General features: G+C 38.7%; 1 protein-coding gene across 1 annotated transcript; it reads right to left on the reverse strand.

Annotated features, from left to right (window-relative positions):
- Positions 1-14,813: 14,813 nt before the first annotated feature.
- LOC114662071 (CD9 antigen-like) lies at positions 14,814-69,692 on the reverse strand. The gene is made up of 8 exons (XM_028815389.2): positions 69,458-69,692; positions 56,517-56,619; positions 44,854-44,951; positions 42,982-43,056; positions 27,107-27,208; positions 24,977-25,060; positions 22,175-22,258; positions 14,814-15,729 (listed from the first exon to the last, which is right to left on the reverse strand). Exons 1-8 carry the CDS (start codon positions 69,662-69,664, stop codon positions 15,583-15,585), a joined length of 900 nt encoding a protein of 299 aa, XP_028671222.1. The 5' UTR covers positions 69,665-69,692; the 3' UTR covers positions 14,814-15,582.
- Between the last annotated feature and the right edge of the window lie 69,031 nt (positions 69,693-138,723).

Consider the following 138,723-nt stretch of genomic DNA (forward strand, 5'->3'; position numbering starts at 1 on the left):
AAAGTACTCACAGCGCATCACTTTTTCCACATTTTGTTATGTTACAGCCTTATTCCAAAATGGATTAATTTTTTTCCTCAGAATTCTACACACAACACCCCATAATGACAACGTGAAAAAAGTTTACTTGAGATTTTTGCAAATTTATTAAAAATAAAACAATCGAGAAAGCACATGTACATAAGTATTCACAGCCTTTGCCATGAAGCTCAAAATTGAGCTCAGGTGCATCCTGTTTCCCCTGATCATCCTTGAGATGTTTCTGCAGCTTCATTGGAGTCCACCTGTGGTAAATTCAGTTGATTGGACATGATTTGGAAAGGCACACACCTGTCTATATAAGGTCCCACAGTTGACAGTTCATGTCAGAGCACAAACCAAGCATGACGTCAAAGGAATTGTCTCAAGGCACAAACTTGGGGAAGGTTACAGAAAAATTTCTGCTGCTTTGAAGGTCCCAATGAGCACAGTGGCCTCCATCATCCATAAGTGGAAGAAGTTCAAAACCACCAGGACTCTTCCTAGAGCTGTCCAGCCATCTAAACTGAGCAATCGGAGGAGAAGGGCCTTAGTCTGGGAGGTGACCAAGAACCCGATGGTCACTCTGTCAGAGCTCCTCTGTGGAGAGAGGAGAACCTTCCAGAAGGACAACCATCTCTGCAGCAATCCACCAATCAGGCCTGTATGGTAGAGTGGCCAGACGGAAGCCACTCCTTAGTAAAAGGCACATGGCAGCCCGCCTGGAGTTTGCCAAAAGGCACCTGAAGGACTCTCAGACCATGAGAAAGAAAATTCTCTGGTCTGATGAGACAAAGATTGAACTCTTTGGTGTGAATACCAGGTGTCACGTTTGGAGGAAACCAGGCACCGCTCATCACCAGGCCAATATCATCCCTACAGTGAAGCATGGTGGTGGCAGCATCATGCTGTGGGGATGTTTTTCAGCGGCAGGGACTGGGAGACTAGTCAGGATAAAGGGAAAGATGACTGCAGCAATGTACAGAGACATCCTGGATGAAAACCTGCTCCAAAGTGCTCTTGACCTCAAACTGGGGCAACGGTTCATCTTTCTGCAGGACAACGACCCTAAGAACACAGCCAAGATATCAAAGGAGTGGCTTCAGGACAACTCTGTGAATGTCCTTGAGTGGCCCAGCCAGAGCCCAGACTTGAATCCGATTGAACATCTCTGGAGAGATCTTAAAATGGCTGTGCACCGACACTTCCCATCCAACCTGATGGAGCTTGAGAGGTGTGCAAAGAGGAATGGGCTAAACTGGCCAAGGATAGGTGTGCCAAGCTTGTGGCATCATATTCAACAAGACTTGAGGCTGTAATTGCTGCCAAAGGCGCATCGACAAAGTATTGAGCAAAGGCTGTGAATACTTATGGACAAGGGATTTCTCAGTTTTTTTATTTTTAATAAATTTTCAAAAACCTCAAGTAAACTTTTTTCATGTTGTCATTATGGGGTGTTGTGTGTAGAATTCTGAGGAAATAAAGGAATTTAATCCATTTTGGAATAAGGCTGTAACATAACAAAATGTGGAAAAAGTGATGCACTGTGAATACTTTCCGGATGCACTGTAGATGTAGCCTTTAAAAATCGATAAAACTTGTTTTTCCCATATTAAGTTTTAAATTACAATGTGTTGTGACAGACAATGCCTGTGGCCTATCACACAGCATGTAGGCTTGGCAAAATGGCAGCATAACAGTCAATCACGATGCACTTTGCAAATTTGTCCAACCCCCACGAGAAAGCTACGCTGTAAACATTAGCAATGTGGTTGGGAGTTTGGGAAAGCTGTCGCGCATCATGGTGAGGCAAGGCACCAGTAAGTGAGGCTGCGGAATAAAATCCGTTAATTGTTCAGGAAGACATAACACCAAAGAAAAGGCACACGTCGTCAAAAGTTTGGAATTGGTTTTGTTACGTAAAATCAGACAAGTTACAAATCATGCCAGTATGCAAGATATGCCACCAACAGGTGCCAACAAAGCGTAATACAACACACATATTCCACCACCGTAAAAATAACATTCTGTCAAATATGCCGAATGTCAAAAAGAACCCACGAGTGATGTGGCTATTATGTCTTCGAGCTGCAGTGCTGTTCCTAAACGGCAGTCGATTATGTCGTCATTTGCTGATGCGATACCTTTGAGTAGAAAATTAAAAAGTTATGAGGACATCAAAGACACAGACAATTACTCCTTGGCCGAAGAACATGGTGCCAGTGAGTGCTGTCAAAGAAAGAAGGCTTCAGGTTTAAACTCCCTGGCCGAAAATATTTTTCTCAGAAGGCGCTTCCACAGCTTTATGATAAACGTTAGATGAAGTCAGAGGCTGCGTTAAAAGATGTGAGATACTTTGCCACTACGACAGACTTAATGGTCGACTCAGGCATCGGAGCCATACACTAAGTCTTACTATTAAATAAATTGACACGGAGTGAAATTTGGAGAGCAAATGTGTCCAAACTGCATATTTTATCACGGATTACACGGCAGAAGCTATCACAATGCCACTCGTGGATGCCCAGTCATTCTGGGGGCTTAGAGAGGACCACCAGGTGTGTAGTACTATGGATAACAGAGCAAACATTGTTAGGGCTAAGTGGCTGAAAAACTGGACTAATGTTCACTTAACTAATAAGATTGTACATAGCAATCCTTTTAGTTAATTAATTTAACGTTGTGAATATGCGTTGTATTGCTGTGATGACATTTTCAGTACTAACATTACAATATACTACAATAGTTGCTTCGACTATTATGCTATTTTATTAATAACTAGACAAAGAGCCCGTTTCGACAACGCAAGATGAAACAGGCACGAGTTTGTGTCAGCAGTGTATGAAGAACAAATGATAAGTAACGAAGAAGTTGTTTTGTAATGATTGTAGTCCGCTTTACTCATTACTGTACAGGCTTGTACTGTTAGTTGATGAATTTTCCAGGCCTATAGTATAATATTGAATGATGAATGTGCCAGTACAATATGGAATAGTAATAAGTATAAGCACCACAAACCTGATATAAGTGTATTGAATGAATGCGTAATTGAATCAGAATACGTAATTAGGCCTCAAGCTGTAGTCGAAATCGCCTTTCAGGCCTCTAGAGCTTTAATCGAAGTCGCCTTTCTCTTTGAATTTTTGCGGCCGTAAATCCGCCGCTTGCCGCGATGTTGGGGTTGGATGTCGGTCGCGCAAGGTTTTTCGGGCAGCTGCGCAGAAGGCAACTGTGCATTCGGCTTCGGACGTGCGCAGAAGGCGACTGCGCATTCGGCTTCGGACGGACGTCAGTGAGTGAGTGAGGAGGCAGGCAAATTACGTATTAAGATACATGAAGACTGAGACAGTAAATAGGCTAGTCTTTTTAGCAAAAAAAAGTGTGCTAGAAAGAAAACAAAACATCCCAAATTATTTTAGATTCTGTCCTACCTGATATTTTTAAGAGATAAGAGAACAGAGGTAGATTTTTTGCAACTAGTAATGCAGATTTATTTGCTTTGTGTTATGCTTGCAATTTAACATATTTCCACTGTTTTGCAGTTTTTCTACACTTTTATTGCCATGTTAATTTGAGCTACTGTAAGTGCAATCATTCTGAAATCTTTAAAATCAATAACATTCCAGAATTTTTAAAGGAAATGTTAAATGTATATAGTTTATGTGCCATTTCTCAAAAATAAATAATATCTTCTTCTTAATATTTTCTTATTTTAACTTGTTTATTCAGAATATATTAGTATAGATACTCTTTAAAAATAGAAACAGGAATTTGAAACTACGTATATCATGATCATTATTGAAGTCAATGGAATACAGCAAACTGAACACGAGGTATGCGTTTATAAGTTTTAACACTATTGCAATTGCATTAATTTCCACTGAAACCTTGTGAGAAAAGAAAATATACAGTAGTACATCAGAACAATCTAGATGAGAACAGGCCATTTAGCCCAACAAAGCTCCAAAGTCCTATCCACTTAATTCTCCCAAAATAACATCAAATAAAGTTTTGAGAGTCCTTAGTGAAACAGAAGATGTATTTTCGTAAAAGTAAAAATGCTGCAGACAGACAGCCTACAGCATAAGTGCACAAAAACAGTCATTTTCTAACCTGCTTAGTCCTGAACAGGGTTGTGAGGGGTCTGCTGGAGCCTATTCCAGCTAGCAAAGGGCACAGGACAGGAACAAACCCTGGGAAGGACACCAGTCCATCACAGTGCAAACACACACACACACACACACTACAGTCAGTACCTGGAGGAAACCCACTCACACATGGGGAGAACACGGGATGCAAACCCTGGTCTTCTTGCTGCGAGGCAGCAGTACTACAAGGGGTGTTCAATAATTTATGTCTCAGAGTATGAAAGAAAATAGAAAGCATGTTGAAACAAGTCAGGGTATACTGTGACACATCTCAAGGTTACTCCTGCACAGTTGTGGCTCAGTGCAAGGCAACCATTCTAAAATACAGGATGTCAAGGGAGTCCTTGTGCAAATCAAGTAAGAAAATGCTAGATTTGGAGTAACATTCAATGATAACATTTCTTACAAAAGAAGGGAAAAAGCCAAAGGAGTTCCATGAACGCATGACTGCAGTTTATGGTGAGTCTTCCCCATCATCCTGCAAAGTACAATTTTGGAGCAAGCAAAGATGAACTTGGCCCTCACACGGGACGGCCTGTGGCAGCAACTTCCACAGAAATGTGCTAGAAAATAGAATATTTGATTTTGTCAGACAAATTAAGGTTTCCAGATTTGCTGAAGAAATGGGCATCTCGGCAGGTACAGTTTGGAAAATAATTCATGAAAGTTGGACATGTCAAAGGTCAGTGCAAGATGGGTTCCAAGAATGCTGATGCCATGTCAGAAGGCCACGAGGCTCCTGTGCTGTCAGGAGAACTTGGAGATGCCCCATGACGGCCATGTGAATTATTTTCATTGTTTAGTGACTGGAGATGGACTTGGGTCTATCACAGAGATCCTGAGTTGAAAATGGAGTCAATGCAGTGGAAGCATAAGTCACTCCCCACCCCAAAAAAGTTGAAGACAGAAAAATCTGCAAGCAAAGTCATGGCAATTGTCTTCCGGGATATTGAAGGACTTTTGCTTCTGGAGTTCATGCCACACAAGATAACCATAACCAGGGAGAGGTACGCCATCACAATGATAGCTTTGCAGGAGTCAATCAAGGAGAAAAGAAAACTCACAGCAAGACATGCTTCTTCTTCACGACAATATGCCAATTCACATGTCACATCAATCACAGGCTGCCGTCCGAGAATGTGGGTTCCAGCAGCTGAACCATCCACCCTACAGTCCTGATCTGGCTCCCACAGATTATTTCATGTTCCGAGTTTTGAAGAAATCTCCCCGTGGACAGCGGTTTTCAAGTGACGAAGACGTCATGGTTTGAAGGTCAAACAGAAGATTTTTTTTCAAAGGGGTTAAAGTCATTTCAGGAAAGTGGATGAAGTGTATGAAGTTATCAAGAGACTATATTGAAAAATTAAACAAAAACATTTTGAAAACTCTTTTCTTTCCTACTGAGGTAGATAAACCATTGAACACCCCTGCGCCACCATCGCACCTCCAGTACACAGACAGAGATAGCTTAATAATAACACATCTCTATATTATAATAAAAAAAAAATCTTGGGAGGGAGACGAGACATGATCTTCTCGGAAGACAATTTGATGGCAAAAGGACAGCTGCTGTACAGGCTTTTAAATGATCGATGCAAAGCACAACAAGCAGAACACGCAGCTTGCCAGCAGCAGCAAGACAGCAGATGTTCTGACCTCATCCCCCCACTCAAGTAATAGTGAAAATAATGCATATGTAACAATTCCCATCTTTAAATTGTATATCCGGTAAACCAAACCTAGGGGTGGGCGAGCAAAGCGAGCAGGGTGCGGAGCCCCCTAGTACATTTTAATTTAAATCTTCAAGGCATGTCCAAGGTGCAGTTTAACTGTATATACTGCAACATTGGTGCTTCCCCTAGCCCAGTGATGGCGAATGTTTTAGAGACAGAGTGTCCAAACTGCAAACCAATCCCACTTATTTATTGCAAAGTGCCAACACTGCAATTTAACCTGAATACTGAGGTTTTTGTTTAGAAAAAAACAACTCATACATTAACATCTTTTTTCTTAAAAGAAAAACACAATAACAGAGCTTTCAATGATACAAACAACTTTTTATTGAAAGGTAAAAGTTTGCATTTGGCATGCTTTTAAACAATTAATGTGATTTTTGCTGCTGTATGCATGCTGATAATTTGTCTAACCTTGGCTCATACTTTGTAAGTTTGAGAGCAACACATGCAGCACTCAGGTCATCTGTTAGTCTTTTTCTGGTGTCAGATTTGATACAATTCAAAGCTGAAAACAGCTACTCACAATTGGTGGTGGATTTTAGCAGGCCCAGGCCCCTCATGGACCCCGTGATCATCAGAGGTGACTGTGTGCTGAGGGTGCAGACCTATACATACCTGGGAGTGCAGCTGGATGATAAATTTGACTGGACTGCCAATACTGATTCTCTGTGCAAGAGAGGACAGAGCCAACTATACTTCCTTAGAAGGCTGGCATCCTTCAACATCTGCAATAAGATGCTGCAGATGTTCCATCAGACAGTTGTGGCGAGCGCCCTCTTATACGCGGTGGTGTGCTGGGGAAGCTGCATAAAGAAGGAGGACGCCTCACGCCTGGACAAACTGGTGAGGAAGGCAGGCTCTATTGTAGGCACGGAGCTGGACAGTTTGACATCCGTGGCAGGCTTCTGTCCATCATGGAGAATCCACTGAATAGTATCATCTCCAGACAGAGGAACAGCTTCAGTGACAGACTGCTGTCAATGTCCTGCTCCACTGACAGACTTAGGAGATTGTTCCTCCTTCCACACTATGTGCCTCTTCAATTCCACTCGGCCATTGGGGTTTGGGGTGGTTAAACGTTAACATTATACAAAGTTACTGTCCATTATACCTGCATCTTTAATTTAATATTGTTTTTTGTATCAGTATGCTGCAGCTGGAGTATGTGAATTTCCCCTTGGGATTAATAAAGTATCTCTCTCTCTATCTATCTATGGCCAGAATAATCAATCCATCTATTTTCTGAACCCACTTAAAAGATTTTTCATAGATTTACATGTATCTATGCCTTAATCAAATCCTAAGGTCAAGACAGTAACAGCTACGTATACTTTTGTTAAACTGGTTGTTTGCTGCCCATTGGGGGCCAATGCCGTATGTTTATATTGAAACTTTATTCATATGTGCTTCATCAAATTAAAATCCCTGCAACTGACATTATGATGGCAATATTTGCCTTTATATTCGCTATTCAAGGAGTGGATGTAGAGGTGGTCCAGTCGTACAAGTACTTCACATTACTGACAGGTTGGACTGGTCTCGGAACATGGAGGAACTACTACCTTTTGAAATATTCCCATTTTTTTTGCTTTACAGCCTGAAATGAAAACACACAAACCAATATTTTTTCCGGCTTTACTTACTCAATACAATTTATAACATCCAAGTGAAAGATAGTACAGCTACAGTTCAGAAGAATTTTAAAAAATAAAAAACAATACTGAGATTAATAAAGGATCACCCCCTCCTAAACAATTTTTGTAAACTCAATCAGGTGTAAGTGCCCCCCATTTCCATTGCAGACTATGGTTACTGGCTTCCACCTGTGATCAATTGTAATCAGTGCGATTAGTGAAGCTGTTCCTGGAGCATTCATTCCCTTCCTTGGTAGTGCAATACAAACAGCTGTTCCTGGAGCATTCCCTTGCTTGGTAGTGTAACTGACAGCAAACAACCAACTATGGGTGGCAAGCCACTTTCAAAAGATCTCAGGGATAGAGTTGTGAACAGACATAAGGCAGGAGATGGATACAAAAAAAAATCTCAAAAGGCTTTATCAATCTCAAGGAGCACAGTAAAGTCCATAATGAAGTAGTGGCAAGTGTTTGGTACTTCTAGGACTCTCCCCGGATCCAGCCGTCCCTCCATACTGGATGGAAGAGTAAGGAAGAAACTGGTAAGAGAGGCTACCAAGAGGCCAATGGCCACTTTGAAGAAGTTACAGGATTTTATAGCAAAGAGTGGTCATTGTGTGCGTGTGACAACAATTTCAGAAGTGCTCCACAATTGTGAAAAAAGCCACTTCTTAAGAAAGGACAAATTAAGGCTCATTTGAGCTTTGCCAGAATGCACCTTGAAGATTCTGATGCCAAGTGGAAAAAGGTCTTATGGTCAGATGAGACCAAAATCAAACTATTTGGCCTCAATACCAAACGGTACACCTGGCGAAAATCCAATGCAGCTCACCATCCACAACACACCATACCTACAATAAAGCATGGAGGTGGCAGCATCCTGGTGTGAGGGCATTTCTCTGGCGCAAGGACTGGGGCTCTCGTTAGAAGGAAAAATGGATGGGGCAAAATACCGTCAAATTCTTGAGGAAAACTTGCTACCCTTTGCCAGAAAGTTGAAGATGGGCAGAACGTTCACCTTTCAACACAACGACCTGAAGCACACAGCAAAATTGACCACACTGTGGCAGAAGGAGAAAAAAGTGAATGTCCTCATATGGCCCAGTCACAGCCCAGACCCAAATCCCATTGAAAATCTGTGGAAAGATTTGAAGATAGCAGTCCACCAATGCTAACCATCCAATTTGATCGAACTTGAACAGTTCTGTAAAGAAGAGTAGGCAAATATTACTCAATCTAGATGGCAAATATTACTCAATCTAGATGGGCAAAGCTGATAGAGAAGTATCCCAACAGACTCAAGGCCGTCATTAAGCAAAAGGTAGTTCAACAAAATGACATTTACATTTTGTGGGGGGGTTGTGGGGAGGAATCCTTTCAGGGTGGATGTCGACTTTTGTTGAGAGCAGTAAGCAACTGCAAGCGGTGACAACACCTGCCATTACATTTTAGTTCGATTCTCTTTGCTAGAAGGAAAGTTAGCTTCGTTGGTTTGATCAAGATTCCCATGCGCTTGCGGGCGTAGCGAAGAGCAAATAACGTCAAAAATGGCATCGACATCTGGCGAGAGATCAAAGCGAATGCACAAAGTACTCGGTGGAAGACGACGTTTTGTATATTATCGCTGAATTGGACTCTGACCTGTCAGACTCCAATTCTGATGCAAGTGATCTGGAGTTCGAAAACGAAAGTGAGGTACCGGCGTCAGGTGATCGATCTCCACTAACTGTGGTGCTGAACACGTTTGTGTAGATGAAGACCACCACTCGTGATGACACGAGTTACATGCGAAGACAGCCAGCCTGCAACGCATTCCTGCCAGCTGTATGGCACGTCAAGCAGCCACAGCACCCAGAAACTGGTATTTTGGGTTGATGTATGGGCAGGACCCTTGCTTTGGGTGATTTTCAGAAAACTGTGTGTTTTGGGAAAAAATATTCAGCCCTCAAAGAGTTAATCTCACTACATCTTGTTTTTGATTTTTTTATAATTGTTTCTGAACTGTAGCCGAGATCTTTCACTTGGATGTTAGAGGTTGCATTGAGTAGTGCATAGTGTAGAGTAAGGGAAGAAATATTTGTGTTTTCATTTAAGGCTGAACAGCAAAAAAAAAAAGGGAATATTTCAAAGGGGGCGATTCTTTTCTTTACCTACTGTATATAAGAAAGGGCAGAGCAGGCTCTTTTTCCTTAGGAGACTGCATTCCTTTAATGTGGAAAGTGACAATTCAACTTTGTGATGGCCAGTGGAATTTTCTACACTATGGTATGCAGAGTTGGTAACATCACTTCAAGAGAGGCCCACCAAATCAGCAAGTTAATTAAAAGAGAAATCTCAGTTATGAGAACCCCTGGAGGTAGTAGTGAAGTAGAGAATTAAAACAAAACAGTGCCATTATGAACAAGGCTGCAATTCTTCTCTCTGATACACCAACACTGAGGACTTTCAGCCAACATATTATTCAGTGTGTCAAGAAACGCTACACCAACAGCAGTACGCCTGCGTAATACCTCACACTGTGACTGCCATGTCAAAAGTTTTCGTTCTTTTGAATTTTCAAGCACCATGAAGTTCTGGGCATGGAGAAGCACTACTGCAATATTTCAACAGATTTTAAAATGTGATGCTCTGTCCATCATAAAATGTTTTAAAAATGTATCAAAAATAACTTTCAAAGGCTTTTTGTTTTTACTAATCATAAAAGTCTTCTCTATAATAAAACCCTAAAAGACATCTTGCATAAACACAATCCAGACAGTTTTTGATAGTTGCTTGTTTCATTGTTATACAATCTGCAGCCTTCAACAATGCAACATAGTTTTTTTTTTTATTTTACCAAACACACACTTAAAAATAAAGGTACAGGTTCCAGACTCCACACAGTAAAAACAAAAAATTATGAACAGATGGGAACAGATTTGTGAAATACCAATGGGATCATGATTTTAAAAGGACTTTTGCTGCATACGTATGTAACACAGGCTTTCTCAATCTGTTACTGTCCTGCTAGGTAGTTTACCATACATTGAAGATTTCAGTGTTTTCTAAATATTATAAACTTTATCAAAGCACAAAGATTCAAAAGTCATAAATGTGGTAAAAGTTTTTTTTTTTCCCCCCTGAAACAAAGTGCATATTTTGAATAAAGAATACAGACGGGTCTGACAAAAATGGGCCATCCAATCCCAATATAGCTCATCAGTTCTTATTCACAATTAGATTAAAAACAATTTACAAAAAATGTTATGATTAACTTAAAACTTGAAGATCCACAAAGCACTAGTATCTACTACACAGGCACTTCTCATTCAAGGTTTTGTACTGTTTCATAAAAGATTCACTCATGGTGTGCACTTGTATTTTGTAAGAAGTAAATGATAAGAAAAAAACGTCTTGAAAGTTGTGCAACGATAAGCAGCATTACACATTTCAAAAATCAGTTTTGTGCACTTAAGTTTACGTAGTGCAAAGCCTCAGAAATAACAATCCACCATATAAAACTATTTAAAATGATACATTTGCATATTTTTTAAAAGAAACTTATATTTAACTATTGAAAATTCCACAGATAATTAGGCCAAGGCTAAGTTTTACCTTGAAAAGTGCTTTAATCCTTTCTTTGTGTGCCGAGTCCGCCACAGACTTTGACCTCCGCACTGCTGGTTATTTGTCTTTCTTCCTTTTTAGTGAAGGCGGAGACAGGACTACAGCAGCGTGTTCTGTGCTATTAATGTTGTTGCTGCTCCCTGATTTCTTTGACTAAGAAAAGCAATTTATTAACCCAAAAACACAATATTTTATGCAGCATAATCATATCGCACATTGGTGTCTTTTTATCCCCATAAAAATGCTAATTGGTAGAGAAAGTGCAGCTAGGTAAAATTAGTCAAAATCCCAATGGTTAATATTTACCACTTTAAAAGATTACTGAGTGTTTCTCCTCAGTGCTTGGGCACCTGTCAGATTCCAGATGTGTTCATGGAGATGTCTGCATTTCTTCAAACTGTTTTCAGGTTTAATCAATTGATAACATTGTTAATTGAAGATATACAGATAACACTAAACCAACTTAAAACTCCAGTAAAAGCAGATGACATTCAAATAAGAGAATTTGCATTTTCAATAAACGTAAGTATTTCATAACCTTAAATATAATTAATACATTACATAAAAGTCACAATACAATGTTATTCCACTGAAATTTACATTAGAGTAGGATTAATAAAAAAGTTAGTTGCTACCTTGTACATTGAGCTTCCTAATTTAAGAGTGTAAAAGGGAAGATAAGTCTGTAGTTTGGGCATCTGCTCAGAACACAAAGTGATCCGGGTGCCAGCACAGAGTGCAGAGGTAATATCCCCCCAACTACTGTAGGTCAGATGTGTCCAATAAGAAGCTTGATTCTTTTTCAACATAAAAGTTTGAGTCACAATAGCCTGGCTTTTATAAAAATAATGAGTGGATGTTAAAACTACTGGTCACAAAATAAGATTTTTTTGTAATCCACTGAAATAACAATGTACGTTATAAGGTTAGATATGAAGGAATATATACATTATACATTCTAAATGCAATCTGAGGAGTTTCAGAAAGAAGTCTAAATAATCGGACTCTACATACTAACATCACTGATGTTTTGCTCAGTGGTTTCATTATCATAATACATGCTGATAAAATGGGCACTAATAATGTTTGCCTCCCTCCCACCAACCCTACTCATTTTTTTTTTTTTTATTAATTTACACTTGAGGAACTGCTGGAGAAATAATAAACAATTACTATCATTAAAAAACATCATAAACATGTTAAAAATGCATAATCCTCCTTTCTTTAATCTTTAGCATAGAAACTGGTAGAAAAGTATGTTACTCAGACATTACACAGACCAATCATAAATAACTAAAACCAGAAATGAACATCTTTAATCTGATATTAAGGACAGATAATGGATGTTCCATCTTTCCATAAATGCTACAGAATTAAATGAGAGGGAGTTACCCACTTGAAATTATAAATATGGCAGTTAGGACATAATTTATTTCAAAATACAGAAGACACATTTTTTGAGGTAAACTTTTATCCTAGAAAAGGCCACCAGAAATTATTTTCACATGTTTATTTAATCTGAATAAAATGCCACTCATATGACAAGTTACTAAAATCCAAATTTTGTCTCTTCAAATAATTAAAGTGTTGCATCATTTACCACTCACTTAACTCCAACAACTTGATCATTTGCAAATTGAGTAAATAAAAGTAATACTAAACAATATAAAAATAATGCAAACTGCAGCTGAAGATTAACATGTCATCAGCTTGACAACTGCATAAACAAATTTCAGACTAATTTGATTGTGCTCCACATGTAGAGATATGAGAACAACGGTGCTATCTTGGAATGCTTGACTGTGGCATTTACTCTGGAGAGATGCTTGAACAAAAAAGAAACTTGAAAGAAACTGTGAAAGATGAGGTTGTAATTTACTACTGGAACTGGAAGCTAACTGAAAACAAGACCAATGGAAACATAAAAACTAGTGGTGTTACCCAGCTTTGCCTGGGAAATTTATCTCAAATGTTGTATGTTACCTTGGAAAAGGCATCGCTCAGATAATATTATTAGATCACTGGAGCTGCTTACTATTGAACATGTTATAATCAGCCCTTGCTAGTGTTGGTGTGAAAGAGATTACAGCAGAAAAGTGATTTAATATTTATTCACTCAAAGCTAAAAACTGCTAAAAATCTCGAATCACCATTTACATCAAAGCCTAAAATTAGTACTGCCTCAGTATCTAGTTGGTTAGAATAAAAGTCTGCCAAAAAAAAAAAGTTAATTATTTTTATGCACTCAAAACCATGTTCTCTTTTTATCATGTCCAAAAACAGCATCTCCATCAGCTTTGGGAAAATTCATACTTCATTCTGTTCAATCGTGGTTTGGCTCCATTGGTTAATTTGAATTTTTCCCCCCTTTTTTCTTTTAAACTTCAAAAAGCACTTAATGCTGATCATTGATTGGTGTTGTCTATTGCCAAGATGCAGGTGGACAGCAGTGTTGGCTTGTTGCAAAATGCAGGGCTATGCACTGATAAAAAAGAATGCAGTGTAACCAGTTTCTCTCAATTTAATTTTCACATATGGTGTACCCGATCAAAGTGCACACTTGGCCAAATGAAAACACAAAATGCAGCAGTTGCTACCTTTGATGATGTGCCACTTTTGTTGATGCTCTTATTTAAACTTTGTGAGCGCTGGTAAAATCTTCTTAAGGAATTGATAGGAATTTTAATCCCCATGTCAGCATTTGCCACAAGGTTGCAGATAAGGGGTAGGGGGGAAGCTAATGTATATCAAATACCATTAGGAAGAAAAAAAATGGAAAACAAAGGAAAACAAAAAAGTGCTGTTTGCTGTTTATGGTATTGTGCTCTTGGGGAAATTAAAGAAAAGCATTTCCCCTTGAAAATAAAACATGTGTTGCAGACTTGTGCCTACAGTCAGTCTGTGTCGGGGTTGGGTGTCTGGAGCATGCCTTGGTGGCCACATTGGATAAATAAAATGAAAAAACGTTCTGATATAATAATCAATTTTTGTGATTAATTATTGTGAGCAATTAATAATTGCTTTTCATCCTGTATTATTTTTTTTGTGCACTAATTAAATAATGATTTTAACTCTTGTCTTCTTTATCATTGGAAGCCTAATTCTGTTTCAGTGCAAGGCAAAACCAAAAAATGACAAAGTTGACTCTAATCTAACCTAAAAATGTTAAATAAGCCTGTTGTGTGATAATACAAGAATGTATTACAGTACTTTATGTCTTGCTAAAGATCTACATGGTCTAGCAGTGACGAAAGAGGATATAGAAATGTAATGTTTTAGCAAAACTGAACATCACGGTCACTTTTTATCCCAAGTCTAAATATTTCAGCAATTTGGAAATTTACTGTAGGTAAACGAGGTAATTCTCACTTTTGCGATAACAAAAATTAAGTATGGAATCCTCTGTTACATAATGCAGTTTTAATAATGATCAAGAAATGAATACAGTGTTTATGGAAACCAAGACTAGATGAGATGTCTCTCCTTGGTCACAATTCCATGCATGTCATATCCAGGCTACATGTCAAAGCAGTAACAGATAATTTTAATTTTGCAATGGTCCAGAATTAAGTACTTCTACCCAATGACAGATGCAGCTCTTCCAAAGGCAGCTACAGTGCTCATTACAGTATGTTTGAAGACTTTATATATAAAAGTTCAAAAATTCAGAATAAAGTAAACTTGCATTTATTTATTGACTAATTTAAGCTGTATGTGCAACCTTCACCACTTTCTGAAACTACTTCAAAAACTTTTCTTGTTAATAATATTTACAATTATGAGTTTATAAATTTGTCCATTCCAATATCCCCTCTGTCATCCTGCACCCCGCAACAAAAAAAAATACACAAGTCGTGGTGTATATAATGATCCAATTCTCACAGAAAACACCAATAAACATGCATATTATATGGTGAAATTCAGAAAAGGAAATTAAAATACACTCTGCACAATGTAAATAGAATTAAACAGACAATAAAAAGAGCAAAATCAAAATCCTGAACAGATTTCCTCCCTAGGCAAAGTAACATCACTTGTTAAAGAATAAAAGGATAAGAGAAAACAAAAAAATAAGAAATTAAATAAAAACAGTCCCAACCAATTCCACCTAATTAATGCAGTATTTTTTCTAAAATCTAAATTATTAGGTAGGTATATTTGATATTTTTGCACAATTGTACATTTTTGATAATTTTATTACAGATCAAGAAGTAGATATAACTTTTGCTTAATTAAAGCAAAGACAAAGCCTAAACAATTCTGTTGATCCTAATCAAATGGGAAAGAAAAAAAAAAATCACAAAAAGATGGGGGGAAAAAAACATTTTCCAAAACTCTTAACAGAATTTCAAGTTGTATTGCTGCTGCTAAACGTTAACATTATACAAGTTACAGTTTTCAAGATATTACAGCAGACCTCTGTTTGATGTTACAGTTTGCTTAGTAGACAACAGGAGGATAAAGCTGAGATCCAATCACTCCAGCTTCCTGCGGGCTGATGCTGTTTTGCAGAATGACGTAGACTGAGGTTTGCTCACCCAAGCCAATCTTCTTGGACAAGACTGCACTACAGATCAAGCCTAAAAGCTGAAGCCAAAAAAGGTTACTTTGAAAACACTTGTTTGTGAAATTACAAGAATGCCAAAACTGAGATCACAGAAGATGAAGACATATATAGCCTTTACTAATTAAAATGTAGGTACTTTAGGCTAGTTAGTACAATAACTGAGAAAATATAGCCAAGGCCCTGGTCTAATAATAAAGAGTCCACTCTAGAACAAAGACATGTCCTTTATGAAAGTTAGTTAGTTTCCTTAGTAAAAAATATTAGTTAATATTTGTACAGATATGGTAAGCGCTAGCCAGGACCACAACTGGGTGACAGTGTACCTTGACTATCGTGACAATGGATTTTTACATTTCAACTTACGTAATATCACTTTCTAGTTTTTAAAGCTATTTAATTTCACTGACATTTGTACAGAGTGTATATGTGGCTTATAACCATTTGTGGCTTATAACCATTTGCAAACTGAAAGCACAACAAAAGCTGATCATTAACAATTCTGTAGTAATTGTTATTTAATGAAACAAAACTGTCAAATATTTCATGTATTAGCCTCATTAGCAGGAGAATGTTCTTGTCAATAGGTATCTATTTTCAGTTTCTCCTTTTTCTTTTTAAATGCACATAGCATGTAAACAAAGGCCAGCATCTAAAATAATTTTGGTCTCGCCCATTTCAGGAGATGGACATCTGAGACGGAACTCCATTAGTAGCTGTGTTATTTTACCTTTTTTTTTTTAATTATTAAATATCATTCCGGGGTATCCTGTATTTATTGAACCCGAGGAACTTTATTAAGTAAATGCAAGTATATACAAGCATTAGTAGCAGAAAAATGCCTCAGAAAAAAACTGAAAATTCTAAACAGACCTCAAGTTCAAGGTACGGCATGCAGATACTGACCTGGAACAGGTAAGTGAAAAAATAGATCTCCAGGAACTTGATGCTGCAGTATTGGCTCCAACTGAGAGCGACAGTGGGAGTACAACTGCAAGTGAACCAGGCCAGGAGAACTTGTCGATTCTAGGTGGTTCATTGGAACTGAGCATGGCCTTACTGTACCCATTGTCAACTACCCTCCGTAAGTCAGCAGCACTGACTCCAATCGGGCTTGTTATGCCCACAGAGTACAGAGGAGACCAAAACGAATAGTCCAAGCTAAAGGTAACAATTACGGCAATAACTACTGCCCCCTTTTGGGGGAGCTGACAAAGTATATGAGAAAAGATATAAAGGACATAAACAAGACAAACAAGCTGCTGCTACAGGATATTAAAGATAAGGAGAAATGGTTAAGTAATTGTTTTGAGGCAACGTTTAAATGCATGCTAGAAATTATTTAAAAAAAAAAATACAGGAAAACACGAGCGAGTATGAGAATAAATTTAGAGCACTTGGTGCTCAGCTTGTAGATGTTAAGCAAACCCTCACGACTCATATTAAAATAGTTTAACTGGCATCTACTACTGACGAAAAAGCAATGCTGCAAATTCTGAATGCAAAGTGCTTGGATTCAGACTAGCTGCATTGGAAGATGGATACAGAAGGAATAATATTAAAATCGAAGGGCTCCCTGAAAACCGTGAAAATCCAAACCCAGTGAAACACATACTGTAGCTGAACTATCCTCCAAAATAACTGGAGAGAACTTTAAATCAGACACTGAGATATCAGCAGCTTACCGCATATGGGGATTGAATTCTTCAAAACCTAGAAGCCTTATTGCATGTTTTGACAAATTACAATCTAAATTAAATTTGATGTCACTTCTCAGACTGAAACAAGAAATTTGAAAATAACCACATTCTTATTTTTCCTGATTTCTAACCTTTCACAGTTGCTAAATGTGCTGCATTTTACAGCATTAAACAGTGCTTAGGCAAAGCTGAAATCAGATACAGCCTCTTGTATCCTGCTAAACTGAGAGTGGATATTCAAGGCAAAGTTATACACTTTTAGTTCTCTGGATGAAGCAGAAAAAGAACTAAGAAAATTGATCCCGACACTGTTTGAAATATGATCATGAGTTGCATCGTGTCCTGGCAAGGCAAATAAGATTATACCTTCAGTTTGGTCCATTGATAATGAGACTTTTGCTGTAATTATACATTATTATATTATATTAATGTATATTATATTAATTATATTTTCTTCTCGGTTATTTTTAATAATTCTTTAATTCTTTGCATTTATATAGCGTTTTTCTCACTACTCAAAGCGCTCAGCAATTGCAGGTTAAGGGCCTTGCTCAAAGGCCCAACAGAGCAGAGTCCCTATTGGCATTTATGGGATTCGAACCGGCAACCTTCCGATTGCCAGTGCAGATCCCTAGCCTCAGAACCACCACTTTTTTTTCCCCCAAAAGCGGACTGTTTAACATCATACCCTTGGCTTATTGTATTAGGATCATACATTATCTGCTTCTCCATGGGTACTGTTTAACATCATTCCCTGGGTTTATTCTTTCGGACTGTTTAACATTATATTCTAGGTTTATAGTATTTGGACTGCATTGCCAATATACATCTTTATCTTAATCCTTCTACACTGCTGCTGGGGGGCTTGTTGTGTTTTGAAAGTGCTCTGTCTCTAGGTATGTCAGAGGCCTGGAACTTCGTGAAGTGTTATGTAGCCTCACATGGGGAAGCAAATTTGGGGGGGTGGGGGGTGTATGTGTGGGTTGGATTGGTGCTGAGGTGGGAGAGAAAGAGAGCAACTTATCTCTAATCTATCCTCTTTACACCCACAACTGTAAATGCCAACACAACAATAGGCATCATAGCAGTAAGTCCTGCTAAAACTGGAAATTAAGGTGAAAGCTATCTTATGTAATAATGTACTACCTTAATTTAAGAGTACTTAAAGTACTTATAAATTACTTAGATACTTCATTAATCCCAAGGTGAAATTACTTCTATCTATCTATCTACAAAATGTCAACAAAAGTTCAGAAGTAATGTGTCTCTATGACCAAACAGTGAACTTTGTGAGCTGGAATGTCAAAGGTCTCAATCATAAATTAAAATGAAAAAATATTCTCTCACCTAACAGGTCTAAATGCCAAGATAGTGTTTTTACAGAAGACTCACTTATTAAGGAATGATCAGTTTCGGCTGAAAAGAGATTGAACTGGTCAAATATTCCACTCCAGCTATACAAAGAAAACTAGGATTGGGAATCTTAATACATGGAACAATTTCACTGGTGGTATCAGATGTAATATCTGATTCTGAAAGGCAATTAGTGATCATTATGGGTAATGTACTTAACTGTAAAGTGACTTTGGTATCTACGCCCCCAATGTAGATGATAGAGACTTCATCCAAAGCGTACTTGCATCCATTCCTAATGTGAACACTCATAAAATTATAATAGCCAGACTTTAACTGTGCTTTAAATCCAAACCTGGATAGGTCTTCAGCCACAAGGGCGATAAAATATAAACTGCAAAAACAATTACACAGTTTGTAATTGATCATAACTTATAGAAGACCCTTGGAGATTTCTAAATCTTCTTACCAGTACATCATTGTTACTCAAGAATTGATTGTTATCTATAAAGAAATCATTTTTTGACCATGATCAAATATTGCAAGTAAGACACTATTGTTATCTCTAACCATGCCCCTCTGATCATGTAGCTCAAATCATTTTGCCCCACATACTTATCTCGTAGTGATGAGAATTTTTATCCAAGCAAATTTGATTTTTTTTTTTTTTTTTTTTGAGACAAATACATCCTCAGGTTTCTGCAAGAATACTCTGGGAAACTCTGAAGGTATTTTAAAAAGGCCAGAGTATTTCATATTTGTCCAACAAAAATAAATCGTAAACCAAGAAGACATCAGAGTTAATCAGTAAAATTACCAGAATAGATTAAGAACATGCCAGGTTTCCAAATTAGGCACTTTATAGGAAAAAGACAGGCTTTGCAATCAGAACTCAACCTCTTGACAACAAAAGAAACTGAACAATTCATTTTTAAATCACGACATCATTACTATGAACACGGACAGAAGGCTAATAAGATCTTAGCTCAACAAATCCATAAGCTGGAAATTTGCAATGCAATATCAGTAATTACCAACACACACAGAGACAAAATCGGTGACCATAAAAATATAATGCACACATTTAGAGACTACTATAAATCCGTATATTCTACTCAGTTGAAAGACAACATACAATCGAATATGTTTTTCAATGCATCACAGATACCACAACTAGATACTCTCAGTGCAGAGGAATTGAATAAACCTCTGACACTCTCAGAATTACTGGACGCTATAAACTTACTTCAGAGTGGGAAAGCAGCAGATCCTGATGCCTACCGTGCCTAAATTTTCTAAATAATTTTCAATTAAGTTAGCTCCCCTTTTATTAGCAACATTTATAGAAGCCAGAGACAAAATTCTACCTCAAACTTTTCGCCAAGCATTAATTACCTAAGAAAAATAAGGACTTATTACAATGTGCATCATACAAAGCAATCTCACTTCTGAATAATGATGTTAAGATACTCTCCAAAGTTCAAGCTAGAAGGACTGAGAAAGTGCTTCCTTTGATATCACAAGACCAAACCAGATTCATTAAAGGCAGACACTTAGCTTCCAATCTTCGACGCCTGTTTAATGTAATGTATTCACCCACAAAGTCTAACACTCTGGAGATATGTCTGGATGCAGAAAAAAAACATTGAATATGTCTGAATGGGACTACTTATTCACTACATTTCACAAATATGGATTTGGCCTGAACACAGAGCATACAATTATTCAACTTAAAATCTGTTATCAAGCACATCTATCTCATTTAAAATTGTCCAAAATGTTCTCATTGCAAGATCCAACCTGTGAATGTTGCAATCAAGCTTCAGCCTCATTGGGGCATACTTTTTAGACGTGCACCAAATTAACATCATTCTGGAGCAACATTTTTAAATGCCTTTCAGACAGTCTTGGTGTCACAATCACTCCTAATCCATTAACAATTGTGTTTGGTGTACTGCCAGATGGGTTTAAAGTAGATAAGAACAAATAAAAATAAGAACAAATAAAATATAATTGCCTTTACTTCAATACTAGCATGTAGACTTATCTTGCTCAAATGAAAGAATCCTAGCCCATCTGTTTTAATTTAGTGGGTAACTGACATATACTATTTGAAACTGGAGAAAATCAAATTCTCACTTAGTGGATCTGTTCAAAACATTTTTAATACTAGAATTACCAGAGCCTACGAGAAAACTCGTAAGTCTGGCCCACCTTAAATCCGTTCGCACCTCTCCGTCAGTGTCTTTTGTCCTGTAAATATGCCGATTAAGACAAGCAGCCGGCTATTCCATCCCTCCACTGTCGCAGAAAGTTCACAAAATTCTCCCAGCTCATGCCTTGTTTGATTATCTGGGTGTGAGTGAACTGCTGGAGTTTTAGAGTGGAAATAATAGATCGTTATTTGGAACACATGCATTTCATGTGTGTTCCGTTTCTACAGTAATCTGTGTAAACACATTGTTAAAACAGAAACCTTTTACATTTTAGTAATAAATGTTACAAAATGTAGGCATGAACTATAGAATGTGTGAAGCCTGTAGTCCAAAGATCAAATAAACACTTTCATAAAAGGTTCAAGGATGATACAACAGCTTCCGTGGCGTAGCGGAAAGATTTGCCGACTTATAATCAAGAGTTCCCTCTATTCGATCCTGACTGTCTTCTGTATTTGCTGTTTACAGTAGTGAGCTGCTCTTATTGTTAATATTATACTGTACACACATACATTTGGTTTGCGTCTGTAACAGACCATGTACATTTATAGTACTGTACTTGTAAAAGTTATTTTTTTCACTTTTATTCTCTCAGTCACGATCACCATACATACACAGCCCTTGGGATCTGATGCTGTTAGTTTTTATTTGAAACTGGGAATAACTGTGGATGTGAGTAGTGTTTTGAGGCAATGGAACTGGACATTCTCTGATCTGGAGAGTTAAAAGCTGACACACAAACGCTGCTGAATCTGCCTTCTTCGTATCTGTGCATGTGTTCCAAATAACGATCTATTATTTCCACTCTAAAACCAGCAGGGCTTTGTAGAATATGTGTGCTATTGTGTAATATAAACCTCTCCATGCAAATCATCAAGTGGCTTATCAATTCACCAACCAAAAAATATCATGCTGAAGAATTTTTCATTTCTCCTTACAAGAGTTTGGTCTGACTATCAACCAAACAACTTAAAAAGGTCCTAAGTGAAGAAGCCCCAACTGCTGTGGTATTAGACCATTAACAGTTCTTCTTGGAGCATGCTTTACATGTTACAGTCAAATGGGCTGCATATCTGTTATTTAATTAAAAAACTGATACACAACAATATTAAAGCAGCATTAATTAGCAGAGTGATTTAGTAAACAAAAACGTTGTTTGCAGTCAAGTTGTAGAGGAGAATTTTTGCCATTTTTCTTACCATTAAGGCTGCAATTCCTACAAATACAGCCAGGACAAGTGTGCCTTTAGACTGAAAGAAATCAGCGATTGCAATGGGACAGGGCTGAAAGACAAAGAATACAGCACTTAACTTCCATATAAAGACATCCATAAGCTCTAAATTCTCTTGTTCCTAAAGAAAATAGTACATTTTCTAATAGTTTATGATAGTATCATACAGTTCACTGGTAATCTAACATTTTGCTGCTGATGTATTATTTGGGTTTGTTACCCTTATGCCATTCATTGATGAATTTCTTCAAAATGTTATATGTATGGGCGGCATGGTGGTGCTGCTGCCTCACAGTAAGGAGACCAGGGTTCGCATCCCAGGTCCTCCCGGTGTGGATTTTACATATTCTCCCCGTGCCTGAATGGGTTTCCTCTGAGTGCTCCTGTATCCTCCCACTGTCCAAAGACTTGCAGATTAGGTGAATTGGCAATGATTAATTGGCCCTAATATATGTGTGTGTGTGTGTGTGTGTGTGTGTTCACCCTGTAATGGGCTGGCTCTTTGTCTGAGGTTTGTTCCTGCCTTGTGCTCTGTGCTAGTTGGAATTGACTCCAGCATTCCCCGTGACCCTGGTCTGGATTAATCAGGTTAGAAAATTACATGTTATATTTATTCTATGCACTGAAAAGTGTTAAGAATGAATTGTTCCATTAGCTTAACTCATGTTTTGACCGCTTTTAAAATATTGTAATAGGATCATCAAGAGTGGAGCAGAAGGCTAGCTAACCAAGTATACATTTATAACTTGAGATTTAGACACATACTGTATGTTTATTTATATAAGCATAACATGAAGTACCTATGCAGTAAGCTCAAAGATCCATATTTCATAAGGGACCTTAGTACATTAATTTTTATAAAAATATTTTTCAGAGATGTATAAAAAGCATTCTCAGATCTTGTGCTGAGGCAGAATCAGAATCAGGTTTATTGGCCAAGTATGCATGCATACAAGGAGTTTGACACCGGTTTTAATGACTTTCCAATTCTATGTCACATAATTGACATATACACAACATTTAATCACACACCTCAGATTTAAAAAAAAAAAAAAAAAAAAGAAACACAAGACAGAGAATATATATATATAACAATATGTGAACAGTATTGCAAGACCCTGAGGGAACTGGAGGGATGAATAAAACCATTTGTGAGCCTGATGGCCTATGGGCCAAAAAAAAAAAAATATTCTTATGTTTTGGCATATATTAATCCATAATGCCTGGCTGACGGAAAAAGTTCAGAAAGGTCGTGGCCTGTAATGATTTTTCTTAGCCCGATTTATGACTGGAATAATACAGGTCCTGTAAGGTGGGCAGACTGGCAAAAATTGCATTTTCAGCAGACTTGACTATTCGATGTAGCCTGTGTTTGTCATGTTTTGTCACTAATCCAAACAACACTGTTATGGATGAGCTGAGAACAGACGCAATGACTGCTGTGTAAAACTGAATCAGCAACTCCTGTGGAAGGTTGAACTTCCTGAGCCGTTGCAGGAAGTACATTCGCTGTTGATCCTACATTGGTCTCCCATTTCAAGTCCCAGGAGATTATAGATCGCAGAAATGTGTACGTTTTCAGAACTTTGACAGCAGTATTAAGTATGGAGAGGAGGGATAATATTGTAGGACCTCTCCTAAAATCCACTGTCAACTCCACAGTTTTGAGTATTTAGCTCCAGATTGTTCTGACTACACCAAAGGGCCAGCTGCTTAACCTCCCATCTGTATGCAGACTCATCAACATTCCTGATGAGCTCAATGATAGGTGACAGAGGGGTCCTTAGAGGTGCAGTCATTAGTGTCGAGAGAGAGACTAAGAGAGGAGAGCACACATCCCTGTGGTGTGCCCATGACTAGATGCGAATTTCCCCAGTTTCACCCAGTGTTTCTTACTGGCATGGAAATTGGTGATCCATTGACAGGTGGAGGCAAGGATGGAAAGCTGGGTGAGTTTTGAGTGGCGGAGTTCTGGGATTATTGTGTTGAATGCAGAGCTGAAGTCCACAAACAGAAGCTTTGTATATGTCCCTGGGTCGTCAAGATGTTGCAGGATGTAGTTCAGACCCATGTTAACTTCATCATCCACTGACCGGTTCTCTCAGTAAGCAAACTGAAGGGGGTCCAAAAAGGGAACTATGATGTCCTTCATGTAAGCCAACACCAGTCTCTCAAAGGTCTTGACCACAGATGATGTCAGAGCAACAGGCTTGGAGTCAATACGAGTAAAGACAGAGGCCAGTTGATCAGCACAGATTTTTAAGCAGGAGGGTGAGACCCCATCCAGACCTGTTCCTTTCTTGGTGTGTTGTCCTTTGAAGAGCCAACACACATCCTCTTCAGAGATATTTGATGCAGGTTGAATGTGTGGAGAGGGGGAGTTGTATAAATCTAAGAGGGCTGGAGATAATGTCCATTGTATTCTGGGGCTTATCAAACCTGCAGTAAAAAGCGTTCATCAGCCAGCGATTTGTGATTTACTGCAATATGGGGGTGGGTTCCTGTAATTTGTAATATTTTGTAGCCCTTTCCACACTGATACAGGGTCATTGGCTAAAAAACTGTTTTTTTAGTGTGACTCTTTTTGGCCAATTTGATTTCTTCTGAAAGTGTGTTCCTCATCAACTGCTTTGTTATAACAAATAAAATGCAAGTATCCTACTATAAGGTCACGAATATGTCAAACATGACACTATATAATTGCAGCTGTTTTCTACATATACTTAAGCATCATGACTCTTCATAGCAAATGTTTTGAAGGCATACTTACAGTGTACAATTGAAAAGCACCTATTGGTGGGCAAGTCTCTTTCACAAGTACATCCAAAGATCCAAGTAAACCACAACAATTAAGCTAAAAGAAAAAAAAAAGAACAAATATGATTATATCCATTAACCCTTCTTTAAAAATGCTGATACACGAGAACATGGCTTTTTTTGTATTCCGGTAGAGAAAAGCCAAGCAAAATGACACCTTTTATTGGCTAACTAGAAAGATTACAATATGCAAGCTTTCGAGGCAACTCAGGCCCCTTCTTCAGGCAAGATGTATTCCGGACAACTTATCAATAACCACCAAAATTAGTAAAATATATTAAATATTAGGTTGAAAAAGTTTCTTGATTACAAAAAAAAAAAATTCTTAAAGAGCATATCTGAAAACTATTTGCTTATTAAAGATGCAAGAATGCTTAGTGAAGGTACAGTGATTGCAATGCTGAAGTTGACATAATTGTGTCTGAAAATTGGCAGATAAAATGATGACGGTGAAGAGGATGAATGAGCAAGCTGTAGTTAAGATGACTAACAAAAATAACATCAGCCTATGCTTTAATGGACAGAAGCAGCAACAAAGAGAAAGGTGAGTTTTGGGACAACTGGTGGAAATTACATCTTGGGTGTCCCTGCAGAAGATGACTATAATGGGTGGCAACTTAAATAGGCAAGCTGGAGCCAGTGCTGATGGCCATGATTAAGTCAATGGGAGCTTTAGCTTTGGTATCAGGAATGTTGATGGTGAGAGGATTCAGGTGGTGGGTAACGTAATGGAAATGGTTATGTTTTAGAAAGAGGAAAATAAATTGGTAAATTATTAATTTAGTGGTGTTAGGGAGTATAACAGATTTATTCTTAAGAAAGGGTCATCCTTTTACTCAGAGACAAGAAGAAAAATAAGAAAAAGCAAGAATCGCCCTACTTCAAAAAGCCAAATAGCCTAATACACCTTTAAATGAATGTAAAGTACATTGTTTCTTGACACAGTATGTATTGTTTACATATATTTTCACCTTAAATGTTACCATACATTTTTAGTCAACAAAAAACTTACAAGTCTGCTGCCATGAGCCAACTGTTTCAATATTTATTTAGTGAACAACACATTTCAAACAGCTAGTCACATAAAATACATGAAGCAGAAATTACTTTTTATAGTGACACTTTACTCAGATTTTCTTTTTGTGTACATTCTCCAGTTTCACACAAGTCCCCGGTATTAGCAATTGCACCACCTGTTTTCTCTACTAATTCATTGCTACTAATGATTCTGCAGCTCATTTACTTGTATTTTCTCATTATCACTTACTCCCTTTGGTGTATGTTTTATGTTTATACCTGATGACTGTATTTTAATCAAATTGCTGCATATTATATTTACTGCTTTCATTAGTGCTGTTGCTGGTTACCATCTCTGGTGGAAGTCAAACGCACCCTTCTGCTAGAAGGGCAGCACATATCCATGGTTGCTGTAGATGGCTCCAGTCCATCAGTTCAATCTGCCCAACATGATGGGCTCAGGGAAACGTATGAGTACTTGGAACAATTTTTACTTGAACCAGCCAAAAAAACTCCATTAATACTATGGAACTCTTTAGTACTCTCAGAAATCAAAAGAAAACAGTGTTCTTCAAAGATTCAGATTTTGGTTTGTATTCTTCTTGTGGTCTGTACTTGACAAACTATTCACGTGATGAAGTTGTGGACCAAGTTTGGTGAGGAACCAGGTCTATAGAAAGAGTATCCCTGTTTTATCTAAGCACACTTTCTCCTCAGTCATGATAACAGCCATTAAACCATTGCTGCACAGTACATATTGTTCATATTAGAAACTAGATAATACTTAAAGAAACAAGTAAATAATGAAGTTATAAGATGCAAGATAGTGTAACCTTACACCAATGCCATTATTGATATGTTGCATCAATTACTGGTTCAAATTATTCTTTTCTTTGCAGTGTATCATTCTCTGTTCTTGATGTGGACTCGTTTCCATACTGTCTTTCGGTTGTTTCTATTTTTACCGCATTCACAAATTTCAATTTAATTAATATATTATCTTGTTTTCTTTGCTTAATGCCTTGATATGCTACATTTCCTTTATGGCATTAAATTATCAACTCACCCCATTTTGCAAAATCCTTAAAGTCACCACTAGGCTGGGATCTTTTTCATGCACATATTTCAAATAGACAGTTTCATAAAACTTGCTTAGCTGTTCTGCTACCTGAAATGCAAAAATTAGACAAAAGAACTGTTATTTTACTGGGAATGACATCTATGAGCAGTACATGAAATATAACCACAGTCTACATCAGGAAACTTTCAGTCAAGACAGATACTGCACTGTATGACAAAGTATCTATAAAGGCATTTCCCTTCACCGCTATAACATATGGATTAACAAGTAATGGAAATAAAATAAACTAATTTTCAAATATTTTAAATTCTCCAATTATGCTTAAAATTAATTTTTATGATATCAACTTTGTCATTTTGTGAAATAATTATAGAAATGATACTGACAGTTCTGCAAGTGTTAAGAATATATAACATTTAAAGAACTGATCTTATCACCTTTATTTTATAAATACATGCAAACACAACAAACTACAAATATGCACTATATGCACAAAAGTATTGGAACACAACTCTATTGAAATCAGGTGTTTCAATCAGACTCATTGCCAAAGGTGTATAAGACCACGTAAAGTCACAGAGTGAGGTAAATGACTGCTAAGGTGCATGGTATATAAAAGTCACCAACGATTCCAAAGCTAAAAAGAGTTCTAAACATCCACTGGCATTAATGTAAGCACAAAAAATATGCGGTGGGACCTTCATGGAATGGGTTACAATGGTAGAGCACCTGCATGCAAGCTTCACATCACCAAGTTCAATGGCAAGCGTTGGATGGAGTGGTATAAAGCACACCGCCACTGGACTGTGCAGCAGTTGAACATGTTCTAGGGCAGGGGTGGGCAAACTACGGCCCACGGGCCACATCCCGGCCCGTTGGTCTTTTTAATCCGGCCCGCCGAAGTTTGGTACAAAATTGCCCAAATCAAATCATATCATAATTATGACTGCATTCATTTGACCTTGTCCTGTAATGCCTGGCGTTCCACCAGGTGGCGCATTAGGCGCAGTGATACATTGACTTGATTTTGCGGAGCCCTGGTTACTCTGTTATTACTCTGCTACTGCTCTGAACCCATCTGCAACAATGAGTGGGCCAAAGAAAAGAAAAGTCGACAGTGACTGCCGAGTGTTTAATAAGGAATGGTCTTCTGCCCTCACCACGCGTTTGCGTACGTAGTTATGCAGCAAGCTAAACACTCCTTCACCAAACACCCAAGGCACTGATGATATTCAGGCATTTAATGAAAGTGGTGTGAAACTATAAAGTAAAAAAGCAACACCTATCAGAATTTGTTAAGTTAATATACATTTTTCTTTAAAAATGCCTTCAAATTTAATACAGACTACTTGTTATTATTTCCTTATGAAATTACATAAATATTACAAAACAGATTCTTTAGCGCAAAGACATCCTGCCGCTTCATATTCAAATGCATAATAATAGGCCTGAACAATCATATACATACAGTGGTGTGAAAAACTATTTGCCCCCTTCCTGATTTTCTTATTCTTTTGCATGTTTTGTCACACAAAATGTTTTCTGATCATCAAACACATTTAACCATTAGTCAAATATAACACAAGGTAAACACAAAATGCAGTTTGTAAATGGTGGTTTTTATTATTTAGGGAGAAAAAAAAATCCAAACCTACACGGCCCTGTGTGAAAAAGTAATTGCCCCCTGAACCTAATAACTGGTTGGGCCACCCTTAGCAGCAATAACTGCAATCAAGCGTTTGCGATAACTTGCAATGAGTCTTTTACAGCGCTCTGGAGGAATTTTGGCCCACTCATCTTTGCAAAATTGTTGTAACTCAGCTTTATTTGAGGGTTTTCTAGCATGAACCGCCTTTTTAAGGTCATGCCATAGCATCTCAATTGGATTCAGGTCAGGACTTTGACTAGGCCACTCCAAAGTCTTCATTTTGTTTTTCTTCAGCCATTCAGAGGTGGATTTGCTGGTGTGTTTTGGGTCATTGTCCTGTTGCAGCACCCAAGATCGCTTCAGCTTGAGTTGACGAACAGATGGCCGGACATTCTCCTTCAGGATTTTTTGGTAGACAGTAGAATTCATGGTTCCATCTATCACAGCAAGCCTTCCAGGTCCTGAAGCAGCAAAACAACCCCAGACCATCACACTACCACCACCATATTTTACTGTTGGTATGATGTTCTTTTTCTGAAATGCTGTGTTCCTTTTACGCCAGATGTAACGGGACATTTGCCTTCCAAAAAGTTCAACTTTTGACTCATCAGTCCACAAGGTATTTTCCCAAAAGTCTTGGCAATCATTGAGATGTTTCTTAGCAAAATTGAGACGAGCCCTAATGTTCTTTTTGCTTAAGAGTGGTTTGCGTCTTGGAAATCTGCCATGCAGGCCGTTTTTGCCCAGTCTCTTTCTTATGGTGGAGTCGTGAACACTGACCTTAATTGAGGCAAGTGAGGCCTGCAGTTCTTTAGACGTTGTCCTGGGGTCTTTTGTGACCTCTCGGATGAGTCGTCTCTGCGCTCTTGGGGTAATTTTGGTTGGCCGGCCACTCCTGGGAAGGTTCACCACTGTTCCATGTTTTTGCCATTTGTGGATAATGGCTCTCACTGTGGTTCGCTGGAGTCCCAAAGCTTTAGAAATGGCTTTATAACCTTTACCAGACTGATAGATCTCAATTACTTCTGTTCTCATTTGTTCCTGAATTTCTTTGGATCTTGGCATGATGTCTAGCTTTTGAGGTGCTTTTGGTCTACTTCTCTGTGTCAGGCAGCTCCTATTTAAGTGATTTCTTGATTGAAACAGGTGTGGCAGTAATCAGGCCTGGGGGTGGCTACGGAAATTGAACTCAGGTGTGATACACCACAGTTAGGTTATTTTTTAACAAGGGGGCATTACTTTTTCACACAGGGCCATGTAGGTTTGGATTTTTTTTCTCCCTAAATAATAAACACCATCATTTAAAAACTGCATTTTGTGTTTAATTGTGTTATATTTGACTAATGGTTAAATGTGTTTGATGATCAGAAACATTTTGTGTGACAAACATGCAAAAGAATAAGAAATCAGGAAGGGGGCAAATAGTTTTTCACACCACTGTACGTATATATTTATGTATACACTAAACATTTGCAAAATAGTAAAAGGAACAACTAGAACTCAAAACAATGAATATACTAATAAAGAAACAAAATACCTACAGATTATGCCTTTACAAGGACAAATAAACAGCGGATGGAAACGGATGTGTGCCACCTGCTTCTCCATGTGCTTCCTGCTTCAAGATGTAGTCTTAATAGCAGTATAAAACAATACCTAATCTTGCCACTAGATTAGGTATCGTGTTCGTGTCCCCCACGAACACATTTTAACAGAGGACAGAACAAATGGACAACTAAATACTTTTTCACTGAAATCCGGCTAAAGGCTGTATGACTTATTTTCCAAGAAACCGTTGCGGTTTTAAAGGAATACAACATCAGCTGTGACTTTTCCACCAAGCATGCTAATTACGCGAACAACCAGTCAACTCAAGAACGGACGGCTACTGTTCAGAGGTTGGCAGCTAGTTTGCAGGCTCAACAAAACACCTTTATCCGACAAACTGCCATCCAAGAATCAAGCATGAAAGCAAGTTATGTGCTGGCATTCAAATTAGCAAAGACCAGCAAGCCTTTCTCCGAAGGGGAGTTTCTCAAAGAGTGCATGGTAGAGACAGCAGGTATCTTGTGTCCTGAGAGTAAGAACAAATTTGAAAAAATTAGCTTATCACGCAGGACAGTGACTCACCGTGTTGAGCTAAATGACGAAGACTTAGCTAGCAAGTTAAACAAAAAAGCGGAGTCATTTACATTATATTCCTTGGCACTGGACGAAAGTAATGACATAAAGGACACCGCTTTGCTTTTAATTTTTATCAGAGGGATTAATGACAATTTTGAGATAACGGAGGAGTTTTTGTCCATGGAATCCCTAAAGGGGAAAACGCGGGGAGAGGACTTGTATGACAGCGTGTCGGGGGTCATAAATAGGAACAAGCTACCTTGGGATACGCTCGCCAATGTTACCACAGATGGATCACCAAATCTGACTGGAAAAAACGTTAGGTTGCTCAAAAGAATCCAGGAGAGGGTGAAGGTAGACAACCCTGAGCAGGAGGTAATTTTCTTACACTGCCTAATCCACCAGGAAGAACTGTGTAAATCCGTATTGCAGCTTGACTACGTAGTGAAGCCAGTTGTAAAACTCGTTAACTTTATTCGAGCGAGGGGACTTCAGCATCGTCAGTTTATTAAGTTTCTTGAAGAAATTGACGCTGATCGCCTGGGGCCTCATGTATAACGCCGTGCGTAGAACTCACACTATAACATGGCGTAAGCACAAAAGCGGGAATGTGCGTACGCACAGAAAAATCCAAATACAGGAATCTGTGCGCACGTAAACTTTCACGTTCTTCCAGTACATAAATCCCGATCAGCGTGAAAAGTAACGTATGTGCACGCGCCTTCTGTCCCGCCCCAACTCCTCCCCAAATTATGCCTCTTTGAATATGCAAATCGACATAAATAGCCTTCTGTGAAAAGACAATGGGAAAAGCACGGGGGAAAATATAAGAATTTCAGCGATACCAAGTGGAGGCAAAGGAAAAACGTACTATTTGTTGGTTTAAACAGTGATATAATCAACAAAAGGAAGTTGATCGAGTGACATAGCGTGTCGGAAAAGCTCAATTTCACAAAGTCGCACAGTGCTCAAAATAAAAGAAGACGACGTCACATATCAAAGTCGGCGTGAAAAAGCGACTCGTAGCGGACCGCCTGAGTGTCATATGAAAGCTTATTAGGGTACAGAGAAAAAAAATAGGCACACAGTGGGGAAAAAAGCACGAAATGTCAACTTTAATCTCGAAATTTCCACTTTAATCATAGTTTATTTTGTCATTAAAGTAGAACATCATAAACTTCATCTTAAAATTGTTTATTTTACTAGTTTCTCAAGTAGCACGTTAAATGCTTTCTTCTGTATTTGATCTTCTATGTGCTCTGTGTGTGTGAATCACTACGTGCTTCCATTCTTTCTCTTTCTCCGACAGGACACAGAATCTATTGCATTCATGATATTACAGCTCTCTGAATAATTAAAATACTGAGATGTATACGTGATATCTTTTTCATGATGATAGGAATGAAAGCATGTTATTAAACATGGGAACACGGTGGCGCAGTGATTGTTCATATCTCACGCAAGAGGCTTGCTGCGCCATGTGTGACCTTCAATGAAATAATTTATTACAGAAGTACTGTATCTTTCAAACTTACTAACCTCCAATTCCTGTCCTTACTTTTCTTTCTCCAAATACCCAATCGCCACACAATCAGCTCTGTAATAAACGTTAAGCCATCTGTAAGCTTAGAACGCCGATTCTTCTAAACTTTTAAGGAACATTGAAATATCTTCGCAGTATGTGTTTAATTATTCTATCCATCTATCCTTCCAGTGTCGCATCAGCACCAGCAATAATACAGCGCAAGGCAGGAGCTATCCGTGAACTAGCTAGCGCTGCGGCACCGTATCCTCACATGTTTAATTATTAACAATACACATTATTTAAATTAAGTTAAAGTTTTATCTGTATACTATAAGCAACATATTTTGCTGCATTTCATCTTAAAAATGATATCGTCATCATACGCGCTTTATAAAGTGGAGCAGGTTGTGCAATATTATAACTGTAGTGCAAGTTTACAGTGGGGTAATTGTACTTATAAGTGCAAACAGTTCTACAAGGAGCACTTGATGGACTGATTGAGTGCGTTTATAGTTCTTGGGATGAAACTGTTTCTGAAACGCAAGGTCCGTACAGGAAAGACTTTGACGTGTTTTGCCGTGGCTGAGGTAGTGTGTGCTTGAAACTGTATACCGATAATTCTCTTTCCGATCAGTTGCTGCTGTGATTCCCCACTCAGATACAGGAATATAATAAATACTCCGAGTGGTGCAGTGAGAGTAATATGGAAAAAGATGATCTGCTGTGGCAACCCTTAACGGGAGCAGCTGAAAGAGGAAGAAGATGCAGTGAGCTTAACAATGCTAAAGCAGTTATGGTATTTGAATACTATGGCTATTTCCTGGACCATTATATTGCTACAGGTTAATTACAATCAGATGCATTACACTAATAAACAATATGCAGTTAATTTCAGAGTATTTATAAAGCCGTGTCAGGAATGTGGGTCTAAGAAAGAAAGGGTGACCACACAGGAACAGTAGCACTGCTTTGATGCTGGGTGCCACCAGTCTGCAAAACCGAGCGGAGAAATTGCGTACGCCAGGGTATGAGGTACCGTTGAAATGTGCGTGGCTTTACGCCAAGTTCAGGTTTTATACATCGTGATTTGAGCGTGGAAACGTTCATACGCAACATTTCTGTGCGTACACACCGTTTATACATGAGGCCCCAGGACTTGCTTTACCACTCCAATGTCCGCTGGTTAAGTTTGGGGAAAGTATGTTGATGTGGGAGCTCAAACAGGAGATTATCTCATTTTTGGAGTTACTTGAGAAAGCGGACGATTTTCACGAGCTGAGTCAGAGCCTTCAAAACCACGCTAGCTTTATTCTCAAAGCAAATGTCAAACAACTCATTCGCTCATTTCCCCACACTGGCTACGCTGAAAGAGGCCCCTCAACTTGTGAAAAAAATACAGGAAATCACTGGACGACCTGCATGGAGAATTCTGCCATCGGTTCTCTGAGATTGGAAAAATTTACAAGTCACTTCAGCTGGTGTCGTGTCCCTTCACACAGGACCATGAAATGGCGCCACAGGAGTTGCAGTTGGAACTGATTGATCTCCAATGTGACACCGTCTTAAAGGAGAAGTTCAACTCTCTTAAACTGGATGAGTTTTATGCTTCATTAAGCGCAGCCAAATTTCCAAACATCCAGAAGATGGCACAGAGGATGCTGGTGTTGTTTGGCTCGATGTATGTGTGTGAACAGACTTTTAGTGTGATGAACACCAACAAAGCACCCCACAGATCCCAGTTGAGCAATGAACACCTCAGATCTGTTCTGAGAACTGCCACAACAAAACTAACACCACACTTCGATGCACTGGCAAAAAAGGGTGATCAACAACACTGTTCCCACTAAAAGTGAATGTAAATATTAATACTGTAATGCCTTTATGTTTATGTTTGATATGTATGCATCTAGTGCTGGCCCGGCCCGTCTGTCAAATTTTAATAGTCAATGTGGCCCTGATCCAAAAGGTTTGCCCACCCCTGTTCTAGGGAGTGATGAATCTCACTTCTCTTTGGCCATCAGATGGGCGAGTCTGGGTTTGTTGGATGCCAGGAGAACATTACCTGCCTGACTGCATTGTGCTAACTGTCAAGTTTGGTATAGGAGGGATAATGGTATGGGGATGTTTTTCAGGGTTTGGGCTAGGCCTCTTACTTCCAGTGAAGGGGCAATCTTAATGCTTCAGCATACCAAGACATTATGGACAATGGTATGCTTCTAACTTTGTGGGAACAGTTTTTCAAAGGCCCTTTTCTATTCCAGCATGATTGTGCTCCAGTGCACAAAGCAAGGTCCATAAAGACATGGTTGGATTAGTTTGGTGTGGAAGAACTTCACTGGCCCCCACAGAGCCCTGACCTCAACCCCATTAAACACTTTTGAGATGAACTAGAATGGAGATTGTGAGCCAGGTCTTCTCATCCAACATCAGTGCCAGACCTCATAAATGCTGTACAGAATGAATTGCTACAAATTCCCACAGAAACATTCCAAAATCTTGTGGAAAGCCTTCCAAAAAGAGTGGAAGCTGTTATAGCTGCAAAAAGGGGGACCAACTCCATGTTAAACCCTATGTATCGGAATGCAATGTCATTAAAGTCCCTGTTGGTGTAATGGTCAGGCATCCCAATACTTTTGTGCATATAGTGTATATTGAACAACATTGAAAGGATTTAATCAATAAAATGAATGTATTGTGGATGTCCTCATTCATCAGCACATTTCTCAGCTGGGTCATCTTTCATTTTTGCAAACATACTTCAATAGGGAAGACTGGCATGTGGCCATATATAATGACCCAAAGGCAATTATTTGGACTGATATCTTGATGATTCATACAAATTGAGTTGTTTGTATGCTGATTTACCCTGACTTATGAACAGTTATTATACATCCACAGTTGAGTTAGTTGAATTAAAGATGGCATATGCTATTGGGAATACATTTACTTCATGCTCAGGGACACATGTTAGTAATAGACGGCACAGCACAATCTTTAGCCAGGATAAACATTTGAAAGGTTTTTTTTTATAATTTTAATCTAGTATTAAACATGAAACACCCTTATTTTTAATACTAAATCTAATAAAGGCTCAAACTCTAACTAAGTAATAATGCAGATAAAGTATTTTGTATACAGAGAAGCTAATGCATTACTTCTGACAGCTGCTAGAAGCAGTAACTCATCAGTGGAGAACTACGTGTGGGTTTTCTAGGTTTACTTACCAGTTAGTCCATTATAACATGCAGTATAACACAAAATAAAAAAGAAGAATGCTTTAGAAACTTAACAGTTAGGATTCTTTTGTCAGGCAAGATGAAATCTTCATTGTATTTTTTTTTCTTACTATATTCTTTGGTGTTTTGTTATTTGTGTGTGTGTGTGTGTGTGTGTGTGTGTGTGTGTGTGTGTGCGCGCGTGTGTGTACCTGTTGTACAGTGTTTGTATACAGGTATCAAACGTATAATTCTCAATTTCATATTTCTTTCAAGGAGGTACTAACGTTCTGATGAAGAGGCTCAACTTCCTCAAAACACATTTGTAGATTGTGTATACTACGTTTAAAGGCTGAAATCCCCCTCATTGTGATTCTCACTTGAACATTTACTCCAGAATTTGATTCAATTCAAGATTTCACTTTGCCGTTTTTAAGTTATTTTCACACATTTCATCTAGAGCAGTGTTTTTCATCCAAAAGTGGGCACAAATTGCTGTTGTTGAATGCATTAGTATAGCCGTGGCCAAATGTTTTGAGAGTGACACAAATATTAATTTTCACAAAAGTTTGCTGTTTCAGTGTTGTTAGATCTTTTCTGACAAACTCCAAGCATCAACTATGCAAGAATGGGCTGCTATCAGTCAGGATTTTGCCCAGACGCTGATTGATAGCTTGCCAGGGTGAACTGCAGAGGTCTTGAAAAAGAAGGGCCAACACTGCAAATATTGACTCTGCATAAACTTAATGTAACTGTCAATAAAAGTCTTTGAAACTTATGAAATGCTTGTAATTATACTTCAGTATACCATAGAAACAGATAAATCACAAAAAAATATATGTTTCATAAAATTCAGTGGTACTTTAGTATTTCATGCTGAGGACTAATTTGCTAAAGTCTAAGATACAGCCATCCTGTTAGCTGTTACCTGTTAGCATAATCTACCTTAAAGTATGGAAGATAAAAAATTTATATATTAGCATAAATAGCATATTAGCATAAATAGCCATAAAAGTAATTAACAGCTTCTGAAGCATTAGATTTTGCAAAAATTAGAATGTCAAGCAAATAGTTAAATAAAAAACATTAGCCATATTGCATTATTTTTAAGCTTGAAGCAGAATTACCAATTTGGGAAAGGAAGGACAGAATAGAAAGAGAATGACGCACAGAAACTATCGAGGACAGAAGAAGGGGAAAACATGGACACCTGTGTTCAAGGTAAGGAAGCTGAGGAACGATACCAATGACATAATATAGAAAAATGGTCGTGGTAGGCATGTGAGAAGCCAGCTGGAATAGTGAATCAGCAAAGGCACTGTTACAACGAGGTCAAGATGATGTAATGTATGGAAAGTAAAATTAGTGTATTCATGTATTAGCATAAATAAATATACAGAAATATATAAGCATAAACCTTAGTGTAGATATTACTGCAAGTCACGCCAGCTACGTAAAGAATTAAATAAAGGTACATGCTATATTTTTTTTTAATTAAAGCTCACCTTCAGCCGCTAAATAAAAAATAGCTTGAAGGCCAAGGGAAAGGAAATGATAAGAGTGCCCAAGAATGGAAGAAGAGAACTTCTGCCCAGCCAAGGCCAATAGAAATGAGCAAAACAGAAAGTAAAATTAACAATAGACAGTAGAAATACTGGGGGGCCAGCTGCAGGGGGAAGTCAGGAGATAATAATGGCTCCCATGAGAACTCGAGGTATCGGCTGGGCAGGTGCAGAAGGGAGTCAGAGAAAACAGCAAATGAGCTAGTTTGAGCGAGGTCGGAGTGATAAGAAATGACTGTATAAGTTTTGAGTTCTGAACTGTTCAGGGCTCAGCTCAATTTGGCCGTACAGTGGAACCTCGGTACACGAAAAACTCGGTTTACGACCAAATCGTTCGCCAAACTTTTGCCTCAGTTCACGACCACACACTGGGTATACGAACAAGCCAGTTTCCCTTTCGGTTTGTGCGCGGCAATGATTTCCGCACCTGTTGCATTGTTCTCAGTCAGACGTGCGTGCTTGCACGTGCGTGCGTGCTTTCGCTGTGAACTCTTTGTGCTCTATTTCATTTCCCTTCCGGTTTGTACGCGCCGATTACTGTATTTAAGCACGTGTTCAGCCTCTCCCTGTTCATTGTTCTCAGTCAGACGTGCGTGCTTTACCTGTGAACTCTTTGTGCTCGACGGTATTTCGTGTGCTTTTGCAGTTAACCATGGCTTCTAAGCAAGTGAAGAGTGGTGAGAAGAAAGTGTTGCAATGTTACTTTTCTCTTTTTTTCAAATGTTTATTTTTTTCCATGTACTTAAAACTCATTAAAAAAGAGTGTTTACAGCAATCGATTGGGTTGTAATGCTATCAGCGTGAACGCCAGCAATGTTACTGTCTTGGTTGGCTTTTAAATAAAGTTCGGATTTGTTCAAATGTTCCTTTTTTCCCCCCTGTGCTTAAAACTCATTTAAAAAGAGTGTTTACAGCGATTGGGCTCTAATGTTACTTTCTTGGTTGGCTTTTAAATAAAGTTCGGATTTGTTCAAATGTTCCTTTTTTTCCCCCCTGTGCTTAAAACTCATTAAAAAAAGAGTGTTTACAGCGATCGATCGGGTTGTAATGCGTGAATTCCTGCCGTCCTGCCGAGAGAGAGAGAGAGAGAGAGAGAGCCTGCACGTGCAGCTGAGAGAGAGGCAGGCAGGCAGGCAGACAGGCGGGGGGATTGGGGGGCATGGGGGGAGGCGGGGGGGCGGGAGTGCTCGCATGCAGCTGAGAGAAAGAGAGAGAGCCTGTGTGTGCAGCTGAGAGAGGCAGGCAGGCAGGGGCGGGAGTGCTCGCATGCAGCTGAGAGAAAGAGAGAGAGCCTGCGTGTTTGGGTCACTGTTATTAAATTTTTTTACATTAGTTTTACTATTACACTGTGCATTCTATGGTGTAATTAACTATAATTTGTGCTTAGACATCTTTAAAAAAAAAAAATATATATATATATATATATATATATATACATATACACATACATACAGTTTGTACGGTCTGGAATGGATTAATTGTATTTACATACAATCCTATGGGGGAAATTGCTTCGGTTCACGACCAAATTGGTTTACGACCAGAGGTTTGGAACGAATTATGGTCGTGAACCGAGGTTCCACTGTATTGGGTTGAGTCCGTGTAATTATTATTGTTATTTTATTGCAATAAAACTGTAGACTCTGTTTGCCTATCCTGAGTCTCCTAATAGCCTTCATTTCAGGTAAAAAGCCTTGTGGTGACAATTTTTCGCCACAACAAAAGTTACTGCATTTATTTTACTAAAGACATATATGTAAAACATACAGAAATCCTAATACATTGTTGCTGGATTTGCATTTTAAATCCCAGGTTTTTAGCCAGTAATCTAAAAGCAGGCAGCCGAACAGCAGTGATGCACTGGGGCAACACACATCACCTGCCACATGAAATAAAAGGACTGCAGTGGCAAAAAGTGGCTTTTCCAGGCTGACATCAAAGTGAATTTAAAAGAGGTAGACCTACGTAGTAACCAATAATGGTTGGACTGGAAAGGGACTGAGTGTGAAGAAGTACTGAGCTAAAGAAAGAAAAAAGCAACCAAAAGAAATGTACAGGAGAGCGCAAGTAAACGTTGTTACTGTAGTACAGGTGTCCTCAAGTTTGGTTCTGGAAGGAAGCAGTGGCTGCAAGGTTTTTGTTCTCAACAAATTGCTTAATTAGAAGCCAATCCTTTCTGATAACTTTATTTAGTATTATAGCTTGTTAGTACTTTCGTTTTACCAAACCAAATCATTCTGTTATTTTATATTTCCCTCTTATAAGAATAGCCTCCAAATGATTGTAAACTGAAGCAGATCTGTAATTGTCAGTAGTCAACTGTTTTTAAATTTCATGCCAAATATTCTAAGTCAAATATTTCATGATGAGTCCTCAGAGTTGTAAAAAGAGTTAAGTCCAATTAAGTTTCTTTCTTTCAGTCCTGGAGGATCAATGCCATCTATCCCACTCAACTTCAAAATTTACCTTTTATTTTTCCTTCTCTTATTCTGCATTCAGAAGAATGCAGTAGTGACAGATTTACATTGATATGAAATATAGAAATATTTGTGTTATTGCCATAGTTTTAAATGTTTGACATATTTAACTCATTTTCCTATTAATGCATAATCTTTTCTGTGGAGTTTAATCAACATTGACAATTAATGACCAGTACAGGAGACATTATAGAAACAAAGTCTATAGATTAATTATAGTCAGTATACTCATTAGTAAATAGTGGCCTAAATATCCAGAACACCAGGAAGAGTGGAATAGAAATTGTGGTAAAGATGATGAAATCTGAAATCACAAAACCAAGAAACTAGGAAACAACACCATGGTCACTTAAGAACTTAAGTCCAAATAAAAGTAGAAGTGGGTTAGGACAAAAACCTGCACATACAGAGGGCACTCGTGGAGACAACCACCGAGTTGATGATAAATTGCTGTCTATTTTATTATTTATTATTTATTATTGTAATTTGGCAGAAGATGAACAAATCAAGAAGCAATTAAAAACAGTGAATATATGTTTAAAACTATAAGAAGTAAACACGAAAATAGAACCTTAACATATGGGTTAACTGAAATGAAGTGCAAAAATGTTGTTTAAGCAATAATTGGCTTTAAGTTAGGAAGCTGGTTTAGATCAAAAACGCGTAACCACAGCAGCCCAACAGGACTGAAGTTCTAAATCCCTGCTGTGGTATATGTGTATGCCATGCACAGATACTACTGCAAACATGGAATAGAGCTGGCAGATTGAACAGCACTACTTAAATATAACTTCAATTTATTTAAAAAAAGGTCTTATTCAAAGGAAAAAGATGACATTCATCTGTACAAGAATGGTTGTTTATTTAACCCGCACTAATTTTGTATATTGTATTTTGCAGGTCTGTTTTTGCCTAAAATTAGAGTTAATTGGAAACATTCAGGCCACCTTTATTAAAACATAGCTACATTTGTAAAGGAGAAAATAAAGTAGATGGACTGTGCAAACCTTGACATGATACTGTGATGATTGTGCACTTCTGGGCATTTTCCTGCATGCTGTGATATTAACTTTGCCCTGCCTCTGTCTACCTCCACAATAATTAAACAAGTCCGCCTTTGACCTGCCTGCCTACCTAACCAATCACTGTATTACTGGGTTGCCCGTATTCATCCTGATCTTTGTCAAGACAGTGAGCCATAAAAACAGCTAAGAAAAGGAGCATAAATCCTTACGCAACACATACACACAATTAATATTTTTTAGTTTTTGTAGTCGCTGGTAAGACTGCAAAGATAAGATGCAAGATACTTTTATTGTCACTGTACAATACAATGAAATATCATTTGGAGCAAGCCTATAGTCGGCTTAGATAAAGATATATAGGAGGAGACATTAAACTACAAGAAGCAGTTACTATTAACAGTTCCAAATATGCACAGAGTAAAAGTAAAGGTAAATATGTAACAATAAATAAATAAAAATTAAATGAAGTCCCAGTGAGAATTAGTCAATGTAATGGTGATGAGATCTACATGGGTCACGTGTAAGTGTGTGACTATGTGTGGTTGATGCAGAGGTTCAATCAGTGGTGGTCTTGTTATAGGAAGGGGCAGTAATCGCTGTGCATTTAATATGCTGACTGCTTTGGGGTAAAAGCTGTTCTTCAGCCTGGTAGTGCAGGCATGAAGGGCTCTGAAGCACCTGCAGAGGAGTGAAAATGTTATGGCCATGGTGGGTTGGATCTCTACCTGCTGCAGCAGAAAAACAAAGAACATTTGAAGTGAAGATATCTTCCAGTGATGGTAGCAGACAACCAGTTCTCCAAGCCGTTTGCCCTGTAACTGAACTAGCATTGGTCCAGGGAGGAGGGGATGCTGCTCCTAATGTGTCTGAGGACAAGTCACTTGAAGCACATCATAACAATAGGGATCAGGGCCACCAGGCAATAATTGCTCATGGACCTCACCATTTTCTGTTCTGGAATAGGGACAATTGTAGCGGACTTGAGGCAGTGGCCTGTTCTAGTGAAGTGTTGAACAGGCTGGTGAGCACTGTTGTCATCTGTTTCAGACAATACTTCTGGACCCATCCAGTAACCCCACCAGGGCCAGCTGCTTTATAGAATTAATGTGGCTTTGAGCCCATCTCACTTTATGTGCATTCAGTGCCAGAGTTCATAATAAGGCCTCTTGCTGGATTAGTTTGGTGATAGGTTGGTTGCTGTCCTTGTCAAACTGTGCAAAGAAGTGATTGAAGCATGAAACACTTGTGTCTCGTTTCTAGCACTCAACTGGTGTCCTGCAGTACAAATGTGTCATTATCCCTTGCTGCCACATTGAAAGCTGTGAGAAATGGGAAGCACGACTATGGTGGGATCTTTTGTGACGGTACAGGATGTGACTGAAGGAAGAATTGAAAAATAGTGGTGAAGGATCAGATTGTGCTTTTGTGCCAAAATGAGTAAGCGGTTTAAACTTGTGCATATAGTCATTAGTAGTGGATTGAAAACAAGAGGGCAGTACTAATATCTTCTCCATACGATCAGATGTGGCAAAGTAAATAAAACACAACAGTTGCCATCAGCAGGAAAATTTGATAGTATACTCCAGGATGGTAGTTTCAGACCAGCTCCTCATGTCCTGTAGATGTCAGGCTTTAGCCTGGCTGCAATAAATACCTATATACCAAAATAATTTATCAGAGCAATTCAAAGGCTCTCACACTTGTGGATCACAGGTGATCAGCAGATCACAGTTTGTGAACACGGATACACAGAGTTTTCAACTGGTTTGTTAATATAGTGCTGTATGACTGATAGAGATGGTCTTTAAACTACCTAAACTAATCCATTACAAAACCAACATCAGGGAGATTAACAATCACTTACTATATGCAGACATGCGATGCTTTGTTGATTGGCTACCAGATGGCAACATAATTTTATATTTTCAGAGCCCTTTTACTGGTACTACTGTACCTTATGTTAATTGTTATTGTTATGCCTTATAATACATTCATATATTTTATTCAACATGCCATTCTATTTTGAGTCAAAGCAACTTCCATGTTTTAATAGAGTAGGTATAAGAGAGGGATATGCAGTAAAAGAAAAAAGACTGTAACAGAGTATCAATGTAGAATTTTAGGGCAACAGTAATACAAGCAAATTATCATGTAATTTTGGGGGGTTATTTTTGCCCCATCCTTGTGTTTAAAGGAGCTAAAGGAATATTTCTTTACTCAGATTTAAAAAAAAAAAAAAAAAAAACAATTTATTCATGACAATGTTACATTGGCTTGTACATACCACATCCTTCTTATTGAAAGCAAAAAATCCAGCGGCAAGCATGAATCCACAAAGGACAGCCAAAAATGCGGAGAACTAGGTTAAAAAAAATACTCCATTATAGTACATGTCAGAAGTTTAAAAAAAAAAAAAAAAAACACACACAGAGGTGAAAAGGAGGAAGAGATTGGCAAATGAAATCAAACAAAAGGAAACAGCATATAATACAGTAATGACAAGAAAGCAAAAAAATTAACTTACAAATGAATAATGTTGTCCCAAGCAAATTTTAACAAATGAGCAGTTTAAAAGATGCATAACAGAAAACCATCACTTTGTCCATTAATAATTTGTCTTGAATCAGATGCCCAATAACTGCATCACAAAATGTGTGTCTTGGCAGGGTGCAGTATTTCCAGTATTTTTCAGCTTTCGCCTAAAGACAGACCAACTGCTATGGAACTATAACAACACAACACTGAAAATCATTTTAATTACAAAATCTATTTATATAATATTTTTGTGATTTCATATTTGTGTGGGGTTTGGAAGGAAGGTGCTACGGGGGTGGGGGGGGGATTGGACAATGTTGCTGTGGTTGTCTCTCTGCACTTGGGAACGTTTCAGATACATGATTAAGTCAAATGTAAACATGAGCAAACACCACTTTTGACTTCAAGTTTTCTTGAAACTCCACAAAATCAAAATGTGTCATCGCATTATTAAGTCCACAGAACACCTTAAATCAAAAAGTTCGCTATTAAAATCAGAAATAAATTGTGTAAAATGTACACAATTTCCAATTACTTCTTAGAGCTGTTCAACGATTCAATACTAGAAACCATGTAGCAAAAACTTCCTGCATGAGTTAGATTTGCAGTTAGTATAGTCTCTCTATAGCTAGTATAATGTAACGTTACCACGTTTCTGTCAGTCAACTGAAAGCAACTTTTTTTTGCATCCAAACTTTTCTGTGGCTGTTTAATATTATTAAGCCACTCTTGACCTCAAAAATTACTGTATCTGATGTGTTTTATGCTGCAATAAAGGCTTTTTTTTTCTTTTTTATTATTAAAGGATATTTTCATCACACAGATAACATAGTTAACATACACACACTTACCATTTATGTCCAAAAAGAAATAATCAGGTCAATTTCTTTATAAAACATAATAAATTCAGCATTCGCCTTTTGTTGTTAGCTGGCAATATCCATTTTGATAATGTGATAAACTGGTTATTGATTAGAAATGTAACTAAAACAAGTCATGTAGTAAGTATATTGAGTGACAAATCAGAATAAAATAGTTTTACCAGTGAGACTTAAGGGTACTTCAATTTTTAATGTTTTTTACAAGTAAATCAAGTCTAAGTGTCGCTCCACAAGTCTAATTCTGAGGGGTATCTACTGTATATGGATGGGTGTGCTGCTCAGAAAGTTCATAGGTTGTTGCAATCATAAGCTTCTAATCACAAAGTAAAATGTTCAATAAATGCATTTATTTAAATGTCTTCTAACATGTACTTTTCTGTTCAAAAAGCAAAACCAAAATTATGCTGTAGCACATAATAAATGTATGATTTGTCCTGAGCTGCATATTAGGAGCTTTGATGTTTTGTTTTTTTTTTGTTTTTAAACATGACCAATGAGCCAAAACTTCCACAAACTACAGAATGATGACAACAAAATGTAACAAAAAAAGGATACTGAAAAATAGTACAATGAAATGTAAGGAAACTAATATAAAATACTGTTACTCTATGACAGAAAGGATATTTATAAAGGGGATGAAATTAAATAAAAGAAAAAATGCAGTAAAAGGGGACTTATGTCATAACAGAAAGGAATACATGCCTAAAGAAAGAGTAAGGGACAGGAGAGTGAATACTTACTATTGCCAATAACACTCTTGATTCATTGGTTACTCCACAACTTCCCAGGATAGCTACAGCTAGGATCACAGCTCCAGTTGCAATCAGCACTAACACACCTGTAAACAAGAGACAGGCAAGAAAATTATTGACTGATGTATAGCATAACTTGTTAAAAACGTACACACTGCCAATAAGCAGAATAACTCAATTACATAATAGTTGATTTTCGATTTTTTTTTTTTTAATACAAGATTGACTCATGCAAATTTGTTTGCTGATGTCAGAACAGACCCCATCTGCAGTATCTACAAGTCTCAGTCTAAATCTGCTATTAGACTTTAGACTCTTTTTGGTCCAGTAAAATTTTGTGATTTAAGGGGTGACACAGGATTGTACATTTCAAGTTACCCAGCATCCAAGAAATACCTGTTTGGCACAACATGTAGCTCTTCTATGTTTTAACAAAACATGTTAGACTTGTATAGCTCCTTTTGTGACTCAATAGTTTACAATCTATCAGGTGGTCCATTTCCTGTATTTATGAACTGTATTGTTCATTTTCTTGTTTTGAATTTGCCACAGTACTGTAAACTTGTTGACCCAGAAAAAGTTGCCTGCAATCCTTTATGCTGTAAAATGGTGCTAAGAGATATGTAACTTGTTGTACTAAACATTTTCAGCTGCAGCTAATCTGTTGATAAAAGGGTTGGCTGATATTCAAAGGGACAAAGAAAGGGGAAAGAAGGCCACAACATGCACACAATATAGCTTTACTAGTCAGCCTGACAGATTCAGTGCATCAAGTAAAATTCATACCTACAGTACATGTAATAGACATTACTGAGTTTCACTACTGTATCAAAATAAAACAAAGGAAACCTTCTCTGTCCTTCGGAGGATTACTAAAAATTGCTTGACCCCTAAGTATCAGCACTTTAAGCATCATAACACTCTTTCCTACTCACCTCCTAACTCTCTCTGTCTCTTTCCCCAGTGCTCTCATCACACTATCTCCATAGTAGTCAAGCATCTGACCAAATTCAGGCCCCAAGTCTAAGCTCAAGGGGCCAACAGTACAAGGTGGATTTAAACACCACTCTAGCATTACGTCCACGCTCAAAAGTACATTCTGAAAGTTACGTCCACGCTCAAAAGTACATTCTGAAAGTCCTATGATGCTGTCCTCAGAGTTCCCTGTGACAGAGTAATGTAATCCAACATTGCTCATTCACCCCAAAAACAAAAAAGAAGCTAACATTATCTAAACATGTACTTATTATCCATATGACCAGGCACCGAGCAATGGTGACACTAAATACACTGTTAGGGCTGTCAAAAAAATAAGATTTTAATTTCAAAATTAAAAATCAGTAAATATTCAAATATATTCAAACTTAGACCAACTCTTCTGGTCATTAGATGTATGTTTGTACATGCTTTAATGCTATATTATAAGGGTGTCAAAAGTACTGAAATATTGACAAGTACCTCGATACTCATTTTTAATGATATCAATTCTAAGCCCACATTATGAGTGTACTTCGGGTGCACTCTGGCTTCTGACAATTAAGCCTCTTAGGCTATAAATCAGCAAGGCTAGAGTTTTGGGCCCATTTCCACCCACTTGCTGGTATTACCCTAAGTTCTTGTCTATAAGCCGCGGCTTATCTAAGGAAAAAAGTTGTGAAAATGAAAAAATAGAATATCGGCTTATACATAAGTCCGGCTTATACAGTAATCCCTCCTCCATCGCGGGGGTTGCGTTCCAGAGCCACCCGCGAAATAAGAAAATCCGCGAAGTAGAAACCATATGTTTATATGGTTATTTTTATATTGTCATGCTTGGGTAACAGATTTGCGCAGAAACACAGGAGGTTGTAGAAAGACAGGAACATTATTCAAACACTGCAAACAAACATTTGTCTCATTTTCAAAAGTTTAAACTGTGCTCCATGACAAGACAGAGATGACAGTTCTGTCTCACAATTAAAAGAATGCAAACATATCTTCCTCTTCAAAGGTGTGTGTGTCAGGAGCACAGAATGTCACATAGATAGAGAAAACAATCCCTAGCAAACAAATCAATGGTGCTGTTTGGCTTTTAGGTATGCGAAGCACCGCGGCACAAAGCCGTTGAAGGCGGCAGCTCACACCCCCTCCGTCAGGAGCACGGAGAGAGAGAGAGTTTGTTTTTCAGTCAAAAATCAATACGTGCCCTTCAAGCTTTTAAGTATGCGAAGCACTGTGCAGCATGTCTTTTCAGGAATCAGCTTTACAAAAGATAGCAACGTGAAGATAATCTTTCAGCATTTTTAGACGAGCGTCCGTATCGTCTAGGTGTGCGAACAGCCCCCCTGCTCAATCCCCATACGTCAGGATCACAGATAGTCAGCGCAAGAGAGAGAGAAAAGTAAGCAATCTAGCTTCTCAGCCATCTGCCAATAGCGTCCCTTGTATGAAATCAACTGGGCAAACCAACTGAGGAAGCATGTACCAGAAATTAAAAGACCTATTGTCCGCAGAAATCCGCGAACCAGCAAAAAATCCGCGATATATATTTAAATATGTTTACATATAAAATCACAATTTAAATGGCCGCTACGCGCGACGCCAATATCTCACACTCTCTCCCCCATTAAAGAAATTAAATGGGTGCGAGTGAGACCACTGACCTCCCTCTCTTCTATTAGTTATAGGTTATAGTACGTTCGGCTTATCCATGAGTCCGGCTTATCTATGATAAGATTTTATTTTAAAAATTCGTATGATTTTTGGTCTCCGGCTTATACACGAGTCCGGCTTATAGACAAGAACCTAGGGTAATAAGATGGCTGCTTCAGCAGCATTGGAGCCTTCATCAACACACTTAATTGACAAAGAGGGCAGATAGAGTAGCATCTGGAAATGGGACCCGAACACCACAAGATACATCCAAGCCTGTATACAAGATCTGTAACTGCACGGTATCAACTAAACAGGCTAACACAACCAATTTAGCCAAACACTTGAAGGACTGGCACATCACTCAATACAAAGAATTTTGAGAGGTACCGTAGATACTCGCATATAAGTCGAAAAATTTATGCCTTAAAATTCATTCAAAAACACAGAGTCGACTTATCCACGGGGAAACACTAATTTCATTAAATAATTCTTTAAACTGTGAAATACCGTACTTGAATTTGAGCATTAGCTTTTGCAGGTTTTGGATAACAAACATACCATTAGCTGCCAGTAGATGGCGGTAACTGGAAACATACACTCAACATTCATTTGGCACAACGTTTTGCAGCTCTTTATTAAATTTGCATTGAATTGTTTCTGGAAGACGCTTGAAGACCCCACATGCTCTGCATTATTATCCTACGTATATTTAATTGCAGTTTATTAGTAAAATAGATCAATATATTAAGTTAAACTTCTTACCGGTACGATCATGGAGTTCTGAAAAGAAGACAAGAGCATCGTATCCTGCATCGTTCAACTGAAAGTTATTCAGCGTGCTGAGGAAACCAATAATTGTGTGGCTGGCAGAGAGTTTTGCGTTAGCAAAAAACTTGTAAGAGATTGGATAAAAAATAAGTCTTCTCTACAAGCAATGCCAAAGTCTAAGAAAGCATTGCGTTTTGGACTTTCGCCTTTCAGTGGACTGGAAAAGGACTTGAATGACTGGATTGTGGAATGCAGGCAAAATGGATCCATTGTGACTCGTTCGAGCATTCGGTTACGGGCACTTCAATTGGCAAAAGAAGGAAAGTATTTAACGATCGATGGAAGCCTTTGTTGAAATTTCAAGCATCGGCTGGCTGGTGTACGCGTTTATGAACAGATATGGGCTGTGCCTTAGTCAGCGAACAAAAATCGCGCAGAAGCTGCCGAAAGATCTAGAAGAAAAGGTCAGTTCCTTTCATAAATTTATTATCAAGCAAAGACAAAGGCATGACTTTGATCTCAGTAACTTTGGTAACATGGATGAAACGCCAATGACATTTGATATGCCGGGGAATCGAACTGTAGCAGGTATTGGTGAGAAGACCGTACTTATTAAGTCAACGGGCCAAGAAAAAACCCATTTCACCGTTGTCCTCTCTTGCTTGGCAGATGGTACAAAGCTACACCCAATGATAATATTCAAGAGGAAGTCATTCCCAAAGAACATAAAATTTCCTGAAGGCATTACTGTTCGTGTACACCCCAAAGGCTGGATGGATGAGGCTGGAACGAAATTGTGGCTTCAAGATGTGTGGGCTAGGCGATCAGGAGCAGGGCAAAGTAAACGCCCGTCACTTTTGGTGTGGGACATGTTCCACGCTCATACATCAGAGGATATGAAGGATGAAGCCAGGAAAATAGCTACTACGTTAGCTGTTATTCCCGGCGGATTGACATCGATGCTCCAGCCATTAGATGTTTGTTTGAACAAGCCATTCAAGAACAGAGTACGCAGCATGTGGCAGCAGTGGATGTGTTCTGGAGAAGTAAAATTAACAAAAGGAGGGAATTTGAAGAAACCAGACATTGATTTAGTAGCTAAATGGGTAAAGGAAGCTTGGGACTCAATTCCACCAGAAATGATCAGAAAGTCGTTCTTGAAATGCGGCATCAGTAATGCTATGGATGGATCAGAAGATGATGCCATCTATGAAGACAAAGAATCAGCACCAGACGATTCAAAAGATGGCGACAGCGAAGAGGACGATGTTTATGCTGACGACGTCACGGAAGAAGACTTTTTCACGTTTTATTCGGACATTCTGATGACGAAGAATCGGACTTTGAAGGATTTGAAGAAGACACTTAGGGCCACTTTATTATATGCAAGGGACTTGAATATGAATTTATTTGAAATATTCTAACTGTAAGTAAATAAATAAAAATGTTTTTGGAGTTTTAATTTTGGCTTTCTAAAATTCTTCAAAGATTAAAATGTTGAAAGTCGGGGCACAGGTACATTGGGTATAATTATGAAATTCAAAGAATTTGATAGGCTGTCAAGTTTTACCCTCGACTTATACGCGGGTCATAACAAATTTCATAATTTTCGGCTTAAACAATACACTCGACTTATCTGTGAGGTCGACTAATACGGTATCTTATTTTTAAATTACAGAAGCATTAATAAGTATATGCTTGTAAACATTGGCATTTGAAGTACGTAAAGGACATTTTTTTTTTCTACAGATTAAAACTTGTTTTGTAGTCAGTTAAAATGTTTAATGTTATCAAGACAGGCGTCTGCAATTATCTTTCTCTGTGGGCCAGTTTTATTCTGTGTTTTTCATCCAGGGGCAACACTCTTTAGCATTAGGGTTTCCTCGCTCCCTCAATTCTTAAACCCACACCGCAAAGTGTGCTGCCACGGCACATTGCTTTGTTTAATTATGTACGATTTTACAATTATATTTCATTGCATTTGCCATATAATGTAAGGCACTATAACTTTTCAGTGCTTAATTGCATGAACAGTGGCATTACTCTTTCACGTAGTCAAATACTTCCAGCTGTATTTCAGAGCGTGTATTTGGTACGGCAGGACTAATTTGCAACTCAACAAAAGCATGCATCGGCCTCACGGAAGAGCACGCTGACATATTAGGCTTTCTTGCAAAACAATTTGAAGTTACAGACACTGTAGTTTATTTACACAAAAATACAATGTGCACTGTTTGCTTTTATGCAATCCCTTTAAGTGTGCAAGTCTTGTGAGTCTATTACTTTTCTGAACAATTGTTTACAAAAGACCACATTAACGTTCTTTTCACTTGAATGTCTATTTAAATGTTTGTTTTAGTATGTTTATGTATACAGTTTACAAAAGATTGCAATACTTGTTACAAATGTCATTAAAAGTTAATTTAATATTTCACTGTACTACCTCAGTAACCATTTTTTTTCCCCATCAATGTAAAAAACTGTTGACCAGATTTAAACATCTTTACTTTTTAATCGTTTACAGATCCTTACCTCTTTCTTACCTTTTACAAAAGATTGCAGTACTTCAAGTATTTGCATTTAGTGACTAAAATTTCTGTTATTTGGTTTCATCAATGTAAAGATTTTAATGCACAGAGATTTGCCTTTCATTTAAATAAACTGAGTTACATATATATTGTATTGGATATTGAAAATGTTATTGAATTTCAATAATTAGTACTGTACCAAAGTTTGAAATTTTAATACTATGATAACCCTACTTTATTGTTATGGTTACAGCTGCAATATCTAGCGGTACTTGGGCAACTTCTATACAAATAAAAGAACAATCAAAATCCCAAGCAGGTGCATGCTATAAAAGGAAAGCATCAGCATCACCCTCTTGTCTTTAGTCTAGTACTAACAACTGGGTGGACAAATTGTCGTCAGGACATCAAGCCACAAAAGCACTTGTGCAAAGGAGATTAAATCCTGATAAGCCAAGCACGCAGCAATCATGATTAATTATTAATACTTTTACTTGTGGTACATTTGCAAAGCACGAAGCGCTAATGCCAGTGTTGCTTGGGTCCCGTTTGTAGCACTCAGCTAGTATCCTGGGCTACAAATGTATTGGCAGAAGTCTTGCTGCTGCATAGACAGCTGTGGGTTATGGAAAGCAGGGATGACATGCAGCCCAATGGAAAGCACTTTTTGTGAGGGTACAGGGCACCATCCCTAGGGAGAAGTGAGTGACAGGAGGTAAGGGATAAGTAGCAGTGCTTTCACATCAAATAGGCAGAGCAATTCCAGATCAGGAAGAACAGGGGTTAGTTAGTAAGACAGCAACAGGGTGAGAATAGAAAGTTAAGTAAAAGAGCAGGCAAGAGGAAGGTACGTTGAAGGCAGACTTGTTTTATTAATTTGGAGGTGTCCCAAGAGGAACAGTAGGGTACCATTTATATCAGGCATTCCACATAAAAAGCCACTTGGCACCTGGGGACTCACCTAGAAAAGCAGCTGCTGAATGGCTTACGGGATAACAACAGTATCAAGTCAAGGTCTGTACAATCTCCTTTAAATATGCAGTTCAATTTTAATAAAGCTAAACTGAAACTTTCTAATTATACCTTATTAGTTTAGGCATTATGCATCAAACTAGCAGCCACGTATGATGATGACTAATTGTGGGACACAGTGTGTTGTCTAACGCTGATGAGCCTCTTTAAAGTTGTGTATTTTAAACGGCTGTGATAAAAGGAAAATAAGAAGACATTAATAAAAAGGTCTTAAAATTAAACAATAGTTAGGGATCTCAAGTTTATAAGTAAATCAGATCAGAATCAGAGGCAAAAATATACTTTTAGGGCACAGGAGAAACATTTTGAAAAGCTATTTTAGAGTACACTTTTAGATTAAAGTGCGGAGCAATGGAACAGGGCTACCAGTCCCAAACTACATTATTAAAGTGTCTGGCTAAAGTTTTACCAATGAAGATAACAAGCTAACTAGTAAACATTAAAAAAGGCTGATCACAGAAAAAAAGAAGTGCAAAAACAGATTAGAAAAATACTCCAGCTTTGCATAGCCCATTTGGGTAACTTGCCAAAAATCATCATGGGTAAGACAAACAACTGTTCTTATGGATGGATGGATAGAAAGGCAGACAGACAGTGAGAACTTGATTTGTCATCAGGGTTTTAAAATCAAATTTCAGCTTTTCCTTTTAATTAAGATGTGTTCAAATAAATTGGAATTACATTCAAATGGAGATTTTCAATATGACAGCCCTACCTTTCATATATATATATATATATATATATATATATATATATATATATATATATACACATATATACTAATAAAAGGCAAAGTCCTCACTCACTGACTGACTCACTCATCACTAATTGTCCAACTTCCCGCGTAGGTGGAAGGCTGAAATTTGGCAGGCTCATTCCTTACAGCTTACTTACAAAAGTTAGGCAGGTTTCATTTCGAAATTCTATGCGTAACGGTCATAACTGGAATCTACTTTCATATACTGTATACGGCCAAAGCGGGCAGCTCGGTCACCGTGTGAGGCGGTTGCGTCTTGCGTCTTGCATCATCACACCTCCCACGTGATTGAGTGCCTGCCCATATAAGGTAAATATTTGCGGGTGAAGGACTGTGCTTAGCATATTCATACGTGCGGCTGCTGCGTAAATCAGCACGCCTCCCACGTAATTGACTGCCTGCATGTGAGTTGATGGCTGCCGCTGAATTGTTTGGTTGTCACTTTCAAGTGTACCAAAATGGCAAAATATTTTAAACCTTTGGAGAACCGTCAATGCCTCTTAAACATCTTACATTCACAGGTAACGATTTGAGTAGTGGAAACTTTGATGTTTATGAATATTTCAACTCTCAAAAGATGGATGCGAAGTTATTGATGAAGCCAGTTGTATGCTTATATTGATTGACACATACCGAATGTCAGTTCAACACAAATCCAGCTCGAGCCGATTATGACAGCAGCAATCCAAGCTGTGAGAACACAGTAAAAAGGAGGCGCATCAGACGTTGTGGTAGATTTTCTGATGCAGCTAGACGGAAGCAACTTCGTGCAGCTGCCGCCAAATACTCGCAGAAAAATCCACAAGTTAATAAACACGCTGTGGCTAAATACTCAGAAGCAAATCCACAAGTTCATAGGGACGCTGTTGCTAAATACTCGCAAGCACATCCACAAGTTAATAGGGACGCTGTCGCTAAATACTCGCAAGCACATCCACAAGTTAATAGGGACGCTGTCGCTAAATACTCGCAAGCACATCCACAAGTTAATAGGGACGCTGTCGCTAAATACTCGCAAGCGAATCCACAAGTTCATAGAGACGCTGTCGCTAAATACACGGAGGCAAATCCACAAGTTAACAGAGCTTCTGTTTCTAGATACGATCCCAATAATGAAAAGCGGCTCATACGAAAACAACAGGTTTGGCTCAAAAAAGCCAATTGTGGATTTGCGTACGACCCAAACATACATTATGAGTCTGACAAAACAGTACACATTGGATCCATGGATGTTCACTGTGACTATTATCAAGCTCAGAAGTGGAAATGCGAGTCTCCTGGTTTGTGCTGTAACGGTGGTAAAGTCTCTCTCACTCTTTATGTAAGCTTCCTGACCTCCTTGAGGGCCTATTAAATGGCGAACATCCTCAAAGTGAGCATTGCTTGAACAATATTCGAAAGTACAACAGCGCATTTCAAATGATGTCATTTGGGGCTAAACAAATCGTTGAGGGAAATTTTATGCCTTCATTTAAAGTTCAGGGACAAGTGTATCACTTGATTGGCAGTCTTTTTACCTATGCCGAGTGAGGAACACAAATTTTTGCAAATTTATTTCGTCGGGGACGATGAAAAGGAAGCACAAATCCGCTGTGCTAATTTTTCTGGACTTAACATACCCCTGGTCAAGCAATTACAAAAAATGCTCCATGACTGTAACACTTACATCCAGGACTTCCACTCCACAATGGACAGTATTTCAGATGATAACAAAGACTTCAAAGTTGTCATTCGCGCAGACAAAAAAACATTACATGCACACAAAGGCAGATTTAATAAACCCACAGTTCATCAAGTTGGTGTTGTCATCGTTGGGCAAACGTTCAACAATAGAGATATTGTCTTGAAAACCAGAGACAATAAACTACAACACATTAAGGAAACCCGCAGATCCTATGATGCACTTCAATATCCTCTCATGTTCTGCTATGGTGAAGACGGCTATTCTGTGTCTATACCTCAAGTTCATGCTACCAGTAAGTTACCTATGAACAAAACCGTCTCTGCAGCAAACTTCTATTCATACCGGCTTATGATCAAACAACATCATGATAATACTATCCTTTTCTTCCGAACTTTATTAAATCAGTTTTTAGTTGATATGTACGCAAAAATTGAATCTGAAAGACTAAATTATATCAGACTAAATCAGAAAAATCTACGAGCTGAAAATTACTTTCACTTAAAAGATGCTATTGACAAAAATGACACTGATTTAATAGAACTTGGTCAAGCTGTGATATTACCATCTTCCTTCACTGGAGGACCTCGCTATATGCACGAGCGTACACAAGACGCAATGACATACGTACGTCATTATGGCCGCCCTGACTTATTCATCACATTTACTTGCAATCCTAAATGGCCTGACATCACTGAAATTCTCCTTCCACGTCAAAAACCTCACGATCGCCACGACCTTATCAGTCGTGTATTTCATCTCAAGATTCGCAAAATGATAGACTTGCTCACATGCCTCACCCATCAAAGCACCTTTACATTTGTATGCATCCAATTGTTGGAATTTTCAGAGCAGCCTGCGATACAAAAGTAAGCATGTACTCAAAGCAGCCGAATTGAAGTAGCTCTATAATAGCACCGTTATCAGTTACAATGGATGGTTCTTTTTCTTTAATTTTCCATTCATTTAATGTCACTGTCAACTAGCATCAGCTCCAGATCCTGCTTCCTTTTTATCCAAGTACTGTCAGGACACATTTTCGAGACTGATTAATGTGATTGCCACAGGCGAGCAAGTGAAGATATGTGCAACTTGTAGAATTATAGAAATACAAGTCTTCCCGCTGTATCTTTAATTTTCACTAATTCAAGATTATTTTAAATGTCCACTAGGGGAATAAATTTGACTAACAGTTTATTTGAAGACGTCTACACAGAGATTCATAGCACACAAACAGGTTACTGAATAAAATGTATTATTCAAGAAGCAAATATTTGATAGCTTTATAATATTATTCACAAGATGATACAGATGTTTTATGATATTTTGTTCCAAATCTTCAAAATAATGATGTTAACTGCTCATTACTAATAAAGTATTTCTTCTTACTGTATATGTTATGATGTCAATATGTAGACACATATTCAAATAAACTGTTGCTCTATGCATGGCTAAGTAATATCTAAAAAAGCCACCACTTCATATATATCGGCGCACACTAATTCAGTCAAGATAAAATTGAAATTGAATCGAATCTATGCATTGTGAATCAGAATCGAATCGGGACATCAGTGCTGATACCCAGCCTAACAATGATGCAACATTAAGACAAAATCAGTAATATAATCAACAGTTTCAGACCTCAATGTCATTGTGTTTTGAAGGAGTCAAGATGGCAGAAGACTACAAACACACTTAAATATTTTCATACAGTCTGAAAAATCTGTCTAATTACAAGCACAGTATTTACTAATTCCCTTACTTGTTTCTTAAAATAAAATAAATAATGCAGATATGTATACATCAGCAGTGAACTTGTTGATAGTGAAGAATCTCTGTTGACAGATAAAGCTTAAAGCATGAAAAATTCCCGAGCCTGAAACTTTAAACTATAATAACCAAAACAACATGAAAATGAATTTGTGAAAAACCTGTCTCATAAATAACACAAGTGCTGAACACATTTCAATGAACATGGCCAACAATTTCAAATAAATTATTTTTCTATGATGAATAAGTGTTTAACAAGAGCAATAACCAAAATGAAAACAAACATCTTCATTTTAAATAAGTAAACAATGAACAGCTTTTAAGTTATTTAAAGTTATGAAAATAAACCAATGAAAGGGAAACAATATAAACAAAGGAAAGTAAATTCACCATATTGCTGACAAAACTAATTAAAATAGCTGCAATCAAGCTTGATTATTGGTGAACGGTAATTATACAGAGGAAAATAAACAACACTTACCAATCTTGAACTGTGACGTTTCAATATCAATATTAAAGATGTCATGAGTACTGGGTCCAAACCTTAACCATAGGCCCAGACTCATAACAGCCAAGCCGGCAAACTGTAATGATAAAGAAGGTAAAAATGTTCTTAATTTTTCTGGTATGAAAAATGTACTATTACTACTACAGAAAAAAATCTTTATTTAAAATACTTTCTTGAACTAATATAAATCTCTAAGTATAATAGTTAGAAGTCTTGACTTTCAACTGTTAATATTCCTTGGTTAAGTTAAAGTTTGTGGAGAGCCTGCCTTGCTTCTGGAACAGACTTTGACTTTAAACACATATTTTGGTAGATAAAGCTTGAATTTTAACTGAATTTCTAGATACACTAATACCCACATGAAACCACTCCATGATAGTGGTTTAGAAAAAAAATGCAACCATTTCATTGTCAATTCTGTAAGAAATGTGTTATCCTAGTACGTGTCAGAACATATTTTTCCATGTATTCTTATTCACAGTCAAGTAATCCTAGCCCTGCCAAGAAAATAAATTTTTTCTTGAGATACAGGGAACAGGGCACTCAAACAATTTTAAACATACCAAAATTAGCAATTTACATAATCAGTGAAAATTCTTATTTCCCCCTCTCAAAAGAATTAGGAATTTTAAACAGTTAACGATTAAGGGTGGCACAATGGTACAGCCTTTTAGAACATTTGGGTACAAAGTACAGTGAAATTCTTGCGTGTGTGCGTGCGGATCAGAATCACCCTTGGTTGCTTTCTGGCTGGGTGCTTTATTTCTCAAAATAACTGGTCACTCTATACTAACTCAATGTGTAAGCGTGTCTTCTACAAAGTACTGAGACCCTTTCCATTCAAGGATGATCTCCATCTTAAACCAGTGTGTGCAGAATATTATCTAACTCTATTGAAATGTTGAAGGAAGAGATCAAGTTCAGAACATGAATGAATGGATTGAATGTATTCCTTCACACACAAGAGTTTTACAGGGTCATTAAGTATGCCTGTGTGGTACATCCATTTCAATCAAATTCCATACATTCTTCACGCTAGCTTACTGCGTCCGGTCTTGAAATTTATTTTTGAAGGGGACTCCCCCCTTAAATTTAGCACAAAGTAAGATTTCAGACTCTTTGTGGGGGCAGTGAAAGTGTGTGTGAGTATGGGGGATCAAAAACTCAGTTTAAAAAGTATACAGTAATCCCTCGCTATATCGCGCTTCGCCTTTCGCGGCTTCACTCCATCGCGGATTTTATATGTAAGCATATTTAAATATATATCGCGGATTTTTCGCTGCTTCGCGGGTTTCTGCAGACAATGGGTCTTTTAATTTCTGGTACATGCTTCCTCAGTTGGTTTGCCCAGTTGATTTCATACAAGGGACGCTATTGGCAGATGGCTGAGAAGCTACCCAGCTTACTTTTCTCTGTCTCTTGCGCTGACTTCCTCTGATCCTGACGTAGGGGGATTGAGCAGGGGGGCTGTTCACACACCTAGACGATACGGACGCTCGTCTAAAAATGCTGAAAGATTATCTTCACGTTGCTATCTTTTGTGCAGCTGCTGCCTGAAACGACATGCTGCACAGTGCTTCGCATACTAAAAAGCACGAAGGGCACGTATTGATTTTTTTTATCCGTCTCTCTCTCTCTCTCTCTGCTCCTGACGGAGGGGGTGTGAGCTGCCGCCTTCAACAGCTTTGTGCCGTGGTGCTTCGCATACTTAAAAGCCAAACAGCCCTATTGATTTGTTTGCTCCTTTGAAGAGGAAGATATGTTTGCATTCTTTTAATTGTGAGACTGAACTGTCATCTCTGTCTTGTCATGGAGCACAGTTTAAACTTTTGAAAAAGAGACAAATGTTTGTTTGCAGTGTTTGAATAACGTTCCTGTCTCTCTACAACCTCCTGTGTTTCTGCGCAAATCTGTGACCCAAGCATGACAATATAAAAAATAACCATATAAACATATGGTTTCTACTTCGCGGATTTTCTTATTTCGCGGGTGGCTCTGGAACGCAACCCCCGTGATGGAGGAGGGATTACTGTATATTAATATTTCTGACATATTAAAATTCAATATTTTAGAATTTCTATAAAACACATTGTTCTGTTCTTTTCAAGGTGTCTCACGGAAGTGATCAGACATTGTTACTGCTTAAAAATGTTTACTAATCTAGAATTAGCCACTAAACTAGTCTGATCTTGACAGCATTAATTGTTCCTAACTGTAAACTGCATTCCATTTACTTCCATACACTTTTAAAATGATTCATTGTTTCACATTTCTATCATTTTCAGCAATTAAGTATTCTGTTTTATGAGTATTGCTAAAGGCGCATCTGTGCATTTCTGTTCATGTACTATACATTGTATCACAAAAAAAGAAAATCTGCTTTACGCTTCAAAGCATTACAAAATGGGCCACATGAAAATCTAGCCAAATTGAAAAATGAAGAGTGGTTGAAAAATTATTTTGAGTGAATGTATGGGGAGCAGTTAATTTCATCATAATTGCAGAATTGCCACAGAGGTATCCAAAACAGTTTTAACTTTTCTGTTTTTAATTGCTACAGCTATAGATGGTCTTGCCCATGGAGGTTCCCTAGATAGTCCAGTTTTCTCCAACATCCAAAAGACATGCAGGTTAGATTGTCTGAGAACTCAAAATAAGCCACATATGACAAAGCGTGGATGTGTACGAGCGTGGATCCCTTGGATTAGTCAGTTGAAAATGTACGGATGGCTGGACAGACCACTGAAGTCATGCACATTCTATTCTGTTCTATTTCTTAACTAATTCATAGAGGGACAAAAGTAGCCTTGAGACAGAACCAGGATTTTCTTGCTTTATCAAGTTAAGAAATGCACAATATTTAAATAGGTGTGATTTTTATGTATTGCAGAGATCTGGCTTAAACCCGACACTGTACATGACACAAATGTTGGATCGGTACTAAATTTTCGACTTTGGTATTGATACCAGCTTTTGGACCTCAGTACTTTTTTATTACCAGTAATACTTCCTGGCACCGTTTTAATGTTAATGGATTTGTTCTTATTTAAGCAGATAGAGAACCACCCACTGCAAGGTGTAAAAAGACAGGAGGGACTCTAGTCATCTGTGTTATTGAGAAACGGAGTAAAAGGGAACATATTACAGTTAAAACAAAAATTTGTAATTCAGAATTCAGAATTTAACCCTGTTATTTGCCCACAGAAATGTGTTACATCATCCCTATTAATGTCTATATTCATCCCTCTGCAAATAGCGTCTCAATAACAGAAATGATTTAACTCCGTTACCAACACTCAAATAACAAAACCATTCTGACTCATTTATAATTTGTAGTGACTTCAACCATATGACTTTGGAAAGAACGGTGACTAACTTCCATTTTTTCATATGTTAAAGATGCCTTTAAGTGTAAGCATGTATATTATCTTTGTGAAGATCTAACCACGATCTTATTTGTATTAGTCCCACCTACTACGCTGTTCTTAGATGGCAACCTGTTACCACTAAGATAGTGAATAATTGGAGCATGGAAGTCAAAATGGCTTTGAATGACTGCTTCCAAAGGACTGACTTGGAAATGATATGCGAGTCATATTGTAATGATACTGAGGGATTCGGCCACTGCAACACAGACTATATTAACTTCTGTGTCAACACTACTGAACCCTAAAAATTGCTGCTTTCCAAACAACAAGCTCTGAATTACTAAAGACATTGGAAAAAAAAAAAAAAAACAAACTGAAACAAGAAGAAAAGAGCACTCTGATCTGGTGACAAAGAAGCTCTTAATGGGTGCAGTGAGTGTTGAAGAAAAAAATGACTGAAGGAGTAGCTAAAATAGAAAAACTCACTCAGAACAAACAACATGAAAGAACAGACATAATTACTAGACTCAAGAACTAGAAGGGAACCGGTTTAATAGATCTTTCATCACATTCTTCCAAGGACTAATCCTCTAACACCATCAGTACTACATTAAAATGATTACCACAAGTCTGCCTCTGATCGCCAGTATGGGCTGTCCATAACTGATAACCAAGTGAGGAGACTATGGAGGAGGCTAAACACAGGAAAACCTGCAGGATCAGATAGAGTCAGTTCTTCAGTTCTTAAGGCCTGTGCTGACCAACACTGTGGTATCCTTTGTCAACTGTTCAGTTTGTCACTAAAGCTGATGTCGCTTTATGTGACTTCTAAGCATTGGGTATATCAGAATTCACAGTACTGCTGTTGCTGGTATCATGGCCGAACCGTGTCAGTTTACATGACTGAAAATCATTACACATGTCAAATTTTGCGACTGAATGATGACTTTCCAGCACAGTCGTATTTGGCCTATACCATCGCTTCAAAAGAGGCCCACTGAATCAACAATTAAAAAAAAAAAAGGAATGTTTGGTTATGGGACACATTCTTGACCCACTGGAGGTAGCAATGAAGGAAAAAATGAAAGCAAAACTGAATGACATTATGAACGGTGCTGCACATCCTTTCTCCACCATATACCAGCATTAAGTACTATTCAGCAGGTGGGTGTAAATAAATGCTACTGGGGCTCCTTTATACCAATGGCAATACGCTTCACAGTGAATGCAACAGCTGTTTTTATCTCTGGCCAAGAAAGAAGGTTGTGTGGAGGTTTTTTTTAGTAATTCTTGTGTGCATTTGAGAAGGGGATGTTGTTTGTCATAATAAAATAGGTTTTTTGTTTTGTTTTTTTTTTTTAATTGAGCTGCTGTAAAAAGCCACATTTCAACCTGGGAACAAATAAAGTGCTATCTTGCTGTATTCTCTTACCCCAACAGTTCCAGTCTGAAATGCATGCCAAGTTACTAATGGGGGATGAGGATGTGAAAAAAATCTTAAAACATACCACATTACAAAATTTGTGGTAAATTTTTAATATATCATTTTTGTGACCATTTGGATACACACAGCTCTATACCCAATTATGGCAGGTTAATTTAGAGAGTCACCAACTAAAAACATCAAACAGATTTGCTGTTGTAGGTTTTAACTAAGTTTATCAGGAAGAGAATTCATCAAGTGGTTTAAATCCACTAATGGATCATCTGTTCATCTAACCAGTCTCAAACCCATTAAGATATACCCAATTAAAGAAAGAAAGAAAACAACACATCAACCTGCACACACTTTTTTTGTGTTATTTTGTCACAAGTATAAGATATGTGCTTTGGCTACAAATCTACCAACATGAGAATGGTGAACAAAGAACAGTTTTGAAATACCACAAGCCCAAATAAGTATGCAGCATTATTATGAAAAATGCTATACTGACTGGATTAAATTGGCTTAATAATGGATGTGTGGATAATATCTTTAAATAAAAGAACATGGCATCCTTCAACATCTGCAATAAGATGCTGCAGATGTTCCACCAGACGGTTGTGGCGAGCGCCCTCTTCTACGCGGTGGTGTGCTGGGGAGGCAGCATAAAGAAGACAGACACCTCATGCCTGGACAAACTGGTGAGGAAGGCAGGCTCTATTGTAGGTATGGAGCTGGAAAGTTTGACATCTGTGGCAGAGCGACGGGCGCTGAGCAGACTCCTATCAATTATGAAGAATCCACTGCATCCACTAAACAGTATCATTTCCAGACAGAGGAGCAGCTTCAGCGACAGACTGCTGTCACTATCCTGCTCCACTGACAGACTGAGGAGATCGTTCCTCCCCCACACTATGCGACTCTTCAATTCCACCTGGGGGGGGTAAACGTTAACATTATACAAAGATATTGTCTGTCTGTATACCTTCATTGTTATCACTCTTTAACTTAATATTATCTTTATCAGTATGCTGCTGCTGGAATATGTGAATTTCCCCTTGGGATTATCTATCTGAAATACATTTTTGACAGTAGGTATTCTGCAAGTCCAACATGCAGGGACACCATTCTTCTTAAAGTCTTTGATGCGAAAACTGGGACATGATCATCTGTTGCTCAAAAGAACATATTGTATATTCATTCATGACAACTCTCTACCCCCACACCGAATAATTTTAAAAATCATCAACTGGCTACAGTTTTAAAGCACCTTTAAATTAATGTACGGGAAATGGGAAGTAGTGATAGTGGCAGTTCCCAATTATTAGGGGAGCTGAAACTCTGCTATGGACAAAGAGTCTTGCCTTCCTAACATACAGGGTGAGCTGCCTGGATGGGGAAATAGGTTCCTGACCAGAGTGGAGGTGTATCCAGTTATCACTGTCCATATTACAATGAATGAGATATTTTAAGTTCAGATTTCCAGTTCTGTTATTAAAATTAGGGTTTTAGGTGTTATGCTGAGGAGCAGAAAAAGGCAATTGTTTCTGAAATGCTGCTTGTGTTGTGTGCCAGTCTATTTAATATTGGAGAGATAAAAGTTCTAAAATATTGGTCAAATATAGGTTTTCTCCTGGAAAAGATGTGACATGCACCACACCAAGAGTAGTTACTAGTTTACTGACAAGTCTAGATAACAGGTGAGATTTTTATTTTGTACCAATTTTTTTTATTGTACAGAGTGTTTTTATATATATATATATATATATATATATATAAAGTAGAAATTTTAATAAATAGGGTTTTGATGTTTCATTAAGTAAGTCTTTTATAAAGTATGCCTACAGGGTGAAGGGGAATGTGAATTACTGTGCCACAGTTGACATAATATATAATGTTTTGATTTTATGAAGCAGCTTTTGTGTGCATGAGTTGTTAGGGATGTCCAATATTTGTGAATTTCACTTTTAAGGGGTGTTCTTGGAACCTAACCATTCAAAAAGCAAGCAATTACCTACTGTGTGGAAAAGAATAGTTTATATTATTTTTGCAGATTTCTTCTTTAATGTTGAAAGTAACTAACAAAGTCATAAACTGTATCGATGTCAATTAATTTCCAGGAATGGTGCCTTGCCATGTACCTCCGCTTTGGAGGCTGCTTCCTGCCCAGTGGTAAGTAGGAAAAAATTACACACGTTAGTGTGGGCCAAGCCACAAATAGCCAATCTGCTCACCAACTGCCTTGTAGATTTTGGGTTTGCTTAGTTCTCTCCCCCCCCCCCCCCCCCCCCCAATAATAAGATACCAGTGAAGCCAATAATCTGCTGTCATCCGGCCAAAACAACAGCATAATTTCATGCTACAATTTTTTCAAAGCTCCTACACAAAAGAGAACTTTTCACTGTTAAAGGATTGATCAATCATGACGTTTCCCATTAAGGAGTATTAATATGTGTTTTAATGATTGTTTTATGGAGATGTACTTCTTTGATGTTTCCAAAATTCTGAAGCTACTGGAAAGGTTCAAACATTAGATATGAGAAATATACAACAACATTCACAATTCAAGCATCTTTGTGTTTAAAGTTTTAGTGGAATTCAAAGGAAAAAAACAAATTTATACCAATTTTTTTTTAAATTGACAACACACACAAAGCATAACTTATCTATGAAGCTTCATATACAGTATTAGTTATGTTTCTTTGTGGTTGTATTCATTACTATTTACATGAATATGTACACTGGTATGTACAGTCAGAAAAAAGGATGATAAGCCACATGTTGGCAAGGATATTTTGATTTGACTGAAAAGTACTGTAAACAGAGGCCAGACATTGGGAGTGTGTTATAGACACTCTCCCAATGCAGACAGTACAGTCAATATACATCTTTTAAAAAGAAAGTTAAGATAAGGCTATTATATAAAGTGGGAATCTTAGTTACCCAAAAATACTTGGGATAACCTTGCAAAAGGCGAAGCTCAATAAAGGGATAACATAAATGTAACCAGTAACTGTTTTGTTTTTTTAAAAAAATATGTGAAAGTGCCAACAAGAGAAGGTTATCTATATGTATTATTTTGTAAAAAAAATAATAATAAAAAACCCCACTAAATTCAAGGGGTAGACATCTTCTAACCAATTAAGATCTAGTGACCATAACATATTTAACAATGTATTGACAAAGCACTTATTTTAAAACTAAAACTAATAAATTTAATTTTGGCAAGGAAAACTTTGTCCAGAGATGAGAAATTTTAAAAACATAAATTAATCTGGGACAAAGTTGTAAATGTGGTGCATGTTATATGCAAGAAATGACAAGTGCATTCTGAAATTCAGACGCAGTTAAGAAATCAAACAGAATTTTGCAATCAATAACTAAGGACCTAAAAAAAAAAAAAAAATGATTCCTACAAGACAGCTAACTAGCACTTATATCAGGACTGATAGTTTAAAAGACTAAAAGACATTTGGAGAAAAACATTGCAAAATTATTGAAAGATGACCCAAAGAAACTTGTCTTCGGATTCAGTTGTGGCTTTGGGTCTGCCACACCTATTCCTATCAGAGTTTCCTCCAGTTTCCAAGTTCCTTTTAATGGTGTAAGGGCACTGTACTCATTGACACCTTGGCCTTCTATACAATTGCTCTAAAGGAAAGATGTACACCCTGAAGGGTTACAATGGTATGCCTGTCTTCCTTTATTAATTGCCTTTTTCTCATAATTATGATAGCTTTAAAGGGTGTAGCAACACGGTTTATTCCTGCACAGATTTTACACGGACAAAGGATTTATAAGTAATCAAAAAAAAGTCTAAACACCTGTAGAAACTATTTGCATGAACTTTCAAGGCTTCATTAAATTTGCTGCAGAAAGGCTCTAAATTGCTAAACCATTACTTGTTCCCTGAAAATGGGCTTTTTGTACAACTCTGAAAATGACACTGTTGTTTAATTTTCGGTAACATAACTTTTTTTTAAACCTCTGGCAGTGTATTGCTTACCTTTGTACCGATTCAGGGTATTCACTGGACTTGTACGGCCTAAATTACAATAAAAACTGGAAAACATGTTGAGTGTTCTAAAACTTTTGACCTGTAGTATATGTTTATATTCTTATCTTCTCTACAAATATATTCCTATAATTAAAATAAAGTAATTTGCCAGTCAGATCCAGTTTTGATTATTTTCAGTGTGGAAAGCATGCTAGTCATTTCAAAGTTGCCTTCAGCAAATATGTAATGAAGGTGTCAAATGTCCAACGACTTTGATTCAAATACACCTATATGTATTTCCCTCTAAGGCAGGGGAAGGCACCATTGGTCCCACAGGGCTTCATTGGCTGCAGGTTTTTGTCACAACCCAGTTTCTTAATGAGAAGACAATTATTGCTAATGAAGCACTCATTGCTGAAGTGCCATTTTTCTGTTTCATTTTAGTGGTCTTGTTTGTTAAGGTACCCCACCCTTAATTGCTTAATTCACTCTTAAACAGCTGCATTCAGTGTTTTTAATGACTCCTTATTAGCAATAAGATGCAAATGACAAAGGAGACAGCAGTCCATCTTACTTGTTTCCATTTACAACTATGAATTCATCATGCACTATTTTGTTTAATAAAACACTTAAGGGAAAAATGTGATAGACTTAAAATGATCTGTTTTAGGCTTCACATTATGTGGATTATTTCCTTGGAAAGGAACAAAATCTACAATATAAGAAAATGACACTGCAGATTAATAAGCTATATAATTAAATATGGTCTGAGATTGGCAAGGATTGGTTTCAAATTAATCAATTGGGTAGGAATGAAAATCTGCAGCCACTGTGGCCCTTCAGGATCGAATTTGCCTATCCCTGCTCTAAGGGAACAACTATTAAAAATGTGCATTTAGTTACTTTTGAGTTATCCATCCATCCATCCATTTTCCAACCCGCTGAATCCGAACACAGGGTCACGGGGGTCTGCTGGAGCCAATCCCAGCCATCACAGGGCACAAGACAGGAACCAATCCCGGGCAGGGTGCCAACCCACCGCAGGACACACACAAACACACCCACACACCAAGCACACACTAGGGCCAATTTAGAATCGCCAATCCACCTAACCTGCATGTCTTTGGACTGTGGGAGGAAACCCACGCAGACACGGGGAGAACATGCAAACTCCACGCAGGGAGGACCCGGGAATCGAACCCAGGTCTAATGTATATTCCTCACAATAAAAAATGAATGGCTCTGGTCAAAGTTTCTGGTCAGAACTGTTGTATCTAAACCTATATTTGCTGCACTACATTGCTTGCAGCTTTTCATACTTCTTCTTTTGGCTTCTCCTGTTAGGGGTTGCTACAGCGGATCATCTTCTTCCATATCTTTCTGTCCTCTGCATGTTGTTCTGTTACACCCATCACCTGCATGTCCTCTCTCACCACATCCATAAATAGTTGGTTCAATTAAGGAACAAATTAAATTATGTTAAATTGCACTTTACACACACTAAGATTAATCCTACTCACTTGCAACTTACTCACATAAGGTCAAAAACATCAGCAAGACAGTTTGTACGTTTTAATTACATTCATGGTAATGTGGGCACTCTCCATTCACCTATGCCAAACACAGTCTAAAGAAAATGTATCAAATAACATATTACTAACAACAATTTAAACGAGAAAGGGATTGCTGTATTACATAAAGCATACTCACTATGTTTATGCAATGCATTTTGAGATCTGTCCCCCAAATATCTGATGCATGTAAAAGTTTTTAAATTTTTAATCTCCTGTAAGCTCACATTTACTAGTATTTAGTACAAATGTTAGTATAGCCATGCTGCTTTGACAATTTGGAATGGCATAAATATGACCTTAAGGGTAAAACATACGAAAAGATCATTTTCAGTTTTTCACAACACAGTCCAAAATATGCTCCTAAAAACTGTTATGTTTCCAGATTATCCCCACCTGCTCCAACTTCTGTTGACTATCAACCAGTTCTGAAAACTCATCGACATTGTACCAACTACCTGACATTTGTAAACGCGTATTTAATTTCTGGTCATATCTAACTGGTAGACACTTTTCAGTGACTTAATTCCTCTTTTTCATCTACTGCTCCTCTTAAATATGGTGTTCCTCAGGGATCCATTTTGGGTCCTATTTTATTCTCTATATACCTTTATCCTATTGGAGATATTTTTAGGAAATTTAACATTTCTTTTCACTGCTATGCTGATGATACTCAGGTTTATATATTCCTGTCTGCAACTCTGCAACAAATCAACTCCACAATTGTCTGTCTGAACTAAGATCCTGGATGGCTAATAATTTTCTTGATCTGAATCAAAATACAACGGAGGTGCTTATAGTGGGTTCATCAGCTAAAGCCCAAATTGGTCTTGGACTTCTCAGGGCTTTCTCCATCTTTTCCAAACCTCAAGTCCGCAATCTTGGTGTTACCTTTGATAGTAACCTCTCTTTTGAGAAACAAGTAAATTCTGTAGTCAAGAGTTGCTTTTTCCAACTTTGTCTATTAGGTAAGATCAAGCCTTTTTTATCTTCTAGGGATCTTGAGAAAGCTACTCATGCTTTTATTTTTTTCTCGCCTCGATTACAGCAACTCGCCGTATTCTGGGATTAACAAATCTCTGATACACAGGTTACAGCTGGTCCAAAATGCTGCCGCTTGCTTTCTGGTTGGGGCAAGAAAGTATGACTCTGTGTCTCCTATTTTAGCTTCTTTACACTGGCTGCCTGTCAGTTTTCAAATTGATTTTAAAATCTTGCTGCTAGTTTTTAAATCTTTACATGGGCTTGCTCCTGCCTATTTATCTGAACTGTGTGTTTTACACCAGCCATCCAGAGTGCTTAGATCTTCTGATCAGTTGTCTCTTGTTGTCCCTCATACCAAGTGTAAAACCAAGGGGGATAGGGCCTTTGCAGCTGCTGCGCCTCGCCTGTTGAACTCTTTACCTCATTATATAAAGAAGTCATCTACAATTGAACTGTTTAAAACAAGATTAAAGACTCATTTCTATTCACTTGTATTCTGTGACCTTCAGTAATACTGATGGTTTCCTCTTTGTGATTATATAAAATTACATCTATTTATTATGCATCTTATTTTATGTTCATATATTTTATTTCTATGTTTTTATGTTGTTTGTTTTTCTTTTATTCTATTATTGTAAAGCACTTTGGCCACAGCATTACTATGTTGTTTTAAATGTGCTATATAAATAAATTGACATTATTTAACGGCTTCAAATTCTGCGGCACTTTGCTGAATCGTCCAACTGAGTGGGCACCTCTGAAATGAACTGGGATAAGAAAATATAACTTAATAGGTTAGAGTGTTCCCATTCAAGAGATGTAGTGGGTTTCTCAATTGCTCTAAGAAGGTAAAGGAAGAACACATCCGACAGGCGTAGAGAGGACATTAACAGAAAGGAAAAAGATAGCGGCTAATTAAGAGAAGCGAACGCCAAGAAGTGAGCGCTGGAGCGACCGGGTTAAAATGTTTGGCTTGCATCGCGTCACAGCTGCCTACAGGAGGGCTATTATTTCAACGTTCTTCTTGAATAAAACAATTTATTGGTTACTACGTTCCAGTCGGAAGTCTCTCACTTTCGTTAGTTGCTACAGTATGAGGTTTTGGAAAAACGAAACCTAACACGAAGTGTGAGAAACAAAACAGTTTTTCCCATTTACAGTAGATGGCGCACTGTCACGCCTCTGAATAAGAGGTGCGCAGTAGAAAATGTACAGGTAAAACCTGTACAAACACTTGTTACTATTACTAGGAAACAGAATTCCCAATTATGCAACCATTTTCTTTTACCTTTAATACAATTAAAAGAAGGGATTCTCTTTAAGGTGAAGTGTTTTGTGACATAAAAAAATGCAAATTTCATCGTGTCTACCAAACAAATGCTCGGAATCCCCGTATATTATAGCAATAATCTCGGCAAAGGCATCCAGACATATTTTAACTACAAACACCACTGTCTTTAGAAACGCCACATTTTACTAGGTATCTTTTCTCGGCAAATAGAACAAATAGATACCACATTTTCCGTAAACACAACATGACTTATTTCCGTGACTCTATAGCTCATACTTACAGCAAAAACCACATTAAAGATCCTAAGAAAGATCTTACAGCACTGTCCGCAGCCGTCCAACATTGTTATCCTATAAGAAAGGAATGCTGACAAATGCTCTTCTTGTCTCTGTAATGAAAATAAACTACTACCGAACAGCAAGTGCAGAGCTAACCGGCGGCAGCAGCAACTCACAATCAGAAGCTGGCGAGCCCAGCCCATACGCATGCGCACTTGTTAGGCGTGCGCCTCTGGCAAAACAAGAGTTCTGTACTACATAAAAACTCTCGTCCAATGAGTGAGAAACCCTTGAAGAAGTCAAAATATCCCTGTAGGTAAGACCAAATCCATAACAGATGTGCACTCGTTCAGGTTCAAGTTAAAGTCCCTGACACCATTAATTTGCTCGCCCATGCAAAGTGAGAGGAAACCAGAGTCCTTCGTTATAAACTCGTACAAATACAGAATGAGCTTTTGAAGTCCTTGGGATGGGATAGGAATCTCTGACTGGTGTTGTATGTGTGGCCCGTGCTCAAACGACTGCGATATCTTCCCACACAATAAAGATGTCATTCTGTTCAAATTAGTTTATTATTGTATAATGCAAGTTTAATTTGACTGGTTCAGAGTGCTGTTTATAGGTGCATCTCAATAGCCTAAATTAGAATATCATCGAAAACTTAACTTATTTCAGTAATGCAATTCAAAAAGTGAAACTCATATATTATAAAGATTCACTATACACAAAGTGATATATTTCAAACGTTTATTTCTTTTCATCTGCTGTGGGCTGGCACCCTGCCCGGGGTTTGTTTCCTGCCTTGCGCCATGTGTTGACTGGGATTGGCTCCAGCGGACCCCCGTGACCCAGTAGTTGGAATATAACGGGTTGGATAATGGATGGATGGATGGATGGATTTCTTTTCATTTTGCTGGTTATGGCCTACAGGCAATGAAAACTCAAAATTCAGTACCTCAGAAAATTAGAATATTACATAAGACCAATAAAAAAAAAAAAAAGATTTTGAATACAGAAATGTTGGCCTCTGCGGTGGGCTGGCGCCCTGCCCAGGGTTTGTTTCCTGCCTTGCGCCCTGTGTTACCTGTGCCAGCAGACCCCCGTTACCCTGTAGGTAGGTTATAGCGGGTTGGATAATGGATGGATGGATGGATGTTGGCCTACTGACAAGTATGTCCATGTACGCACTCAATACTTGGTCGGAGCTTCTTTTGCATTAATTACTGCACCAATGAGGGGTGGTATGGAGGCGATCAGCCTGTGTCACTACTGAGGTGTTATGGAAGCCCAGGATGCTTTGATAGCAGCCTTCAGCTTGTCTGCATTGTTGGGTCTGGTGTCTGTCATCTTCCTCTTTTAGGTCAGGTGAGTTTGCTGGCCATGGTTATCAAATCAGGTATTGATACTTTTGGCAGTGTGTGCAGGTTCCAAGTCCCGCTGGAAAATGAAGTCAGCATCTCCATAAAGGTTAATTGTCAGCAGAGAGAAGCATGAAGTGCTCTAACATTTCCTGGTAGATGGCTGCTTTGACTTTGGACTCGATAAAACACAGTGGACCAACACCAGCAGATGACATGGCTCCCCAAATCATCACTGACTGTGGAAATTTCACACTGAACTTCAAACAGCTTGGATTACATGCCTCTCCACTCTTCATCCAGACTCTGGGACCTTGATTTCCAAATGAAATGCAAAATTTACTTTCATCTGAAAAGAGGACTTTGGACCATTGAGCAACAGTCCAGTCTGTTTTCTCCTTAGCCCAGGTAAGAGGCTTCTGACGTTGTCTCTGGTTCAGGAGTGGCTTAACACATGGAATGCTGTGACAGTTGTAGCCCATGTCCCGGATACATCTGTGTGTGGTGGCTCCTGAAGCACTGACTCCTCTCAAGGCTGCGGTTATCCCTGTTGCTTGTGCATCTTTTTCTGCCACATTTTTTCCTTCCACTCAACTTTCCATTAATATGCTTGGATACAGCACTCCGTGAACAGCCAGCTTCTTTAGCAATTACCTTTTGTGGTTTACCCTCCTTGTGGAGGGTGTCAATGACTGTCTTCTGGTCAACTGTCAAGTCAGCAGTCTTTCCCCATGATTGTGTGGCCTACTGAACCAAACTGAGAGACCATTTAAATGCTCAGGACTCCTTTGCAGGGGTTTTGGGTTAATTAGCTGAGTGGAGTGTGACAACAGGACTCTACAATATTGAACTTTTTCACAATATTCTAATTTTCTGAGATACTGAATTTCAAGTTTTCATTAGCTATAAGCTATAATCAGCAATATGAAAGAAATAAATGCTTGAAACATATCACTCTGTTTGTAACAAATCTATATAATATACGAGTTTCACTTTTTGAATTGAATTACTGAAATAAATTAACTTTTCGATGATATTCTAATTTATTGAGATGCACCTGTATAATATTTTAATATTCTTGTCCATAAGTAATCTCACTTGATACAGTTCAGGGTCACAGGTGTTTCAATAAATCAGCAAGTTCTCCTGTTGATGATTTCTTTACTTGTGTTCCTCTCGTGTCATACAAGTACATATACACAACGCTCTAAAACTCGCAGAACTCTCCATTTATACATATCCATCCATCCATTATCCAACTCACTATATCCTTACATACATATTGTATATGCAAATATGTATGCTTTTCTTTTGCTTTTTCCACTCTTAAATTGGTTATGTTCTTAATAATGACAAAGGAAGTAAATGGAAATATAACTTAAAGTGAATTAAGGTGACTAATGTCAACAGAGGGGAGTAAATTTAAAACTCCTGATAATATAAATCAAGGAAAAGATAAACGTGTGCCCTGCGGACTTTGACCTTTCTGCAGCATAATATAGAACAGATAATTATTGATGATTCTGGTGAAATTATAAGATGTCTTGACAACAAATATTAAATTGTTTTCAGATAGTATTGTATCACAGCTGTAGAGTCCTGGTTTAAAATATTAGGGGAAAACTCTGCTTGTGTGAAGTTTGTGCATTCTCCACATGTCCGCATGTATTTTTCTCCAGCTGTTCATCATTAGGTCAATCGGCAAATATAAGTTAGCTCTGTGTGGGTGAGTAGGAGCCTGTGTACCCTGGGCTGGATAAATGTGGGTTGGAAAATTCTTACATCCATATTTTCCACTGTGCATTTTCTGATGCAGAATTAGGTGTGTGAGAATGTTTCAGTGCCCTTAGTTGTACTGTATAATGAAATAATGATCAGTTCAGGTTAGACCAGTTTGATGGTGCCTCCCATGTTGCAAACATAAGGGTTGTATCTAAAGTAGGCACAAAATAATAATTAAAAAAATAAGATAAAAACTGAAATTTACAATGGTACAACTTCTGGTATTGGGGTTAAGCTATTAAATCAAGTCTGATCACCCATTACTTAAACATAACATACACTTGTTAGAGCTGCTAGTGTGGCTGTTTATGTTAAGTTATGCTTTATAAAAACCATAATTATCGGTATCACAGTGATAAATGCTTAAAACCTCAGTCTGTTTCTTTCATCAGTATTCTGTTGTTCATTTTACCAAGTAAAGACTCCTGGATCTTTATACAGGACCTCACCGTGAACCAGAGAAATGTCATCACTAGCAAATTCAGCAACAGATCATCATAAAATAATACCCAAAACATGGGACATCTGCCTGCAATGTACATTTGCTGTGGAAACAGAAAAAGGACTGCTGTATAGGAAGAATCAGCTGTAAGAGGTTACTTAGGCAATGCCCTGGGCAAAAACAAGGTTATAACACACAGATTTCTAAAGGTCCCAGAGGTCTTCTTTGTTGTTTTGTCCAAAGTGATTACAGTAAAGCGGCACATTGCCATCACAATCTGTATTTAATACGAAGGAGGGTGAGGTGGGACTGGTGGTTCATAATCCAGATTGAGTTGTTAGCTTATGGGAAAGACATTTAAGAGAAGTAAATCCATCACACAGCTCATTAAGAGTCTATTGGCCTTCTGTATTCGTTGGATGAATCTGGGATTTTCTATGCTGAAAAGTTTAAATAGGTATAGAAAAATAAGAAAGAATAATAGGGTTTCAGGTTTGACTTTTAAACTAGTACAGCAGTCCTATACAAATGTACAGGTTTCATTCTGAGCTGGTTGCCACAAGAGGTAAATCTTTCAGATTAAAGTAAGATATAAATGATTTGTGGGCAATACATTCAAACATTTTACATAGTAAGGGTAGAAGAAAGACAAGGTCAGAGTGGGGTGAATTCTTTAGATGGCGTGTAACAGGTACCTGTGTCACTGGAAAAAAGGAAGAGAGCAGATGGTATGAAAATGATGAAGAAAAAGACAGGAATAGGGGCAGTTTAGTAGTTATGTTCCATAAGAGAGTTGAAGACACAGAATCTAAAATGCAAGTGTTGGACAGTAACAGAGCTGGCGCTCTTGAAATGTCTGCTTCTAGGAGCAGTGGTATATTGGGGTGTACACCTAGAGGTCTGAAGAAAATGAGGGCTGTTTTGATCATAGGCTATTGGCTATTCTGATGGTAGTCACTTTGCCCTAGAGCAGGGGTTGTCGACTCGGGTCCTGCAGGACCAACGTGGCTGTAGATTTTCATTCATTCCTTTTTTAATGAGCGCCCAGTTTGTGCTGCTAATTAACTTCTTGTGAATTCATTTTAATTGAATTGCTTTGTTAAGATTTTTCCCCTGAATTTCTTCATCGTTACTCTGAATTGCTTCATTTCTTTCCTTAAATGGCACCCAAACAGAAATGAAACATGAAGTGAGGGAGCCAACAGAAGACCAACTAAGTCAGGGCCTGAAACTCCAACCAATTTCACTCCAAGCAGCTGCTTAATTAGGCTCCGATTCTTGTTGTTAATTAAATCCATTCTTTAATTCCACGGCTTGTTGCTGCTCTCATTGTGCAATAGCAGACATTTCTGTAATTGTTGTTTTCTCTTTTCTGTTAAAATGTTTTGTGGACCAGAGCAGATCAGAATTCCTGAGACCTTCATCTTTCTTTATTTTCAGATATTGTATGATGGACACCAGTTGTTTTGGCTCATGTTGTATCTCATTATTATTGTTTGGTTGCTAATTAAGGAAAAATAAACAATGAAGGGGTCTGAGTCTTCAAGAACAAGTTAATTAAAATTAGTTCCAAAGAAAGTAATTAGCAGCAAAAACAGGTCACTCATTGAGAAAAGGGTTAGAATGAAAACCTGCAGCCATGGTGGTCCTCCAGGACCGGAGCTGGCGACCCCTGCCCTAGAGTAAGGTCAAGAACTCATTTGGACTTAGAAAGAAAGGTGTGGATGCTATAAGCAGTAATCACTGTAACCTTCTTCTTACATCCTAAAGTGAACATGTGCAGTTTATACAGAATATAAAAAGGTGGAAACATTTAATGAGTAAATGAAAACAAAGTGTTTCTAGCACCATTTTGCTATATCACATAGACTTACTGTGATCAGAAAGATGATGTTAAAATTAGTACCGTTGCATATAAACAGATTATTTTCTAGTTATGATGCTTGGGTTAGGCAGAGGAATTAGAGTGGATCTGGAAAAAGACTGAGAGTCATTGGATGGCATGCTTTCTTCTGTACAGGAGTTTAAGAGAATGTCAGATTCAAGGAAAACATTTTTTGAAATATGATCTGGCACAATAATAAGGAGTCTAACATGAGTAGTCACGGCATTCAAAAGAGTACATGGAAAGGTAGAGAAGGTGAAAAATAGTAGTGTAATTCCAAGAAGAGATTATACATTATACAAACCTGTCCTACCAGTTACAGAAAAGACAGACAATGTTGCTGTATTGTCAGTGCTGGAGCTCAAGCTCTGCTTGAACATTCTTTTATAAACAAAGGAAACAAAAAGGCAGACTGCTAATGTGACTTGTCTTCTAGCATTGCTATGTTTTTTAAGTTCCATTATTAAATATTCACCCAAAAGGCTGCAGTGCAGCAAATGAGAAGCACTTTACTCCATTGTTTACTGATCAGCCTAGAAAAAGAATCGACGTCTTTATTTCCTGATTAATCACAGTCAGTACCCATCCTCACATTAAAGTGTGAATATCTTATATTTATAAGTTGATAATTATTTGAATGTAATCAACCTTACCATAAAACCCTTTTGAAGATAGATAACATCATGCACTCTTGTGAAAGTAGAAGTTTTTTTGCTGTTTCATAAAAATTGCAACAGACTAGTCAAACAGAATATCCACTCACCAAACCTACTCCGGTTATTCCATTGCCATGACAATGTTGTTATTTATAGTCATTTTGACACCCAGTATTCATATGTATAATACAATCTTCTTTGGATCAAATTCGACTGGTAGAGTAAACATTTATAATTAAAATACTCCATCTCACCTGGTGAAGTTTTAATCATCTGCACCCCTCTGGTGTGTATAGAATTTAACAGTCTCAAATAACAGCATAAACATTTTACTAAATCATTTCCTGCTAAAACCCAGAGTTTCTGTTTTTCCATTTTAGTAAACATATTCAGTTGACTACAGCATTTCTGATAGCAGCCTTTCTGTTTCCACTTTCAGCTTGTGTTTCCTGTGAGTCTGAATGGGCATTACAAATTAGCATTTGGGTCAGTGGCCTGCCTTGCAATTGTATTTGTCAGTTGCATGATTTGCTTTTCCACTGCATTGAAAACTTCAGATTTGCCTTTGTTCACAACATGCCTCTGTGAAAGTAAAACCTGGATGGAAATGAACTCTTTAAAGTTAAACTGCAATAAAACCAGTTTCTTGCTAATTAACACTACAACTTGGCTTAAATAATGAGCTCATTTTCAATTACTCCTCATGATATCTTCAGACCTTCTTCTTTATTTTGATACCTTACTTTCTTATTCTACCCATATAAACCACATTAAGAAACCTTATTAATTCCACCTCCACAATATAGACTATATTCACTTATTCTTCTCTCTTTTTGATGCTGAGAAACTTGTCCATGCTTTTATTACATTCCACATCGACTACTGTAACTCCCTACTGGCAGGTGTCCTTACAAGCTTTTATCACAACTCCAGTTAATTCAGAATTCTGCTGCACAAGTCCTTACACAGACCTGCAACAGTGAGTACATAACACCCATCCTGCTCCACCTTCACTGGTTCCCTGTGTCTTACAGGATTGAATATAAAATTCTATTAATTACATCAATAGATATCTTCTATTAATTGATATCTGAATTTGAATTAATTATATTAATAAACTATAAAGCTTTAAATTGCCTTGCACTCCATCACTATGTTCCTATTCTATTTCGCCACTAAGGTCCAATGTGCCCAAAACTAACCTGTGCTCTGTGGATGACAGTGTTCAGCTCTATAGTGTCCAGACTTTGAAATGACCTAAGGTAATGATTTGTTTTTTAAAAACAACTAAAAACTCATTTGTTCAGGAAGGCATTTAACTTACCCTAACCTTCTGAACCTTCTTTCAATTTACTTTCTCTGTCCAGGTGCTCAAGATGATTTGTATTTGTATCACAATTTATATTATTCTTTCAGGGTTTTTTGTAGTATTTTGTATAATTTTTATTTTTTATATTTGTTTATTGTCTCTTATTCTAATTCTTATTTTTTTCTGCACCATCTCTCATTCACCTAGTTGGCTAGCTCAGTCTTTGACAAGATCTTTGTCCTTATTTAACTTGATCTTCCACATGCCTCTCCACTTGTCCAGTGGTAATGTTTCTGTCTCGAACAGTTTCTTGACAATCTGGAGCACACTATCTACTTGTGAATCCAAAACTGCCATTTCTGGTTTCCCAGTCTTGGCAGCCTCATCAGCAGGGTCTTCCACTTGTGCTTGCTCTATTTCCATTCCTTTAGCTTTGGTCAACACTACTGGCCCGTGCTGTGTTGGTGGTGTTATTGCAGGTCTAGTTTGGCCATAGTGCGCCCTGATGTTGGCAATGATCTCCTTGATCTCTAGTGCAGTCAGTAGCTTATGCTCCTTGATATATGTCCTTTGTGTGCTGATCATCAGTGCAGTCAGTCATGTCAAGAAATAGATTAGTTCACATAACTTCTTTGTACTCCTCCTTGGTCCAGTGATGCTTCAATCCTGTTTCTCTCCCTGCACTGGAGGTTGATGTTGGGATGAGCAGACTAACTTGATACCTGAGGACTTATGTGTAATGCCGTGCATAGAATTCACACTAAAACGTAATGTATAGGCAAAACTGGAAATGTATATACACACAAAAAAATCCAGATTCATAAAATCGTGCGTATGCCAAGTTCCACACACTTCCCCTTTATAAATCCCAATGAACATAAAATTTAGCGCACATGCCTAAATCCCCATCCCGACTCCTCCCAGAATTTCACATATTTGAATATGCAAATCAATATAAAGCACTTGGAATAAAAGAAGAACTTCAGCGAATACAATACAAGTGGAGGCAAGGGAAAATGTACTATTTGTTGGCATAAGCAGTGGTATAAACAAGAAAAGCAAGTTATGTAGTGATACAGTGTGGCGAAGACACTCAAAAGTTCAAGTTCATGCACCCAGTGCTTTCCCCCACACCCTAAACAGAATTAAGTTTGTTTCATGATGGTTAGCTGGATGGGAAAACACAGTGTGATACTGAACGCAGACAAAAAATTTGATCAAAAAAAAAAAATGAAACTAACCCAGCTTTATTTTGCTTAGCTCTCTAGAGGTCTATGTTCATTATAAAGAAATACTAAATGACATGATCAATCAGATCATTATTTTTTAAGACTTGTGACTATGTCATTTATGGCTAGGTTCTTTTTGATTGTTTTGGTAAATGACTATACATTTATACCATACTCAGAAATAAATATTCTATTTTCAGGATTGAACATAGGATGGGGTATTGAAACTAAAACTGTAGAAATTCACAGTTTGAAGAGATTGACACTGAAATTAAGGTTTCTTCTTATATGAAAAGAATAGTTTAATGACCTGTAAAAGTGGATGTGACATTAAATGACTTTTGCCGTGATTTTCTGTCGTAGTCTTCATTTACATATACTTAGTGAGATGGAGGCAGTTGGCGGCACACTCCATAAAACCAATTTCCTAATGTGACATGCCCAGCCACTCAGTCCAGCTAGTCCACAACTTCCTCAGATAAAATCAAGAAAGTTTGACTTTGTTTTTAGTCGTAAGTGTGGGCTCTTTTTGCATAACAGCTGACAACCAATTAATGCTCATCTGGAAATACAATGTATATAAGGCAGTGATGAAGAGTAAGGAACACAGGTATTTTGATCCTCACAAACAGATGAGAAGGTCACCTGTCTGATGTTGCATGAATTATGTATCACAACAGAAAAAAGAAATAAAGATTGCAACTCAACTTACCCTAGCTGTTAGCCCTTTATAAAGCATTGGCTGTCTCAGGCAGTACGTTATTGGCTGTCAGAAAAAGAGGTGAGCACTAATATGCTGGAAAGTCATCACACCGTTGTTAAATTAGACATGCCTAACAAGTTTCTTTTGTTTAAACTGACATGGTTTGGCAACAAGATCAGCAACTGAGCCAACAAATCTGACATACCAAATGACTAAAAGTCATGTATTGTGACATTGGCTTTTGAAATGGCAAAGAGCATCTCAGTCCTGCGTCCTGCTAAAGCTGGTTATATACTTCATTGTTGCATTTGTTTTCTGTTTAAGTAAATCTTTTCATTACAAACTGCAGCTATAATAATAAAAAAATCCACAGGACACATTCACACAAATCTTAATACTGAGTCATGTCCTCAAATAACATTACAGGAAAGTCTCTGATATGTGAAAAGACTAAATTGCTTAAAGAAAATCCAACCAAAAATAGCCATACAGTTAGGTCCATAAATATTTGGACAGAGACAACGTTTTTCTAATTTTGGTTCTGTACATTACCACAATGAATTTTAAATGAAACAACTCAGATACAGTTGAAGTGCAGACTTACAGCTTTTATTCAGTGGGGTGAACAAAACGATTGCATAAAAATGTGAGGCAGCTAAAGCATTTTTTTAACACAATCCCTTCATTTCAGGGGCTCAAAAGTAATTGGACAAATTAAATAGCTGGAAATAAAATGTTCATTTCTAATACTTGGTTGAAAACCTTTTGCTGGCAATGACAGCCTGAAGTCTTGAACTCATGGACATCACCAGATGCTGGGTTTCCTCCTTTTTAATGCTCTGCCAGGCCTTTACTGCAGCGGCTTTCAGTTGCTGTTTGTTTGTGGGACTTTCTGTTCGAAGTTTAGTCTTCAACAAGTGAAATGCATGCTCAATTGGGTTAAGATCAGGTGACTGACTTGGCCATTCAAGAATTTTCCACTTCTTTGCTTTAATAAACTCCGGGGTTGCTTTGGCTGTATGTTTTGGGTCATTGTCCATCTGTATCACAAAACGCCGTCCAATCAATTTGACTGCATTTAGCTGGATTTGAGCAGACAGTATATCTCTGAACACCTCAGAATTCATTCGGCTGCTTCTGTCCTGTGTCACATCATCAATAAACACTAGTGTCCCAGTGCCACTGGCAGCCATGCAAGCCCAAGCCATCACACAGCCTCCACCGCGTTTTACAGATGATGTGGTATGCTTTGGATAATGAGCTGTTCCACACCTTCTCCATACTTTTTTCTTGCCATCATTCTGGTAGAGGTTGATCTTGGTTTCATCTGTCCAAAGAATGTTTTTCCAGAACTCTGCTGGCTTTTTCAGATGTTCTTTAACAAAGTCCAATCTAGCCTTTCTATTCTTGAGGCTTATGAGTGGCTTGCACCTTTAAGTGCACCCTCTGTATTTACTTTCATGCAGTCTTCTCTTTATGGTAGACTTGGATATCGATACGCCTACCCCCTGGAGAGTGTTGTTCACTTGGTTGGCTGTTGTGAAGGGGTTTCTCTTCACCATGGAAATGATTCTGCGATCATCCACCACTGTTGTCTTCCGTGGACGTCCAGGTCTTTTTGCGTTGCTGAGTTCACCAGTGCTTGCTTTCTTTCTCAGGATGTACCAAACTGTAGATTTTGCCGCTCATAATGTAGTAATTTCTCGGAGGGGTTTTTTCTGTTTTCGCAGCTTAAGGATGGCTTCTTTCACCTGCATGGAGAGCTCCTTTGACCGCATGTTGTCTGTTCACAGCAAAATCTTCCACATGCAAGCACCATACCTCAAATCAACTCCAGGCCTTTTATTTGCTTAATTGATAATGACATAACGACAGACTTGCCTACACCTGCCAATGAAATAGCCTTTGAGTCAATTGTCCAATTACTTTTGAGCCCCTGAAATGAAGGGATTGTGTTAAAAAAATGCTTTAGTTGTCTCACATTTTTATGCAATCGTTTTGTTCACCCCACTGAATTAAAGCTGAAAGTCTGCACTTCAACTGCATCTGAGTCGTTTCATTTAAAATTCATTGTGGTAATGTACAGAACCAAAATTAGAAAAAAGTTGTCTTTGTCCAAATATTTATGGACCTAACTGTATGTACAATTCCATGTAGATATTTACCTGACTGATATCAGAATACATTCTTAACAGTGTGAGCCATCCGCTACCCAATTCATTGCAACCTGACACACGTGCATACCTACAATGACACAAGGCCAGTTTAGAATTGTCACTTAACCTAACTGGCATATCTTTTGGTGATGATGGAGGGAAACTAGATTAAGCAATTTAATAACTATTTCTGGCTTTGTACCTTCCTTGCAACTGTTTCTTTTAACTCCTCTAAACAGGATATGAATAGTAACTGTAGATAAATGAATGAAACAAAGCCTTTCACTTAGCACCCATGTTCACTTTACATTTAGTGCAATTCATTCAAGTGAAGAACATAATACACATGGAGCCAACACCATCTGCAAAAGTATGGGAAGTTCTGTCTGTTAGAATAAAATTCACAGTAAATCCTGGTGAGAAGTTAAGCAAAATGACACCTTTTATTGGCTAACTAGAAAAATTATAATATGCAAGCTTTCGAGGCAACTCAGGCCCCTTGTTCAGTTGCCTCAAAAGCTTGCACCTAGTAATCTTTCTAGTTAGCCAATAAAAGGTGTCTCACCACATCCATAATGGCTAACATGGTACAATACCCTAGTACTACAGCAAATCCTGGATAAACAACAGTCATTGAGTAATGGTTAACAAACTTTACATGTCCTTGAATAGCACTTCATAGCACCCAGAAGATAAGTAAATCTTATTCAGCAAGACAAAAAAAGAACTGTGAACAAGCTGCGAACCCGAGGACTAGAAAAAACAGTTTTCTAATGTATATTGTTTATTCCTGTTACTCTGTTGCATTTGGTGTGAAAACCAAGACAGTTGTCTTCAGACTTGTCCTTTTGGCTTCTATTTGCATGTTAAGGGCACATTATTACTGGTAATTTAAGAACACACACTTGAAGTCCTCCTATATTCCTATATATATATTTATATATATATATGTATATATTTATACAAACAGAAAATATATTCAAACTAAGACACAAGCTGCTGTATTTGATGACTGACATAGCTACACCAGTGCCTTGATACAGAAGGCACATTATCACATTGTTCTGTAGTGAAAAGTTTCCAAAGTTTCCAAACATAAAACAAAATTGTCAGAACTAGTGTAGCTTAGATAGATAGATAGATAGATAGATAGATAGATAGATAGATAGATAGATAGATAGATAGATAGATAGATAGATAGATAGATAGATAGATAGATAGATAGATAGATAGATAGATAGATAGATAGATAGATAGATACTTTATTAATCCCAAGGGGAAATTCACAACGCTTATAAACATTGTTGGATTCAAATATCCATCTGTCCCTTTTCTTTCACACATCCAGTTCATTCTGGCAGATGAAGAACTTCTATATATGGCACAAACTGGAATTATACTAATGGAATACAGTGATCCCTCGCTATATCGCGCTTCGCCTTTCGCGGCTTCACTCCATCGCGGATTTTATATGTAAGCATATTTAAATATATATCGCGGATTTTTTGCTGGTTCTCGGATTTCTGCAGACAATGGGTCTTTTAATTTCTGGTACATGCTTCCTCAGTTGGTTTGCCCAGTTGATTTCATACAAGGGACGCTATTGGCAGATGGCTCGTCTAAAAATGCTGAAAGATTATCTTCACGTTGCTATCTTTTGTGCAGCTGCTTCCTGAAATGACGTGCTGCACAGTGCTTCGCATACTTAAAAGCTCGAAGGGCACGTATTGATTTTTGACTGAAAAACAAACTCTGTCTCTCTCTCTCTCTCTCTCTCTCTCCCTGCTCCTGACGGAGGGGGTGTGAGCTGCCGCCTTCAACAGCTTTGTGCCATGGTGCTTCGCATACTTAAAAGCCTATTGATTTGTTTGCTTTCTCTGTCTTTATGACAGTCACTGCTCCTGACGCACACTCCTTTGAAGAGGAAGATATGTTTGCATTCTTTTAATTGTGAGACAGAACTGTCATCTCTGTCTTGTCATGGAGCACAGTTTAAACTTTTGAAAAAGAGACAAATGTTTGTTTGCAGTGTTTGAATAAAGTTCATGTCTCTCTACAACCTCCTGTGTTTCTGCGCAAATCTGTGACCCAAGCATGACAATATAAAAATAACCATATAAACATATGGTTTCTACTTTGCGGATTTTCTTATTTCGCGGGTGGCTCTGGAACGCAACCCCCGCGATGGAGGAGGGATTACTGTAGTGGTTTTGCATCTATTTTTACAGAGGGCTGCAGTAGTCGGAAACAAGCTAAATGGACTGCATAAGAAAAAATTTTAATTTTTTGTTTGAAAAGGCAACTATGTGCTAGGATTATAACATGGCAACAAAACATAAAAGGTTACCTAGCAGTTAAGTCAATATTGCTAGATAATCATATATGGCAGAAGGGTTGGTTCTACTGTAAACACCTTACATGTGGGATTGTGTAAGCTCCATGTCTTGCTACTACTAATGGCCAATAATCTCAATACTCTTTTGAGAATATATCTCTTGTCACACACGTGCGATTAGGAGGCAGTCAAAAAGCCTAAATGTGAGTGAAATATCGTGAGATGAAGGATTGTCACATGGTACTTACCTGAATCTCTTCTCTCAACAGAAAAACCGAGGAAAAATTATTTCCTCTATTTCCGGGTTCCAAAATGGCCACCATGACCTCACGTCCGGCGACTCAATACGACATCACGTCCAGCCATCACGACTGACTTCACTTCCAGTTCCTCCAAAATGGGCAGAATGTTCACCCTTCAACACGACCCGAAACACACAGCAAAATTGACCACACAGTGGCTGAAGGAGAAAAAAGCGAATGTCCTGGTGTGGCCCAGTCAGAGCCCAGACCTAAATCTCACTGAAAATCTGTGGAAATATTTGAAGATAGCAGCCCACCAACACTCACCATCCAATTTGACCGAACTTGAGCAGTTCTGTAAAGAAGAGTGGGCAGATATTACTCGATCTAGATGGGCAAAGCTGATAGAGAAGTATCCCAACAGACTCAAGGCTGTCATTAAAGCAAAAGGTGGTTCAACAAAATATTGACATTGGGGGGTGATACTTTATTCATCTCAGTATGTCTTGTTTTTGATTTTTAATATTTTTCTGAACTGTAGCTGTGATATCTTTCACTTGGATGTTATAAATTGCATTGAGTAAGTAAAGCTGAGAAAAATATTGGTTTGTGTCTTTTCACTTAAGGCTGTAAAGCAAAAAAAAATGGGAATATTTCAAAGGGGGTGATTCTTTTCTATACCCACTGTATAAAATACTTTGAAAAAGGCACAGATAAAAAAGAACTAGCCCATTTAAATTATCACTTTAATTGTTATAAATTTGTATATTTGCTAACCACCATACCACCATAAGCCAACATGTTGGAAGCGATCAGATCTTATGTGGGACAGTCAGATCTGTCATGTGGCTCTGACAGCAAGCAAAAAAGAAACACAAATCAGATAGACAAGTGACTCAGGTATACTATCAGAAAAATCAAAATGAAAGTTTTCAGCAGTGCAGACAATATTAGTTACTTTAAAGGAATGTGTCAAGGCAGTGTCAGCCATGAATTGTGGTAAGGGGAGGAGACCAAAGGGCCTTGACCTAGAAATTCAACACTAAAGAAAAGCCATTTTGAGCAGTTATTATGACACAGTGAGAGATGAAAATATTAGTGGCCTAGATTCATTAATTGTTCACCAGTGTTTTTCTTTTTAGATAATAATGACCAAGCTGACTTGGATCACACTCATGTGAACAAAAACAAACACCTCCTTGCAAGCCCATCTTGTTTGAAAGGTCTTTCAGGTGTCTGTGCCTTTACTGCATAGTACAGCCTGCATGTCTGCATTATACCTTATTTACATATCCTGAAACAAAATTCTCAAAACAGTATTTTTAGACTCATAGGCCCTTTTTATTGTCAAGTATGAGTCAAACTGGTTGTTCTAGTTTTTGCAGCTCTCCTCAAATAATGCAAATGTTTTGCGTCAGTCTTGAGTTAGTGTAAAATTGTGTCATCTTAAAATTGCTTTTATTTGTGGTGTTGTGAATACAGCACTGGAGTATAAATCACAAGATAGCTCTTTAATCTCAGGCTCCAATTTATGTGTGACCCTGAGCGAGTCACTGAACTGACATGCAAGAGAGGCACAGATCCAAAATGTGAGTCCACTATTCATGAGGATTCATTGGGATTAATGGATGTAATTTGCAGTCATTGTCATTAACTTTCTTGAAGAAAAAACTGGCATTACAAGTGATAACTATACACGTGGTTGTCAAAGAGGTCAGGTTAAGCTGCCTCCTTTGGATGAATATCCTGAATATTTACATATGTGTTTGACTAACAATGTACCCGAAAGTAAAAGCTTTATGGAATGCATTAGATCCTGCAATAATTCATTTGCTTTTGCATCTACCGGGGTAAATATCAAGCCACCACCTGGGAATGGCCCATACTGCTTTCGCGTGTGTGGACAAATATTGCGTCGGATTGGAACAGTGCACCCTGAGCCAAATCACCACCGCAAATTTGCCCAAATGTACGTGTATTAGATCTAGATGACGCAGTTTATCAACAATGTTCCCATCATTAATGAAGTGGCAATTGTGTTTCACTGTAAAGACGGTGAGCCTCCGTTTTACCGCGATATTGTCACGCATTTACGTCCTGATGGAACCAACCACCCTAATTTCCAACGCGTGGACATTGGTTTTACTTAAAAGTGCAACAACTCAAACACATTTTAGACTTACATGATGTGACAATTACAATTCCATGTTTGCTTTAATAAATTGGTTAATGATAGTACAAATATCATGTGCACAGCCCCTCAGAGCCCCAGAGTCAAACCATGCGGCTTCCCACAGTCAGTGGGTGGCACCCGAACAACACAACCGGAAAACTACACTTGCTGTAATCCACTGTGCCAGCAGTCGGTGCCAGCAGAGGCAAAGGAATCGCGACTCCACAAAACGAAACTGCTTTAGTACAAATATGCTTATTTAATTAAATGACGTTTCCCCGGATGCACCCACCCTCCATTGTATTTCATCCATCCAAATATCGGAAGGAACAGAAACTGATTGCCATTCTTGGATTTGCGATTCTTTCGAGAATCGCGGGCTTGCTGGTTATTTAGATAATACGGTGGGCTGGCGCCCTGCCCGGGGTTTGTTTCCTGCCTTGCGCCCTGTGTTGGCTGGGATTGGCTCCAGCAGACCCCCGTGACCCTGTAGTTAGGATATAGCAGGTTGGATAATGGAAGGATGGATGGATTATTTAGATAATGGCTCCAAGACTATTAACTATGTCTTAGAGCTCATAAACTGACATTCTGTAATCAAAATGTTCTGTAACTGAAATAGCAAGCAGGTACAAATTATGTTATTAGATCATTAATATTCATAAGGCAGTTTTCCAGGAGTGTTGAATTTTGGAAGTACATAAAATTTGTATTTGTGTATGCAAAATATACAGGAATTCTGAGAAAATAAGTATAAACTGATTAAAAGAATGGCCCTGTTGATTACAATGTATATGTTTAAGCTTAGATAAAGTGACCAGTGTGCATAAGCTTGTAAGAATATGTGAAATGGAGCCTTGGGACTTTAAGAATGACAAGTTTTATGTCTCGCCAGTATCATCCAGACCATGGGAACTTATCGATTGTCCGAAATTTTTGACTGATGCAATATCTTGCATAAGCCAGTCAGAAAGACTCTATGAATTCAAAGGATTTTAAAATAAGCAGTAGGAGGAGAGAGAGATGCAGATGCAGAGGACAGAAAGATATGGAAGAAGATGATCAGTTGTAGCAACCCCTAATGGAAGTAGATATATAGATAGAGAGATAGAGAGAGAGATAGAGAGAGAGAGAGAGAGAGAGAGAGAGAGAGAGAGAGATACTTTATTAATCCCAAGGGGAAATTCACATACTCCAGAATATTGCCCACACTCCTTGGGCCCAACTACACTCCCAAAAAATGTGTCTTAATTGTTTCCACCTGAGCACAGCTTGGTCTTGGACACTTCTTTATCTGTGGCAAACCTTGTCTAAGCATCCTCTCTCCCTCACATATAATCTCCCGCACACCATCATCCAGTTCAAGTCCTTTAAAGCATTTTCCAGCACTTTTGGCTGTACATACAGATCCATACTCCCACGTTATTGTCAAACTCTGCTTCTCCTCCATTGTATGCCTAAGAGTCTTATGCAAGTCCTTCTGTTTGCAGCACAAAGCAACACCTTTGCCACCTACAGACTGCCCCTTCACTTCCAAGTATCATGTGTGGTTTAAGAAAACCAAGACTGCAACAATCAAAGCTGGTTTCTCCTTTAAACAAACATAAGTAATAATTGAAATAGTTTGAGTATTGCTTTGCTGAAGTTGTCCTGTTGTTTACTGACATTTAGCAATGACCAATGATTGTTAATGAAAGGATAGGTTATGTACTATCAAGGGTTGTGATTAGCCCTTGACTTCTGTTACGTTGTGTTGCCCTTTCAAAGGCAGCCGTTCATTGGTATATAAAAAATCTGACAGGAGTAACTGTTCCTGGCTTTTGCTATAGTATTCTGAATTTTAACCCTTTCAGGGGAGGCAATCTGAAAACGCATTAACATGTAAGCAAATCCCAACGGGAATGCCTTATGAGTGGAGCGTCTTCTAGCCCCTGGTAAAGTATCGAAGTTGAGGTAGCTAGCCAATGTTGAGATATTCTTGATTTATATTTTAAGCTTATCTGTGCTGAGTGAACATTGAATATATACATTTTGCAGGATTGATGCGCAAATCAAGACTGACAGTTTAGTTTCCAGTGTTAACTTGTCCAATGATATAAAAATAACCTCAGAAGTTAAAGTGCCTTTCGTGGACACTGTTACACTAAAAAACAATAATACAATCATTTCACTACAGATATTTGGAGATATGTTTTAGGTGATTTTCTTCAGGGCGGCACGGTGGCGCAGTGGGTAGCGCTGCTGCCTCGCAGTTGGGAGACCTGGGGACCCGGGTTCGCTTCCCGGGCCCTCCCTGCGTGGAGTTTGCATGTTCTCCCCGTGTCTGCGTGGGTTTCCTCCGGGCACTCCGGTTTCCTCCCACAGTCCAACGACGTGCTGGTTAGGTGGATTGGCGATGCTAAATTGGCCCTAGTGTGTGCTTGGTGTGTGGGTGTGTTTGTGTGTGTCCTGCGGTGGGTTGGCACCCTGCCCAGGATTGGTTCCTGCCTTGTGCCCTGTGTTGGCTGGGATTGGCTCCAGCAGACCCCCGTGACCCTGTGTTCAGATTCAGCGGGTTGGAGAATGGATGGATGGATGATTTTCTTCATGAATATCCCAAATAATAACACAAGGCTGTTTTGGAGACAGTAACTGGGTGCCTTGAAACTTCCTGTAATGAGAACTTCAAGCAACACTGGCAGTAGGTGGCCCTTTCATTCTGATCTTCCACAGCTCCTGCCTCACTAAACCCAGGGATGAAAGATGCGTGGCAGTGTCCCTCTTGACTCATGCATAAAAATCCAAATATATGCATTTTTAAATATTTTAGCAAAGTGAAATACAACACTCTTAGTAACTTTTGCTCAAGGTGAAATCTAAAATTAGTACAAGAGCAGACAGATTATTTAAAACTGAAGACAGTCCATATCTCACTATCTGCAAGATCAGATCTAAGATAAAGGTGATTGCAGAATGGGCATCTTTACTAAAGTTACTTGAGAAAAAAAAAGTTACCTGATTGAAAAAATAGTGAAGTCAAGTAGAGATAAGGATGGTGATAAAGTTGTTTGTCTGTGCTATGTTTGTCACCTTTTAAGATATAATTTTGTTGGAGTGTCACATGTGTGAATAGGAGGGAGCTGTATGGACCAAGTGAGGGTAATTCCACACCAGGCCAGGGGGTAATGGGGTGCACTAAACTTTCTTCTGTTGACTCTGCAGACAAACAAAATGGGAAAACCTGGCTGAACCAACTCTGAAGATGTTACTGTCGGTTTTGATGCCCAAAAGCAAGTCACTTCTGGTTCCAGCACTAAGAAATAAGCCACTTCTGTTTCGGGCCACCAGTAGCAAGTCATTTACGGTTCCGGCGCCAAGAAACACATCACTTCCGATTCCGACCCCAGAAACATGTCACTTCCGGGTTCACTACGCCATTTCCTGTCTCGACAGTTAAAACCGCCATCTTCCCCAACCATAGTCAGTACAGCAACGGACTCCAATCCATGCACATCAATGCTATTTTCAAACCTTTTTGCAGCCAGGAAAATTATATGGGTGACTGCCCCAAACCTTTTTTGAGTGTGTCAAGTCTAATCATTTCACAGGTATCACAAGTATATTCCAGTGTGGTGTTCGATGCTGCAGGCACTTGCAATGCTGTGGATCAAATGAGTATGATAAATGATGCATGGATGGATAATATTATTTATAAAACAATCTGTATCTTTTTATAAAATAACTTGCTGTGTAAGCCCGTGCTGTAAAAAGCCCAGGGTCCTAGAATCTATTGAAATCGTCAGAAAAAAAACTGAAATGTAGAGATGTCAGGTATTTGAAAGGAACTACTCTGGAAATCTCTCTCCTAGGTGGATTTGTTTTGCCAACGTGCTCACATTGCTTGTGTATTAGTGGCAGGAGGAAAAGTAGAAGGGATACCAGTTTGCCGATGTTAGCGGGTAAGTGACTTTGTCTTTCTTCTGAGGTTTTGTTTTGCTGATGTGCTGGCCTCGCTTGTGTCTTAGCAGCTAAGTGAGTTTCTGTTTCGTCGCAAGCGGAGCCCTTACCCCGATTCTACCTCTCACTTCCGGGCCAGACAGACACACACACTTCCACGCATAGACATTTATATATAAGATGTGTGAGGAGACTGCTCTGATTTTACCCTCTAATGTCAACACAAGGTTGTGACTGGCTGTTATTCACAGTACTGTACTTTATATTCTTTCAGCCAACTAACTGAAAGCAGAATTCTGCACCACCACTGACAACCAGCAATAATTTTGTGTCATTTTTGAATAAAGCTTAATTGTCTTTATGACCTGATCGATCACATGCTTCAGTGTTGTGACCTCAGCATTCCTTTTCCCGCACTTATAATATCTGCCAAGACTTGAGAATTCCTTTTACAGATGAAGATTCTACATATTTGGACCTCTGTTTATTAACATTCCGTGTATACAAAGACTGAAATTTGGCACATTGGGCCAAAGTTGTTTCCTGTTGTTTGGCTCAGTGTGCCAGAAATCGTCATTTAACAGATTCTGTGTTGCTAGCAGCTTTTCCAAGTTATTTGTCAGTAACTAATGTTGCCTACTAACACTGCTTAAATTCCTGTGTGATACCAGGTTAGGATGCCGACTGATTAATGTTTCCTCATGCTTTTCTGGTGTACCATCTTTGTATAGTTTGAAGTAGTGCTTGAAGATGGCAGGAACTGTCAGAAATTTTAATTTAAGTGTTCCCTCTCTTCTGAAACCATCCCTTTACTTTTGAAACCCCCACCGTATGTCGAGGTAATAGGCATGGTCATGCCCCTTGTAGTTTTAAGATTAGCAGCTTCATATATTTCATATCAAAAGAGAATACATAAGAAAAATCAATCCCTAGTTACCACATTCATACCCAGATTCACAGATTGTGATAATGTGGAAGACTGAGGAGTTCAGTTAGGTCAATTTTATATAAGTTAGGGATTCATTGTTTGGTGTATAGAACCATTTGATATTTATGTAGCAGTGTGTGGCTGTGAGCTTCTGCTTAAGGAAATAAGCTTTCGCGGTTGAAAGACGGTGGAAGAAGCAGAGCCCAGTGATCTTTTATCACACCCGCAAACCTTTCATCGCAGTATAGATGCAGAAATGGATGACAGTGTGTGAGCAATGCAATCTTCTTATATAATAAGCTACCATGGCTATTCGAAGTGGCGTAGCTAGGGGCGGGCGGAGGGGGGTCCACCCCGGGTGGCACATTTTTGGGGGCGGCATTATTGGCCAAAAGGCTCAGAACACTTCACGTGTAAGCAGCAGGGTTCAGAAAAATATTGCTCATGAATGAAAAAAAAGTAAAATTCTCTGATTTTCATCCACAAATGCTTCAAAAATCATTTTCAGATGTTCCTTCTGTGACAGCATCAGACACGGCAGTTGATATTTATGAGGCAATAACAAAAATAAACAAAAACATTACAGTGATAATAATTTCAAGGAAGATAAACAACTAATTTACAATGTATAATTTCGTTTTGTTAACAATTCGAATGCGTTCTTGCTCATCCCCACCTATCACTTGTACACTACACCGGTTCTGGTTTTTGCAGCGTAATTATATTAAACTAATAATCAGAACACGGCTTATCGGTGCATCTGTACTATATTCTTGTCTAGTTGATGTTTATAAATAATTATATGTGAAAAAATATTGCTGTTTCTCTATATATAAATAAATATATTTTAATTTTTCTCCATATGTCATTTTAATTTTCAATTTAAATAGGTTAACATATTCAGATTTGTTGGAGGGTGGCAAATTGAAGCCCCGCCCCGAGTGGCGTGAACTCGAGCTACGCCACTGGCTGTTCGTTTGTCTGTTCAAGATATTATATCACCTGTAGCTCACAAACCGTTTGACCTATTGACCTGAAATTTGGTACACATATACTACGTGACCTCTACTATCCACTTTCAGGGTGATGATTAACCGCCAAGGTTATTCCTGTTTTATTTTTATTTTACTTCATTGCAGAATCAACTCTCGGCAGGGCAGCTATGCGGCACATGTGCACGGGCACAGTTCTCATCCACCACCTTCGCCGTCACTTCCCCTACCTCTTCATATCTTAAATCACAAGTAATTGGCACTTGTGAATTTACCGAACCCCTCGAGCTAATACAGTACTTTGTACGTAGGATCAGAGCTGGTGTAAAATATATGGAATGCTATTTTATTGTTAACTAGGGGGCTCTGCCCCCTGCTCACTTTGCTCGCCAAACCCTGGTCTTGGGTAATCCGAAATAGATTTGAAAGAGATTATTTTCGGCGTAACCCAAAATACATTGATGAATGTATGCGATATATGCCTGCATTGCTTGTGGCATTTCAGACGCGTGCTGTAGGCGCCTGCGTTCATTGATTATATCCAGGTGGGCTCGTGTTTGTATCTCCATCACTTGTGGTCTTTCATTTTGAACCCGTGCCTGCTTTGCTTACGCAGTTTCTGACGCGCGTTGTAGGCGTCTATGTACATTGTATTTGTTCATGCAGAACTGTTTGGTTTTTGAGCCAAGACAGTTTTGCTTCCGCGGTTTCAGACGCGCGTTGTAGGTGCCTACGTCTATTGTTTTTATCCATGCGGGCTTGCTTTTGTAACTCCGTTAGTTGAGCTGGATCATTTTGGAGCCGTGACCGTGACTCCATTAGTTATCCGTTGTCTACCGTTAGTAATATGGATAATTGCACTTACTGTTAATACGGAGCATTTTCTGTGGTTGTACCATTAATAATGCATCACTGTAATGTGATTCACATATGCTATATGGTTTGGACGTGTGAGGATGCCGTACATTTAATACGGAGAGTTTGTGGCGCGTTGTTGCTTCATGTCCTATTCAGAAGCGCGTTTTGGACGCCTGCGCCTTTCATACTTTCCCGCGCCTTCCGTACTGAGCTTGTTCGTTTTGAACCCGTGCCTGCTTTGCTTCCGCAGTGTCAGACGCGCGTTGTAGGCGCCTGTGTTCATTGATCTTATCCAGGCGGGCTCGTGTTTGTATCGTTGAGCTGTATTGTGTTTGAATTTGGTGTAAAGTGTTCAGCGGTTTGTACAATCCCAAGCAGCACATTATTCCTAACTTCACTCTGCAGTAGTGCCACTCACAATATGGCGGTGACGCCTGCGCCTTCCATATTATCTTTGTGGACCTGTGGGGCCTCCGTAGCCTCTCACGGTTGACTCTGGGGTGCAGCGCAGAATCCTCTTTTGTGTGTGGCTGTGTCGTTAGTCGTTAGCTATGGGCACGTTGTTGCTTCATTTCTCATTCACGTTAGTTGAGCTGTTTCGTTCTTGGGCCGTGACTCCTTCATTCGCGGTGGATAAGACTTCGCTTGCGGTGTATGAGACGCGCGCCCTGCACAGTACGTCTCATGGTCTCATCGCCATGTACCTGCGTCCATATCTGGTTTATTCTTGGTTAGTAATATGGATTCTGAGGCAGATTGAAGATTGAAGTGCCAGCTTAAGTGAAAAATGAAGGCAAAACATACTAAGTAATTGCAACACAAAACACCGACTTAATCAGTTTTAACGCAAAAAGATGCTGATGAAAGAAGAGAAGAAGCAGGCCGCTAGGGTGGAGAAAAGAAGAGCTGCTCAGGAAGCAGCAAGTGCATCAACCTCTAAGCAAACGAATGCTAAAAGTGCAGAGAAAGAGGATGAAAACTAGGAATGCTCAAGTCAAGTGTATTCGTGCAGTGCGCCATACTGGTCATCCGTAATGCTGGACAATGAGCAGTTTGCCTATTTAAAACAAGTTTATGACAGGATACTAGTTCATAATTATAGGCTGGGATACAGTATACAAGTCAATGAATTTGCTTGGCCCATCTAAGGGTCAAAGACTTAATCTGTCAAATGAATGGCATGAGAGTACTGCTGTCTCCTGAAGCATTGCAGGAGATGTGCTGATTTTGAATAGAATACCAGATTGGACTGAAAAGAGAAGAAGACACAAGATGCAGTGTGGAAGCTTCTTTACTTATTTGGCATTTCACAAGGCTGACAGTGAAATAACCTCAGGAATAAAATGGTATCTTCCTGAGGAGTACAGCAGGAATTAGTGAGGGTCTGTCACAAAAACCTACATAATCTTTCCTTCTAGGGACCATTAACTGCTGGTGGTGTCTGTGCTAGTCATTTCTCTACTGCACCTCCATAAATATTCACCAAGAACCAAAGTGCACAGCAAAATCTTAAGAATTCTTCACAAAAGAAAACAATTAAATCTTTCATACATCTGATTATGTTCTGTATTTTTTTCTTTCTTTTTTTTTCAGAGGTGTTATTAGAGTTTTTTTTATATATATAATTTGCAGCCTCCCACAACTTCCTTTTTTCCACTTCCAACATTTGTCTGAAGGCAAGGCTGGTGAACAAGTGATGACTCAAAGCAACCTTGTGATTGTGCTTGAGTGTATTCCATACTGGCTTTGACCAGTACTTTTTCTTTATTGTAAGGTTTTTACTAGGGACCACCTACAGGAGAAGGTGAAATACAAAAATACAACCACAAAAACCTTATTTTCTCTAAGTTATCATACCTGGGCTCAATTGTGTGAACAATTAAGAATTTTTAACATAAAATGTGATAGAAACAACAAAGGAAAATGGAAAAAAGAACAAAAGTCATAGAAATAGACCAAAAACAGGAAATACATGACACTAAACCCTGGGAAAATAAGAGAAAAGTTCTCATTAAATAAACTAGGACCGAGAACCCTTCAGTAATGCCAAGTCGTCCAGGTCCTAAGGCAACAAAGCATGCCATAGCATCACACTACCACCACCATTTTTAACTGTTGGTATGATGTTCTTACTGTGAAACGCTGTGTTTGTTTTATGTCAGGCAGAATGAAATCCATGTCATCTAAAAGGTTCCTCATTTGTCTTACCCATCCATCTCAAAAGGCTTGGAGGTCACCAAGGTGCTTCATGACAAATGAGAGGCAGGCATTAATGATTTTCTTGGATTACAGTGTGCCAAAGCCAAGTAACTTGTTGGACACATGTGTAAATATTTGGGTTGTAAAGCTGGCCAAAACCATTGTTAAATGGCAGAACATAAATGAAAAATACTTCAATAGGACACAACATAATGTTCTGCGCTCCTCGCTCTCTTTAAGTCATAGGCTTTAGAGAGTGCCACCTCTTCTGCTTGTCTGGGTCAAATGATGCTATTCTTGTATAATTCTGCCAAAAAGGGTGGGGACTAGAACTCCTGGTGGTTTGCTAGTCATTGTCTCCTTGCAATGCTTCTATGCTGTGGAAGGAATAAGAGATACTGTTAGTGTCAGAGCCCCCTCCTGTCTGGAGATGGAGTTGCTAGAGTAGGAACTGGTGAAGTTCTTGGGTGTTAAATTGTATTTTGAATCATGCAGCAGTCTTGACTTATATTATATTTGAGTCCATATTAGTATTAGCTCATAACTGCTTTATCCCATGTTTGCTTATTTCTGTCTATTGCCTTAGGTTATTTATACATTGACTTATAAAAATAATGCAGCAGCAATGTTAAGACTTAAGTTTGTTTCTGTGGTTTGTACTAGCAAAACTGCCTATGAAGCTTATTTCAAATTATCCTTCCTGTTAGTTTTTAAGATCATTTTGTTCTTTCAGAGGAATGATACTGTTAAGAAATACATGATGATGTATGTGTGAACTTATTAAAGCAGCCTGCTCAATGCAATGAGCACACACGCATCTTAGGATGCCCCAAGGAGATACGGTTGCGCCTCTGAAACCCTCTCTTAAACGGTGACACAATGGGAAACAAATACAGTTTTTTTTACCTCCTCTTTGGGCGATCAGCTGCTGGATTGCTGCTGCTGCCGCCGCCGTGCTGTGTGATCTGCATCTCGCGCGGCACTTCGAACATTTAAAAGCCTGTACAGCAGCTGTCCTTCTCTTTGTCTTTCATTTCCGGGCCCCAGGCGTGGTTAAATCTCTTGGTACAAACTCTCGTCTCATGGGACAATGAGTTCTTGATATTTTTTAGTTTATAATTTAAAAACAGAATATGAATCTAAAAATCTACACATTAAAGTTAGATACATTCTGGAAAGAATGATACCATACATATATATGTAAAAATCGTTGCACAAAATCGTTGAACTTTTAAGCTTATGATTTATTTATATATATATATATATATTGTCACAATAATGAGACATCACACTGATAAAGGGTCGGGGCAGCCACCCGTATAATATGGTATCCTGGCTGCTAAGTTGTTTCTTTAAATAAAGAGCACAGTTGTGCATAATACAGAGTCCAAAACAAGACTGACACATAGGGGAAACGGTTAGACTTTTAAAGGGGAAGACAGGAAGTGAGGTCGTATGGGTCTGGCTCAGGATCATCGGCCATTGGTTCAAGCCCGGAGGTGACATCACAGGGGCCAGAGCCGGTAAGGTCTTCTTCCATTGGCTCGGTCCCGGAAGTGACGTCATGAGAGCTCCCGGGAATGGTCTACAGGCAAGGGAAAAAAAGAATCAGTGCACTCTGCCACATCCTGGCATGCCTCAGAACTTCCTTCCCTCGAGCCCTTTAGCTGCCTCCCATTCGCACGTGTGTCACAATATATATATATATATATATATATATATATATATATATATATATATATATATATATATATATATATATATATATATATATATATATATATATATATATATATATATATACTGCGGGAAATGGCCGGCTGTTCATCCCAGCCAATACCCCCAGGCCGCTAGATGGAGTCCTCCCTGTAGCATGGAAGTACCCCGAAGACCAGCAGGGACTTATGGACAATGGAGTTTTTTTTCCCAACCCTGCTGGACACCAAGGGGCCCACCAGAGGACGCTGCAGGGAGGCTCAAGGACTTATACATGCCCTATAACCCGGAAGCACGTCATAATCATATGACCAGAGAGAATGACGTGTTTCCAGGTTGAAGAGAAGGACATTTTATCTGACCCGGAAGTGATAAGAAATCACATCAGGGAATATAAAAGGACTATGGGAAATCCCAGACGTCGAGCTGAGCTGGAAGGTAGGAGGGCGAAGTATCTGGGTGAGGAGGAGTGATTATTGTGTTTATTATTGTAGTATATGAGTAGTGTGGTGTGGAGAGTGCTTTGTGCACGTTATTGTTATATAATAAAGAAGTCTTGGACTTTTATCCAGTGTCTGGAGTGGTACCTGAGGGTCCGAGAGGTGGACAAAAGCCTCTACTGCTACAATATACAGTGACAAAACAAAACTCCAGACATGAAAAAGGTTTGGGGCAGCCACCCGTATAATATGTTCCTAGTTGCAAAAGTAAAGAATTGTATTACCAGAGTAATATATATATATATACTGTATATTCACTGCATGCATAGTCCCAACCTGAATTGTGTGGGTGGTTACCTACCTGGTAACACTTGTGGTTGGTCTGCCACTCAGACTAAGAATGCAATGAATGTAATTACTCTGGACCTACAGGCTGCCAAATAAACAAACCACACACCGTGGTGCAGCATAAAGGGGCTTCGTCTCTGACGCTGACGTCCAAGGTTCAATCCCTGAGAAGGGAGCAGTAGAGTGTGTACGCCTGATGAGCCCAAATGAGGGTGAAACACATGTTGTGTACTCTTTGCATTATTTGACAGTAAACTATCCAACATTATATATATATATATATATATATATATATATACAGTGGTGTGAAAAACTATTTGCCCCCTTCCTGATTTCTTATTCTTTTGCATGTTTGTCACACAAAATGTTTCTGATCATCAAACACATTTAACCATTAGTCAAATATAACACAAGTAAACACAAAATGCAGTTTTTAAATGATGGTTTTTATTATTTAGGGAGAAAAAAAATCCAAACCTACATGGCCCTGTGTGAAAAAGTAATTGCCCCCTTGTTAAAAAATAACCTAACTGTGGTGTATCACACCTGAGTTCAATTTCCGTAGCCACCCCCAGGCCTGATTACTGCCACACTTGTTTCAATCAAGAAATCACTTAAATAGGAGCTGCCTGACACAGAGAAGTAGACCAAAAGCACCTCAAAAGCTAGACATCATGCCAAGATCCAAAGAAATTCAGAAACAAATGAGAACAGAAGTAATTGAGATCTATCAGTCTGGTAAAGGTTATAAAGCCATTTGTAAAGCTTTGGGACTCCAGCGAACCACAGTGAGAGCCATTATCCACAAATGGCAAAAACATGGAACAGTGGTAAACCTTCCCAGGAGTGGCCGGCCGACCAAAATTACCCCAAGAGCACAGAGACGACTCATCCGAGAGGTCACAAAAGACCCCAGGACAACGTCTAAACAACTGCAGGCCTCACTTGCCTCAATTAAGGTCAGTGTTCACGACTCCACCATAAGAAAGAGACTGGGCAAAAACGGCCTGCATGGCAGATGTCCAAGACGCAAACCACTGTTAAGCAAAAAGAACATTAGGGCTCGTCTCAATTTTGCTAAGAAACATCTCAATGATTGCCAAGACTTTTGGGAAAATACCTTGTGGACTGATGAGACAAAAGTTGAACTTTTTGGAAGGCAAATGTCCCGTTACATCTGGCGTAAAAGGAACACAGCATTTCAGAAAAAGAACATCATACCAACAGTAAAATATGGTGGTGGTAGTGTGATGGTCTGGGGTTGTTTTGCTGCTTCAGGACCTGGAAGGCTTGCTGTGATAGATGGAACCATGAATTCTACTGTCTACCAAAAAATCCTGAAGGAGAATGTCCGGCCATCTGTTTGTCAACTCAAGCTGAAGCGATCTTGGGTGCTGCAACAGGACAATGACCCAAAACACACCAGCAAATCCACCTCTGAATGGCTGAAGAAAAACAAAATGAAGACTTTGGAGTGGCCTAGTCAAAGTCCTGACCTGAATCCAATTGAGATGCTATGGCATGACCTTAAAACGGCGGTTCATGCTAGAAAACCCTCAAATAAAGCTGAATTACAACAATTTTGCAAAGATGAGTGGGCCAAAATTCCTCCAGAGCGCTGTAATAGACTCATTGCAAGTTATCGCAAACGCTTGATTGCAGTAATTGCTGCTAAGGGTGGCCCAACCAGTTATTAGGTTCAGGGGGCAATTACTTTTTCACACAGGGCCATGTAGGTTTGGATTTTTTTTTCTCCCTAAATAATAAAAACCAGCATTTACAAACTGCATTTTGTTTTTACTTGTGTTATATTTGACTAATGGTTAAATGTGTTTGATGATCAGAAACATTTTGTGTGACAAACATGCAAAAGAATAAGAAATCAGGAAGGGGGCAAATAGTTTTTCACACCACTGTATAAATATATATATATATATATATATATATATATATATATATATATATATATATATATATATATATACAGTAATCCCTCCTCCATCGCGGGGGTTGCGTTCCAGAGCCACCCGCGAAATAGGAAAATCCGCGAAGTAGAAACCATATGTTTATATGGTTATTTTTAGAATGTCATGCTTGGGTCACAGATTTGCGCAGAAACACAGGAGGTTGTAGAGAGACAGGAACGTTATTCAAACACTGCAAACAAACATTTGTCTCTTTTTCAAAAGTTTAAACTGTGCTCCATGACAAGATAGAGATGACACTTCTGTCTCACAATTAAAAGAATGCAAACATATCTTCCTTTTCAAAGGAGTGCAAAGCAAGCAGTCAAAAAAAAAAAATCAATAGGGCTTTTTGGCTTTTAAGTATGCGAAGCACCGCCGGTACAAAGCTGTTGAAGGCGGCAGCTCACACCCCCTCTGTCAGGAGCAGGAAGAGACAGAGAGAGAGCCACAGAAAAACAAAGTCAAAAATCAATACGTGCCCTTTGAGCTTTTAAGTATGCGAAGCACTGTGCAGCATGTCGTTTCAGGAAGCAGCTGCACACAGCCCCCCTGCTCACACCCCCCTACGTCATCGCAAGAGAGAGAGAGAGAGAGAGAGAGAGAGAAAGTAAGTTGGGTAGCTTCTCAGCCATCTGCCAATAGCGTCCCTTGTATGAAATCAACTGGGCAAACCAACTGAGGAAGCATGTGCCAGAAATTAAAAGACCCATTGTCCGCAGAAACCCGCGAAGCAGCGAAAAATCCGCGATATATATTTAAATATGCTTACATATAAAATCTGCGATGGAGTGAAGCCGCGAAAGGCGAAGCGCGATATAGCGAGGGATCACTGTATATATATATATACTGTATATAACCTAAAATAAATAGTTTCCTGGCACACACCTTCTTGTTCGCATAAAATATATTAATTCACTTAAAATATGTCAGTCATCAGTCAGTCATTTTCCAGCCTGCTATATCCTAACACAGGGTCATGGGGGTCTGCTGGAGCCAATTCCAGCCAGCACAGGGTGCAAGGCAGGAACAAACCCCAGGCAGGGTGCCAGCCCACTGCAGGGCACATTCACACACCAAGCACACACTAGGGACAATTTAGAATCGCCAATGCACCTAACCTCCATGTCTTTGGACTGTGGGAGGAAACCGAAGCACCTGGAGGAAACCCACGCAGACACAGGGAGAACATGCACGCTCCACACAGGAAGGACCTCGGAACCGAACTCAGGTCTCCTTACTGCAAGGCAGCAGTGCTACGCACTGTGTCACCGTGCTGCCCACTTAAAATATGTTTTTCATTAAAAATATAAACATTCCAGGGTCACACTGTGGCTTCAGTATTTATTGGTATTTATTAGTGAAAATTAAGCAATGCATTTCAATCAGCCGAGTACATAAAATGGCAAATGCAGTAGCTTTTTTTATGGAAATAGTTTAAAATTTATAGCCATACTCACGTCTTTCTGAGGATATGTAAACATTGGCAAATGGCATGTAGTGTTATTACAAAATGTTTTGCATTTTCAGCAGTCAGAACCCATTCTTTGTATTTTTCATAAGCAGCTTTAACACACAGAACTTTCACACTCTACACAGTTTTATGATGTTATATTGCCTGACCATCTTCTCACCAGGCAGTGCATTTTTCTACTGAAAGATAGAATGACCTCAAGGGATGGTCTCCAAAAGATGTGTATTCTGCCTATGCTGAAGAAAAGGTAGTTTATAATCAAAGGGATCAGAAGATGAGATGTACAGTAGCTGTATTTTAAACAAGATTGAAACCAGAACTCAATCCTTTATTTTCACTAAAGTCAAAAATCAGAATCCTAGTCAAAATATCATGGTCGGTAATAAGAAACACTAACCAAAGAAATCATTCTCAAATTTAGCTAATCTTGGAAAATCAAGAAGTGTAAGGTGCCAACTTTTAAACTGATGCTATGGTGGCATCACGCATTGCGCACTCTGGGCTACCTTTACACAGCAATTCTAGGGCAACCATACACAAATATACTAGAAAATGGATCCGACGTTAACTCATTTTAACTTTAAGAGAAACATTCTAGAAATGAAAGGAAATATGACAATTGAATTCTCTACTGAAAATAGCAGTATATAAATGAAAACCTGCTACAAGTGATGTAGTTCAGTAAACATTAGAATTAAAAAAGGACCAAGACTGTACCATTGCGGTGATGCTTGGCATAAAATCACTTCAGTATTACAAACAAAGTTACAAACAAAATGTCGCTTGTCAATCAGTGGAGCACATAAAATAAAAAATAAAGTAGAAACTAGTACTTTTCTAAATAGTTTTTAAAAATCGCATCTATACTTACAGTATATTGTGTATAAGCAGTAAGCAGCATTATCAAATAATTATAAACTCTGCACATCAGCAGTCTGCAAAGATTTTTGGATTCTGTTACGAGCTCCCGAATATAAAATGAAGGCATTTCTCTCACGTTTGCTTTGTTGCATGTGCATCCTCTCACTTGGCACCACCATTACACTTTATTAACATTCACCTTTTTGACCATGTCTTATTTTGCCTTTCACAGTGGGGTTGCACCTGTCATCTCATTTGATTTAAAGCAGGTTACAGAGCAGGCTTGTTTTGTTGGCAATTACCTTATTTGCCATGGAAAGTGATGTGAAAATATTGCCAGCTGTGATGTTTTGACCCAAATAAGTTGCTACACCGCAGTCACAAACCATCTTTCCCTTGTAATCAAGTAGGGTCTTTCTCCAAATAGAGAATAGCTTTTAATATATATCTTTATTTACCTCACTTGCTATCCAAACATTGACACCAGACTTATTGGGTGTAACTGACTTGCAATGAGAAAAACAGCATTGACATTTCATTGTTAATAACTGCACATCAATGTTTATGTTCTGCCTTGGATTGTGACACGTAATACAATTCTTCACAAAGTGTGCCAAATGTCTGATATAACAACAAAGTTCTCAGTATGTTTAGGAAAGTAATCATATGATTTCAGTAAGCATCTGCCATCAAACCATTGTGTATATATGTAACCATTGTGAGTGCATATGATTAACCCTTAAACTGTCACATACTTGGGGGTTAATGCACCCCGGGGCGCCAAATACGTTTTTGCTGCACTTTTTAAGTAAACGTCACAATTCACCAAGAAAAAGTGAAATTTTAATGGAACACATATATTTTGTTATGTAAAGAGCATCACATTTACTGCAACACTGATCATTTTACACACTGCCAATGAACTACAAAAACTATTAAAAAAAACTACTGGAACAATATGTACAAGGTGCAACTGACGCCATTGATGAAATTCAGTAAATCACGGACCCAACTGCGCTTGAACGCTGATGCTTGCAGGCTAGTCTAGTACAGCAGCTGAATCCTAGGGACAGTGATGCTGCAGTAGTCGTGAGCTGGCTGCTCAACAAATGTACAGCACTGACTTACAGTATCAGCTCTGACGTGCTGGCAAATTGCACTGGGAAATGACTATAGCCAGTTCAGGTGGTTTAAGGGTTAAATACATGTCACAGCATTTCAATTTAACTGTACTCAAACCAAATGATTTCCCCCCCTAAACAACACATCATTCATGGCCAGGTCTCAACTTTCATCAGTCCTTTCAGCTTCAGTCATGGTATAATCTTGGATATCTGTAAGCATTATTACGTAGTACAAGCAAATAAAGTCGACTGTTTATTTTTTGTATTTGCATACATTGTCTGGCCTGTGCTCTTCACTTGTGGATTGCTGGCGTAATATGTTCACCCAGGCGTTACCAAAAAGAGAAAAAAAATATATATTTTTTAAGAATCTGCATGTTTGACAGGGAGGTGGATAAAAATAAAAGAACAGCAGTTACCTCTCATGTGTAGTAGAAAAGAACGCAAGCCGATGCTTTTGCTAGCATTTCTGCTCTGCTTCAGCAGTGCAAGGCTACATGTTGCTAGCTGTCCTGGCTGCATGGAGACACAGAAGCCTACTTGGCTCCATGTGCAGTCCAGTTCCTTGCCAGTGGCTTCTCTCCTCCCAACTTCTGAAGAAAAACAAAATAGGTGTAAAGCGTTTACTCTGTCACAGAAAGTTAAATGTATCCTGGAGGTTAATCTAATCATAGGATTATAAGGAGAGGTATTAACTTAACAAAGATGCGGATTTGAATGTGCTTGAGCTTCATTTCCACACAGGTGTGCGTACATGTGTGGCCATGAGGCAGCTAGTATTTTAACAGAGGCCTTACTGGGGCAGATGTAGTGTAACATAAGAATGTGCTTAGATCGCCTGCGATTGGTTAGAGAGTGATTCAGTGCTTGATGAATAGTTGGCAAAATGGTGCCAAGTACAAAAGTCACTTCCTGCCCACAGGAGTCTTGGTGGTGAGTGATTGTTTGGTGTAGCTCTGTTTAAAAAGTTCATTAAGCATAGCGGCTTGCGCCTTTTTTTTGTATATATTTTCTTTTTGTATATAGAGAAAAAAATATCTTCTATTAATAGTATAATTTTGTTGTAGGTATTCATATGAATTGGATTTCTGGTGCACTTTTTGTCTTTTTGTATATACACTGATTTTATTTTTTGTAAATATTTTTGTGGATCATGGTATTGGAAGGACTGTGTTTTTTGTGGAGTATCTTCCTGTCTGCATTTTCATTTAGGAAGACTACCAAATTTTTGTGTATACATGTTTATTGTCTTTTTTTTATTATTTGGGGACTTGCAATACTCACCGTTAATATTATGCAGCTGCACTTGGGAAACGACTTCTTTGTGTTTTGTGTCAGATTATGTAAGGAAGTCACTCTGATACCATTTTTTGTGCACCTGAAAATAAAAGCCAATTTTTGTTTAGCAATACCATCTTTTTGTGTCTGTGCCTCCCTGTTTAACTGATCAGTCCTCAACTACAAGATACACCCCGTGTGTAGTCTGGTGCCATCTTTCCCACAATACTGGGTGTCACACTTGCTCAACGCACAATGTGCCATCTTCTGTTCACATCAAATTAATCCAGACTGTGAGTTTATACACAATTTTACCTAACTGAAATAACTAGAGAACTGACATTTTTTCAGATTTGTATATTATTTTCTTCGCCAGGCCCAGTAAAACAATGTCAGTGATTACAAGTGTGACACTTCCTCAAAGATTATTTTCTACTTGATTGAAGAAGACAAATGTGATCAAGTGCAAGCCAAAGGAAAGAGACAACTATTCACACCTGGATACCATTCTTCAATGTTCTTACTTGTGGTAGTAATAGAAGATCTTTCATGTAAATAAACAAAGAAAAATATTATCAGTTATGTTTTCTGAATATAAATGTAGAGTTAGAACAACATTGGCAGTGTAACTATTTAGGAAAGGCCAAAGAAGAATAGGAGCAAATTGTTCAAAATGTTTCCAGGGCAAGATCCAACCTGCAAACGTTGCAATCGAGCTCCAGCCTTACTAGGCCACATGTTTTGTGCATGTACCAAATTAACATCACTCTGGACAAAACTTTTTAAATGCCTCTCAGACAGCTTTAGTGTCACAATTACTCCTAATCCTCTAATAGCTGTGTTTGGTGGACTCCCAGCTGGAATTGGAGAAGGACAAACAAACTGTAATGTCCTTTACTTCAATACTAACGTGTAGACTTATCTTGCTCAACTGGAAGAATCCTAGCCCACCTCTTTTAAGTCAGTTGGGTGACTGATGTTATATACTATTTGAAATGGGAAAAAAAATAAATTCTCAGTTAGAGGATCTGTTCAAAACTTTTTTGAAACCTGGCAGGATCTAATTAATGACATTTTAGAATAAGCATTTATGTTGGAGAAAAGGATTCTCTCCCCTTTGTTCTTCTTGGTTTTACTCTGGCTGTTGGCCTTCCTCTCTTTCTTTTGGGTGGGGGTTGAACTGAATTTAGTGTGGTCAAGTTTGACTTTTAATGAATTCAATAAAAATAATTTTAAAAAAGGACAGCAGCATGATATGCACATAGAGAACATAATTAAAAAATGATGGCAAAAAAGGTGATTTATTTGTAAAAAGAGCCAGCATAGCCTGGTGAGGGAAATTAAATAATTTAGAAATAATGTAAAAAATACACATGTCAAGCTGAATATTTAATTGGTCTAAGTTTGGCTAAAGAAGCTTTGAAGAAAGTGTCTGTTTTTCTGCCAAACACACACAACAAAAGCTGTGCAAGAATGTCAAAACTGACTACAGTAGACATGAACTATAGCTGGCCGATAGCTTACTGATCGGTGGCAATATCAGACAGAGGTTTTGCTTTTTCTCTGCTTGTGTGGCATTTATTTATGTCCTACTAGTTTATTTATTTAAGAAAAAACAGACATGATTGCAAAAAAGTTAACTTCTTTTTTTCTAAAGCATTCACGAACATAATTCAAAGATAATCACCACAAAAGACACAGAATCAAACATGGCAAAAGGAGAACTTGAAACTAACTCTTTAACTACACTTCTAGGCACTTCAAGGTCAACAGTCCTCTGTGGTGGCTACTTCACAGTTCAAGTGAGTTCATCTGAGTTGCTATGCATGAAGCAATATCTCAAAAGATAGGTCCATGTTTTTTGCTAGTTTGTTTTGACTTCACTGAGAAACTAAATCTCCATTTAGGGGAATTACATTTGTGTTAGATGCTGTTTTGCTGCAGGAAATAGAGCCAATCAGTCAGACATCAAAATTATTCACAAATTAAGAAATACACTATGCTCAGTTAGAGTAAAGGACTGCATATGCTTGTTCTCTTGTCTTCTTGATGGCCAAATGCAAAAAGAGTGTTTCTAATGGACTCGCAAGCAGGGCCTATGCTCTACAATGTTATTCTATTGTAAGAGCGTGGGGACAGCCTCATCTCAACAGACTATTTTAATTGAGAATGTTCTAACATAGAGAAAAGATTAACACCATTTTCAGTTTATCTTGACTGAATTAGGAATTTAAAAATCACAGAGCTATTATTGGGATTTGGAGTTGTGACAGTTTATACAAGCCATTCACCCATTAAGATTTCAACAGAGGCAAACAAACAGGCAGTAAATCTAGGCTGCTATGTTCACTAAAAGAGAATCATGACTGAATGCGACCAGACTTTGCTGCTCTGAGAGATGAAAATTCAAATCCCTGTGAGCAAATTTGAGAATTGTTAGATTTATTGATTTTTGGATTTCTTTAATCAAACATTGCTTAAATCTGCTTAAAAGTCAAAATATTGTGAAGCAGATAACAGTGTTAGACTGTGTGTAACTATAATTAACTTACTGTTTCTTTTGGTGATTTAGCTAAGAGGGTGAAACCTTACAAAAAGAGACCTGCCTAATGTCCGGTGCTTACAGCATGAGCAATTGCAGTGATTGTGTGTCTGCAATAAACTTTGCTTAGAGCCGATCAATGATTAAACTGTGTTAATAATATTAATGTTAATAAATGTTAATTTATTTTTTATATATGTAACTTCTTAAATGCCTACTGAAATGTTTTCTGACATGGCATATCTTGAACTGCATGGCTATACTAACAGCCCTGGCTGGCTAGTGTTGAAAAAAAGAAAAAAAAATTTGTGGCCTAAGCAACCATTTTTATAGATGAATTGTTTTATCAGGGTATCGCAAAAGCTTACATGAAATGAATACCTGTCACTTGGCCATCTGAACAGATAGTGTTGGAAGCTCTTTATGGGGGATATGCTGCACAAATAGTATAACTCACTCACTTGCCTGAATGAATATGATTTGACAGTGAACTCAGACAACTGATACACATTTGCAATAGTTCATGTGCTGTAGAATTAGCTTTCACACAGAAACTGGAGATCCAGTTAAACATCAAGAGGCTTGAAAAAGTATTGGAGTTGGTTGTTAACCTGACTAAATCTAAAGTAAGGGCACAACAGAAAAAAGGAAGAATTTGGGTGATGTTCATAACTTTAGTAACTACAGAGGGATAAAACAGATCAACCACTGCATGAAGTTATGGGAAAGAGTTGGAGAAGTTAGGTTAAGAAGGAAGGTGATGATTAGTGAGCAGTAGTATGGTTTCATGCCAGGAAAGAGCACAACAGATGTGATGTTTGCTCTGAGGATGTTGATGGAGAAGTTTAGAGAAGGACAAAAGGAGTTGTATTGTGTCTTTGTGGACCTGGAGAAAGCATATGATAGGGTGCTTTGAGAGGTGTTATGGTATTGTAGGAGGAAGTCGGGAGTGGCACAGAAGTGTGATACAGGATATGTACGAGGAAAGTGTGACAATGATGAGGTCAGCAGTAGGAGTGACAGATGCTTTTAAAGTGCAGGTGGGATTACATCAGGGATCGGCTCTGAGCTGTTTATTATTTGCAATGTTGATGGACAGGTTGACAGGCAAGATTAGTTTGGGGACGATATTGTGATCTGTATCGAGAGTAGGGAGCAGGTTGAGGAGACCCTGGAGAGGTGGAGATATGCTCTAGAAAGGAGAGGAATGAAGGTCAGTAGGAACAAGACAGAATACATGTGTGTAAATGAGAGGGATGTCAGTGGAATGGTGAGGATGCAAGGAGTAGAGTTGGCGAAGGTGGATGAGTTTAAATATTTGGGATCAACAGTACAGAGTAATGGGGATTGTGGAAGAGAAATGAAGAAGAGAATGCAGGCACGATGGACTGGGTGGAGAAGAGTGTCAGGAGTGATTTGTGACAATCGGGTATCAGCATGAGTGAAGACAAAGCTATAGAGGTAAGATTGCGGTGGTTTGGACATGTGCAGAGGAGAGATGCTGAGTATATTGGGAAAAGGATGCTAAGGATAGAGCTGCCAGGTAAGAGGAAAAGAGGAAGGCCTAAGAGAAGGTTTATGGATGTGGCGAGAGAGGACATTAAGGTGATGGGTGTAACAAGATGGAGAAGACAGGAAGATATGGAAGAAGATGATCTGCTGTGGTGACCACTAACAGGAGCTGCCAAAAGTAGAATTTTAATACAAAGTTTATGTTTATAAGATCAACAGAAAGAATTCTATAAACACAAATCCTTCATTTTTATTTTCTAAAAAAACAAGGAAGATACAGAACAAGGTAATAGTTAATGAAGACTTTATGGACTCTGAAAGGATTTTCACCCAGATTTCCAGGGAAATAGAATGTGTTATAATCTCTGTGCACCTATAAGAACTATCAACTCCCTCCCAATCCTGATCCCAGGTGTGAGGTGAACTTGTAGAAGCCAAAAACATGTATAATAATGTGAGAGGTATAATTATTGGTAGTATCTACGTATAATTTGGGAGCCAGGTTGGGAAGGAACATATTGCAAGTTAAAAGGAGGAAAAGGAAATGCAATAAACCAGCCTGCTGGGTGTTGTGAACTGGAAAACATGAATTGATGGAAATGGGTGGCCCAAGCACGTTACCTGATGCCAATATGGTTTCCTTCCACTATGATTTATTTAACAATATTAGCTAAAATACATGTTTGGGACTGGATATATGACATATGAATCATATGACCTGATTAAATTGATATGTTTTCATGGATGTTTTGATATTGTTTGCTGTTTGTTCATCATTGGTCCCCATGAAAGCCTATTGTGTCAGGAACTTTGTTATCTCTGTTTTCCACAGAAACATACAGTTAAGTATATTTAGTATTAATCCTCACAGAAACCATGAGAAAGAATTTTTTCAGTTCAAATGCCTGCACATGGAAAGGTAAAGAAATTTATTCTCGCTGGCAGATTTTAAAATGATTTCAAACATATACTGTATCACCCTATTAAGAAAAGGTACCACTTGATATTGCAGGATGATTTGGAAGTACTATATTCATAAGGAGCTCCTACCATTGTGCTATACTGGGTCATGGAGAAAAGGGCTCCAATGAAATAATTCCATCTGATATGGTTATACCTTATTCTTCATGTAGCATGATTATAAGACACCAGTAATGGCGCACTGCATGATAACATGCAGTGAATACACTTGACTTGAGCATTCATAGTTTTCATCCTCTTTCTCTGTACGTTTAGCATTCATTTGCTCAGAGGTTGATGCACTTGCTGTTTCCTGAGCAGCTCTTCTTTCCTCCACCCTAGCGGCCCACTTCTTCTCTTCATTCGTTGGCATCTTTTCACGTTAAAACTGATTAAGTCAGTGTTTGTGTTGCAATTACTTACTTTGTTTTCTTTAATTTTTCACTTAAGCTGGCTCTTAAGTCTTCAATCTGCCTCAAGAATTATTTGAGATATGAAGAGGTAGGGGAAGTGATGGCAAAGTTGGTAGGTTTGTGAGCTACAGGTGATTTAAAATCCTGGACAGACAGACAAACAGCCACGGTAGCGTATTATATATAAAGATTAGTATCCAAACATGCTGGGAATATGGTTCTTTACCTTCTCAAGGCTGCTGAAGATATCCTGTCTGTTGGGTACACCGACTTTATCAGCTAGGTTACACAAAGTTTTAATAATATTGCTACTAATTCTGAAAATGGACAAGCCTGTGGCATACTTAGTTGAGAACTGGAGATTTGGAAAATATCTGATTTACAGTAATACTGTGTAATGGCATTTATTTGCTTTTTTTAATTTTGAACAGACCTGTGCTGAATCATCACCAGTTAAGGTGGTCAATACTAATAAGGAACCATTGGTTGTCAAATCCAGGATGACTTTCCCTCAAACTAAGCATACACAGTATATCCACTGGCATTCTCACTATGTTCCCCTGAGGTGTTTATGGTATTTATGGCACAAGACTGGGCAACAAGAATTAATAGTGGCTATAAATAACATTTCTCATTTGCCAATTTCAAACCTTTCAAATAAAGTAGTCACCTTTAAGCCCCTGCCATTTAATTCAAGGGCTGTGCATTCCCTTCTAACCCTGTGGTGCTTCAACAAGGACACTAAGTCCTACTATGACAATGTGAAGAGCACTCCACACCTTTCATATGTACAGTTGTAATGCACCAAGTGAATTCTTGATACTATGTCCCATGATCCTAAAAAACTGTTTGATCTTCACTGGGGTAGGGTGAATATTGTGGAAGTTGGCAACAACAAAGGCAAAGATGCTGTGAGATACTGTATCAAAGATGAGGAAGCAGCTGGGCTGCACAATATTTCATGGTGGTCAGCCACACAGGTCACATCCTATTGTTGGCTGGTTGGGAGCATGCACTGAAACAGTGCCATAACTGTATACTGTTAAGATAATTGGAGTCTGGGCCTATATCAGGAGATGTTGGAAGTCAATCGTAACCTGCCCTGAAAGGGATGCCAGAGGGAGATATTGGTGAGCATACCATGTACCATTCAAGGGATTTCATTTCATGTTTATTTATAAAGCACGTTTAAAACAACCGGAATTGAATGCAAAGTGCTGTACAAACCATATACCAAGTAACACAATAAAATAAGAATTTAAATAAAAATAAATAAAACGAATGAACAAATTCAGACAAAAAATTTTAAAATCAGGACACCACAAAAAAAGATAGCTCTCAAACTGAATTAAAAGCCAGGGAATAAAAGCATGTCTTAAGACAGGATTTAAAAGCAGGCAATGAGGGGCCATCTAACATTCAGGGGTAAACGATTCCAACATACAGTACATATCCGGTCTCCTCTCTGTTTTAGCCAAGACTTTCAAGCACTCAACAAAACCAGATCAGCAGACCTGAGAGACCTTTCTGTACTGTAAGGAATAATCAGGTCACTAAGGTAGGTGGGCAGGCAGGCGGAGTGGTGGCTCTGAGACTAGGGATCTGCACTGGTAATCAGAAGGTTGCCGGTTCGAATCCCATAAATGCCAAAAGGGACCCTGCCCTTAACCTGCAATTGCGCCGTCCTTGGTATGACATTATTCTGCATCCATCCCTGCATGTAGGCCCTCCAAACTTCAGGGAAAAACTTGGGGGTTGGTGGCAGAATTGGCACTCCAGCCACCATAAAAAACTTTAGACTGTTCCACTCCATCTGAAGTAGTGTGGTGCTCAGGTGTCACTGGATCCTAAGTTGGTTTGTCGTGTGGCTATGCGCTGTACCAGCGTGTGCGCCTAACCTCTCTCTCCTCTCTAAGGTAAGTGGAGACCAATCCCTTTATATCTTTAAAGGTAATCATGAGAACCTTGAATTTTATCCTAAACTGTATGGGAAGCCAATGAAGGGATGCAAATGTTGCGATGATATGGTCACACTTAGTGCCTGTTAGTAAGTATGCTGCAGACGGGAAAAGGAGGCCTGGCTGACTCATGAGTACAGGGCGTTACAGTAATCCAGCGGCAATGAGATGAAAGCATGTAAAGCTTAATTGAAAAAAGCTTGATTTTATCACTGAGCTAATTTGATTGTTTATTTTAAAATTGACATCCATAATCTCACCCCAAATTCTTTGCGGAGGACTTTACAAAAGGGACCTAGGTTAAAATGGGGGAGGGGGGGCGGGGGGCACTGGTCCCGCTGATTTGAAAAATGAGGACATCAGTCTTACTCTCATTAACATTTAGAAAATTTAAGGTCATCCAGACTTTGATGTTTTAAAAGGTTCTCATCTTTCTGTTTTAAAGGTAAGTATTTTTTTAAATGGCTCATAGGGGAAGAGTTTATAGAGAAAAAAGAAGAGGCCCTGAGATCAATCCCTGGGGGATCTCCATAGAGATGCTGAGCAGGAGGTAAAGTCACCAATGTTAGCAGAAAACCTTCTGGCAGACAAGTATGATTTGGACCAATCTAGTGGGTTGTAAGTATAATGGAAGGATGGTCAGACTTCACAATGAAAGATTATACATTAAGGCCCGGTCTTAGGTATTATGGGGCCCTAGGCGAAAGGGGGGTCCAGGGCCCCCCTGGAAGCTCTGTGAAATGTGTGAAAATTAGACCAAGGAGTCGATCCGGGGCCCTAGGCGATCGCCTACTTCGCCTATGCCTAAGGCCGGGCCTGATTGGGACAAATAATGCTGTAGTATATTTAAGTATATATGACAATTGCTCACTCGGACAATTTGTTTTGGGGGCCCCCAAGAAGGCGGGGGCCCTAAGCTATAGCTTGTGTAGCTTATACGTAAATCCTGCACTGTATACATTCCCTAATCTTTGTAACTTCTGTCAGTAGCAGGCTACTATTTAGGCACCGGTAGGGTTGCCTGTTCCTTTAGATTCAAATGGGTCAGTCATCTGACTTCAATACCCATAGCCACCAAAGAGATATCTGAAAAGACAACTCAGGGGTTTTGTAGGGTTATGTCTGGCCCGGAAATGCTTTTGAGGGTTCCGGAAATGGCCTTTTAAGTACTCTGACTTAAAAGAGGCCAGTGGCCTTAGCTCAAGTGAACTTACCATCATAAGGAGAGTGGATGAGAGTTCACCTGGCAGGAAGACAAAGAAGAAGAGAGGTGCAATAAGAAGGAAATACAGGCAGGGGATGTGTGAAAGTTTTTTTTACTTTGTCTTATTCCATAATTTGTTACATTTTTTTTACCTCCTTAAGTCCAATACACCTATTAGTTATTGCCATTAGCTTAAATAGGGCGGCACGGTGGCGCAGTGGGTAGCGCTGCTGCCTTGCAGTTGGGAGACCTGGGGACCCGGGTTCGCTTCCCGGGTCCTCCCTGCGTGGAGTTTGCATGTTTTCCCCGTGTCTGCGTGGGTTTCCTCTGGGCGCTCCGGTTTCCTCCCACAGTCCAAAGACATGCCGGTTAGGTGGATTGGCGATTCTAAATTGGCCCTAGTGTGTGCTTGGTGTGTTTGTGTGTGTCCTGCGGTGGGTTGGCACCCTGCCCAGGATTGTTTCCTGCCTTGTGCTCTGTGTTGGCTGGGATTGGCTCCCGTGACCCTGTGTTCGGATTCAGCGGGTTGGAAAATGGATGGATGGATGGATTAGCTTAAATAAAAATCCTTCATTTCCTTATATTTTGTTTCTTTAGTATTTTGTAGGTCTGGGGACTGCAAAAGCACCCCACAAACATGCATTCTTCTTGCAGTTGAATTTGTTTCAGTTGAAACTGTACATTGTTTCACTACATTAATCACTGTCTTCAAAATATAGACCTCTATAAACATATAATCAGGTTTCTTGCTCAGTGGATAAATAGAGGAAAGCACTCTTTTACTTGGACAATCTGCTGGCAAATAATTAGGTTAATTGAGCCTTTTGTATATGCTGCCCTCCAGCACCATACAATAAGATTAAAACCATCCTGCTCTTCCAGTCTGTCTGGCCTGCTCCAGGCGCTACTCTGAATTAAGAAACTTCAACCTCCAAGTGGAGGGTCCTTTAAAAGTGATCTGGCTGGACAGAGAGAGAGGCTCGACTTTGTGTCTGAGTTCAACCATCTGTCTTGTTAGCATATCACCACCTGTCTGGATGTCCTGGATTATTGCACCTGTATGGATTGTGATGCCCGGGGAGCATACAGCCACCCTAACCCTCGACACAGACAGGACACAAATTGCCACACAGCAAACAGTTTATTTACAAATGACAGTCCAGCACAAATCTGTAACACAGTCACTTCTCTCAGCCAGTCCTTCCGCCTCCACTCCCCCACACGAGCTTCGTCCACTTCCTCTCGACTCAGGCCAATGAGTGGTGGGGACTGGCTGCTTTTATAGGGCACCCGGGAGGTGTCCAGGTGCCCAATGAGCTTCTTCTGGCAGCACTTCTGGGTGTGGTGGAAGTGCTGCCAAATAGGGCCCTGCAAGCGTCCAGGCACCCCCTGACAGTGCCCACGGGCCCCAGCAGGGTTGAGCTTCCATACTTATGACCAATACACCGTTGGAAGCCAAGGGTGCTACCCTCTGCCGGTCCAGGGGAGAAACGGTCTTGAAAATACTCTCTCCCTGGGTCCTTCCATGGTCGGGGCATCTTGGCCAGGTAAGAGCCCCGGTAGTCCGCCACAGGATGTATGGAGTGACTTGTGCCTGCCTGTCATGTGAGTACTGATTTGGATTACTTATCGTGCTTCACCGGAGGAAGCTCTCCCAAATCTCATCACACCTCAACATATCAGGAATACCGGTAGGACTGTTTATACATTACTTAACAGCGAGCTGATCCATGGGTTGTCATTTTCTCCTCCATTCCTCATCATCAGTTGCCATTCATTTGGACAGTGTATTGGACTTTGTGTTTATCCTACTTCTTGTTGTTATTGTTACTTGATATTATTTTTGTGACTGTCAATCAGGAGCTGTTTTTTTTTGTTGTTTAGTTAGATCTCACCATCTATTTTTTGTGCAATATATTCAGTTTGATTATTACTTAAGCATTTTTTACTGTGCCGCTGTGTGTGAGTGGTGCAAGTTGGGCCCAGGCTGGGAGCGTTCCTGAAGTTCCCACTTAAAAAAATAAATAAATCACCATCCTTGTGGCAGTGTGAATCGTAGCATCTCTGCAACTGCTACAAACGTAAGAGCAATGTGGTGCAAAGCAATAAAAAAGAAAGAAACTCATTCATTTTCACTTCTGTAGTACTAGGGTGTTGTACTGTATTATCCATTATAATTAGAAGTCAAGCAAAATTATACCTTTTATTAACTAACTAAACAGATTACAATATAGCTCCCTTCTTCAGGTGCCTCAAAACCCTGCATATTGTAATCTTTTTAGTTAGCCAATAAAAGGTGTCATTTTGCTTGACTTCTCACTACATTCATTTTCACTTAATTTTTCCTAGTGAAAGTTCTTCCTCTTGTTCTTAACACCTGTTTCTAGCTCCTCCTGGGTTATTCCAAGGTTGGACCTTCAGTGTATCTATGGTTTGGTTTGCCTTTAACTTCTCTAAAGGGGCAGTGCCTGGCATACATCCCTGGAGAGACCCGCTGGGGGCATCTCAACACCCTACCCACACCAGCATAACTGACTCTTCTAGATTTGAGACGATGCAGAATTATTATGAGGTTCATCCTCACATTCTGTACCTGGCATCCCTGGTTGTGAGCTTCACTTTGGCCTCTTGTGATCTTACTTTTTTTGGTTGCACTTCTTACATGTTTGTTCATGCTCTCACATGCTCTCACAGGCTGACCTGTGACCTGTGCTGGGTATCGTGTTTTTCTTTTTATATTCTTCTCACTACGGAAATGTGAACATTTGTGAGTTGTCAAAGAATAAAAGAATTTTATCTCTTAAACATCCTCTGTATCTCTGTTATATATGGAAAGCCCAACGTATATGTTGCTGGTATGAAAACCAAATATGTGCTGCGGAAATGAACATGGCCATCAACCAAATTAATAAGGAACCTCATGTCGCACACTCAAATCCTGTACATATTGTGACAACCCCACAGTAGGAGAGTTGGAACTTCCACACAGACACCAGCAGTTGTTAATGAACCGTTAGAAGACGGTTCATTAAAGATCTTATTATAGACATCAGTTCTTGGTCTTGATGATCTTGTTGTTATAACCCCAGTCACCATCTGACAGCCAAAGCTTATGTCATTATGGCTCCTGGAGATACTGATGTGAACATCTAGCTCCTGGGATTTGTAGCGCTGTTCAGTCGCAAACCAGTCACCCATCATACCACATGCACTTCAGAAGAAGTCATCCACCTGAAGCTAAGCATGCTCAGGCCTGGCCAGTACTTGATCAAGATACCAACCAGGAAAAATTCTTGGGTTGCTGCTTGAAGTGGTGTTGGTGAGGCCAGCAGGGGGTGCCTACCCTGTGGTCTGAATGTGGATCCCAATGCCCCAGGGTAGTGACAGGGAAACTGTGTTGTAAAAATGGTGATGTCCTTCAGATGAAATGTAAATCTGAATTAAAGATCCTTGGGCATCCTTTGTAAAGAGCAGGATGTATCCCGATGTCGTAGCTAAATTGTCCACCATGGCCTGGTTATTCTGGCCACCTAATCATCCCCTGTCTCTGATTGGCTAACTGTCTCTCACCCCTTCACCACCTAACAGCTACAGTAATGTGTGATGAGAATACTGGTGAAAATTGGCTGTCATTACATCATCCAGATGGATGCTGCACATTACTGGTGGTTGAAGTGGCTACCTACTCACTGTGTAAAGCACTTTGAGTACATTGAAAACTGCTATATAAATGCAATAAATTATTATTTTTATTATTATTGACATGCAGCCACTCTGTTGCCCTCTACCATGTTTACGTCAATCTGTCTCTCCGTGGCCCCGTCCCGTTACAGCTAAATGGTCTCCTCTTGGCGTTACATTATATATGATTTACAGGTATGATTCGTCAGATCAAATTTTCGTAACAAGCGTAACTGCATAAGATAACGTCAAAAGAAATGAGCCATGTATACTATAAACAATTTTGATTGCGAAATAGGTTTATGTTATATTAACTAATCATTCCCTGCAAATTACCGAGTAAACAGTAACAGCGGCCTTGTATACATCTGTGCTGGGTATAACTGTTAACAACATTAAAATACAAGATCTTGGAAGCATCACACGCGCAAAAGGTGTTGCACTGTAGGGTGGCCGACAATACAATTTAACACAAGTGTACCTTGAAAAAGCTTGCGAGGGCTGCTGACGTACAAATTAAATAACGTGCTAATTAATGCTCAGTCCGTCCACAAAGATGCTAAATGCGTTTGATCGGGGCTGCGAACAATGTCATTCTTTTCAGACTTTTGAGCTATTGCCATGTTTGAATGCCTACCTCAAACTCGTGCCACAGGCTGTGCAGTATTTGGGCGCACTCTTCTGGTGGGTAGGGCCCCGAGTTATGATGTGTTACTTAATAGTGAACCGATAGAAACGAAATAAATACAGTGCATACCTTGCAAGATGTGGAAACGGTCCAATCACATTCGGTGCTGGAAATGGTCGCGTTCTTCTTGCAAACACAGATCGACACGGTGCTCCATATTGGCAGTTATACGTAAGCACTGTAGGGATGATGGTAGCAATTTCCTGTTCAATGTTTCGCTGTAATTGTTCCAGTGTACAAGGCTTGTTCCCGTACATTTTTCCTTTCAACGCTCCTCAAAGACAGAAATCCGAAGGTGACAGACAGGAACAGGGAACGCGGTGGTCATAGTCCTTTTGAAATGACCCGATTGCCGGAAAACCTCTTCAATTTGTGCCATGCTCCGAACAGACGTATTACAGGTTGCCCTATTCTGCTAGAAAATAACTTTCAGTGATCTCGCAGTCATCCAGTTCATTCACAAATAAGTCAAAAATATTCAGGTACACGTCAGTATTGATCTTTATTTTGTTTGGATTGCTTCATTATTAAGACAGTAATACATCATAACCCGGGGCCCCGTCCATTAGAATCACCATATATAAGCTTTATATTGAATCAGATATACTATATTGGGAAGGGCATACACGCCAAACTGAACGTTATATACAATGTACAGAACACATGTACTTTATAGTTAAATGCTTACGCTGAAACACATACAGTCTATATTGATATACATATATTACATAATGAACTGTATATTCCCTTAAGTTAAAATAACACATTGTATATTCAAATGCTTATTTTATATACTGAAACACATGCACTACAGGCTGCAAATTGTACACTCTATTGAAACATATAAGGCATATGCTGGAAATAATATGCTGTTTAGTTAACATTATGTACTGTAATTGAAAGACAGTAGTCTCAAACCCATACACTCTATACTGTATTTTACAGGATGTAATAAAGTGAATAAACTCTGGATATACAGTGCTACATACTAAAACACCTACGCTGCGTACTGCAATAGTTATATAGCATACAGAAATTCTAACTCTCTAGTGGAAGCTACTCTAGCACTGCTTGGTGCCTGCCATTGCCAACTCAAAGGATTCTTGATTTTTTGTTAAGTGTCTCACTGTCCTTAGAAGGGCAGCTAACAATACGATCAAAGAAGGATCTTCTGAAATTGAATTTTTGTGATGTTCAGAAAATTGGATTAAGGTGCACCACCCCCAGTTCCCAGGGATGGCCACTCCAGTTGCCCTACCTCAAGGGCCAGACTTGGCTATACAGTTAGGTCCATAAGTATTTGGACAGTGATACAATTTCCATATAGGAAATTTCAAATGAAACAATCAAGATATGATTGAAGTGTAGACTCACAATTCTAATTCAAGGTGCTTAACAAAAATATTGCATGAGCCATTTAGAAAAGACAGCCATTTCAGAGGCTCAAACATTTCTGGACAAATAGCATTATCATGAATATAATGATCATTGTCAGTACTTGGTTGAAAGTCCTTTCCAGTCAATGTTTGCTTGAAGTCTGAAAGCCATGGCAATCTCCAAGTGCGGGATTTCCAACCTAGAGGGGCTTTATCAGGCCTTTACAGCTGCTGTCTTCAGGTGCAGCTTCTTCACTGGAATTTCTGTCTTCAGTTTTGTCTTTAGCAAGTGAACTACATGTTCAGTTCAGTGGAAGTCCGTTGATTAACTTGACCATTGAGAAAATTCCACTTCTTTGCCTTGAAGAGCACTTGTTTTGCTTTCACAGTATGTTATGACTCATTGTCCCTCTGTACAAGGAAGTGTCGTCCTATCAGTTTTGCAACATTTGGCTGAATCTGAGCAGACAGTATATCCGTGTACACTTCATAAATCATCCTGCTACTTCTGTCAGCAATCATCTCATCAAAAAACACCCGTGATCCACTTCCATTGGCAGTCATGCATGCCCATGCCATAACACTGCCTCCATCATGTTTCACAGATGATGTAGTATTTATCAGATCATGAGCCATTCCCTCTCTTCTCCATACTCTTTTCTGTCCATCATTCTGGTACATACTGTTCCAAAACTGGACTGGTTTTTTAAAAATATTTTCCTTCAAAGTCTAATCTGTCTTTCCTATGCATGAGGTGTACCAGTGGTTTGCACCAGGTGGTAACCCCTCTGTATTTACGATCATGAAGTCTTCTCTTGATTGTAGACTTTGGAAATGATAGGCCTACCTCCCAGAGAGTGTTCTTGGTTTGGCTAAATGTTGTGAGAGGGGTTATACTTCACCAAGGAAAGAATTCTGTGATCATGTACCACAATTGTCTTCCATGGTTTTCTAGACCTTCTGGTGTTGCAGAGCTTACCAGTGTGTTCCTTCTCTTTAAGAATGTGCTAAATGGTTGATTTGACCACTCCTGGTGTCTCTGTTATCTCTATGATTGCTTGGATTTGTTTTCTCTGCTACTGAAGGCCTGTTTTTACTTGCATGGACAGCTCTTTGGACCTCATGTTGAGAGTTCACAGTGACAGCTTCCACATGCAAATTCCACACTTGGAATCAACTGCAGACCTTCTGCCTGCTCTGTTCAATGCTTGTATGGGCTGGGTGTTGGGCAAGGTCGTGGAGTCCAGCGGCTGTGGGTCATCTGTTTTTGAAGAAAAATTCACGGATCTTGACTTTGCTGACAATGCTGTGATCTTTGCAGAGTCAATGGAGGCTCTGATCACGGCGCTTGAGAGACTGAGCGAGGAGTGTGAGTGTCTGGGCTTGCGAGTGTCCTGGATAAAAACCAAGATCCAGGCCTGTAATGACCTCTTGGGCACAGCCATCAGCAGTGTGTCTGTCTGTGGAGAGAGTGTCGACCTTGACGAGAGGTTTACTTACCTTGGCAGTGACATTCGTGTCTCTGGTGACTCTTCCTATGAAGTCAGTAGACGGATTGGGAGAGCATGGGGGTCATGAGGTCACTGGAAAGGGGTGTGTGGCACTCCCAATATCAAAAGGACGAAGGTCCAAGACTTCAGAGTCCTGGTGCTTCCTGTCTTGCTATATGGTTGTGAGACATGAATGCTATCCAGTGACCTGAGATGAAGACTGGACTCCTTTGCTACTGTGTCTCTCCGGAGAATCCTTGGGTACCGCTGGTTTGACTTGAGCGGTTGCTCATGGAGTCCCGAATGAGGCACATTACCTGCATTGTGAGGGAGCGTCAGTTACAGCAGTATGGCCATGTGTCACGTTTCCCAGAGGGTGATCCAGCTCGTAAGATCCTCATTATTGGGGACCCGAGTGGCTGGACCAGGCCAAGGGGTCACTCAAGTAACACCTGCCTGTGGCAGATAGAGGGTAATTTCCGGAGGGTGGGACTGGACTGTGTGTCTGCCTGGGGGGTTGCCAACCGGGATCCCGAGTTGTTTTGTTGCGTAGTGGGTGGCAACGCACTGTACCCGGTGTATGCTCCCCAACCTGACCTGACCTGGTCAAAACCACTTGAATTTTTAGAACATTAGAACTAGGGTGTTGTACCGTGTTAGCCATTATGGATGTAGTGAGAAGTCAAGTAAAATGGCATCTTTTATTGGCTAACTATAAAGATTACAATATGGAGCTTTCGAGGAAACTCAGGCCCTTTCAATACAATGTGGGTCTGTCTGTAGTCAGGTTGTCTGTGTCAGTACAAGAGATGAAAACAATCCTCATATCTGGCCATAAAACTTTTGTCTCTATTCAAACCATGTTGTAATGTATTACATTTTAGCATGAGTTTAACTTCCCATTCTTTTCTCTCTTGCTGTGTTCTGAAGTTTCCCATAAGCACTGTGACTTTAAAGTCCCTCTCAGAGTGTCCATGGCTGTTGAAATGAGCTGCCAAAGGAACATCTGTGTTGCCTTGCTTGACTTTTCACTAGAACATTAGAAAAATTTTGACGAGAGAACACTCCATTCACCTCAACAAAATTAGCCAATCCTATCTACCTAATTTCTCCAAAATAATAAGATTTGAAGGTCCCTAAAGTCCTAGTCTCTCCCATATTGCTTGGTGATTTATTCCTTGTGTCTATGGTTCTCTGTTTGAAGAAAAACTGTCTAATGTTTGTGCAAAGTTTACCCTTAACGGGAGGTTTCCAACGGTGTCCCCATGTTCTTGCTGAGCTCACTTAGTATTGCATACTCTCCATATGAATTGCTCACATTCAACCTGTTGTTAATGACCTGTCTGCTTTAAATAGCATTGACTGTACATTAGTTGCTTTCATTGATTGAACACTAAATTAGGAGGAAAGGACTGGTGCATCTAATCAAGGGTCCACTTACAGCAATTGCTCAAAATAATATGCAACCAGGAAAAGCGCATTCTATGTGAAAGAGCGGCATCTTGTGGTAACAAAGTGAAATTCTAAAATTTTACAACTCACACAATGCAGTATTGTTGAATATATCAACCATATGCATTGGTTAACATGGGTGACATGGTGGAGGTGGTTGATGGTAGCAGAGTAAAACGTCTTCAGTCAAGACAAAACAGGCAACTCTCAGGTAAAGAGGGGCTTTTAGATTTTAACATGTGACTCATTCCTTCGGCACTCAACTTCCTAAAATGACAGGAGGCCACTAAATGCATAATAGGGTTACCCCTAGTCACTTCAGACTTAACCCGTGTTCTCTAGAAGTGCACTCAGAGATTAAAGCTCTCATTTGAGACTTTATTACACACAAACACACACACACACACACGCACACACACACACACACACACACACACACACACACATGCAGAAGAATCGAGAAAATTAAAAAAAAATAAAATAAAATAGCATTTATTTTAAATCTCTTATCCCCAGATGATAAGTGTAGCTTACATAAAGATTAATGTCCAAAGCTATTCATTTTCAATTCAAAAAATCAGTTACTTCGGAAGCCTCTTTAGCAACAGGAATTCTATAATCCACTGTGTCCTCTTTAACACTCCAAATAGGCAGACAACGTTAAGACAGCCATAATATATTCACCCTAGTAATATGGACCTTGCTGCTTTCCTAGGCTCTGTCTTCCTCTTTCTCCTAATTTCTGTTTTCTGACTACAGTCCTATCAAGATAGCCCTGTTTATATACCCTAATATACAGTAAATCAATGTGAGGGTTTATACTATCCTGATACTAGTATGTGTGTCCTGCCTGTCGAAGTAAACCCTACACAAGAGATCCCTGGTTTACATGGTAATACAATACACATGTAGTACTCTTGGCTTAAACATTCCCTGCACATGCAATCCCAATGGCAGACATCACAAATACATATACAACCTTTTCTGCCAAGCTTTTCAGTGAACTGGAATCATCCCATGGCTTGTTCCTCACTTTTGGCTAAGCAGCTCTAAGTAATCAGTCCATGTCTTCAGTTTTTGTTTTTTCACTCACAGTGTGACTTTTTTCTTTTAAAAATTGTTATCCCATTAAACTCTTTTTTTATAGCTGCTAGTAATATCAGCTAGTGCTCAAAAAGCAAACACAATGGTAACATTAATTATCTCCAACATGGCCCCAGTGTGTTAAAGCAACATTTCCTTTTCTCTCACCCTTCCAGCAGAGGACTAAATTTAAGATACACCCTACACTGAAAAAAAAAAAGGCGTGTTAGTTTAAACTAAAAAAATATGTACATTGGTTTCACATAATAAAATTGTTTTTATCAAAAATAATTTAATTATGCTTAATGCACTAAATTAATATATCCTGAACCAACATGATATTTTTATATAAAATGAATGAAACATTTTCATTCTCTGTTAAATTAATTATATTGTGTTAAACGAACATGACTCTTGTCAATAAAGCGTAGTATTTTAACAATTGTTTTATAAACTTTTTAAAAAATGCACCTCACTGAGATACTTAGCTTAAGGTGTCAATTATACTTGTTCCAGTATCATTTTATAGTTCATGTTCAAAGTCATACCAAAACTAGTTTTATTTGATATTAACAATACCAACAAAAATAAAAAAGATTAGTATTCAAAAGCTGTAATGTACAACAGTTATACAAGAACACTGCTTCTTTGGCGATGCTGGAATGCCATGACCAATGTATAACTAAATATGAATACAAAATGCACCGTAGATAGAGTGTTATATTATAAAATACATTTATTTATATTTATGTAACTACAGTGGCGTAGCTAGGGCCGGGCAGAGAGGGCAGTCCGCCTCAGGCGGCACATTTTTTGGGGCGGCATTATTGGCCAAAGGGGTCAGTTCAATTCGTGTGTAAGCAGCAGGGTTCGGAAAAATATCACTAATGAATGAAAAAAGTAAAATTCTCTGATTTTTATCCACAAATGCTTCAAATATCATTTTCAGACTGTCCTTCTGTGATGGCATGAGACACAGCAGTTTATTTATGAGGCAATAACAAAAATAAACATAAACATTATACCGATAATAATTTCTAGGAAGATAAACAACTAATTTATAATTATATAATTTTGTTTCGTTATCAATCCGAATGTGTTCTTGCTCTGCACAGAAAACATCCCCACCTATCACTTGTACTCTACACTGGTTCTGATTTTCGCAGTGTAATAATATTAAACTAATAATTAGAACATGGCTTATCAGTGTGTCTGTACTATATTCATGTCTAGTTGATGCTTATAAATAATTATATGTGAAAAATTATTGCTGTTTCTCTATATTTGAATACTGTAAATCTATGCAGAATTTATCTTAATTTTTCTCTGTATGTCATTTTAATTTTCTATTTAAATAGGTTAACATATTCAGATATGTTGGACGGCGGTAAACTGAAGCCCCACCCCACCCTGAACAGCACGAACTTGAGCTATGCCACTGTGTAACTGTATATATTATAGAATAAATGTTTAAATATTAGTAAAATATAAAGTGCAAAAATTGCTGCTTCATTCACAAAATATATTTTTAATTTCCAAACTAACAGATTCAGAAACTGCATTGTACTGTATTCGGGTGTATTATTTATTTGTCAGTATTATTTATCTGGTTGAGTAATGTTATACTACTAATGAACAGCAGTGCTGAAAGTAGTTGATCCATAACGAAAGTCAGAACTTTTTTTTTTTAAGTACTAAGCGAGTAAATCTAGACAACTTAATAGTACATTTTCTGACTTGTGACGGTAGTTAGTGAGCACAGTTTGATAAAACATTAAAAGAGAATACAAGGAAAAATTCAAAACAGAGTATCGTTAGTCAGTGTGATTAAGTGTTTTAAATGACTATCTGAATATTTCTTGTGTGTGTGTTTTTAACTTTTACTTCACTAACCTTTTGCTCTTAACCAGGGACAATAACTCAAACCCCCAACCCGTTGCTTCAAGAAGTTCTGGAAAACCACACAAGACAACTGTGCTGGATGATTGCAGACTTCTGTCCTTGGTGAAGAAGAACAACTTCATAAATTTTAGCTGAACCAGGAATGCTGTCCAGAAGGTAGACCTACCATTGCCAATGTCTACAATCAAGATAAAACTTCATGAATGTAAAGACAGAAGGTTTACCACAAGGTGCAAACCACTGGTAAACCTCAAGCATAGTAAGGACAGATTAGACTTTGCCAGACAATATCTTTTAAAAGCCTGACCAGTTCTGGAATAGTTTTCCTCATGACAAAAGAAATTAAGATCAATATATACCAGAATGTTGGAAAGAGAAGAGTTTGGAGAAGAGAAGAAATGTCTCATGATCTGATGAATGCCATATCATCTGTGAAACATGCTGGAGGCAATGTTATGGCATGGGCATGGGTGACTGCCAATAGAAGTTGGTCACTGGTGTTTATTGATGGTATGGCTGCTGGCGGAAGTAGCAGGATGATTTCTGAAGTGTACAGGGCTATACTATCTGCTCATATTCAATGCTGCAAAACTGATTGGATGACACTTCACAGTACAGATGGACAATGAATCATAACATACTGTGGCAGCAAACCAAGTGATTTTCAACACAAATTAGTGGAATATTCTTCAATAGCCAAGTCAATCAATTGACCTCAACCCAATTGGACATGCATTTCACTTGCTGAAGACAAAACTGAGGGCAAAAAGTCCACAAACAAGCAGCACCTCAAGACAGCTACAGTAAAGTCCTGGCAAAGTAGCACTAGGGTGGAAACCCAGCACTTGGAGATGACCATGGCTCCAGACTTCAGGCAGTCATTGAGTGTAAAGGATTTTCAACCAAATTTTAAAAAATGATCGTTATATTCATGATTATGTTAGTTTGTCCAAATACTTTTAGCCCTTGAACACAGGAGGACCATGTATATAAATATGTCTTTTCTAAACAGCTCCTACAATACTTTCGGTAAACCCCTTAAATTAAAGCTGAAAGTCTACATTTCAACCACATAATGATTGCTTTATTTCAAATCCCTTGTCATAGCATAAACAACCAAAATTAAGAATATTGTGTCACTGTACAAATACTTATGGTCTGACCGTATAGCATACTATCTTGTCAATATGAGAAACTATCTTCTTAGTATCACGTACATTCAGAATACATACTACATTCAAAATGTAGTACTATCTTAATGCATGATATATGATCTTGTAATAGAAAATTGAATGTTTTGCATGATCAATCTTGGCTTCACAGCTTCCATTTCAATCAGGACTTCTGTAGTTATGTGTCATATTGACATATTTTTACAATAGCATAAGGGTACACCTGTAGTTCATGAGTTTATAATGCCTTATAAGTTGATAGATTTTTTTTGTTTAATTGTGTTGTGTAATTAAATAATGGTATTCATTTTTCAAGATTGAACCTATTGAGCAGTACTTTATGAATTAACTTTGCTGAAGGAAGTGTTAAAACTTCTGGTGTTCCATACTACTTTTCGGTTTCTTCTGCAAATCCATTGAAATTCACACACCCATGAAAATTGTGATTGTAAAGGATAGCCCGGCCACAGACAGACGCGACACCAATGTCCTCAACACACGTGTTTATTTACACTATTTACAATGCTCCCAAACACACAGTACTCAGTCCTTTTCATCTCTTCCGCCGCCTCCACTCCTCTCACGCAAGCTCCATCTTCCTCCTCCTGACCTCGGCTCCCTGAATAGAGTGAGGCGGCCCCTTTTTACCTTGGCCCGGATGTGCTCCAGGTGCACGATGACGAACTCCTGGCAGCACTCCCCAGTGTGGCAGAAGTGCTGCCCTTGTACCAGGAAGCACTCCAGGAGTACACCATCCCTGGTCCGGCAGCACTTCCTGGTGTGGCGGAAGTGCTGCCCACCAGGGCTCTAGGACCGTCCAGGCACCCAGAGAAGAGTAGTGCCGCTTTCCCGGTCCGTCCTTCCTCCAGGCGTCCCGGCGGGGCAGGATCCCTGGTCGTCTGCCACAGATCCTAATTGTAATCTTGCTCAGCTGCTGATGATTTTGGTACATGACACCAACAGAATTAATTATCTGAAACAAGAGCATTACACTTAAATTTTACTACAGAGCTGGCTTTGATAACTGCATGAGCATTAAATGTTTCATTTAGGCTAAAGAGAAGTTCTTTCAGGTATGTAGCAACAAATTTACTCAACACTCTTGAAACTTACATTAATACCATGAGGTAGTAAGGGGAGGTGAGGAGAGGCCCTTTGAGGTTTGACATCCTGGGGGTCTTAATTTGGCTTTGGATAGATAGACAGTACTTAATTTCTCCCAAAAAAGGAGAAAATTGTTTTTTTATAGAAGCTCCAACAATGCAACAAACAGCAATAAAGACAGCAATCCCCATCAAATATACACAAGAATGACAAAAAAGAAAATGTCTTCAAATGGCTTGGACTGCAAATGAGGTGTCCCATTTCAACTATTTGTTCATTATTGTTTTCGAATCACTATCTTAAAGACAGGAGGTGAGGAATAATAAGCAAGTATTTTTTTCCCTTTCTTGTTATTCTGACTAGAGACTAGTTCAGTTTATGCAGTTGGTAAGGCATGGAGGGCAAACAATTTCAAACCGTACTGAATGTGCTGAATGTACTGAACGTATTGAACGTACTGACATACTGAAGTGAAGCCTATGTAAGTTTAAATTAGAAAGTAACACAACATTTAAGTATAGAAAGGAACTGAAGTTTAACAAAATAATATTGGAATGAAAGAAGAAGAAACCTTTTTGCCATTTTTGCATTTTTTTTCTCCATGTGTAATAACTTTTTTTGGAATTTTTGTGATTTGTTCTTCATGTAATTTTCACTAAACCTTTTTTAAAAACCAGCTTCATTGGACTGAGGATTTTTTTTGTTATGCGTTTGACTTATGCTGGATCCTACCTTGCCAACTCAGTAGCTGCTCGATTTTGGGAACCTGAAAAAGATGCAGCTACTCTTTAAGTTTGATACTTTCTGTTTAAGTTTGATGTCGGCTCATGATAAAAGAAATCAGCAACAAAAAAAGGAATATACTGTTTGAATGCTTTGGCACATTAGCTGATCAGAGTTGAATTTTTGAAAAGACAGAAAATGCTCCTTTGTGTGACCATCTAAACTATCCATCCATCCACTATCCAACCCGCTATATCCTAACTACAGGGTCACGGGGGTCTGCTGGAGCCAATCCCAGCCAACACAGGGCAGGAACCAATCCCGGGCAGGGTGCCAACCCACCGCAGGACACACACAAACACACCCACACACCAAGCACACACTAGGGCCAATTTAGAATCGCCAGTCCACCTAACCTGCATGTCTTTGGACTGCGGGAGGAAACCGGAGCGCCCGGAGGAAACCCACACAGACACGGGGAGAACATGCAAACTCCATGCAGGGAGGACCCAGGAAGCGAACCCAGGTCCCCAGGTCTCCCAACTGCGAGGCAGCAGCGCTACCCACTGTGCCACCGTGCCGCTCCCCATCTAAACTAAGAAAAAGGAATTTATATACTTTAATAGGAGCTATTAGTTAAAAGTTTTGACATTTATAGTGCGTGACTGAAATGACACCCTCATGCGAAGATGTGAATGATTGTGTGGAAGACCATGACACAATAAGACGCCCACAACTCCAGTGCAGCCCAGATTGATCTCTGGATAATTGTTATTGCTATATGAAAGTGTAAGCAGATTAGATAGATAGAGATTAACAATGCTTCAAGAAGCTATAGACAAAAATATGATCAGCTATCCAACTTGATGAAAGACATAGAAAACCTTAAGAAGTATAAATCTAATTGGGAAAAAATAAACAAGATTTCTGAAATATAATTTTCTGCAGTAAAAATTAAATATATTGAGCTAAATTTTGAGAAGTTATTTTCTTTGCTAAGTGAAAAGGAGGTGTGAAAGTAGAAATGTAAAGGTTTCAAGGCTAAACTGAAGATGTTAAACACGTTTGTTATAGATATAACACACTGGAATTTGGTAAACACATCAGCACCTTTTAGTGTGTCAAAGTAAAAGTCTCACAAAGATGTCTTGGTGAATGACCTCTCTCTTTCTCTCTCTCTACCCAAGGACATGAAGCAGAATTGGAATGTGTCCGATTGTGAGCTGCAATGTGTTGACGAAGAACTCCGTGCGCTTGAGAGTCAGATTTAGCAACTCCTTGCCAGACAGACACACCTCAGGGATCTGAATGCTCACCTGTGAAAAGAGACTTCCTCAGCGGCAGAGATCAATGTAACTCATCTCAATGCAGCAAGATCAATCCTGTGCCGTGCCACTTCCTCACTATGCCAAGTGAGTTTTACTCCTGCTCCTACTCAACATAATGATGACAATGAGGGAATCTGGTTGTTTCAGCATTGCAGGCGGGGGCTCAAGCTCTGATCACCTCCATTGGCTCAGGCAAGGGTCACAATTCCCATCTGCTTTGACCCTATCCTCTCCCCAACAGTGCCTGCAGACTTTGGTGATATAGTTGTTATTGGAGATTTAATTGTACACAACTTCAATATTTCATGCTCTAAACAGGAATCTTTTGTTTCTTGTTTTCCTGGTGCATGAGTATGAGACATTACAAGAAGATCACCTATAGTCTTCAAGAAGTACAAGGACAGGGTTGTTGGGACCATCATAGTCCATGGGGGCATAAACGACATTCCATTGAAGCAGCACCTATGAATTATAGCTTTGCTCATTCAGTTTGCCAAGATCAAAAAAGCAGGGGATTAGCGAGTATTTACTTAAACATTAAAAAGAACGGTTTTGCTACTTTCACTTCTTTCGAGTATATTGTCGTTGTTACTCAAGGAGTCTCCAGTTCATCATATTGACTGTTTATAGACCTCCAAAATAGAATGCATCATTTATTGAGGAATTCTCAGACTTGGCATCTATAATAATAACTAACTATGACAGGCTGCTAATTGTATGTGATTTTCATTTTCATGAGGACAACCAGTGTGACCAGAAAGCAAGAGAATTCTTGAACTTGTGCTCTTTTGATTTGAGTCAGTATGTCAGCTAGCCCACACATTAGGGAGGACATACATTGGATTTAGTGATTTCAAAAGGATTAAAGGTTGATATGAGGTAAGTTGTGGATTTTTACATATTATTTAATGTAGAAATACTTATGACCAACTAATGAAAAGTTACTGTTAAAAAACGTTATTTTGATACATCTGAAGTTTCAATGTTTGCTAATATTATAAACAATCAGTCTGCCTGTAGTGCTTACCGCAACAGAGCAAATAGTGTAAATAATAAGATAGAAACTTTTAATGCTAAGGTTAGAGCTGCAGCTGACATAGTGGCCCATTAAAAGACTGTTAAGAAATCCTCCAATACTATTATACTTTGGAAGACCCAAAGAGTGTCTGATTTAAAGGGAACATGCCAGAGACCTGAGCGTAAATGGAGAAAAAACTTAACTGATAGTCCACTACGAAATATTGAAGGCAAAAATATCTTAATACAACAACAGAGTTTGTCTTGAAAGGCAGTCCTAGTTGTCTAAAATTATAAATAATAATCCTGGTAATCCAAGAGTTTTATTTTCAACTGTTGATCGTCTTTTAAACCCAGCTCGCTCAATGGAATGCCTACTAAAAACTACTAGTGAAACTTGCCATATTTTTTAAACAACAATAAATGATATTAGAAATACTATAGTACCTCCCCCCAAAGTTAATCCAATTGAATCCCAGAATGCCCTTTTAAGCAAGTTAAATTCTTTCACTGGAATAGATCGAGCAAACTACATATAATAATTTCTCTATTGAAACCCTTTGCCTGCGTCCTCGACCCAGTACCAACAGACTTTTTTTAAAGACGTCTCCGATGTCTTTATTGATATTTGTACTTGTCATAGATTAGATATGATAGTCTCCCCTGACTGTCTAAAGACTGCAGTTGTTAAACCCCTGCTAAAGAAAAATAATCATGACTCCTCTGTCTTAGACAATTTTTGACCAATTTCTAACCTGCCTTTCTTAAGTAAAATTCTAGAAAAGGCAGTTAATAAGCAGCTTAATGATTACTTGAATAAGCATTATATTCTTGACAAGTTTCAGTCAGGTTTTAGAATAAACCATAGTACAGAAACTGCACTAGTTAAAGTAGTAAATGATTTTTGAGTTAATGCAGACAAAGGCAATATATCTGTTCTTGTTCTCTAAGACTTGAGTGCAGTCTTTGACACCACATGTAAATCACCATAGATAATGGGTGGGCCTCACTGGCTGCTCCTAAAAATTAGTTTCAATCATACTTAACAGGTACAAAATTCATTTTTAGTAGTGGTAATTATACTTCTGAGATCCATGATATTGTATAGGGTGTATGGCAAGGATCTATTCTGGGTCCACTGCTCTTTCTAACCCTCCCCCCTCATCAATATTCTACAATAATAGATTACAATAATAAAAATCCTTGGGTACTGTTTAGAACAGTTGCTAATTAACAAATGGGAATTCAGATTTACAGTGCAAAATACCAACAGATATTAGCAGTACAGACTTTATGAACTTCTTCAATGAGAAAATGAAAAATATAAGATCCCAGATCTCAGCATCACAGTACAAACCGCATACTAAATTAGCAGACCCTGCCTCACATTGCATCCAGCACTTTAGTAATTTTAATCCTGTAACTGAGCAGAAAGTTTTAACTTTAATTTCTAAAATGAAACCCACTACTTCTTCCCTAGATAAAGTGTAAACAAAACTAGTAAAAAGTGCAATGGATGTTCTTGCTGCGCCTACTCTAAACATTATCAATAATTCATTATTGCATGGCACAGTACCTGATGCACTAAAAGTGTCAGTCATTAAACCATTACTTAAAAAGTCCGACATAAACCCACACATACTATAATAATAATATAATATAATAATAATAATATAATAATTATAGGCCAATTTCAAATTTACTCTTTCTCTCTAAAATACTAGAAAAAGTAGTCATCAACCAGCTTCAGCCACACCTTACGCATTACAATTTATTTGAGAAATTCCAGTCTGGTTTCTGCACTGGTCATAGTACAGAAACAGCACTAATGTGAGTTGTAAACAACATTCTGATATCCTCTGATGAAGGAAACTCCAGTGTAATTATGTTGTTAGACTTAAGCACAGCGTTTGACACCATTGACCATTCTATTTTACTGCACAGGCTAGAAAATGATGTTGGGCTTACAGGCAATGTGCTCGCTTGGTTTACTTCTTATTTATCAAATCGATTCCAATATGTACAGAAATGTGCTGACAGTACTCCATCATTATACACAGAAGTGAAATATGGTGTCCCACGGGGCTCAGTACTGGGACCTTTACTGTTTTCACTTTACATGCTCTGCGGTGAGCTGGCACCCTGCCCGGGGTTTGTTTCCTGCCTTGCGCCCTGTGTTGGCTGAGATTGGCTCCAGCAGACACCTGTGACCCTGTAGTTAGGATATAGCAGGTTGGATAATGGATGCATGGACTTTACATGCTTCCACTGGGATTTTTCATTAGGAAACATAATGTTAATTTTCACTCATATGCAGATGACACCCAGTTATACTTTTCTTTTAGATCAAATGAAGTTTCTCCGATGTTGTCTTTAATTAGTTGTGTTAGTGAATTAAAGGAATGGATGGATGAGAACTACTTGTCTTTAAACACCGATAAAACAGAGATGCTAACTAATGGAGGGAATGATGCTGATCGCAGCAATATTTTGTAATTATTTAACTCAGTTGGAATCACCATTAGTTTTACTTAATCAGCCCTCAATATAGACGTTATCTTTGACTCTAGCATGTCATTTAAAGTGCATATTACAAAGTTGTCCAAATCATGCTTCTTCCATCTTAAAAATATTGGGAAATTAAGGCACTTTCTAAATAAACAAGATTCATCCATCCATCCATCCATTATCCAACCCGCTATACCCTAACTACAGGGTAACAGGGGTCCACTGGAGCCAGTCCCAACCAACACAGGGCGCAAGGCAGGAAACAAACCTGGGCAGGGCGCTAGCCCACCACACTAAACAGGATTCTGAGAAATTAATTCATGCATTTATTTCTAGTAGGACTGACTACTTCAATACGGTGTTCACTGGATGTTCAAGCTGTTCTTTATGCAGCCTCCAGTTAATCCAAAATGCTACTGCAAGAATTATTACAAGAACAAAAAAATACAAACACATAAGTCCAGTTCTTAAATCCTTACACTGGTTAAGTTTAGGGCAGATTTCAAAATCCTCCTTTTAACATATAAAGCATTAAATGGCCAAGGTCCGGTCTGAACTTATCATGAGTTACAAAGCAGAGTGCACATTAAGATCTCAAGATGCCGGTCTGCTTATGATTCCAAGGATTAATAAAAGAACAGTGGGAGGTCAAGCTTTTAGTTACAGGGCCCCTAAACTGTGAAATGGTCTGCCTGCTACTATAAGAGATGCCCCTTCGGTCTCAGCTTTTAAATCCCGGCTGAAGACTCACTACTTCAGTTTAGCATATCCTGACTAGAGCTGCTGACTACAGTTGTACAGACTGCATCTCTGTTGTTAGTCATTAGCACTAAAACATAAGTAACATGATAGTTATAATTGGATACTAACCCTTACCTATTCTGTTTCTCTTCTTGGTACTCAAATGTGGCATGTGGTGTCATGGCCAACCTGCCATGTTGTTTTGCCTGCCTAAGATAAAGTCATCCCTGATGGAGGATCGCAGGAATCGTGGGGTAGAGGGGTCCTTTCATCAGATTGGCTGGCCCAGCGCTGTTTCAGCTGTGGAATGGCCAAATGGGGGATGCAGCTTGATGGCTGAGGTCTCCAGGACTCTAAACAAATCCAAATCATATTATGGGATATCATTCATCCATCCATTTTCCAACCCGCTGAATCCGAACACAGGGTCACGGGGGTCTGCTGGAGCCAATCCCAGCCAACACAGGGCACAAGGCAGGAACCAATCCCGGGCAGGGTGCCAACCCACCGCAGGACACATGGGATATCATCTACTGGTAAATTCTGCTTGGTACTTGTAAAATTATTATTTTTATACTGTATTGAGGATTTGTTCCGTTCTGTGTATTGTATTGACCCCCTTCTTTTTGACACCCACTTCACGCCCAACCTACCTGGAAAGGGGTCTCTCTTTGAACTGCCTTTCCCAAGTTTTCTTCCATTTTTTCCCTACAAGGATTTTTTGGGAGTTTTTCCTTGTCTTCTTAAAGAGTCAGGGCTGGGGGGCTGTCAAGAGGCAGGGCCTGTTAAAGCCAATGCGGCACTTCTTGTGTGATTTTGGGCTATACAAAAATAACTTGTATTGTATTGTATTGTATTCTAATCTACATGCTTCCATTAGGTCAGATTATCTCAAAGCACAATGTGAGTTACCACAGGTATGCAGATGACACACACCTTAATTTAACAATAGCACCTCATGACCATGTTGCTCTTGGCTCTCTGATCCAATTTCTAAGCAGTATTTCCGAATGGATGAGTAGTAACTTTCTCAAACTAAATAAGGAAAAAACAGAAATCTTAGTAATTATTAAACATGAAAATAGAGAGGGCATTAGAAATAAACTTGTTGGATTTGACCGTTTTGGACCTTTTCAAGTTAAAAGAGGATGGAACTAAGTCAAGAGCTGTGGAGTAATTTCCATTTGCCTGACAATGAGAGCTGTACACATTGAAGTTGCACACAGTTTGGACCCTGATTCCTGCATCAATGGCATACATCACTTCATTTGTAGAAGAAGACAAGTTAAAGTCATGCGCCTCAATAATGGGACAACCTTCATTGGTGCTGAAATAAAGCTACATGAAGCAATCAAAGACATTGCCCAGGACAAAACAAGCAACATAATGATTAAGAAAGAGATTAAATTAACTTTCAACCCACCATCAGCTTCAAATCATGGCAGTGTATCGGAAAGACAAATTAGAAGCATAAGAAAAGTCCCAAACACATTATTTAAGCAGCAAACATTAGACATTGAAAGTCTACAGACAATAATGTGTGAAATAGAATCCATCATCAACAACCGACCCCTCACAAAGGTATCAGATGACCTGAATGACTTGGAAGCACTGACACCAAATCACTTACTGTTACTCAAGACTCAACCCATCATACCTCCAGGACATTTTTTCTACAAAGCCACTGGAAACAAGTTTGATAGATTGCTGATTTGTTTTGGAAAAGATTAACTAATGAGTATTTACCAATAATTCAAGAATGTCAAAAATGGCTTACACTAACTTGAAATTTTGAACCAGAAGACATTATGTTGATAGCAGATTAAACTGCACCATACAACTCTTGGGTAATGGGTTGAATCATCAAAACAATGCCAGATGCCGAAAGTGTTGTCAGGAGAGTTTGTGTGCAGACTAAAGCCAGCACACTGGACAAACGTGTAAACAAGCTTTGTCTGTTCCAAGAAACAGAAATTAATTAAAATGATGGATTTTGAATCTTGTGTGATTAAATTTTGTTTGTATTTTTACATTTTGTGTTTATGAAAAAGTTATGGCTCTTATCCAAGTAATACTGTAGTAATTGTCTCTGTCCTCAGCAAAAACAGTTAGAGGTTGGAAATGTAGCAGCCATTTGTTAGTTAGTTTGTTTGTGTTAAATGGATACAAGTATTTTCCTAGTCATATTAAAATGTTTGCCTATATATTAGTGCAAAGTCATTGGAAGGTTCTATTATAACCACTGCAAGCTAAACTGTAAATTGAATATTCTAATTATTTCATGTCATTGTGACTAGAGTTCAGTTTGCGATCTGCCTTGCAGTTGGTAAGGCAAGAAAGGTAAACAGTTTCAAACTATACTGAATGTACTGAACGTACTGAAGTGAAGCCTATTTAGGTCTGCCATAAAAAAGTAACACAATACAATACAATACAATTCCATCCATCCATTATCCAACCCGCTATATCCTAACTACAAGGTCACGGGGACAATACAATTCAATACAAATTATTTTTGTATAGCCCGAAATCACTCAAGGAATGCCACAATGGGCTTTAACAAACCCTGTTTTTTGACATCCCTTGACTCTCTTAAGAAGACAAAAAAAAAACTCCCACAATAAACCCTGTAGGGAAAGAATGGGAGAAATCTTAGGAAAGACAATTAAGAGAGAGAGAGGGAGAGAGAGAGAGACCCCTTTCCAGGTAGGTTGGGCATACAGTGTGTGTCAAAAAATGGGGTAAATACAATAGAATACACAGAACAAAACACAAGTAATCCTCAATACAATACAATAGTACAAGTACAGAGCAAAATGTAAGAGTAGATGATATCACATAGGATTCCGATTTGTTCAGAGTCCTTGCTACTTCAGCCATCAAGCTGCCGCCCCACTACAGGCCATTCTATAGCTGAGTCAGTGCTGGGCCAGCCAATCTGATGAAAGGACCCTTCTACCCCCAGATTCCAGAGCTCCTCCTATCAGAGATGACTTTTCCTTAGGCAGGAAATCAACTTGGCATTAGGGCAGTGACACCAAGTGCTACATTTGAGTACCGAGAAGGAAACAGAATAGGTGAGGGTTAGTAACAAATTATAGCGATCATTATTACTTATGTTTTAGTGCTAATGACTAACAACAGAGATGCAGTGTGCACAATTATTCTTCAGCTCTAGTCTGGGTATGCTAAATTGAAGTAGTCAAAGTCAAAAGTCAAAGCGAACTTTATTGTTATCTCAACCATATACAAGTATACAGATAGATGAAATTGCGAAGCTCAGGGTCCACAGTGTATCAACATGAAGTGTCAAATAAAAAAAAATTACATTAAATTAAAAACAGAATTAAAATTAAAGTTTAAATTTAAAATTTAAATTAAAAAGCAAACAAGACAAGATATTGTGTGTCTTTAGCCAGGATTTGAAAGCTGAGACTGAAGGGACATCTCTTATAGTAGCAGGCAGACCATTCCACAGCTTTGGGGCCCTGTAACTAAAAGTTTGACCTCCCACTGTTATTTTATTAATCCTTGGAATCATAAGCAGACTGGCATCTTGAGATCTTGTGCACACTCGTATGTAAGTAATAATGTTTTCAGTTAAGTTGTAATGGCCGACCCCTTACCCAGCCAGCAGCTACACCTCCATGACCTGTGGCCTGGATAAATTACTGAGATGAATCTTATATCAAGCCGTACCTCTAACAAATTAAATTTTCCCCTCAATCGACGGTTTACACAAGCACGCAAAAACAGGTATGTCAAGTAAGTGAATATATTAAATGAAAACAAAACACTGCTGCACATTCCCAACGTAGAAAAAATATATATGTGTATCCCTCCACCAAAGCAACAACGTGACAACACCATATATATATAGATATACACAATAACAAACCCTCCCTTGCCCCTGTAACATATAACAAACAACACGAACAACAACAATGAATGAATACTGAATGAATGATCGTGAACTTGAGTCCGAGTATATAACTGTCCTGAATGCGGATGACTGGTCAACAGATATGTGATGTGTTTGTATTTCCCAGAACAAATGGAACAACCTCACCATGAATCCTCAGCATGTGGTGGATGATGTAATCCGACCCTGGGGTCTCTGGCGATGAGGGAATTGAAGTAAGTCTGGCGGAATGAAAACAAACTGGATACAAAGCGCAATGTGGAAAACAGCAGGTAAACTTGGTTCATAGTTGTAAAGTAAAATCTCTATCTTTCACCTCTCCCTTTTTCTCTCTGTTTCCTCCTGATTGTTTAAATAGTTGAGAGCTGGATGTAACTGATTGTGACTGAAAACAGGTGCTTTCCATCATCCGTCCCCCTTGTATTTACGGGGACGACATTCACTGATGCACAGATAAACAGCAAACGGGACGATGGAAACAAAACGCACTCAGTGCAAACATTGACAACACTATCACTACTATGTAGCCCCACTACACAGTAAGCCAGACCTCGGCCATTCAAGGCTTTATTTGTTAAAAGTAGAATTTTGAAATCTGTCCTAAACTTAACCGGAAGCCAGTGTAAGGATTTAAGAACTGGAGTAATGTGTTTGTATTTTCTTGATATTGTAATAATTCTTACAGTAGCATTTTGTATTAGCTGGAAGCTGTTTAAAGAACAATTTGAACATCGAGTGAACACTGCATTGCTGTAGTCAGTCCTACTAGAAGTAAATGCATGAATTAATTTCTCAATATCCTGCATATTTAGGTAATGCCTTAATTTCCCAACATTTTTGAGATGGAAGAAACATGTTTTGGACAATTTTATAATGTGTGCTTTAAATGACATGCTAGAGTCAAAGATAATGTCTACATTGAGGGCTGATTAAGTAAAACTAATGGTGATTCCAACTGAGTTAAATGATTACAAAATATTGTTGTGATCAGCATCATTCCCTCCATTAGTTAACATCTCTGTTTTAACTGTGTTTAAAGACAAGTAGCTCTCATCCATCCACTCCTTTAATTCACTAACACAACTAATTAAAGACAACATCGGAGAAACTTCATTTGGTCTAAAAGATAGGTATAACTGGGTGTCATCTGCATATGAGTAAAAATTAACATCATTTTCCAATGATAGATCTCAGTGGAAACATGTAAAGTGAAAACAGTAAAGGTCCCAGACACCATCTCTCAGTTCTGTGTATAATGTACTGTCAGCATATATATTTACGTACTAGAATCAATTTGATAAATAAAAACTAAACCAGGCAAGGACATTGCCTGTGAACCCAATGCCATTTTCTAGCCTGTGTAGTAAAATAGAATAGTCAATGGTGTTAAACGCTGCGCTTAAATCTAACAACATAATTACAGTGGAGTTTCCTTCATCAGAAGATATCAGAATGTTATTTACAACACGCGTTAGTGCTGTTTCTGTACTATGACCAGTGCAGAAACCAGACTGGAATTTCACAAATAAATTGTGATGCATGAATGAAGCTGATTGGCAACTACTTTTTCAAGTATTTTAGAGAGAAAGGGTAAATATGATATGGGTATATAATTATTAAGTATATGTGGGTCTAGGCGGCACAGTGGCGCAGTGGGTAGCGCTGCTGCCTCGCAGTTGGGAGACCTGGGGACCTGGGTTTGCTTCCCAGGTCCTCCCTGCGTGGAGTTTGCATGTTCTCCCCGTGTCTGCGCGTGGGTTTCCTCCGGGCGCTCCGGTTTCCTCCCACAGTCCAAAGACATGCTGGTTAGGTGGATTTGCGATTCTAAATTGGTTCTAGTGTGTGCTTGGTGTGTGGGTGTGTTTGTGTGTGTCCTGCGGTGGGTTGGCATCCTGTCCGGGATTGGTTCCTGCCTTGTGCCCTGTGTTGGCTGGGATTGGCTCCAGCAGACCCCCGTGACCCTGTGTTCAGATTCAGCGGGTTGGAAAATGGCTGGCTGGCTGGCACTGCATCCAGAGCATCTCTCAAGGTCATACTATAATTTGATGTTAGCCGATCTAAATTGTTTTCCACAAATACACTTGACTTACTCAAAGCATCTACA

The sequence above is a fragment of the Erpetoichthys calabaricus genome, chromosome 12 (genome assembly GCF_900747795.2).
Source record: "Erpetoichthys calabaricus chromosome 12, fErpCal1.3, whole genome shotgun sequence".
NCBI lineage: Eukaryota > Metazoa > Chordata > Cladistia > Polypteriformes > Polypteridae > Erpetoichthys > Erpetoichthys calabaricus.

Excerpts from the sequence above, each read along its gene's own strand:
- LOC114662071 (XM_028815389.2), bottom strand. The coding sequence starts at position 69,664 with ATGCGTATGGGCTGGGCTCGCCAGCTTCTGATTGTGAGTTGCTGCTGC. Across the intron at positions 27,209-42,981 it reads CTTTCAATAAGAAGGATGTG|GTAGCAGAACAGCTAAGCAA; the intron begins GTATGTACAAGC and ends TTTGCATTTCAG. Across the intron at positions 25,061-27,106 it reads TAAGGATTTTGCAAAATGGG|CTTAATTGTTGTGGTTTACT; the intron begins GTGAGTTGATAA and ends TTTTTCTTTTAG.